Here is a 129,942-nt window from a genome sequence, read left to right as displayed (position 1 = left end):
TGTATGCTATTTTTAATGTTGAGGTTAGATTTGAACATCAGAAATGTGAAGATATTTTTTAAATCTTTGTTCATTATAATAGAGCAGAATAATCCAATCAGAGTTCAGTCATTTGTATTGATGTGGATGCTGATATTATTTAAATTTTTTAAATATTTGCATATATATATATATATATTTGTGTGTGTGTGTGAGCTGTTGGTGCTGTTTTGATAGTTTCATATAAAAAAATATTTAATATTTATGTACATTAAAACATGAAAAATATAAAATATTTTAAACATAGGTAATATAATGAAACAACCTATACATACAAATATCTGAATATTTATTAATATTTATAGAATATCGTTTGCTGGTGCTGTTTTTAAATTGTTAGGAATTAAAAAGTTTTATAAATTATTGTATTTCTATTATTTATATAAATAGGAACAAATGTTAAATATTTTATATATAATTAAAATGTTTTATATAATTGTATTTCTAACTTACTACATGTGTTCCCACTTTTATATCATATATATATTACATTATATATATTAATATATAAAAATAATGATTTTAATGAATTTTACATATTTAAATTGTACAAAATTAATCAGTTCACACACACACACACACACACATATGTATATATACATATATATATATATATATACACACACACACAGTATATATATATATATATATATATATATATATATATATATATTCTGTTTGCTGGTGCTGGTTTGATGTTTATTAATAGTAGCAAAGTTGTTATTCATCTAAATGTATGTTTCGATGAAAAACGATTATTAATTACTAGTGTAATTACATTTTATATAAATATATAATAAAAAAAATGGCATGCATACAGAAAAAGCAGCAGCAGCTATCAGCTCCCAAACTCCACTTCATCTCTTGCTCAGTCAGCCACTCGAGGAGAGAGACACCACCACCCCTTGTCTGCGCTCATTCCCAACGTGGAAAGGGGACAGGAAAGACACCATATCAATCCGACAGATTCCAGCAAATCGCCCACGGATCATTATTTCTCCATGCCGACTGCGTGTTAAAGAGCGCGCTCAGTGCAGCACACATCAGGCTGCTTTATTACATAGCAGCGGCGCGAGCTGCCTGTAGCTGTCCAGGAGCCTCAGCTAGCGACGGAACAAAGAAAACACACACCAATATAACCGTCTGCTAAGCAAACTGCTTCCCTGTTCTTCGAGGAGGAGAAGGCAAGACCCCGAAGACCAAAACTGACATGATGTTTCCACAATCCAGGCACTCGGTGAGTGTAAATCGAGCGGTTTGCTTGCGCTGTGTTGATGTTGTTAGCTGGGTTGAGCTTAGCATAGGCATCCGTGCAAGTGCGTGTATGCTGAAACTTACCGCGAAGATTAAATATTAATCATCATTTTAACCTTTTATATTTCTAAACTACACGTTTTTACAGTAAAATCCACTAATGTGTGATGAGGCAGTGTTTGCAAATGGAAACAATGTAGGATGTTGGCGCCTGTGACATTTAACAGTTGGTGAATTGTGTATTAATATATGCAACTTCAGTCCCCAAACCTCCTAATTCTGGTACGTTATTCTACTACACAGTTATATATGTGTATTACTCTGTAGTTTACAACAAAGCATGGATTTATGATGTTTAAGCACCAAATTCGTGTTTACGTTGACATCTTTTCAGGTTCTGTTAATCTTTTCTAATTTGCCAATGGGGTGCCAAAATTGATTGAACTAACACTACAATCACACTTTTTCAAGAACACAAGCTGATTTATTTTTTCTTTTCTTTTTTTTGTAAGAACAGCAAGACTTTTGCCAAAAAACCCGAGGTGTAAATCTGTAATGACATGAATTTGCATTGTGCAAGATGTTTTCCCTGCAGCGAATAAGAGGTGTGTTTTGCGCACTACCTTGATCTTTTAGCAAGAGTAGAGTCTGTAGTATCGCTGCTTATGAACTCGTTTATGGATCGAGTTAAACACATTGAGTCGCTTCATAATCAGCCTAACTAACGCTGGAAGTGATTAAAAGTGTATTCCTAGACTGGTTTGAATGCAATAACTCGTTACATGTTAAGTTTCTTGCAGGCTGTTGCTGATTAATAAGCTAATATGACAGATATTTTGATTAGCCGCTCTTGATTAAAGGCATAAGGCTGGAAATGAATTAGATGCCGCTGAGCAACATGATTTGGTTTGCTTTGCAGAATTATTTTGTAACATTTGATCGCTGTCTCCTTATAAAAATCAACATAAAAGCTATCCACAACTCATTTTTCATCTAAAATGCCATTTTTTTTGAGTGAAACTGAATTTTATGTAAGCAGAAATGTAGGGTGGCTCTTGATTGGCTTGTGTAGAGTGGACTTGGTGATGTCCTATAGAAAGGAAAGTAATTTGGCTGGTGGAGCAGTTTTTTGAAAAACAACTTTAAAAAAAAAAATTCTGATTAACTTGCAGTGATTAATCGTGAGCAATTAGAACAGAAACATATGGTCAATTTATGATGGAAAAAAGGTTTTCTTTTCAAGAGTAACATTTTTGCTCAATTCACAAAGTCTCTAATTTGGCATAATATTAAATATAATTAACATAATTTGACCTTTTAATGGAAAGGCAGGGTTATTATAGTTTGTAAAATGTCATGTGGCATGAAAAAAACTGAAGGATTTTTTTTATTAATACTTTTTATATTTGTAAAAAAAGACTTTTGACCTTGACAAATATAATTTAAAATGCCATTGCACTTTACTTGATAGCTAAACCACCTGACATTTCAATTATCCTTAAAAATATTTTTTTTCAAAATAACTTTTTCAACATCATGTGAAAGCGATATTAATATTAAGAGTTCCTTTTAAAGAACTTTACACTCATTTTAACCTATATTTTTAATTGTGAACACTTTTATGTTTGACTTCACTCTTCACTTTTCTACTAAAGAAATAAATAGGGTCAATTTTGATGTCACATTGAATTGAACAGCTGAAACTCCTATGCGTTAGGCCAATTGTTGGATAAAAATCTCATCCAGCAATATATAAATCATATTTTTCAGTTGTTTGAGCTGAGGTAGTGAACTGAACGGCTCCTTTTCTGTCTGATAATGAATGCCCGACAGGGAACATGTGAAAATGTGAGCCTGGTTGTAGTTGGTGCTACTCTTTTGCCATGGTGCTGTGACTCCATAGCAACGACTTTTGACCAGACTTTACACAGAAGGTATTTACTCTGACCAGCCTGAAAGCCTCATGACTTCAGTTGTCCACCTCGGTGTAGCCGCACATGCAGCCTTTTGATTCCTTCAAGGCAAGACCTTTTCAAGGTCATCTAACAATGTTGGTGAAATTTTCAAACCTATACACTCCTTAATTGGAGTATTAAGACCCGACTCACAAAGTTTAAAGCAGGGGTTATGGATTTAACCCCACACATCCCAAACGCATCCAGCTGTTATGTTCATTTAACATTGCATGAATGTTACCTGCAACCATATCTTACGACTTACTACTGTGTGTCTGATGACGTTTAATAGCGTTTTGTCCTCCATTTTGTTTGTTGAATCCAGATCCAGACGAATGATGTCATAATGGTGGGGATTTGTGAATTGGAGTGCACCATTGATTGTGGCTTTTCAAGGAGTCGCTTCTGAAAGCCATTGTTACAGTAATGGTTGGAAAGAGAAGCGAGAGTTGGCACAGAAACGAATGCACACCAATGTGTGTGTGTGTGTGTGTTGCCCTCAACCTGATGTTTTGGGTGGAGCGTTCGGAGCAGATTTATTAAGTCTGCTCGAGTGAGAAGGACAGACCTCCATCTTTCCCTCCCCAAATCCCTCAACGCGGCGGATAATCCCTGTTGTCCCACATCTTGCTCATTAAATAAACTCTGTTTCTTCACACACAAACACACACACACACACATACGTGCATGGGAAAAGGCCCTCTTCGCCATTTATCACCTGCATGCTCATGCATGCATGACGAAAAACTTATTGCAAGCTACCTTTTTTGTCATGCTAAGATAAAAAATGGATTTAAGAAAGACTTCTCAAGCTTGTATACTTGTGAAAGTTTGAATCTGCCTTCTAGCATTAGCATATACATAAATTTATAACTTATACCTATTTAATTTTCTATTTTTATTTTATTTATTATACCTGATATATTTTATAATATAATTTATACCTATTTTTATAACCTATATTATAAACTAGACTGATACTATAGTAAATTTTTGTATATTTAATATTAGTGCTGTCAATTAATTGCAATCAATCACATTTCAAAATGACTTTGTTAACGTAATATATGTATGTGTACTGTCTGTATATATATATATATATATATATATATATATATATATATATATATATATGCAAACTTTTTATGCGATTAATTGAGTTGACAGCACTATTTTATCTATTGTTTAACTTCTAATTTTACACACACACATGCATATATAAATATATAAAACTAAAATATAATTTGAACGAAGAAAATCTTCAAATAAATGTATAGTTTTTGCAATTCTTGCCTAAGCAATTAAATCAATATTCAAATGCTTTTACTATTTAATTTACTATTTTATATAACTATATAAACATTTGTGCTATATGAAATTTTGTATATAGTATAACTTATACTAGGGCTGTAGCTATCGAATGTTTCAGTAATCGAGTATTCTACCAAAAGAGCGTCACGCGCGCTTCAGTGTGTGTGATAAAGGAAGACGCTCTTCTTCGGCTCCATTCATTAACAGAGACACGCAGAACATGCAGGATTCATATTTACAGATATTAGTCCATATCGCGATTTGATGTAAGTGCAATGACCTATTTTTGATTAATTCATTCAAAATTTGGCAAATTCTGTGCCATTCCACGTTAAACTGTAAATTCCATTTTTATGACTGGATTCCGCGATTCCCTCCGCGTTTTCTGCATCGCGGAAATCATAAGGCCCTAGTTGTGGTATGCCAGCTCTATCTTGCAATGGACACACGCCACGACGTTCTCTTTAAGTTTGCCCGCGCCCTCAAATCAAAACACTGCTGACTGCTTGCAGTATGCGATTTCGGACTCAGCGCTTGTGTCTCCTTCCGCTTTGTGGGTGACGTAAACGCGTTGTCACATAAAAAAAAATCATTGCGAAAGAACCCGACGTTAGATTTAAAATAAATTAAAAGAGGCTTCGAGGCAGAGGAATTTGCCTCGATCATTTTTTGTTATCGAGTTACTCGAGAAATCGTTCCAGCCCTAACTTATACTATATATTTATACTACAATAGTTTTAATGATTATATATGATTATATGTGAGTGTGTGTGTGTGTGTGTGTGTGTGTGTATATATATATAGAAGTATATAAGTAATATGTAATGTTAGTATATAAAATATAAATAAATCTATTGTAATTGTGTATTTGTGATTTTTTTGCTTTAACAATGATGACGGATAATCTTCGATCAATAAAATTGTGCCAAATAGTTTATATATAGTCATCAATAAATTCAGTGTTCATTTCTGCAGGTAGGAATAGTAGTGCACACAATACCAAACAGATGTCTTGGTTATTGATGGCATAACTGCTCATTAGCATCACAAATAGGTCTTCAAACACCTTTCTGGACTGAAAAAGCATACGTGGAGAGGACAAGGAAAAAAACGTGCACATAGGTGATACCAATTCCTTTATTTCCCTGTTGTTGTTTTTTTTTTTTTTTATGCATTAAATGATGAATTCAGGCCATTTCAGAAGAGCCGCTGACAATACGCTGTCCTCCTTGAATAGGCTCGGCCTCTACCGTTGTGAAAGGACGAGGCGCGGATGGCTTAATTAGCTGGTCTGACTGTTTGTGTTCCTCCTGGCCTTTGGTGTGAAGGACGCGTGCTGGGATAATTGCGTCGCAGGATTATTTTTACTAGCACAGGTTTTTTGCCAGTTGCTTGTGGCTTAGAGGCTTTGTATGTTGCACACATGTTTCTGAGTGTGTGTGTGTTTGTGTGTATGCTGAGACAGACGTGCTGCATCAGTATTCTCTGGCAGTGATGGACTTGTGCTGTGGGAAAGCTGCACCCCAGAGTAAAGCAGCGGTCTAAAACAAATCAGGCTGGTGGGGGACTGTTTAATGTGGCAGCACCTCGCTCAGGCCTGCCTGTCGACATACACAACAGGCTAAAGAAGCCTTCCTAAAGAAGCTTCCGCCTCCACAACCAAAGGCTATGATTGCCGCTCTTCATTCACTTCTTCTCATCGTGCCTTCAGTGCAAAATTATCACATGCTCACTGCGTCCTTTTGCAGTGATCAGTGTTATTTTAGTATCATTGATCGGGATGTTAATTTCAGTTATTTTTCCTAACCGACAACCAACGTTCGTTAACCGATTATTAACCATTAGCCGACAAGATTGTTTTAAATTAGAATTGAATTAAATTAGAAAGGATAAGTGTCTGTGACCCGTTAAAAATACAAAAATTTGTTTTCCGGGGATTAATTTTACATGCGCAAAAATCTGCAACCAACAGAACTTGAGGATTCACATGATCATATCATATATCACATTGCGTACCTGCAGCGCTTCTGTGAGTGGAGGAAAACATAATAAATCTAGCTATATAAAACAAATAAATAGGCCTATATGATAAATATATTTTACTTAATAAATTAAGAAAACAAAAGAAAAACTGTGCAACAAGTAGCCTAGTATGCAGAGTTTTGTTTCATTTTTGTGCTGCGCGAAAGGAAACCAGACGGCAGAAAGCAGTATAGAGAAGTTATCAGAAAACTAAAAAGAAGTAAATCACTGGAACATGCGCGATCACAAAACGAACACGATAACAGCGGCCTTTTGTTTGCATGCTTTGTTAAATATTTAAATTCAAAAGCATCGATGTTTTACTATAAGTGATACCTTGAGCATAATGAATTAATTTTTCAGGCTTGAAAATTTGTCACAGAAATAAATGTAAGCTATTTCTATTTTATTTATTTATTTTTATAGCACAGTAGCATTTACGTCACATTAAGAATGAATGATAATTTTTCTATTTTTATAAAAGCTCCCAAACAAAAAACATTATTATATTTTTATGACATAGGCTACGTGGAGCTAAACTCTCGAGACGAGACTTATGGCAGATAAAATAAGTTACTAAATAAATACACGATTGTAATAGAGAAGCTAAGAAGCTGACGTCTGATTTCTTCAAACGGTCAGATTTACCATGTTCACTATGGTAACGTTTATAACTAGCATGCATAGTCTTTTACATCGCTTCTAAATATTTCTGCCTTGTTTAGTGATTATAATCCACATTGGAGCACGTTATTTCAAACATTCGCTGATGACTGAAATTGAGTTTTGAGCTCAACTTATTTTAAAAAGTCTTTAATGCTGGTGTTATAGCTGTTAGTTTTCTGAAATGATCCGCAGCACTGAGCTCTGAGAAACTCCACCTTTGTTCATAACCACTCCTCTAGCCCCGGCTGGCCTGCCTTGGCCCAAGGTTTTTGTCGGGCCAAAAAACCCTGGCCGTTGGCCCAGAGGAAGCCCCGACGAGGCACGAGCAAGCCCCGGAAGTGACAGTGGAAACGTGACTGGCCCTGGCACGCACTAGCACGCCCGCTTTTAGCCTGACAGTGGAAACACGGCTAGTGTTTATTATAATGTTTGTAAACATTTCGCGTCGACATTAGGTCTATTTCTGAAAGAAATAATAAAATGTGACATTTTTTTTTCCCTCTAAAAATCTATTTTCTTTTATATGCGTAGTGTATTTTAACTATGCAGCAAATATTTTTAGATATTTTGATAAATTGCTGAAAAAAAAAACTTTTTAATTGTAATAATCGATCACAATTCTCATACGGTTGGTTAACCAGTTAAAATGAGCATCCAAAATCATTGATATACATTTAAATTCTGGCTGTCAAATTAACATGTCAATTTAATTAGTTATGAAAAAATAACGCAATTAATTTTTGTATTAAGTTAACGCACTGGGCTGCCCCCAGACCTGTGTGTCATCTTCCATTTCATACAGTTGACTGTTAACAAATATGATGTAAGGCAACAACTCCATTATGCCCTAAAATTCAAGATATTGGGGCAAAATATGCCCCTGTTTAGTCTCCTAAACGGGAGATTTTTTAGGAGTTTTGTCTCCTATCATATGATAAGTGATATCACACGAGCAGTGAGAGCAATATCACACAAGTGCTGTTTTTGTCAAGAAGAACATACAACATTTTATTATTGTGCTACATTTTAAACACAATATTCTGTGTTTTTGTTAAATTTTTGGGTATTTGGGATTAATCGCAGCACCCTGTAATTAATTAGATTTAAAAAATGTAATCGACTGACAGACCTAATTTAAATGTTTACACAGCTTTTATTTCATTTGAAGTTAAAATAAATGAAAATGTATTTTTATTTTACAACTAGCTAAAAGAAAGATACGTTTACAAATGATTTGATGAATCATAAGTTGTATTTAACTCTCGTCAGTGTTGCTATTCTTAACTAAAATTATTTTTTTAAATGCTTTTTAATAATTGAAATAAAGCAGAAATTAAAAATGTGAAGTTAAATTAAAATAAAAGTAGAAGTATTAAATTACCTGAAATAAAAATAAAGCTAAAAATAATACTTTAATAGTTAATAAATAACACTGGCACCATCAGCTGAATGTTAATCAACCAGTCTGGCCTTATTTAAGTTGAACTAAAGTCCATAAGTCTGCAGGGTTCTTTCCAAAGGGTCATTATGTGGGCAGTCGCTCTCCTCCCATGGCTGCGCCATTTGTTACAGGGTCGGGAGTAATCGGCTGTCTTCCGGAGTCTCTGACCCGTGTCGAGCTCTTTACCAACATGGCATCAATCACTATCACTACTGTTCTGCCTGTAATCTCACAATCACCTTGACCCTCCTGCTTTTAATTTCCAATCGTGAGCCACTGTGCTGTATGCTCTCTTCTTGACTGACATTCCCATTTTCACTACCCCCTTCCCGCTGTGTTGTGTATCCTTTATGCCGTGTGACAGCTATTTGTCTGTAATTTGACTGCCACCGTTGGCCTTTCCAGCAAGAGGAAGCTTGTGTTTGGTGCATGCGGCGCTTGATGTGATAAAAGGTGAATAATCCCCTTTCAAACGACCCGATGAGGACGGATTGGAGCGGGAAGTGGGATAACACCATTTCTCTCAAAGTGCAAGGGGGTGAGGGTTTGCAATAGGCAAAGAGATAATCATCAAAATCAACTTCCTGTCCCAAACGTAATTAGCCACCACTATTATTTTGCAGGGTGGCTTCCGGTTCACCCTCCTTTATGATGCGTAATGCCACTTGTGAAGAAACACAATACTTTAAGTCTAATGTGGATTCAGGTTTTAAGTAAAGGTTGTTTAATGCATGTTTTTGTTAAATCATCGTGTTTTTACATTGTCATGACGGTGCAACAAAACATGTTGATGCCATACATCTTTTTCAGCACAGAAATCTTGTTACAAACCTTTGTCAGAACCCGAAATGATGCATAAGTGAGTCAAACATTATAAAAACCTGAGAGTTCAACATTTTAAACAGTTTTGTTTGGTTTGGTTTTATTTCTATTTTATTTTTTTGATCCGATACTGTAATCGATCTGATACCAAAAAGCAGCAAAAGATACTCTAGATTCTAGAAAAATCACGGGTGCACAATAATTTGATAAAATCTAGTGAAATATTTTATTTACAAATAAAAGTGAATAAGTCTAAAATCTGGTAAAATATACACATTGCTTTTTGTATTGTTGTAAAATACATTCATGTAAAAACAAGTACATACATTTATATAGAAATCTAAAAGACGTTTCTTTCAAATGTATAGCAGCGTAATAAAGGCAGCAACATATGATAGATGGGACAGAACAAGAAAGATGATTAATATTCTTTGATTGTGCAGACAAGTATTATAATACCAAAGGTCCCAATATAGAGCAGCACAGAGCGCTTATGCACATCCTGTGCACAGAATGACGAGCTTGAAACAACACGGAGTCACAGAGAAGAACCGGTTAAATCGAACGATTCGTTTGCGAACCAGACATCCTTAGTACAAAGGGAAGAGATATTGATACATGGTGTATTAAATGTGTGCGTTAGTTTAATGAGCCTTTTCTATGAACCATTTTAAACCTCAGTTACCGTGCGCTTTGGAAGAGAGTTTCATAGTTTTGACTGAAGTAAGCGAACGCAACACGCAGTTTAATTGCTGAATGGAGGATGGACGCTTGAAATATGTGCACGCAAATGTTTTGGTGCTTTATAATGTTTTTGTGCCTTTCGTGGGGCTCAACAAAAACACAGAATAGCATACGCACAATATCATATTTGGATCGGTCTCGTCTGACCGATACCCGATCCACAGAAAATGCCAGTATCGGAGTCGATACCAATCCCGAGTATCGAATCGATGCATCCCTATTATGCTGGACCTCCACAAATTTTCTATAAATTTTAGAACTAACTCAAACCCAATGCGTTACCAGTAAATGTATGTGTTTATATGTCAAAAGCTAAATTGGTAAATGGAGCTTTTGATGCAGAAAGTACCCTAATATGACTAATAATAATGGTTTATTTAAAGGTCTACCACCATCTGTAGGACTTCAGTCTGGAGTCCTGTTGGATTAAATAATTAATAAGAAGAAATAGAGGTTCAAGCTGAGAAAATTGCATTGTAGGATACAGTATTTTGCACAGCATGTACTGTTATGTACTGCACATTTAAGCTAATCCATAATAGTCCATGGTGTATTCTGTTTGGATACTGTGCACAGTATACAGTATACTGCAGAAATACAGTAATAGTATGTTATTCCAAACATAGCATCAGATACAGGAAGACTGGGGTTGAGGATTTGCTGTAGTGATCCTAGTGCCTCTTGGTTTGGCTGGCATTTGACCGAACCACATTCACTGTAATTCAAGTGTAAAGACTCTCTTCTCCTCTTCAGATAACTACATCTGGGCTTTTGTATGTAATCCCTTGGGATGGGAAAAAAAAAAACTACCAACATTAAACTTGAAAGAATTTTCTAGAACATTTCTTTTTCTGTTAAACGCTGGGGTGGGAGGCACAACTGTAAATTACGGTAATGATGACTCCCATTTAGCCACAGAAGAATCACAATTTGCCCACCAATGTATAAAGCCTTTTAATGGTTTAATTGCATCTCAAAGGAGAAGCGCACAGAAGCAGAGTCAAATTAGGGATTGTCCCATATTTTGGCTTGTGCTGCATGAGTGCGCCTGTGTGTGGTTTTCTTTTAAGTGAATATGGAATTTGCTCTAAAGCTTAAAATCATTAGACTAAGCTTCACAACCTTGAAGGTTTCCGTCACTTTATTAAGGCGGGTGTAGCTCGGTGATTAAAGATTTGGCCTGGTAACCAAAAGGTTGCATGTTTGAATCCCATAAAGCCAACCGGTTGCTCAATTGGTAGAATAGTGCAATAAATCACTTTAAAAGAAAGTCAGTTTAGTCAGCGGCTATTTTTGCAGAATTTCCGAATCTCCTGCGTGAAATTTTTTCAAATTGCATATTTCAAATTTGCAATAAAATTTGACAGCAATGGTATTAAAAGCTGTGATTCTTTAGCTCAACCAGCCAAAAAAAAATAATAATAATTTTATTTCAATGCTAATGTTAATAGACATTATCATGACATTTGGTCCATTTATTAGAGGAATTGAGAGCTTGATTGACAGGCGATCTGAGCAATCATAACACCAAATCTGCCATCTTTCCCGACAAACAAATCAGACAGAAAGAAAGTATATTAACTTTGGTGGACTTAAACTTAAAAATTGTGTATTGACCTCTTTCTGCATTCAAAATAATATAAACTTTGATGTTCATTCATGTTTATTTTGTGGCGTTTGGTTCACTGAGGCAAATACAGCCACCTGTCACGACACATTTAAAAGTCACAAAACGCTATTTATTGTTTGAGTTTCAAAAAATTTTTTTTTAAAAGACTAAATTTTAAAGCAGAGACTTTGTTTCATACCAGAAGTAACTAGTTCCGTCTCGTCTGTCGGTGTGCTGTCAGTGTCCTCTTTGCTCTACGATGTATTTTTTACTGTGTGTGAACATGGTGTATAGTGAGAGAGGCATGGCTTGTCGGATGTAGCAACAGTTACTAACACCTAACATGTATTTTCTTAAAGGGGTCATATGATGTTGCTAAAAATAACATTATTTTGTGTAATGAAATGTTTATGCAGTTTCTATTTTGTAAATATGGGCCTTGGAAGCGATCAAATAAGTTTATTTTGCTTTGCTACAGTAGGTAATTCTAGTGGTGACAACAAGCATGCATGCCACTTCTGCCGGCTTTTGCCGGCTCTGAGACACTTGCATGTTATTATTTCACCTGCTCTTTTTCTAGCAAAAATTCACTCATCACTAAATGAAAACTTAAAGTGAAGACCTGATTATTTCAGGAGCCTTCTCACAAGTCCATTTGTTTTTGAATGTCGGTGCTACTTCTGCTATTTTTTTTCACACTTAAAACAATATTTTGGTATCCTTCTAGTACCATTGTCCTCTTTTTTTTTTTTTTTTTTTTTTTAACAAAGCACGAAATAAACATGAATGAACATCATAACGTATTTAATTTTGACTGTGGAAAGAAATTAGTACACTATTTTTCAAGTGTCCACCGAAGTTAATCTACTCTGCTGTCTGATTTATTTGTTGGTCAAGATGACGGATTCATCGTTATTATTGGTCAGATCACCTGTCAAACAATCTCTTTGCTAACGGTCAATTCTGCTCACTGTTAACTTCTTTAGGGCCCATAAGCACTTGTTCATTCACACAGCAAATGTAAATCGGTTTCAGCACACTTGTATTAATGTATTAACCACAGTTTTAAAGTGTTCTCTCTGTTTGACAAACAGCTAAGTGTTCAGTGACTGCTTAAACAGTCCAGATGACGTTATGGTGTAGCAAGCAGGTCAACATGGCCGCTGTTGAAAGCTAGTATTATGTGTACGTAACACCCCGTCGCCGGACGCTCCATCAAGAGCCGTCGACTCAAAACAAATTCCCAGTCAGCCCTGTTCCCCAGCATTCCCTAAGGAAACCGTATCTCCTGTAGCCACGCAGAGATGTGAGGGCTACTGTTAGCCACGTCTAAAAAAGATTGACTGTTTGGGCACTAAGTGCTCGCTGTTGACACAAGCCTCTCTTTCATATGCAGCGGAGCACAGAGCGCTTGGGCTAAGTACACAGTTTGTGTTAAAGGTTGGTCCGCTTGCACTGAGAATTTCATCTGTCGAGCTCTCACCCGCGGAGTGGCTCTGGATTTTTAAACGGAAATACGCAAACACTCGAAAGGAGTCAAGAACAGGTTGGCAATTTAGAAAATACCATGATGAATCAGCTGCTCTATTGTTCAGAAGAGATCAGAGCACCCAATAAAAAAAACCCAAAAAACAACCAAGTCCTGCATGCTGATGGACTAGTATCCGAATTTGTGTGTCTTTTGTGTGTTTCTTCTTATCTTTGCTTTTCTGTATTGATGGGACTATATAGGATCAAACATGAAAACCTAAAATATTATTATTGTTGTTATTATTAATAATAATAACATATTATATTATATTACTATTAACATTGTTTTATTTTATAGTAAATATGCTAGCAAACCAGTACTGACCAGCCAATATCCACTATTAAAAACTAAATTTTAAAATCTTTTGAAGCTGGAAATAATAATAATTCGGGCTGCAACTAACGATTACTTTGATAACCGATTAATCTGTCGATTATTTTTACGATTAATCGATTAATCTTTATGTAATTTTTTCCAACTCAATTGTTAACAAAGGGTCTTTATCATTCAACATAGACTTTTAGAGATTTTAATCATTTTGCATTGTCATGTTCTCATCAAAAATATACCTGGAGTTTTGTTTTGTTATGTGTTAGTAAAATTTTGTCAAACTCTTCTGCAATCAAAACACTGACCTATACTCTAGCAAATTTCAAATAATGTTTTCACCATGGCAGTCCTTAGGGCTCCTAAAGTAGTTTAACATCCCGAACAAAGCTTAAGGAATCTTTCAGAAAATATTTTCACGAAGAATAAGAATAAAACAGAATAAATTTGCAGTACAGTGCATTTTATTATTTTTTTTCCTGTAAACACACAACTTATACCTGGGAAACAGCTTTATAGCTTATGCTGTGAAATTGTAAACAATCCTTTTGAATAAAGTGCCAGTGGCATGAAACCTGAATGGAGCTCACATTTTAAAGTAAGATCCATCAGAAGGTTGTCCAGAAAAAAAATAATAATAATTTGACACACAAAAAACCTGCTGTGTGAAAAAGAGCATTGAATACTTAGAAAAAAAGTGCACTTCAAATACATTTAAACATTTTAACTCTCTCATTCAGTCATAATTAGGCTGCAAGACTGAATTATGAACTGGTAAATGACAAACTAATCACAGAACATGTTTGTAAATCTTTAAATGTTAACATTTGCAAACAACATTGTACTGGAGAATCTGGACAAATAAAAGTCTTAAACAGTATAGTAGTGCAGAGTTTACTGGTTACTCTTGTTTTGAAGGCTCAAAGTAAAGTTCTCCCACACTTTGGATGACTTCGTTTGATTAGTTTTATCTTCCGCTTTTTTCTTTTTCTTTCTTTTTCTTTCTCAAGCTTACTCCACTGCCGTCTGTCTCCACCATCTCGCTGAATGCTGCAGACGCTGTTCGGGAAGCACATGACATAAAACGAGGCCAGCTATTGGCTATTCGCTACTTCTCCTTTTGTACTGGCTGAATAAAACATGCAGTGGCTCATTACTGCCACACTTTGGTCATCGCAGATTTAAAATATGCACAAAATGAGCCGCTTACGGCAAATAAAAGTTGTTTAGCAACTAATCGATGACTAAATTAGTTGACAACTATTTTAATAATCGATTTTAATTCGATTAAATCGATTAGTTGTTTCAGCTCTAATAATAATAATAAATTCTGTTCTAAATTTCTAATTTAACATGTCATATTGTTGAATTCAAAAGTGTGATTATACAAACCTAAAACTATGGGAAAAAATTGTTGATTTATATAAATGTTAACAAACTTTTTTCAGCAAGTTGCCAGTGAATAAAAGTAAAAACTGAAATGAAAATGAATTAAAAAAAACTATGTAGATATTTTAAAAACAAAAAATAAAATAAAATTGATAAAGCACTCAAAAGAAATTGCTAACACTTTAAATAAAACTAAAATGGAAAATTAAAACAATTCAAAATATTAATAAAAACTATAATAGTGTCTCATTTATACTTTAAAAAAATATTTAAAAATTGACTCTTTAATGTGGTCTAAACCAAAACTTGAAATATTTTTTTAATGAAGAAAAATTAAATAAATTACATGTTAATTCACTCCTCGCTTTGACCAAAGGTCAAATGTAGACCGATCAAAAAGCTTGCCCATTGCCAACCCTCATCCTAGCCAGAAAACACCAATCCTTCTCAGGAAAATATCAGTTCTACTTTCAAAAGGACCAAAATGCTAATTTCGAGTGTTCATTTTCAGTAGCCAGACTCTGATAACATTGGCAACAGCAGAGATCTTCCTGGTTTGTTTATTTATTTATTTTCTGCATTACAAGAATTACATTGAAAGCTGGAAGGCCTGCATTCATCAAAATAAGAGTGTGGCAGATGCTTATTGGGAAAACCACCAACATATCACCAAGTCTAGGAAAAATCCAACCTGAAAAGCGCAAAACAGTTCCAATAACATCTGCATTTTCCCTACAGGTGTGGCCCCCACACTGGGGAAATAAGCTCACCTGCAAGCGAAATACATGTAATTCAAAAACCTTGGGTGGCGTTGCGCTCCAGACATGACAGACACCTTCTAAATTATGAGTTTTGAATGTCGCAGTAAGCCTTCGAGATTTCATTTGCTGCTTTTTATACAGTACACTTGAATCCACTCTTGATTACCAAATTCCCTGTGTTTAGAAAGCCGCATCTGTTTTGGCTGGATTCTTCTGGTCTTGGCATTGAAACGGCAACTCTGGTTCATTCCCCGGATGCCCAGATGATGCTGCGAGACACGTTTTCTGAATAATGCAATTGACCACCGTAAATTGCTTTCATTCCAGGCTTCATCGCAGCAGCTGAAGTTCACGACGTCAGACTCGTGCGACCGCATCAAGGACGAGTTCCAGTTCCTTCAAGCACAATACCACAGGTACACACACACACACACACACACACACACACACACACACACATGCATTTTCAGTACCTTAAAGCAATAGTTCACCTAAAAATGACAGTCTGTCATTTATTCACCCTCATTGTTCCAAACTTGATATTCTTTCTTTGTCAGCATTACTTTAGTATTTCTTATATACCGTTTAGGGATGCGACGATAAATCAGTGCAGAATCTATTCATGGATCGATTCTGAGATCTTCAGAATGCATCGTGATTCTCTTTGGAATCGATTCTGAACTTAGATTTTAACAGCAGGTGGTGCTCTACTCTAGTTTTTATCCGCGCACTCAAACGCTCGTGAAGAAGAGCGACGAAGAGCGCTTGTGTGTTCGGCTGAGTCGTGTAATTTCACCTCTGCTTAAAATGCTTTTACGACCCGAGATTAATATAAAAACAGCCCACTGTGAACACCCTTGAAATTCGCTTCAACCTTTTCGAATTTTATAAATGATTATTTTAGGTTCAAGTGTGTGTAAGGATTTTGAAACAAGCAGAGTACGGCTGTTTCTAAAGCAAGCAGTGACATCTGCTGTTTAAAACTAAGCTCAGGATCGACTAAAGAAAGAATTGCGATGTATTCAGAAAATATTTCGATTTGCGATGCATCGATTTATTATCCCAGCCCTAATACCGTTATGGTATTTTTTTTATATATTAAATTAGCTTTAGTTTTTTATGTTTTCAGTTTTCATTTAAATTGAAGTTTGTTTTATCAATTTTGCTATGTGCTTTTGTCAGATTTGTTTATTTATATTTATATAAGTTTAAATCTTAGCATTTTTAGAATTTCAATTTTTAAATATAAAAAGAAAAATTAGAAGCATTGCTTTTAAAAATGACATTTAAGTTTATCTAATGTTTTTTTTTATTTACTGAAATGTTTAAAGTTTTGGTTAACAACAGTAACAGTGTTCTGTGGACTCTCTTTTACAACAGCTTCAAAAGGCCTCGAAAGCATCATAAAATTGGTCCATATTAATAGTTTACTCAATAGTTTATTTGTTTATTCATACTCTTCTGAAATCATGTGGTGGTTTTGTGCAAGAAACAGACAAAAATTTGTAATTTTTCAAAGATAATCTCGACTTAACTTTTTTTTTTTTCTTTGATACATTCATGAGAATTGGTCTGAATTATTTTTTCACAAATCTGACAGATTCAGTTCAGTTGAATTCACTCAGTGATCCGGCCTTTTAGTTGGAATTGCAGTGTCCCATAATTCATGAGTCTTTTTGTGTGATTCAAAAAAACTCATGTGTTCTAGAATCTAGGGCTGAAACGATTCCTCGAGTAACTCGATTACAAAAAATGATCGAGGCAAATTCCTCTGCCCTGAAGCCTCTTTTAATTTATTTTAAATCTCACGCCAGGTTCTTTCGCAATGCTTTTTTAATGTGACACAGTAGTGTTCTGATTTGAGGGTGCAGGTAAATTAAAGAGAACGTCGTGGCGTGTGTCCATTGCAAGATAGAGCTGGCATACCACAACTAGGGCCCTATGATTTCCGCGATGCAGAAAACGCGGAGGGAATCGCAGAATCCAGTCATAAAAACGGAATTTACAGTTTAACGTGGAATGGCACAGAATTTGCCAAATTTTGAATTAATTAATCAAAAATAGGTCATTGCACTTACATCAAGTCACGATATGGACTAATATCTGTAAATATTTAGCGAGAACAGTCTATTTAAATATGAATCCTGCATGTTCTACGTGTCTCTGTTAATGAATGGAGCAGAAGCGTATTCCTTTATCACACACACTGAAGCGCGTGACGCTCCGGTGATTTCAGTGTCTGCTGTCTCAGTCAATAAAGACGTGAACACATGAACAACATCTCCAGAACTGCTCTGACAGTCACTTCATGAGCATTTGACCGTTTGATTTGAGTAAAACTAGCGTCACATCACATACACAGAACTGTAAAGGTACGTCAACCCGTCAAAATAAAAGTCCGGTTACAGACTATTGTTCAGCAGAATGTACATAGCCTACAACTAAAAAAAAAATCAAACATGATTTTTTTTAAGGTTTAATCACACAACATTTCTTCCATGTTTTATTTTTAATAGTAAATCCCCTTTGTTTACCAAAAAGTTAAGTTTTTTTATTGAAGTATTATTTATACTATTCATTTTCAATAATTAAAAGATAAATTAAATTAATGTTTTATGTGTTTAATGTTTAATGTGCATCTCAGAAAATGCTTTATTTAAAACCCCAACTGAATGGCACTTAAATGCACTTAATTCATCTGTCAACTTTATTGTCATTGTTCACAGTACAAGTACAGACAGAGAAACTATGGGTAATAATTAAATGTTTATTTTTGATGTATGCATTGCATTCTATGCATTTAAAAAATAAAAATATTTTTTTTCTAAAAAAGGAAACTTAGTTGTTCATTTTAAGAGACCCAGGAGTCTTATTTTCTCTTGCATAATTAATATTGCACTTTAATTAAGCAAAAACTCATTTATCCGATTACTCGATTAATCGATGGAATTTTTGGCAGAATACTCGATTACTGAAACATTTGATAGCTACAGCCCTACTAGAATCCGACTATAGTAGAAAAGTACACATCCAAAAGTAATGGCTGGTGATTTATCAAGTCAAATGTTAATCGGAATCATCAGATTGATACATACTTGTGAGTCTTCTTGTGCGATCCCTTAAAAGAACCTGTTCATGAGAGTCATTTGCTCTTGAATCAGACAAAACTATAAAAGAGCGACCAGCACATTATCAGAAATTTTCATTTTGTGTTCCACAGAAGACAGACAGCCATACGAGTTCAGAACCACATTTATTTTCGAACCGTTTCTTTATGGAGGTCCTCTACAAACCAATGTGACCAAACTCACTATTAGCAGGCTTTTTTTTTTCTAACAAGCTTCCCTAGTGCCTCATTCCCTTGGCAATTAACACGGAGCAGCTACTGTGATCTGATCCACCTAATGCCTTGACTCCTGCAGACGGAGGACTCTTTTAAAGACACAAAGACGTTGCTACTGTCCCGTCTTTAAGGCAACATGTCTTTCCCTCCCTTTTCCCATGACAACGAGCAAACCCTCATTTAACCCTGCTTCACAGAAGAATAGGCCACACGTTTTTCTGTGTGTGTATTCAGAGCATGGATTCGCCGTCATTGACTTCAATTGAGATTCAAAAGACGAGGGCTTTTTTTTGGTGCTGTGTTCAGCCTTTTAAAGGAAATGTACTGCAGGCACTCCCCAGAGCCTCGCCGAGCTGTCGCTCCCTGCTACAAATGCATAAATAGATCAGGGAATACATAAATCAAAATAAGGATGACAGCAGGAGTGATTTGGAGGTGGAAAGAAGCGGCAATAAAACTCCATCAATGTGTCGTTTTTTTTCGTCTTTTTTTTTTTCTTCTGAGAGCATCTTTAGAACCTTCAGGAGGCCTCGGCCAATCAGTGGCTTGCATGGCCAATCACAGGTAGCCTGGCAGCAGGGAGGATGGTCACCATGACAACCCCCAATATATGTTACACAGTCATAACAGCCCAGTTTTTTTTCCCTTTTTTGGGATAAGTGGAAGCAACAGACTGGAGAGGTATGAAGAGACAGAATGCTTGTCATACGGCGACAAAACAAAAACCTCTAGTATGTCGTGGCACTTTTTTTTTTAATATAGATCAGATATTTTTTCTCGTATTTTTTTTCAATGGACGTTGTCCCATTCAACGCTCTTTTTCCATATGGAACTTCTTTTTCAATTTCCTACATACTGAAAAAGCACAATCAAGGGTATTTTTTGGGTTCAGCATGGGTTTGCACACATGCTGAAGGCACAGTTAGCTGTGGTGCTCATATGGGAAGTTCGGGTTCGATTCCAGTAGACATTGTATGAAAATCCTGTCCTAACACTTTTTCTTAAATATATATATATATATATATATATATATATATATATATAATAAATATATATCTATATATATATATATATATATATATATATATATATATATATATATATATATATATATATATATATATATATAATAAATATACACACACACACACACACACACATATATGTATGTATGTATGTATGTGTGTGTAGAAAAGTTTAAATCTATACATTTTATATATAAAGAAGTGAGGCCAATATTCTATTAAATTTTATCCAATTAATTTATCACACAAATATTTGACTGATAAAATGTTCTCTAGGCATTTTTATTTGTCCAGGTAAATTATTTTATTAATTTATTTTATTATTTTAGCGATTCTTAAATATGGCAGATTTTGGATCCTGATTTGGGTGATTTACAGGGGTGTAAAATACTATTAATTTTACTTGATTGCTGTACTTGAGTATTATTATATTTATTATTATATTCTCTGAAATTGTATCCAATTAATTTTATCACACAAATATTTGAGTGATTAAATGTTCCCTAAAATAATAAACCTAGAGAATTTTTTTACACCCCTGTTGATTTATTACTTAATTAATCAACAGACTAAATGTTATGTAAACATTTTCTGCAATTTTGCTTAGGTCCACGATTTTACTTTCTTCAAACTGTGCCACCCAAAATCATCACAAACTAAATTACAAAATAGACAAAATAATACAAAATTATTGTCAGCTAGATGGCTTTTTTGATTGGCTAAAAATCAGTGACCCTCATTTATTGTTTTCTGAGCCTATAGATGTGATGCATAATAAATAAATGTTTGTATGGTTTCCTAAAATAAAACAGTTTATTAACATTAAATTACATAATAATGGAATTGTGAAGCCTGTAATCTTAAAAAAAAATAATAATAAATGTCTGAAACATTCTGAACCCTTGGCCTATTTTGCATAATATATGTCTAGTCTACATTTTTTTTTTTTTTTTCATTGACCAGTCTTTCTTTTCTCTCTCCAGTCTGAAGCTCGAATGTGACAAGCTGGCCAGTGAGAAGTCAGAAATGCAACGTCATTATATCATGGTAAGTCTGCACAGAACGCGCTCTCCTCCAGAGGGATGTGCCTTAGGCTAGATGTGCCTGAACATATTCACATCCGCAAGAAACTGACCTAGCCCTTACCTGTCTGATTCCATTGTGTCTTATTCTCTGTCTGCCTCTGCACTGTCTTTTCTGCTGCTTTATTATCATTCTGTACCTCCTGTCCACCCAGAGGCGCCATGCACCTATTTTTTTGAGGGGACATCAGTGGCGTAGCTGGGCTCACTTGGTACTCTAGTGACTTAAAGGAAGTTATATTTTCTTTACTTACCTATGTTTATTTATTTACTTAAAATGTGGTAGTCATTTATATTTGATTACTATATTTAGTATATTTGCAAACAACAAACAACTTTGTGGTTCTTATTATGCCTGTATTTTATTTAAAAAAAAAATCTCCAGTTTTTTTTATTATATTATATTATATTAGGTGCTTTCACACCGTGTAGTTCTAGGAACTAGCCAGCAGGGTTGTTCCTGAAGAACCCATTTTTCCCTTGGGACATTTACCTGGTTTCATTCGCAGCAGAAATACTGAAGCGACCGACAGCGCCATCTTTATTCGCAGCATTTACAAACATCAACTGGTGAATGGAGGATGCCATGATCGGAGCTGTTTTTGTCGTAGGTTTCATGATAACGGAGATAGAATATAAATGCACATTTTACACAATTGAAAGTGTAGTGTAGTGTTATCACTTGTAGGGCTATCATCAAAAATGTTTACACTGCTTTTTAAAAATACCGGGTAGCTGGTGTTTCGTATCTGTTTGGTGAATCAACATACACTGCGTTACTGATAGTTCCTACAGAATTGTAGGAGCTAATTTAGTTTCTCCAAACGGAGTTTCTTGAACGTAATATAATCCCAGTTTCTGCGGTGTGCAAACTTATGTGTTTTTTATATATAATATAAATATAATATGACATTATAAAATATTATATTGTATTTTTTTTTTTTTTTTTGTATATTACATTTACATTTAGTAATTTTGCAGACACTTTTATCTAAAGCGACTTACAATTGGAGGATACATAAAGCGATTCTTCTTAAAGAGGCAAACAGACACGGGAAGTGTTTGTAATACCAAGTTTTACACATTTTTCAAGTACTATCTAGAAAGAGAAGGAATAAATAAAGAGAGACTTGTTTTATTTATTTATTAATTTTTTTTACGTTGAATTCAAGTAGCTTAGAGAGAGATGAGTTTTCAGCTGTCGCTTGAAAATTGTCAGGGATTCAGCATTTCGGATAGGGGTTTATTATATTACTTCAATAAATATTTTGCTTCAGTAGATGTTTCAGTAAATATTTTACTTTCAATAACTGCGTAACGTATTTTTCTAAAATGCTTCTTAATTTTTTTAAGAAGTTGCATTCTAAATCCATTTGCCTCAAAAATCTATCAGTTTAAATTTGGCTGTGATGCTTCTGGCTCTATCTTGTATGATTTGACTTCCTCTCCTCCCTAGTCATCCACCCCCATCCCTTCCTTTTCCACCTTGTCTACCATTCTTTCTTTTGTCTGTATGCTCTGCTCTCTCTTCTCCTCCATCCCCCCGATGATACTCCCTCCCCTCCTCTCTAACCTCGTTGTCTCCGGCCCGGGCCTCATGTTGCCGTCTGATATTCCGCCTCTAATTGATCCGTCGAGCGGCTTAATCTCATTTAATCTGTGCGGCGTTGCTCTCACGCGCATCAGCCAGAGAGCCAGCCCTCCCTCCCTCTAATAGCCTATCGGGTTCCCCCGCTTTGTCCGCACCCGCTGGAAGATGGGGAGGGTGGGCGTCCGCTCTGCGTGGGTGGTAATTGCTTTAGGGACCTACTGCTGCTTGGCAGAGCCGACCCTGATCCAACTCTGGCTCCATCACTGATGCTCTCTGCTCTTGTTTAGCGGCTGAGATTGTGTTCCGCTGCTTGTAGACGTGTGGATGATGAGCGAGGCTTACACTTTAGCACGTACTATGCACACGTTACGCTGAGGTCCTAGTCTAGATGTTCAGTTCTGTGTATTAAAGCTGTAATGCAGCATGTTCATGTCTGACTTGCTTTATTTTTTTGCAGTACTATGAGATGTCCTATGGGCTGAACATTGAAATGCACAAGCAGGTGAGTTTGTCTAATCTGACGAATTACACACATCCCTGAGAGGCAGTTTACACGCTCACATTTCCATCTTCATTGCTTTTGCTCAGCATTATTGAATGCTGGTGCTTCAGTTGAGATTGACTATACGCAGAAGTGTCAGTGTGGTACCAAACTATGCCTTAACATTTCATGAAAATTGGTTTATTCATGGCTATATAGGTTAGGTGTGAAACTTGTGTATTAAATAAATTCAATGCAGACCGACTGAAGTAGTTTATGCAATCATGGGGAAGACTGCTGATCTGACAGTTGTCCACAAGACAATCATTGACACCCTTCACGAGGAGCCATAAAACTTTCATTGCCAATAAGATGGCTGTTCACAGAGTGCTGTATCCAAGCATGTTAACAAAGAGTTGAGTGGAACAAAAAAGTGTGGAAGAAGAAGATGCACAACCAACCAAGAGAACCGCATTATTATGAGGATTCTCAAGCAAAATCGATTCAAGAATTTGAGTGAACTTCAGAAGGAATGGACTGAGGCTGGGGTCAAGGCATACAGACGTGTCAAGGAATTGGGCTACAGTTGTCGTATTCCTCTTGTTAAGCCACTTCTGAACCAAAGACAATGTCAGAGACATCTTACCTGGGCTAAGGTGAAGAAGAACTGGACTGTTGCCCAGTGGTCCAAAGTCCTCTTTTCAGATGAGAGCAAGTTTTGTAATTCATTTGGAAACCAAGGTCCTAGAGTCTGGAGGAAGAGTGGAGAAGCTCATAGCCCAAGTTGCTTGAAGTCCAGTGTTAAGTTTCCACAGTTTGTGATGATTTGGGGTCAAATGTCATCTGCTGGTGTTGGTCCATTGTGTTTTTTGAAGTCACTGCACCCGTTTACCAAGACATTTTGGAGCACTTCATGCTTCCTTCTGCTGACCAGCTTTTTGAAGATGCTGATTTCACTTTTCGGCAGGATTTGGCACATGCCCACACTGCCAAAAGCACCAAAAGTTGGTTAAATGACCATGGTGTTGGTGTGCTTGACTGACCAGCAAACTCACCAGACCTGAAGCCCGTAGAGAATTGGTGGGTTTTTGTTTATTGAATGAACCAAAGATTTAAAGGGGTCATATGATGCCCATTTTCCACAAGTTGATGGTTCTTTAGGTTCTTAATGAAAAGTCTGTAACATAGTTTGTTTAAAATTTCTCAATGTTAGTGTAAAAAAAAAAAAACTTTTTTACCCTGTCAAAAACAGCTCTTTTCAAAGTGGGCTGATATGTGGGATTCTCCTTTAATGCTAATGAGCTCTGCTGACTGTCACTTTCTTCTGATCTGCTCTCTGATAGACTGTTTACTTTAGCCAAATTCATAGTGAAACTTGCTAATTAGCAATTATTAGGAAAGGCGATTTTAAATTATTAATTTAAATACATTATACTCACTGCTGGAGGCTGGATCATGAAATGATGGCGGCTCACTCAGGGCGGAGGTAAGAGACAAGTCCAGTCTGTGCTGAAACACTGCTGTCAATCAAACAATCATGGGAGGGGCCTGGGACCGTGTGACGTCTCACAGTCAGATGGCTCGATTTGAGAAAGGGGAAAACATTTAAAGAGATTACAGAAAAACCAATTGGTGGATTTTTATCATTATAGGGTGGTTGTGTACACACACTGCCAACACACATTTCAGTTCAAACAACTTGTAAAAGTGGTTGTAGCATTATATGACCCCTTTAAACTACTCTGTGTGCATTTAATTTATTTAATACACAAGTTTCACAATTTGAGTTGAATTACTGAAATAAATGAACTTTTCCACAACATTCTAGATGCACCTGTGTACATACTGTACATATATATACATCTTTATTTGACCCTCTAACTCTAGCATGCTCTATTTTAATTATTTTCTTTAAAAAAAACTTTAGACTTGCACTCTATTCATTTACTGCTTGTTTTCTAAAAAAAAAAATAAAAAAATAGATTCTCTATTCTTTTTGTATTCTATTTCTTCTCTTTTTATTTACTATAGAATTAACAAAAGCAAAAAAGTCCACTAATACTAGATTGCGCTATTCTTTTTCTATTCTATCGGTTTTCTTTTTTATTTATGTAATTAAAAGAAACTTGCTATGTGTACTGCGTTAAGTTGAGACTATATATATATATATATATATATTCAGCAAAGAATATTCTGAAAATATAGTATATAGTCCTGTATATCTTTAATCAGAAATGATGTGTTAAAATGATTCAAGCTTTACTAAAGAAAGTAAATAAAACTAATAAATAAACAAGTTAAAAATTCTTTACTGCACAGTTTTAAATAACAAAACAAATCAAAATCTAAATAACAAATTTTTAATCATGGCTTTCACAAAACTATTAATAATAATGTTTCTTAAACAGCAAATCAGCATATTAGAATTTCTGAAGGATCATGTGACTGAAGAGATACTGAAAATTCAACTACATCACAGAAATAAATTATATTATAACAGTAAAATGTAAAAAAAAATGTAAATTGTAATATAGCACAATATTACTGTTCTTACTCTACTGTTCTACTCTATACACACATTATATATATATATGTGTGTGTGTGTGTGTGTGTGTGTGTACAAATATCCCATTTATAAATAAACATATAAATAAGTATATGAAGGGATTGAAATTGCTTAATTTTCCACAAAATGTGGAATGCACCATTAAGTGTTGCTGTTTATAACCTTGTAATGTCTATAGTGTGATCTGTATATGGCAGACAGTTAGTTAGACTGACAGACTGCACGTGGAAATCTAGGCACGCGTCATTGCCACTGCTGCAGCCAGTCTCACGAGCACAATTCATCAGTCCCTGCCCCTTTATGTGACACGGGTGAAATATGTTTTAAAAAAGTCAGTCAGGCACAGAAGAGTATGTGCAAGACAGAAATACAGGGCATGAATGCAAAGAATAAAGCATGCCAGTGTTTGGTATGCAGTCATTTCTCTCTCTCTCTCACACACACACACACTCTCTCCCTCTCTCTCCTTCCTCTGTATGTTGTATGAAGTGTCAGCATAGCAGGCTATTGAAACAGGGTTATTGTTGGCTCTCCCTTTGTCCCACTGCATGTTTCTCTCCATTTGTTTTTTTGCTTTTTCTCAAGCTCTTGCAGGCATTTTTTTTTAGGACTCACGTTTTCCAAATATGAGCTCTCTCTTCATATCTTTGTCCTTTTCATTGTCAGTAAATATGTTAATATGATAAATTAACTATATATATATATATATATATATATATATATATACATACAACAAGCTTTTATTTTTTTATAATAGCAGACTTTAAAAAGGAAGAATTTGCTGAACAGAAAAGTATATGTGTGTGTGTGTGTTTCTCCCTGCAGGCAGAGATTGTGAAGAGATTAAATGGGATCTGTGCTCAAGTCTTGCCTTACCTGTCTCAAGAGGTACAAAGAGCGATAGCAGTGTTACCTAAACATGTAGTTTATAGCATTACGCCTCGTCTTAAATGCTCACAGATAGTCTGATTTGTCATCTTATTCATGATATTGCTTATTTATGCATACATAACTGATGTGAACAGGCTAGGGATGTAAAGATTTCACTATTTAATCTATGGGTTCAGTGCATTATTTTGGAGGGCAGGTATTTATAGTGTAAATGAATGATTATGTTTGCATAATGATAGTTATATGAGTGTGGGAACATACTGTACAAGATGTGATGTGATTATTATTATTTTTGTGTGTGTGTGTTTTTCAGCACCAACAGCAAGTTCTGGGGGCGATAGAGAGAGCCAAACAGGTCACCCCACCAGAGATGAACTCCATCATACGGGTAAACTGTGTGTGTGTGTGTGTGTGTGTGTGGCTCATGTGGGCACACACAGGTATATACAGTAGGCTATGTTTATGGAAATGCATCTGCCTTGGTTGATGGCAGTCTAATTATTATGTATAAAGAAATGCATTATTAATACTTTTTGTGCATTGTTGCTGTAGGGATTGTTTAATGGTAATTATTGCATTTATATGGCTCTAAATTTGTTAATTCTGTCTCTTTTAAATTTCAGTTTCAATTTGACATGCTTGATTGGCATGAGATTGTGAATTGACATTTATATTTTGAAAACTTTTGCAGCATTTGCTTTGTACATTTGAAAATAATGCAAAATACATTTTTGAATGTACACTTTGATTCATTAATCTCGAATTTGCAAGTTTGCAGCTTCATTCGTTGTTTATCCAGTCATACTTTACAGCTGAAACTATGTTTTATAGTAATATAATAAAACGTTAACTAAGAAAGTTAACACTTTATTTTAAAGTGTCGTCCTTACACATTACATGTACTTACTATCATAATAATAAACAATAAATTATGCATAATTACCTGCAAGTAACCCTAAGTCAAACCCTAACCATATAGTTAGTACATGTAGTTAATTAAAATTACTCTGTACTTAAATGTACAGTTACACTGTAACAAGGGCAGCTTAAAATAAAGTGTAACCGAAGGTTACCATTAACTAATCAATTATTTAGGTAACAACACTGTATGTGTGTGTTCTGTAGCAGCAGCTCCAGGCTCACCAGCTCTCTCAGCTGCAGGGGCTGGCGTTGCCCATGACCCCTCTCCCTCTCGGCCTCAGCCAACCGGCCGGCCTCCCCGCCGTCACCTCTAGCTCTGGCCTCTTCTCCCTCTCCAGCATCCTGGCCTCTCAAGCCCAGCTGGCTAAGGAGGATAAGAGCACACGTGAGACCTCGGACAGCCATCGCGAGGAAGACGGAGACAAGTCCGACTAGTCGCCCGCCAAACTGGTTCCTTCATCCGATTATCCTCCAGAGCTCCACATAGAGCAGAGGCACTTGTTCCTGTTTTTTCCCCTTTTTATTTTCCTTCATTTTCTAGTCTCCTTGCATCTTTCTATCTACCCTCTAAATTGCTACTGTGTTCACATGCCTAATGTCATTCCTTTTGGTTCATTCCACCAGCTCTCTATATGTATTTATACCAATCCACCTTTTTATTGTGTTACGGATGCTTGATTTTATTTTATTTACACTATTTCTTGCCTGCGTGTATGTATATATATATCTATATCTATATATATATGTATAGTATATTTCTTATGCTCGTTGTGGAAATGGTCTACAAAATGGTGCGACCATTAATGGACCATCGACCCTTCAGTAATAATTCCTCTTTGGGTTTTTTTTCCCTCCGCTTTCTCTCTTCCTCTTAAAATCTTTCACCTTTTAAAGCTACAATCTACAATAACTGAGTCAAAAGCACTTTGGCCTCAGGCAGTAACTCTGAGACTAAAAGCAACTTTGAATCTAAAAACATAGCCGCGGCATAATCCATTTAGAGTTTAAAGGATTGATGTTATTGTTCGAAGGCACGGCTGTTGCATCTATGCTACCTTACAGGGACGGTTCAAGTTAAAATGTGGATTTGTTTCATTTTTATGTCATCCCAAAGATGAAGATAAAGACATCCCAGAGATATTTTGAAGAGTGTTCATGCTGCTCCTTTCCATACAATAAAAGCAGATGGTTACCACAGCCATCAAGCAAAATTTGGAATAAGTAACTTGAATTTCTTACATTTCTCATTCAACGGCTTCAGAACACTTAAAATACTACATTTATAAACATTTCGTTTAACTCTGTCAGAAAGGACAAAACAACAACAACAAATAATCAAAAGCTAGTCCATATGATTAATGTATTATATTCCAAATGTTCTGAAGCTGTTTGTGTGAGAAACAGACATTAAAAGAGAAATTTAAGTCATTAATCAGTTGAAACTTTGCTTGATAGATGTGATTGGATGGAGTCCAATGCAGTCAAGAAAAAAAATCACCATAAAAGCCACACAAAACTAATCCATATGCCCTCATGTACTATATTTCAAGTGTTCTGAAGCTGTTTGTGTGAAAAACGTTAGAGAGTTCAATTATTATTTACTGGATTATTTACTTGATAGCTATGGTCACCATTCATTATGAATGGAATATGGATATGGAAAAGAGCGACTTGGATATTCATCAAAATGTCTCTTTTTGTGTTTCACGTAAGAAAGTAAGTCATACAGGTTTGGAAGGACATGAGGGTGAGTAAATGGTGACAGAACTTACATTTTAGAGTGAACTATCCCTTTAAACTGCTTAAGTGGTATTGGAAGAAGAAAGATCATTTGTACTAGGCCCTTCAACGTACTGTATATCTATATTTCTAATGTGTTTGGAAGCTGTTGTGCTGTCTTAGAGAATATTAGATGAATCCTCTGAGATGCTAGCTAACCTGCTCACCAAGTGAAAAGGAATGATGTTTAAAAGATTTTTTCAGTCTTTTTTATAGTAATGTTGATTGTCTGCATGGTGAGAGTCATATTGTTTTCTCTAGTAAGTTGTGAGAATAAGGTATTTGAGAAATGAGAAACACCTTCTTACAACTTCATTGTTTGGATAGCACTACAGAAAGAGGAAGTATGTGAAGTCATAAGTCTGATTTATAACAAGCCCTCCCAACAAAGACAAAATACATTTTTAGCACAATACGTTACCTTAAGTGGACTTAAGGTAAAAGCTAAGATTTGCAGTTTTGAATATTCAGTCTCCCAGTGTCATGTTGTATTATGTAGTATGTGATTCTACCAAGAGGGGGCAGTAAGTCCATAGCAAGTCCACACTAACCCCCTCAGGGTCACTTTAGTGTCCAATGTTGGTTTTTGTGAACATATATAAAATGCTTCTTTTGACCCGCCCAAAAATAAATAATCTGTCTATCATTTGTTCAGTCTGGAATAAGCATCAAGAAAAAGCTTGAAGATTAATTTTTTTCTTCTCGTATTTAAAAAGTTACTTGCAGCTATAGCAGCATTCTAGTTATAGATTGTGTCGCATTTTCATGCCAAAGTACACATCACACTTTATCCTCGCAATTTTCTCAGTCTGAAAATACAAACCAGACATTTCACACCTTTTTTCTGTGCTTGTGATTTAGTGTATTCTTTAGATTTGTTTGGTCCAAATTTTGCTGTAATGGACGACTATAACGTAGACAGCTAAACTATATCGGATTCAGGAGTGAAGCTGCTTCCTAATGTGTCTTAATGGGACAGAGCACAGTTTTTCAATTAAATTTCAAAATGAAACAGTGCCAACATAAGAAATGTCAACGAAAGGCCACCGGATGATATCGTAGTGCTTTCAAAACAAATCTACTCAAGGTTTTTTCATTTTTTTATGAAAGAAGTGCCAGGATTTATCCTTGTGGCTTGCTAAATATGCTCAAATATATTCGGTTGACATCTTTCTTTTTAAAGTAAGGACAAAAATGTAGTGGTCACTGCATAAGCATTAAGAGTACAGAATCAGATCTAGCCTAATGCCAACTGTTTTGCTATAAAGATGGGCCGCAGGTGTACTGTATGTGTACGTTATACATAGACCTAAAGCTTTACGTGCAAATGGATGCTTTTGTGTAAGTCTTGAATGATACATCTGTGTTTTAGAGGACTCTTAACTCACGAGGCACTTGAGAACAGGTTGTCACCCCTTCCTTTCTTTCCTAAACCCCTGACGGCCGTCTCCTCCTAGAATTAATTGCTTGCCTTTTACCATTTGTTAAAAGCATTGTAAGCATTCTGTGCTATAGAAGTCTTTTTGTTTGTTTTTCAACTCCTCATTTTATGTATATTGTACAACCAACAGTGCAAAAATAATTGTGTTATAAAATAGCTTCATTCCATATTAAAACAGGCAAAGTACATAATCATTTGCCATACATAAATGGAAATTTCTGCAGTAAGGAAATGCTTCTGGTGCCTTACAAATAAAATCAATCAAATCCATGTAGAACGTCAATGTTTTTATTTTGTTGTTTGTATGCTTGTGGGAATTAACACTGCAGTTATGTAAGTAATATTTTTCTGACGATGTTTGGAATCAACCAACAGCCTTGTTGTTGAATAATTTGTACGTAAAGTTTTAGAGAGTTTTGGTAACTCTCGTAAATGAATACAAAATTTCATACTTAATTTTAATGTCATGTTGGATTTTAGGCCAAAACCAAGCTTAAAATAACATTAAAAAAAACAATTTGTTACCCATTTCAGAACAGTATTTTCGTCAAGCAAGTTTAAAGGTCTTTAAATGCTTTGTATCATAATTTTTTCACCATAAGGAATTAATTGCAACTAGAGTCATTATATCACTGATCAGCATCGCTCCACAGTGGCTATAACCAGATGTTTCACTAAAGTGACATCCACTAGGTGAAATGTTTGACATTTAACACTTCAGATGAAATCCCCTATGGATTATGTTAATTGAAAAATTACAGTCTTTGGTTCTATGTCAGTCTACAGTTTCATTAACAGAAACCGATGGATTGCTTTTCATCCTGTTAGGAATAGTGTTTATTTGTGCAATCCAGACATTGTGATGTTTTAATCAGGGTGATAGAGATGCTCAACCTGATTTGGTTTCATAAGATACCGTCTAAGTTGTATCTAAATGTGACAGTGTGATCTGTGGGATTTTTTTCCACGTCTCTTTGGTACACTCTCACAAGCTCCCTCTTGATTGTGGTTTTTCAGAATCAGAATCAGAATCAGAATGAGCTTTATTGCCAGGTATGTTCACACATACGAGGAATTTGTTTTCGTGACAGAGCTCCGCAGTGCAACATAACAGCGACAGAACAAAAAACACAATAAGGAATAAAAAATACAAAAAAATACAAATAGGTGGGTAAGGATTGACAATATACAAATTGACAATGTATGGCAGGTATATTAAAAAGAGCATTTATGTATGTACATGTATATTATGTGGAAAAATTGTAACTGTACGCTAAGTATGTGTGTTTTGGAAGTTTTGAATGACAGTCTGCCCTTGACTCTGTGTTTTCTGCTACTGGGAAGCCACAGAGCGCCTGGCAGCTCTCTCTCGCTCATTCCCTATCTCTCTCTCGCTCTCTTTCTGTCTTAAACTCTCACAGGATTTCTCTGGATCTGAGCCCAGCACTTAAAAAAATATGAAAGTGCCCTATTTTCTGTCAGAAGGCTGTCAGAAAGGCAGGGTTTTGTTTATTTCGCTTCACTTTCTCGCGTTTAGCACAATGGTTTAATGCTTAAAAGCTGTTATGATCAATTTACAGAGCGGAATGAGATCAAGCCAGCTTTAAAGATTAAAATGGATCACGATATAAAATAGTTGCAAGCGTATGGTTGAAACTCACAGAGACTGGTTACATTTACCCCCAAATCAAAGAACAATCAAAAGTTCTAATAATCAGTCAATATGTTAATAATAGGCATACTAATAAACAACTTGTTAATAGTGAGGATTGGTCCCTAAGTGTTACCAAACATTAATTTATATATCAAACATTATAATAACACTGTATTTTAGGGAACACATTCAGTATTAACTGTTATTACTATGCATGTTAGAAGCTTATTGGTTGTTTATTAGTACTTATAAAGCACATCTTAAAAGTATTTGTTGAGCTTTTAATTTAGCTGTTGTATACATGGGGAAAAAACACAGACAAATATATATATATATATATATATATATATATATATATATATATATATATATGTATATTAAAAAATCTAATTTTAATTAAAATGTTAAATGCACCTGTACATTTTACTGTTGTGTATTTGTTTCTTTGTGTGCAATTAAAATTATTCTGAGTGGTTGCTCTCATTAGGTTTTCATTAATTAAACAATTTCATTACAGTAATTTTTTAATTATAGTTCTAAATCCACATTAATTAAAGCCCACTACATTGGTGTATAATAAAACAATATAAAATAAAAAATGTTAAATGTGTATATTTATGTTAAGTGTCATTGAGATACAATTATAGTTTAGTAATATATTGAATCAGATTTTTTTGTTTCCATTTTTATTGTAACATTTTTTTCTGTTGTTTGGTTTTGTTATTTGTGAAAGTTTTTGTTTATATATATATATATATATATTGTTTATATATATATATATATATATATATATATATATATATATATATATATATATATAAAAAATTTGGGTTTTAGATATTGTAGTACATTAAGTATTTTCTTTTTGTTTATGTTTATTTTAAGTAGTGAAAAAGTTTTTCATGGTTCTAATTTTAGTTTCAGTTTTATTTATAATACTCTTGGTGTGTGTGTGTGTGTGTGTGTGTGTGTGTGTGTGTGTGTGTGTGTTAATGGGGGTTTATCTTAAATCTTAAGAGAATGTTAAGAGGAAAAAAATAACACACTTCAGTGTTAATGGGCTCAAAAATAGATTCAAACTTTTTTAAGAGTAAAATCTAAAAATAATAGTAAAAACTTTCTTACCTTATTATATTATTTTATTTTTTGAATGGCATGGACAGGTTGTTGACCTGTTTCGTTTGGTTTGCCTGGATAGTGACTCACTTCACATTTTCTGCTGATGTCGGCCGGTTTCCTGTGTCAAGTGTGGAAAGAGAGATGGGTGGAAGGGTGATTATTAAATGGGTGGTTACGAGAGGCTGTTGATTAATCATGATTGACTCTCTCCCTCTCCCTCTCTCCATCTCTCGGTGTCTGTATGTCTTACTGCTTGATAATGGAGACACACTCAGTTCTGTGCTGTTCTGGTTTATTCATGTGGCTTGTCAATCCTTCTCTCTCTTGTTCTGTCTTTCTCCATCAGTCTCGTTCTCCTTGTTCTATTCCTTCAGACTTACACCAGACTCATAATCACATTGTTCTCCCCCCCCCCCCCCCCCCCTCCCCCTCTGTCTTTCTTTTTTCATCCCTTCATTCTTCCCGGCAATGGCCAGAGCACTCATCTTAATCTTCATTTTTCTTTTTACCCTCTTGTTCTGTGATATCTCTCTCTGTCCGTCAACTCAGTGCTTGCAGAATTGAACCATTGGAGAGAAGGAACTGTCAGACTGTTTTTTCTAATCTGTCTCTTTTCTCATCCATCCACTCCTCCTTTTCTCGTTCTATCTCTCTTGTGAATAGAAAGCACTACTTGGACGACAGCTCTGAGATTTGAGAGCATTTATCTCAGGAAAAAAAATCCTCAACAATAAACAATAGGATCAGGGTGCAGAGAGCAGTGAGACCTTAAAATATACTGGTCTGGAATCAAATGAATTCCTGGTTGCACACATCTTTCCCACAATGCACTAGAAAAGTAAATTCTGTTTTAGGCTTGCTTTTGCTAAGATGCATATTTAGAGGTACACCACCATTTTTCATGTAGAAATGTTTCAAGGTAAGGCATTACATAATATAATTAATATAATATACTTGAATTTTGGTCCAGTAATGCTAACACACTAGCTCTCTCCAGCCCCTAGGAGCATAATTTTTTCCAGTATAGCCCTGTTTCTCTCATAAGTTCATACAACATTAATTTTTTTTTTATATTTTTCCTAACATAAGCAAGACTGTCATTCATCCTGAATGGATAGATGTAAGTTAGTAGGTTGGTTAGAGCACTTTTAAGATCCTTTTACTTAATTTTTGGTGCACATTGTCATATTTCTTTTCTGTCCTAATAGAAGCTTTATATTTTCATCCTGAATAATAGTTGGTTAGTAAGTTAGTTGGACAACTTCTATATCCTTTTTGGAGTTTAACTGCCATTTATAATGATGGATAGATTTTGGTTGGTTGGTAAGTTATGTAATCATTTATGTAATCTTTACTGCCCCTTACCCTACATATATAGTCGTTTAATTTACTACTACCCCTTGTCCAGGATGGGTAGAAGTTAGTTAATTATTTAGTTTACTTTTATATCCTTTACTGATACTTATCTGGATGGATGCATGGATAGAGGATAGATTTTGGTTGGTTGGTTAGTTATCTAGTTGTCAGTTATACCTTTATGTAATTTTACAAGCTCTTGTCCTGGATTAATAGTTAGTTGGCTAGTTAGCTGGACTACTTTTGATACTTTTCTGTCTTTTAGGGAATTTACTACACCTCATCCTGGATGGATATGTTAGGTAGTTAGTTATAAGTTTTAGTTAATTATACTTTTATTTCCTTTACTGATACTAATCCTGGATGGATGGATAGATTTTGGTTGGTTGGCTGGTTAGTTGGTACTCAACTATCTTGGCTAGTGAATTTGACTACTTTTAGGATACTTTTGTCATTTAATGAGCTTGACTGCACCTTGGATGTTAGTTTGTTTTGATAGTTTACTACTTTTATGATACTTTTATGTCACATAGGAGCTTTACCCTTAATGCACCTTTTCCTAAATAGATTGGACCCCTTTTATCATCCTTTTACATCCATTCATGGTCTTTACTGCTCCTTTGGCCTGAATAGTTATTTGGGCTGCCTTTATTACACATTTATATGCTTTTAGGAGCTTTACTGACTCCTTGTTCTGGATGGATGTATATTAGTTAGTTGCCTAGTTTGTTGGTTGGATGACATTCATGTTACTTTTATGTTTATTTAGGATCTTGATTGTCCAACTCTTCCAGAATTTGTTAATCGCTAATGTTTGCATTCAGTGTATAAACAATAGCAGTGCGAACATTGTGTTCACAGCACTGTGTTCAACAGAAGAAAGTAAGCTAAAAAAGATTTGGAAAGGCATGAGGACATGTTGTCATAATTGTAATGTGTGGATGACCTAAATCCTAGATCAGTTAGTTGTAGAAACTTCAGTTAGTAAGCTTTCTCTCCTCAGTCACTATCTCTGAATTTGGTGTGTTGGTGGAGGAGAATCTGTTATTCCTGGAGAGCGCTTTCATCTGAAATTCTCATTCTTTATTCATTCGTTTACTGCCTCCTCCATCCATCAGGCGTCTGAAGTAGGAAAACACCTCTGGCTACCAGCACAAAAGTGCCCTTTTGCCTTTCTCCCTCAGCTGTACACTGTCAATCTGTCCATCCTTTCCTCTCCTGATCTGACTTTCCCATATTGTTCTTTCCATCTGCCTCTGCTTCAACTTTTCAACTCTTCCTCACCTTTCCACTCTGTTCCTGTTCTTACACCTTTTGTCACTTTCTCTGAATTGCAATTTAAAAGCCATTCTCAATTCTCGATGGCGCACCACCATGGTACACACCATCCCCTGCAACCACACTAGATATTTAAGTGAAAATTGTACGATAAATTAACTTTTACGATGTTAAAATGTATTGCTTGTGTAGGGATGATGATGATGTAGGTAATGATGGTGGGAGGGTCTGACATGGCTGAGTGAGTCCCTGGTGGATTGCCTCAACCCTGCCTCTCAGTCCAAATGGTTTCTCATGAGGTTGTACTTTTGACTGCCGCCAAACAGCAGTGGCTGGTTGAATGGCATGTGGTCATTGTGTGGTCTGTTTACGCTGCTGAAGCGGTTGTGTCACATTCACAGACGGCCTGGAGTGGGAATGTGTGTGAAGACACAGTGCTTGGCCAAGTTGAAGGATTCTGCTCGTGTGGTTGAGCCGGTTTTATACACTTTACATAAAGCTATATAGACATCATATAACCACAGGGGGAAAACTGAATCATGCTTACCACCCTTGATATCTTGGAGGTACACAAAGTCTAGGTCAGTACTGAATTCTATAAATCTTTGAAAAAATAGTCTGCTCGATCAGTTGTGTGGTGTGACCAATATTCATAAACATCCAGGATAAATCTTTAAAGGCATTAACTTTTTATTTTGCATAGGCTACCTCCAGACAAAAAATTATAAATTGTCACTATAATGGTGTGTCCACACCAAAAGTGAATTCAATTATTTGCATGATTAGATTGCATACAAAGTCAATGCAGAGATGTTATTGCCACAAATGCGCAATATACATCTAAATTGCCTCTTCCACACAAGTAGAATTTCAACTCCAACGGAAAATTCGCATGAGCCTATTGACATGTCCAGTTTGGCATGTATGGATGTATCAGAAAATGAAGGAGATCATTGCACAATTTGCATGAGTGACACGAAAAACATCCCGCGAGTAATCTATGGTGATATCTCGATGCAAATATTTGCTTCACGTTTGGTCTGCACACACCATGAGATATTGACAACAAAACCTAAGTTGAATCTCAAGACATCGGCCTTTCTAATGATGTGTAGTTTGTCAAGTCAAGTCACCTTTATTTATATAGCGCTTTAAACAAAATACATTGCGTCAAAGCAACTGAACAACATTCATTAGGAAAACAGTGTCAATAAAGCAAAATGACAGTTAAAGGCAGTTCATCATTGGATTCAGTGATGTCATCTCTGTTCAGTTAAATAGTGTCTGTGCATTTATTTGCAATCAAGTCAACGATATCGCTCCAGATGAAGTGACCCCAACTATGCAAGCCAGAGGCGGCCGCGGCAAGGAACCGAAACTCCATCGGTGACAGAATGGAGAAAAAAAACCTTGGGAGAAACCAGGCTCAGTTGTCAAGATTAAGTGATATCAAGGCAAATAGTTTCAGAGTCATATTTTGCTAAAAAATGGTTGAACTTTGTTTTTATTTTTCACATGCACTAATTACTTATAATAAAACCAGTAATGTGTATTAAAAGTGAAGAGGAAAATACATGCATTTCAGCTTAATGAAAACAAATCTAGTCCTTTTTTGATTTCATGTTGACTTTAATACAAAACCATACTGTTTATTTGTGAACTTTAAATCTCAGCAACAGTAATTATATACAGTCATGGTTACAATTATGAATCCCAGCGGAAATTACTTGAAAATAAAATATTTCCTCTGAAACTGTCTAGTATTTTTGCAGCCTGACTTCAAGTTTCCATTCCGTCATATTTCAGAATAGCAGTCAGTCAAAAGCAGTGCCTGAGGTTATTTTTTCCAGTTTGATATTTCCTTACCTGACACTCAGGTATGAGCGTGCGTGAGAGTGTTCTGTATATGCAACACACGTGATCAACAGTGCAGCTTGTGAATGTTAGCGAAAGACATCTCAAATTGTCTGAATTTCAAATGTGCTTTATAGTCCTACACTCAAAATTTTTCTCTACATACAATATTTTGTGTGAATATCAGTCAGAACAGGAACAGAACTTTTCAAGTGTGAGTCTATTGAATTGCCACACTATGGAAACATTATGATATGAATTTTCATTTTACAGCTGCACAGTGGGATAGAACATTTGTGCTTTTGTTTCCTCACAATGTGCGTTAATTGGCTGATGTCGAACGCTCTGGTAATTTTGATTTGCCTCTTTAATGCAACGCTCCCACCAGATGGAGTTATTTAGCTGGATTGTGATCTGTAATAGTCCATTACACATACTCACAAGCTGTTTTTATGTAATCCAGCACTGTTTTAAACAATAAAGGTTAATGCTGGAATCAAACCAAAAGAAAAGTAAATGACTTTTTGGGGGGGAGGGGGGGGGTGATGAAGGACGATAAGGTAGGAGAAAAGCAAGTGCCAAAAAGCAACAGGAATTCTTACATACTCTTTATATATGGTGTTTTTTCCGGGATACATCAGAGAAAGGTTAATGTTGTCTGTAACGGGCGGCATTCCCAGATGGAAGACTTTTAGCTGATGAACTTAATTGGCATGACGTGGGCCAGGCACCATGCCAACTGGCCAGACCCCTCTGCAGCTGCACATAGAGGGAGAACTTTCATCTCATTTATTTCTAAGATCCTTTGCTTGTCCAATTATGCTTTCAAAAACAACACCAACAAACACTACATTACTGTGAAACCTCTTGAAAAGAATAAATACTTCAGATGAAAGTTAAATTCGGTCATCATTTACTCACACTCATGTTGTCTCAAACCTGCATGACGATGTGTTCACATGGTTCTCTAAAAAGAAAAAATGATACATGTCCCGGTTTGCTTAGCATTCAGATTTTAAATTTTTAAAACCAAAGATACAAAACAGTGGGCATATTGATAAGGTCATAACCTGTTTGAACAGGTTTTATGAGGTGTATTTTGTGAAGAACTTAGCAAACATCAAAAACAATGCTGTTTGCTCAATTAAATGTGCTCTGTGCAGTTTAGCTCACAAAGAGCTTGTAAAATGTGTAAAGGAGTCAAAACAGTGCCAGGAATTCCTCTGTTGCACACTGAGATCTGCTGTAAGGAGATGGCGGTTTCAATGTCTATACTGAACTGTAATGGGCAACATGACTCATGTTTTTGGTTCGTTTAGATGGCTTTAGTCCATGTTGCGTTCATACTTCAGCTGAACTGCATTAGAGTTGGTTTAGAAATAAGATGAAACCACACCTTTTCAGGTCTTGTTTTGTGCGCACCAAAGTTGAGATGTCACACTTAAAATAAAAATAAAAAGATAAAATAAACCACGCTGACTTGCAATTGCATCAGAGTTTGTTTTAATCAAACTAAACTTGGCAAGTGTGAACATACCCTTACTCTCTTTCTTGGAACACAAAAGAAGTTATTTTGCAGAATTAAAGGTTTCTCTTTTCCATTTATAAAAACAAATAAAGACTATCTGTCATGCCCTAATATGTCTTAAATTACAAGTTTTACAAAGTAATATGATAAATGCAATAGATTATACATCTATTTTCTAAATGCATATCTTTTATATGCAAAATTTACGCTGCTTGAAGAGATGGTTCACCTAAAATAGGCAATTCTGTCATTTACTACTTGCTTTCATGCCTTTCCAAACTCGTAAGATACCCTTTCAACAGTTCACAACACAAATTAAGATAATTTTGATGAATTCCTAGAGCTTTCTGGCCCTCCATACAGCAACAAAACTACCACGTTCAAGGCCCAGAAAGGTAAGAACATTGTTTAAATATGCATTGTGGTGCTTTCGTAAAACACGTTGAAGACTGACATGGAAAAGAGGAAATTGTGGAACTAAGTCATTATTTTAGTTTTTTTGCACACAAAAAGTTGTTTCATAGGTTCATAAAATCTTGGGTGAACAATCCTTTTAAACCCTGCTTTTTTCGGTCTCCACTTTTCATTGAAACACCCTCATCTCAAAATCCAATCAACAGCCAATGCATAGAACCAAGTCCTGCCCTGTTTCACTCGCATGTATACGTCACAATTTCAAAGAAAATATCTGCGTCTACTTCCGCTTCATCGTGACTTTAAAGGTCCCATGTGTAATTTTTTTTTTGACTGTACTAATACAGAAAAATACCATAATATGTTTGCAGATAGTTAGGAAGTTACATTCACATTCTTATTTCTCAAAAAAAAAAAAATGCTACAGCCAGTTATTCTACTTTGAAATGTGTGTTCCATGTTGGAATGTCTGTTTTTGTTTTGATCAGTGTGATTCCGCATGACAATTTACCCAATAGTATTGCAACACACTGGGTTGCCAGTTGGTGGAAAACTCAGTGTACTGCAACATGGATGCCAGTAATTACCCAGTATCCATTATTCTTAAAATATACCCAAATATACTCTTCTTATACCCACAATCTTCATTCTCAACAACAAATAAACCCTCTTAGCTCTGAAAGTTCCTCACGTTTACGTACTTTCAAATATGGCACCTCAATACGCAAACATGTTGGTTCTGATAGCATCGTCGACAACAATTTGACTTTACTTCAAAACTGACCATGTTTTAACTAAATCAAGTAGCCTACAAGGAATAACTGTGGCCTCTCTGTCACCATTTGTAGTTGAAATAAAAATGCAACTTACATGCCGAGTTGTTTTTGTAAAATGAGTAGCCGTACCTTGATTTTGTTATACTTATGGACATGACATAAACCTAAAATTCCACCAAATCTTCAGAAATCCAATCAGGTCGATTTCCAAACATATTCATCTACATTTTTAAATAATATTTTTTTCTCCTTGAAATTTCATAGATGTCATTTAATGTTTATAGCCTTTATAAATATATCTGTAAAAATATAACACATTTTTCACTTTCTTACAACTCCAGGCTGGATCTCAGAGGGGATCATGGGAAGGTAAAACATGCCCTAAATAAAAGTCTGGAGCTGCTTTTTGCCGCATTGACCCAGTAATGGAAAAAATTAGGGTTATGAATTCTGATGCCATGAGGGCTAGATACATCTGGTACAGTTTTAGGATGTAACAGTTATGTTCAAATCCTGGAGGAGAGCGAATGTTGGCGCAAAGCGACTGAGACTGTAAGCCTTTTTTAAAACAACCTTTTGTTTTACTATGGCGTGTTATTAGGATACGTGTGCTGTTATTGCAGTCCAAATTCTGAATCTGGATTGTTTGTGGTTGTGTCCGTAACCTGTGTGTGTTGCCTTTGTTTGCTGCATGCTGTGTCGGGTCCTCAGACTGAAACATGTGGCTGTAATAAATCGCATAAATCCTCTTCTCTGCCTGTTAATTCACTTCCCTATGAGTTTAAGCCGAGCTGTTTTTTAGGCCATTTAAACCACAACATTCCCTCTGGATTCTCAAAACACGTTATCTGGAATTTTTCAGTGTTTACTCGCACTGTCTGGCCCTCAGGCGGAGCGCGTACACTTTCTCTCTTCATCTTTCTTTCCTCTCTCGCATTCTGTTGATTATTTCAAAAAACCTGTTTTCCTTCATGAGCTCTTTCCATTCTCACACACACACACACACACTTATACATCTGGTCACAAGAACCTCCGCATGTGCGTTTTACACTTACATAATGCACCAAAGCAAGCTAAAAAGAAAGCGAGATGAGAAAGTGGAAAGAGATTGAATGTCTCTTGACAACTTCATTCAGCAACAATGTGTGTTTGGTCACATGAAATTAAAATGGACCCTATTTACTTTATTAATAAATGTTCCTAGTCATCCTGAGCGTGTTGTTGTAAAGAATAAGTGTTTTCTTTCTTCAAAATGTAATAACTTTCTCTGCCTTTAAACAACTTTTACCTGGGCCACACAGAACATTGGTTAATGTTAATTAGCCAGATGCTGTATGATAGATTTTGACTAATGTTGTAAGTACTGTAAAATACATTGAGATTTTCCATTTGATAAACTTCCACCCTTTTTCCCCTCACTAAATTTTTTTTTTTTTTTTTACTCATATATACATCATATTAAGGAGATACTGTAAATGGGTTGTGAATGTCATTTTATGTTGATTTTAATACATATTGATATCCGTTTTGATATAATTTGTAGTCTCCAGCATGATAGAATATGCAAATATGTCTCACAATGTCAAAGTCTCCTACTTAAATCCATCACGCTTTAGGACAGCAAAAGATCAGTCATATTTTATGCCGCCCGTCCTCTACTTCCTGTAACAGCAAGGTTATGCAGCAGCAAGTGGAAGATCACTTTATTTAGTGCATTTTAGTTCTCCTGGGAAGATTATATTTATAATTTGGGAAGTTGTAATTACTATATCAGATGTATTCAAATCACTTCAGTCAGGAACACTATTGTCAAAGATGATTGACAGTTAGAATGTTTGGATTGGCGGTATGGTTTTTTTGATGGGCAAGTACTCCCTGCGCATCAATGCAGCCTAGCAATAACCCCCCTGGGGTAAACAGAACACAACCAACATAAATGTATTGCAGATATTGTTAATGTCAAATAAATTAAACCCTTTAGAAATTAGTCTGATTCAAAGGGGATTCAGAAGGCCGAATCCTGACTGAACAAGAGGAGGAGCTGGGGATGGAGGAGGGTAAATAGTTTAAAACTCACAATTATGACTTATTATCTTGCATTTCCCATTAAAAAGTGTGAATTGTGAGATAAAACTCACAGTTACGTATCTTGTGTTTCATGCTAGGTATATGTTTCCATAGATTCCTTTTAAAAGATTTCCTGCGAAAATTTGCCAAACGACGGAAAATATCAGTGCACTTTAAAAATGGGTATCAATGCAGATTTATTAGCACACATATGTGTCTGTGTGGGAATTACAGATCTTTATCCAAAAATGCTGTTTTGCTTTATGTTTCACACTCTTTGTTATACATATCACTTATGTTTCACCTGTACCTGGTAGAGTGATATGTATAAAAAAGAGTGTGTAACCCAAAAAAAAGCAGCATTTTTGGGATAAAGATCTGTAGGCGTGACACGCTTGCAGGCAGATGACTGAGGAAAGTCTGTGTCGTGTTTCATAGTGCGAGACACTACTGCGATTCAAGCTGACACAACAGGTGAAGCCTGAAGTTAATTACTGGAGAGATGGGAGGCTCGGCCACACTGATGCGCTCGCTAGTAGTCGGAGCTTAGTTCAGTTAAAGAATAGACCACATCTATCAGAGCAATCGATACTCACTGACAAAGATAGTCTCTCTTTTCTTTCATTGTGCTCGGTGTACACTGGTCTGCACAATCTCGCTGTAAAAATGCTAGTCATTTAATATAAAAATGGCTTTGTGTGTGTATTATTAATATTATATTATGCTGTCAAATGATTAATCCAAAAATACATACATACATCGTATATGTGTGTGTACTGTGTATATTTGTCATTTATATATGAACAAACACACATGCATGTATACAGTATATTTAAGAAAAATATCACTTTTATATATTAAATATATTTATAATATAGATTATATGAATATAAATATATACATGTAAATGTTTTCCATATATATGCTGAATGTGTGTGTATTTATATATAGATTTTAAATATACTCAGTACACACACACACATATATTATGTAAACAGAAACTTTTATTTTGAATGCCATTAAGCGTGATTAATCATTTGAAAGCACTATATTATATAGATTTTTATAATAAACATTACAATGTATTTACAGATACAAGATATTTTGAACAATGTAGGTAACCAAATGGTTGACGGTACCCATTGACTTCCATAGTTTCATCAATTGCTCAGATTATTTTTATTTTCAGATTATTCTGTACTGTGGAAGACAATAGCTACCATCAACTGTTTTGGACACCCAAATTCTTCAAAATATCTGCTTTTGTGTTCAGCGTAAAATATTAATTAATACAGGTTTAAAACAACTTGAGGGTGAGTAAATGATAACTACTTTATTTTTGGTGAACTATCCATGTAAATATTGTAATATGTATTATTTTATTTAATATATAATATGAAAATTAATGTAAAAAAAATGTTTGGGGGGGGGGGTGTAGATAAAGTAGCATTAAATCTGAAAATCTAGCCTGTTATGTTCAACAAGGCAACACATGCACTCCTACATAGGGTATTATAGTAAAGATGAGATGGTAATAACTCCCTTTGTGTTCCACAGAAGAAAAAAATCATACAGGTTTGGAACAGCATGACAGAACAATGATGATAGAATTTTCAGCTGTTTAATAAACAAGCTGCTCATTAATTTACAAGGTTATCATAGAGCCACTATGACTCACCAAATAAAGAGACTGTTTATTTGTTATAAACGCTTAATTGTTCAAGGCAGTCAGCACTAGGTGCTACACCTTGCTCATTTGTCATTAGCAGTCATAGGTGATCGTTTATGCGGCGTGATTGGCAGCTAGAGGCGGGAGCGCGGAATAATTGGAACTTCAATGCCCACAATCCCTAAAGACTGCACCCCGCCCTACACACAGGCTGCAGCCAATCAGCGGCCGCGAACGCCGGGATTGGACCGTTGCAGCCTCTGATGTCAAGAGCAAACGTGGGACTTGGACGGTTTGATTGGTTGGAACGGATAAGTCGCTTTAACCAATCGGAGGAGCGCTGGAGAGTGCCCGACAGCCGCCAAGTTTTAAGGTGGTCTGGAGAAAGGTAAGGGGTCTGATTTATCTCTTGTAAATTGCTCTTTTGATATTTAAATAACGTCTTGTATATATCAAACACGCATAAATAACTAGGCTAAATAAAATTAAACGGTCCAGTGATATTTCTGTCCTCATTTACGTTGATTCTCCGCTTATATTTAGGTAAACATAATAGGCTTCGGGACATTAAACTTTGTTCAGTGGCCTCATCATCTTTTAAAAAGCTTTTATAAGTATCTACTAAAACTATTCATAAAATGTGTCTTGTGTACAATGCATAATTGTTTTTATTAGGAAAATTAGTGACATGCAAGGAACTTTCTATCGCATTATTTGCGAACTAATCAATATAGGTGCTGATTCGGATGAAATGTGAATGTGAGTCTAATGCTGAACTTTATTAATTGCTGTAAATGTGGTTCATGCTGGTACATTTATGAATTTATACCATGATATGTTTATCAATAGATAGATAGAAAATGTCAAATTGTCAGAATAACTTTAACTGAAGTGTAAACGCAGCTATTGTTATATATGAATATCCAGTTCGTCTTCCCCTGATTTTCCTATTGTATTTTTTCAGATCTTGTGTTGATCCTGTTGACCCCTTACCTGAAGCACAACCAGTCCAGGACGTATCATTGCGTATCAGTAAGAGGTTGAAAGAAGAGAGTCGTGTGAATAATTACCTGTCTAATCCACACAATTAGATAACGGCGATTAGGGCAATCCCTGACCAGAGAGGTGTTGCAGACAGAGGGATGATTAAAAAGGGATGCCTCTGAGATCATGCTTATATGTTGGAGGAGAACAAGAGAATGATGAAGAGATGAGGACGATACTGGTAGCGATTACTAGGTTATTAAAATTATTAAAAAAAATTGCTGATGTGTTTTTCAGACACACAAACAAGTGACGTGAACATGCTCCGGATAAACCAAGGTTGTAAGTGTTGCAATCACAACTTAATTTGCCAGTTTATTTCTCGAAGGGCAGATAAATGCTTGTCTGTCAGAGGCGAACGTGCAAATATGGGGTTGGACACACATGGTGCTCTCACAGAATTGCTGGCAAATTGAATCATTCCTCATCTCTCTCGCTCTCTCTCTTTTTTTCTACATCCCTTATTTTCTGATTTGCTTCTCCCTTGAGGCAAATTTAATTGCTCAGAGGTTGCTCTTTCAAAGCTCCGGAGACTTATTTGTGATTTCAGTTATGCTTCATTGAAGTATGAATTTTGCCTCCGATATGCCTTCCAAAATTCTTTAGGAAAAGTAAATTGAGACAAATGAGACACAAGTTGACATACAGTTAAGTAAAGTAAATTAATAATTAAACATTTAAAGGGATATTCCACCCCAAAATGAAAATTTTGTCATTAATCACTTACCCCCGTGTCGTTCCAAACACGTGAAAGCTTTGTTCGTCTTCAGAACACAATTTAAGATATTTTTATTGAAAACTGGGAGGCTTGCGACTGTCCCATAAACTGCCAAGTTACACTGTCAAAGTCCAGAAAAGTATGAAAAGCATCATCAGAATAATCTATCTGCCATCAGTGGTTCAACCGTAACATTATGAAGCAACACGAATACTTTTTGTACAAGAAGAAAACAACAAAAATAACAACTTTATTCAACAAGTTGTCTCCTCTGTGTCTCTCCAAATCACCGTAGAGCCATTTTGGAAAACACCTGATGAACGCAAGCAGTTTATTCTCTTCTGTGTCAGCCGCACCATACGGATACGTTTTCTACGTGTATTTACTCTTTGATTTGAACAAAAACAGCGCATCCTTGTTTAGCTCATATTCTCCAAATTGGCACTACGGTGATGCAGAGAGACACAGAAGAGACAAATTGTTGAAAGTCGTTGTTTCTGTTTTCTTCTTGTATAAAAAGTATTCGTGTTGCTTCATAACATTACGGTTGAACCACTGATGGCAGATAGACTATTCTGATGATGTCTTTCATACTTTTCTGGACCTTGACAGTGTGTTTTATTTGGCAGTCTATGGCACAGTCACAAGCCTCCCGGTTTTCATCCAAAATATCTTAAATTGTGTTTCGAAGATGAACGAAGCTTTTACAGGTTTGGAATGACATGGGGGTAAGAGACTAATGTCAAAATTTTCATTTTGCGGTGGATTAACCCCTTCAGTAAATGATTTTTTAAATATAAAGAATTTTGCTAATAAATATATAATTTATAAGATTCTATTTTTTTAGTATGTATAGATATACTGTATATATGTGTGTGCAATATATAGAGAGATTATATATATTTCAAATTTTATATAATTTAAACAAAGTATAATTAGTAATGTAATTTTACACAATGACAGGTTTATGTGTGTAATATATGTGTGTTGTAATATAGCAATACAGTTTACGTATGTCATATTTTGAATCATTTTAAACAATAATGTTTTAATGTATAAACAAGATTATATTCTCTAAAATAAATTGATGTAGGTATTATGGGTCAGATAATTCAATCTTTGTAAAATTTGATGATAATTATTTGAGTGTATATTAAAAGATCTGAGCACAGTTTGTTGAGATCTGATCTAGAAAAGACACATCAGATATCACTGTGGTAAAAAGGGTAATTAAAAGATAATTAATTCCTGTTTTTTTCCCTATAGGTCTGTATGGTGATATGAATCAATCAGCCATTCAGTGCAATGACAACAAGAAATCATGCATCATTGGTTGTACGCATGTATTGGTGTCTGTTTCTGTCTCTATCTCTCCATCCATCTACCCTATCTATCTCGCCTGGTCCACCTTAAGTGCAGCTTGAGCAGGCTGTGTGTTTGTGTTGAAGCCAACAGGCACAATATATTACAGTCTAGGGCTCACTGCTGAAAAGCCTGCTGGATCTTCCAGTGACCTGCTGTTCTTTCCTGCTTTCCTGTGTGTTTTTTTCCTTCCTCTCTAGATTTAGATTAAAAACAAAGCCTGTTCCTCCTTCTCCTTGCCTTTTTAGACCTCGGCAAAGAAGCATTGTAGTTTGAGGTACTGTTACAAGGTTGGAAGACTCGAATGGAGATACGTGTTTGTTTTTGTAGCTTGTTGGGGACATTTGTAGAAGGACAAGACCGAGGACAGCTGGACGTGATTCTTCGGAATTCCCTGCTCTCCTGATCTGTCGGACTGAGAGCCGGACAGTAACGGAGTGGGACGTCAGGGAATTCTGGGGGGAAATCCAGTCCAAGTGTGACTCAGGGGATCTGTTTTTGGAAGACCCCCTCGTCGGATGGACTGACAGCCTTCTGCGGCTCGGAAAGAACAGAGTCGGGTTCCCGAGCTCGATCCAGGGCTCTGTCCCCTGGTGGAGGGGGTACACAGGAGTACAGAGGGTCAGCGCGTTGGCCGTCAAACCCATAGCCGGCATCCCTCCGGTGACCATGTACCCGCAGGGTAGACACCCGGTAAGTGCTGCACTCTCTCTCGTACTCCCACATCCTCAACAAATGGGACAGATGAAGCGATTGGGTGTAAGAGAGACGTCTCTTCAGACTTTCAATTGCACGTACGCATATTCATATTCACCCAGCTGTCCTCAAGAGCCAGTTGATAGAAAGTTGTGTGGGAGGAATCAAACACAATGTGTGTCTGTATTAGTTTGTGTAATAAACCTTTCTCATCGCCCCCTCTAATAGATGGCAGTGCGTTTGGGCAAATCTAGAGTGGTTTAGATGTTATATATATATATATATATATATATATATACATACATATATACATACATACAAACACATATATATATATATATATATATATATATATATGTGTGTGTGTGTGTGTGTGGGTGTGGGTGTGGGTATGGGTGGGGTTGGATAGGGCTCAACTCTGGGAAGTTTGTTTGTTATCTTTGACGCGTCTTTGGTTTATTGATGTTTCTAGAATCTGAAGAATCTACTGTACATCGCAGCCTGTTTTAAGTATGGCTTGGCGTACAAGCCTAAACTTGTCATATATACGACAACACAAGGCATCATATCTATTCATAAATGAATGAAAGATCTCTTTAGACTGATTTAGTGTGCATGTAGTGCACTTGCCCCATAAACTTCCATTGTAAGAAAATTCAAGAATGAGACGTATTTCATCTTAAAATCAGAAGAAGAAAAAAATTGTGAAATAGATTTGGCATGAAGTACTTTTTAGGACAGTTAATGCATTTTTCCATGATATTTATTTTTTCTCCTCATGGTTTTCATTTGATTTTTTTTTCTTTATCTTTAGATTAAAACTTTGAAAGTTTATTTAACCTTTTCCCTCACCTTTTTAGACCTCAGCAAAGAGACCATGCAATGTATTACATATTTGTAAAATTTGTATTCCTGTAACATTCTGAGCTTCCTGAGCTTCCAAGTCAGAGTGATCAAAATTTAATTTATAACGATACAATGAACAAACTCCAATGGTATAGTGAAATCTGCAGCCAGGTTTTATTTTTACCCTCATGGCCTGTGAAACATGACCTGCACTTGTAAAAAGGTATGAGAAAGGTCTCTGTGAAACCAAGCATAAACATTGCCTTTTGTGCTCGCACCTTTTCTCGTTCTGTAACTTTTAAAGAAATCTCCATGTTCGTGAGAATTCTGTTCTCAGAAAACACAGATCCACGCATGGTTAGAACAGCTTGTTTATTAGCGGATCTCCTTAACCCAAGCTTCTCTGTTACTTTTTTAATGGGCTTTTTATTCAGATAGGAAACAGTAGAGAGATGACAGGAAATTACTGGTAGGAAAGAGAGATTGCCAAAGGACCTCAATATGGGATTCGAACTTGGGTCTCTATGAGCACGGTTGCATTATTTATCAACACACTAACCACAAGGCCATTGGCACCAACAGCATCACTGTCACTTTTGCTTATTCTTCATCTTAAAAATAAAACCTCTTTATTTGCATCTATGGTTCCACAAAGAACCTTCAACATTCATCAAAAGGTTATAGTTGAAAAATGTTCTTTAGATTATTAAAATGTTCTTCACACTAAAAAATTAAATGTCTCTTTTAAGAAACGTTTATGGTTCTTCTATGGCATCACCGCAAAAAAACCCAATTTATTTGGAATCTATGAAAAAAACTTGTAAATCTCATAGCAATACCTTGGAAACTAGCCTAGTACTGCATTTTCTTCAAGCAATGTAAATCTCAATGTCTGTGTTTTACCAATCAGCCCATCAGTAGTTTAGTTGGACAATTCAACATCATCCAGTGCAAATCAGAGGTAGCCTGTTTGAAAAGAATGTGTCGGAGTCTGCGGTACCTGCCTATTGAAAGGGTTAAGGCCTGATTTGCAAGGCAAACTGCATCGGGATGACTGGTAATTGGTTCCACTGGATTTTTGTGGTTAGTGTTATCTGAAGCTGGGGGATTGGAAGGTGGAATGAGAGAAGGGTTACAGCACTCCGTGCTTCTGAGCCAAAAACAACAACAATAAAAAAGCTGGGCAGACAAAGCTCATAATCTGCTGCTGCCACACCTTCAGTTTCCGACAGTTACAGAACACAGACTTCCAAAGGTGGATCAAATGCACTTAACACATTGTTTTTAAACCTGAAGATGAAGTGCCTAGATGGTAATGCCAGCGTTCAGTTAACATTTAAGGGTGACAAGTCCACAGATGTCATGTGTGAGGTGTGAGAAATGTGAACTCTCTCTGTTGAAGGTCTTTTGGACATGACAAGTAGTTTTGAGAACCTGATACAAATAAGAGGATGTAATATGAGTGTGTGAGCGCACGTAGCACACAAGGCATCGGTGTGCTTGCACTATGGCTAACCTGTACCTGTGTTTGCACTGTGTGGATTTATGGGTGTTTTATAGGCAGGTGCTGGTGTGTGTTGTGCCAGGATGTGAATATTTATATGAATACTGAGCTCAAGGTATAATGGTGAAGATGGCATGTAGAGAAAATCATGGTCAATTTAGCTGTATTTACAGGTATGCATTAAAATGTCACTTTTCACAAGAGTTTTGCTTGTGGTCTTGACAGGCAAGTTTCTTGAATGCTGAAAATTTGTGTTAAATGTAGGGTTTTTCATTGCTGCCTAACTTTTATATGATTACTAGGGACGGTAATTGTGAGGAATGTATTCTGATCCCATATAACCATTACTTTTCCATTAGCGGTTCCTTTAGTAGGCACTTTGAGGAAAGAAATATTTGGAAGAAGTAAGTTCTTAGTGCATTTACTGCCCTCGGGAGCTTTCAATGTAATAACTGACAGACATATATTCCATTCCATATTTATTGAATTCTTGCTAAAATGTGTTTATCTTGACCTTTAATGGCTTTTCATGACTTGACATGGTGCGACAAATCAACAATCCTTGGTATTTCAACATGATGAAAGCACTTCAGTAATTGAGTCCGAATAAGTAACTGCTTATTCATAAAGTGTTTATTAAATGAAATGGCTCAGAAGATTCACTCACTTGGGAATCGGTCTACACTTCTTATAATGTGTATTTCTGATTTACTGAAAAGAACCACTGCATAAGATTAATTGTCTAGGAATCCGAATAAAACAAGGCACTCTTTATGCTAATTTAGTTTTAACTAAAAAGAATTGCTAGCACTAGTTTTGGAATGCTTTTGGGAATTGGACAACACTGGTTAAACTAAATGCTTTTGATTCACTAAAATCATTTTGTAAGACTTATTTGTTCAAGAATCAGAATACATGGGTCACACATTTTGTATTCTAATTCCTGGCTCATGAGAGTTATTGTTTGAGAATTTAACAGTACTAACAGTGTGTTTGATTCACTAGAAAAATCCATCAGTTGGCAGAAAATGCATGTTTCTTGACATAAAAGTCATAAAAACCATTCCATTCTGGTACTAAAACTGACACTTACAAATGGGTCCCACTTTCAAACCCTTGATTACAGATGATTATAACTTATTTGATTATTAATTAATGGCATAGACTTGATTCTCTGTTATTTTTTTATACAAAGCATGAATTGTACCATACTCATGTTTTTTAGTGTGTTATTGCGTGAATGTGTGTCTGTGAGTGAATGCCAGCTTTCTGTTGCACTGATGTGTTGGCCAAGTCAAAGTCATAGCCAAATTTTTAGCCACAAAATTCACATATGCTTTTTTTTTATGAGCTGATAGTTTGAGCTGGAGTGCTCTCCTTTGCTCATTTTTACTCACAGTCGTATTATATAAAAAAAAAAGTTTTATTCTGGCCACATTTGGATGTTAAACTTGGATGCAGGTTTCATATCTTCACACTGTTTTATCACTCTTTCATGTTGGTCAGAAACACATGAGGAACTTCTTTCTTTCTACCATTAGGCTCAAACTATTGCTGATTTACTCTGTAAAGCATAAAAGCTGTTTTCTCTGCCTGCCAATCCACAGTTCTTAATCCAGTATTGGACGGCGATTGCTTTTGCTCGGCCTCACAAAGCAAGCTACTCCAGAGCCGCATTGTAAGTCGCCAAGATAGTCCAAGCAGCCATCCAACGTCTCAGCATTCAGTGGGGTTTAAGATTGGGTAAAAGCCTCTGAAATGATTGTCAAAAATGGAAGGACTTTCTCTCAGATTTGTTTAATGAGGATGTGACACCCAGTTCAAGGTGTACCTGCTAAACTCAAGCACCTCAAACCCGTTGTATCTTAGGAGTTTGTGGGGACAAGGTCTTGCAGGACTGGGAAGGAAGGAAAGCTGGGTTTTTTAGAGAGCGAGATCACACACACTCACACATTCACCCAGATCCCCCCCGAGATCACACTGACACTTCTCTTCCTCCCACTTCCTGGTGATCCTTATCTATTCGTGCGCCTTTTTTGCACTAAATATTTCACCAGCGGATGATTATTTCATGGATGTCTCTATCCCAGCCTGTCTGCGAGGATGCGAGCGGAAAACAGCTTCGCAGTCGTCTCGGAAGCTGACGGCGCTCCTCTTTCAACGTGTCTCTCTCTCCTCCTTCAAATCGATTTGAGTCACTGTGTCCAAAATAGCAAATCCAGCAGTGATATACGAGATGATCAGAGTGGGCGATTGGGAGAGATTTCATTCCCACCATTGTTATGGGATCTGCTCGTCTCTGTCTCCCCCTTTGACCTCCCTCAGAAGATAATCTCCAGTAATTCTAGGCTAGCCTGCTGCAGCTCGTCTATATTGTGATTGACTAGCCGCTGTCCCACATGGCTCGCTGTCTGCCTCGTCCCCCTCTATCCAGATTAACTGGATCAGTTTTGGATTTCAGGATTCCCCCTCCTTCTGTCTGACACACACTGTTGTATCTAAACAGACGCTCCTACCCAGGATTCCTCCTTGTTTATTTGCATGTGTGAGTTTTGCACGCATGTTTTTACTTTATGTTGCAGAGCACTTCGTTTTAATAAAGTCCGAACAAATATTTTCTTCTAAATTCATCTAAAGCAATAAAAGATTTTATTTCTTAATTAAATGCAGTGATAGTTACTGTTGCTTATACTTAACATTAACATTAGCTGCGTTTCTATTAACCTTCTAATTGTGCATATTGAAATGGCAAATTGAAAATACGCTCAATAAAAAAATACATCAGTTTCGCAAAAAAACTCCCATATATATATATATATATATATATATATATATATATATATATATATATATATATATATATATATAAAATAATTACACTCACATTAGATGGTTTTTCAGGCAATTCGAAAAGGAACATTTCATAAAACTGCAATGGAAACATTGTTTTTCCACATTTACAGGTCACCTGCCATACATAAGTCACATGATCATTCTTTAATGTACTATAACCTCCAAAAAACACTTTGTAGGTGGCCGCTCTCAAGTGTAAGGGGCTTTCTTTGCCATTAATGTTTGGATAACCCCTTATTTACACTGCAAACGGCTATGGCACATTACGTCTCCGTCATGACCACCGAAGCTGATCGCAGCAACTCTAGTCAATGCTTGTGTTTATACCAGCCACTCTGTGGCATGTCCCAGAAGTGGCTCTCCGCACTGCTTCGCAAAAAAGAAAAAGAAAAGAAAAAACACGACTAAGTATTAAAAATGATGGCTAGTGCAGTGGCTGCAATTTACGTAAACTTACCAGCATCACCATAATTTATTGCATTAAAATTGTTTTAGTCGCATAACATTGGAAATGGTTTTGCGCAAATCTTTAATGGAAACCAGGATATTGTTTAATACCCATCCTGTACCATTTTTGCTGCGGACATGAATGGTAGCTTAAACTTTGCAACTTGTTGAAGCTTCTAAACCGCAAAGCAACACCCTAGAAACAGTAGTCAACACCCTGTTACCAACACAGAATACACTATCAGCCACATAACAACATCCAAGTCACCGCATAGCAATGGAATGATATGGAAACCACCTACAACAACCTAGAAACTGTGTAGCAAAACCTTGGAAACCTAGAGACCTACCTCTCACAACAACCTACTGTAGTAATTGCATAGCATCACCCTGACAACATCCCAGCAATGGCATAGCAAATTTTTGGCAACCCCTCACAGCATCTGAGCAACTGCAGAGCAATAGCAATTTAAACCACTCAGAACACCCTATCAACCTTATAACAACATTCTAACAACTGCATAGCAAGGCCCTGGCAACCGCTCACAACATTTGAGCAACTGCATGGCCATACCCTGGCAACCACATAGCAATGCCCTGGCAGCCATCCACAACAATCTGGCTTCATGGTAGCAGGATTTACACTGATAACTGATAACTTTCCTTAGAAAATGTAAAAATCTAATGTTAAAGTTTGTGTAAAGTAAATTCAGAGAATTGTTTCTAAACACGTAATTGTCAGAAATGCATTGCTGAAACAATACAAAGACTGTGAACTATTTTGTAACTAATTGTGAAGTTAGTTAAACTGTTTTTTTCACCAAAATTGTGTTCAGTGTTTTTTCGGGCGGGGCTAAAATCGTGTCTATGATACAATAGAGCTACCGAGCATGGCTCCTCCCCTAACACTATAACGGCGCTTTTCCACTGCGTGGTACGGTTCAGTACGGTTCACTTTTGAGGGGTTTTCCACTGGGTACAGTACATGGTACCATTACTGAAACATGACGTGTAAACTCTGCTGATCACTGATTGGCCGGAGAGAATCATAACTACCTGCGTCACTGAACTTGTGACACAAACACAACAGAACCGCTAGATTTAAATCAGCACAGCCAGCGAAGAACACAACTCGAACACTACTCTTTTGAGTAAGGTGATATTCAGCCCCTGGAATGCAAATTTTACTGGAGGAACCCCACCGAAAATCTAGTATTTTACCCCTCGGAAAAGCGATATTTACCAGGAAACCTCCCCTTGAAACACTATTGGGTTAGTTTTGAGTAGAAATTGGACGGTTTTTGTTGTGAAACCTGGTAACCCTGACGACAGCCTACAGTTTGATAGCTAGCTGTGCCTTCGTCACATAAATGCATTATACCTTATTGTAATAATTTTCAAAACAGCTTTGTCTCCTTATTTAAATTAAGCTGCTAGATTATCCATTCAGGTTTGTAGAAGTACTTGACAGCTGAGAGAGACGGCAGCATTCCTGCGAGTGGGCGTGGTTTCTGCACCGACAGCGGACACGCCCCCTGCATTTGAGAGCAGAAAATACTACTAAGTTTTTGATACCTTATTTTATTCAGATTTGGCTGGGTGGTTAATAACACATTTTTCTATGTTGTGACAAACTCAGAAGAACACGCATTTAATATTGCTTTTATGTGGTCTTTAATCATGGAATTGTTCTGTGGCTACACAATATATTTATGAGCTGTTTCCTGGTTGTATATTTTTGTGTTGTTGTGGAAATGTACCATGATCCTGTGAGTTCTGGCCCTGTGTGGTGTGAGCTGCTTTCAGGACAGTTACTGCACACACACACACGTTTGAATGAATGAGGGTCAGTAGGGACATGATGATTGCCCCCCTCTATCCACAAACAAACACGGCAGTGTGTGTACTGAACTCATCCAGTCAGCTGTGCGCCTGCAGCTTAATTACTCGAAAGCTCACAGAGTGTCTGACCTCCACCGTTAGCCTAATTGAAATTTAATTGAATTTCGCTTGTCTAGACTAATTAAGCTCCTACTGAAACCGGCAATCTTCAGCTGCTCGCTGGACACCGAGCTTCAGAGAGAAAACTAGAAGCCCGGAGGAGCGAAGGACAAAGGCGGCCATTTTAGGAAGCAGCTGACAGAATGGGAAATGTGTTTAAAAATAGCAAAGGAAAGAACTTGGGTTTTAATGAGGAGGAGAGGTAGATATGAATACAGCTGGATCAGATTAGAGCACACAGGCTCATAGATGGCCCCATTTGAAACTTGCATTTTGGGGTAAATATGTGGGTATGGTAAAATGCATCAGCAGAATTGAAAGTACCACACTCTTGTTTCAATAATCCAATAAAATTATATTTGATTCACTAAAAAGAGCCAATCAGAAGAATCATTCATTCAGAAATCAACCTAAACCATTTAGTAGTTTCCAAAATTGTTTACTAAGTAGGTATACTACTTTTGAATAAGAACAAACTTTGTGTCTATTAAAAACGCTTCTATGTAGTATGAATGTGTGTAATTTAAGGCAGATTTGCATGTCCTACAGCTGACATGTTGTCATCATCTACAGTAGGTTTCCATCCAAATGTGAGGCAAATCTTTTCAAAGTTCGCAAAAATATAAAAAAACAAATGTTGTATTAGGTGTTTCCATCAGGTTGTTCGAGCAATGGTATTGGTAGCTAAATTAAAAAAGGGATAAAATACGGAAATACTCCATCAGCGGAAACAGCCGATTAGTCACTTGAGTTTAATGTTCGCTAGCTACACCAGAATTTATTCGGCAAATGCATTTCCATTATTCGCATTAAATCTTTTTCAGCAAACCACCAAAGCGAGTGTAAAAACATCTTTGCGACTGAAAGGATTTGTTTTTTTTTTATTCAGCATTTAGATCAATCATTTTTGATGCAATACTTCAAAATGCACATAAAAACGGTGGTGGAAACAGCAGCTACTGTGACTCACCTAGCCATTTGCAACTCTTCTCTTATAGCCTTATGGGATCATAAAATGTCCACTGGGTGCACACTTCTGAATCTTGCCAAAAATAGTACTAGCCAATAATAAAATCAGGGTTTTCACATACAGTTTTTCACCTACTATATAGTAGAGCAGTAGGCATATTCAGACACAGGGCCAGTATGCTTTAGATTGACTTAAAACAACATAGTTATTAGTTCAGGTATTTAGTCATTAATAAAGTAGAACTCAATGTACTGGGAATGTATAGAAGTTTTGGATTGACTAAAAATTAATTTAGAATTTCTGGTACAGTTTCCATGAAATACTCATAGCTGCTTTTTTAATTCTTGAGATTGGGAATCGCATTTGTGTCTACCTGGAGTTAGGGTAAAATCTTGTAAGAGCGTTTTGCAAAACAAGGGTTACACCGACCCCATAGAAGTGCTGCTGTTATCAAATCTTCTCTCCTCCTTCACCAAAAATGCATGTAGTGTTTGTAGTGCAGCCAAGGTCAAAGATAATGCACTGGGAGCACTTTTTCAATTTTATTTCAATGAGTCAATTTTAGTACATTAATTTAAGCAGTCCAGTCTTCCAGCGCAGACCTATGGATGTTTACTGATTAATAAGCCATCTCTCTCCTCAGGTACCTCTGCAGCCGGGACAGTCATTCAAGTTCACAGTGCTGGAGACTCTGGACCGCATTAAAGAGGAGTTCCAGTTCCTCCAGGCTCAGTACCACAGGTCAGATCATATGAGCTGATTTACTCCCAGTATGTGAAACGCATTTGATTATTTATGAATCTCTTCCTGTAGGCTAATAACCGGCTGGATGTGTATTGAATTAATTTCACTGTATTATACAGCACACTATACAGCGGTGGGGCATCAACATTTTCATGTTATCCATGGAAAACTGCATTCAGAATTAGTGAGAAATAACTAAAAGTATTGATGCTGCTGGCTTAACCATATATTCAGTTTATCTTTTACAATAACAAGCTATTTTTCCCAACAAATGGCAGTTTTAATACAATGTTGTTTGCATGTGTAACTTTACAGCTGAGCGAACTGAAACAACAATCAAATGAGCTCTGCTGAACTGTCCTGTTACGCTGTAAATTGCAGTGGAGAAGTTTAATTCATTTAAGTGATTGGGTTTGTGTTGGTTCCTTTAACTGAATCAATTTGTGCTGATTGCATTAAGTGAATCTGTTTGTTCCGATTCATTTACTTGAATGGTTTGTTCTGATTCATTTTAGTGAATCAGTTCATTCTTGTTCATTGAAGTGAATTGGTTTGCACTATTTGCACTAAAGTGAATTTGACCATTTTGATTCATTCAAGTGAATCAGTTTGGATTGATTATAGTAAGCGAATTGGTTTGCTCAGATTCATTTAAATGAATTGATACATTTTTATTCATTTGAATTATTGGTTTGTTTGAAGTGAACTACATTATTCTGATTCATTTAAGCGAATCAGTTTGTTTTGATTATTGTAAGTGAACTAGTTTGTTCTGATTTATTTAATTTAATTGATCTATTCTTATTTATTGAAGTGTATAGGTTTGTTATGATTCATTTAAATTAACTGGTTATTCTGATTCATTTAAGTGAGTTCAATCATTCTTCTGATACATTTAAGTAAATCAGATTGTTTTGTTTTCTTTAAGTGAATTTGTTTATTCAGATTCTTTACATTTAATTGATCCATTCATATTCACTGAAGTGCATCAGTTTGTTCTGATTCATTTAATTTAACTGATTCATTTTTTATTAATTTAAGGGAATAAGACTTTTTTTTAGACTTGGTTTCTGATACAATGACAAGTCATTCGCATCTTTTGTACAATTCATATTTTTCTACTGTTTGTCATTCATATTCTTCTGCCGTGCTTTCACAGTCTCAAAATAGAGTGTGAGAAGTTGGCCAGCGAGAAGACAGAGATGCAGCGCCACTATATCATGGTGAGCTTTTCAACCCTCATATCGTCAGATCTGCCGTGCGCTCCAGTAAATACTGCATAAAGGCCTGTCTGTGTTTAAAAAGAGAGATTGCGTTTCATTTCATGTTACAGGGTGTTTGGTTAACCTGGGGACACATCAGCGGGTTTACGATAGGGGTTGGGAGGAGATGAAAAAGTGAGAGGGAGAAGGAAGGGCGATATGCGAGAGGAGGATGGAATGATGAGAGAAAAGAGATGGAAAGAGAGAAACAAAGATCACAAGCACAGACATGTAAATAATGAGGGAACAAGGATTCAGTGCTTGCAGTAAGCAGATAACCCACAAGACTATATTAAGCCTGCTAGTCCTGCCATGTACACCAAGACTTGTTTCAACAGCCTTCTCCTTTATTTTTATGCATTTATATATTACCCACATTTCTCTGTCTATGCTCTTTGACGACTAGACAGGACTGTGCTCTTCTCGTCTCTCTTTAGTGAATGATTTATTTTGTTGATGGGCATAAAATATTTTTCAGAGCTCATTTGCGATGGTGTGTTAGCCTCCTGGCTAACAGAAACAACAGAGACAGTGAATTGGATGATATTCAAGTGTTAAAAGCTTTGTTTTGTGCCATGGTTCAGTGGTTGGCACACACACTCCTGATATTTTGAGCAATGCTGAAGGTCTTGTCATCTCTTCCTCCACTATCTATCCAATAAAGCAAAACACCCCCATGGTTATTTTAAAAACATGTTGAGGTTGTGGCCTTGTATTAATATGTCGAGCCATGATACAAATTCAGAAGAAGCAGAAAATTGTTCTGTAAGCTCAATTATCTTCTAAACTATACATGCAACTTTGCACTATATGCTAAACTATGCTACTGATTTGGAAGACAGAGTTCGAATCCGCCTCAATAAATCATAGTCATTAACTATTAAATCCTGATTGTGGATTGGAGTATTTGTGTGTGTCCTGATGTGCCATCATGATCTAGTCTTTAAAGAGCGCCCATCTACATGGTCACTCTGTGACCGCTGTGTGTTATCCAGACCCTGAGGCAGCTGAGGATGCAAAGATAGAACGAACGAGGGTCTAATGTGCTGCTTTTGCAGTAACACCCCCGCCCCAACTCATCCGTCTGATACTCTCTGCTCTCCTCCGAACATTACTGTCACAGATTGCCCTTGCGCCAGAGAGAAAGAACATAAGGAGAGATCAGGGGCAAAGACAAATGATGAGAGTGAGTGAGTGAGTGAGAGAGAGCGGTGATTGAAACGCAGCAGTAAAAAAGAAAAAAGAGGAGGGGAAGATAAAGGCCGATAGCGAAGATGAAGAGCAGAAGAACTGACAGAGTGAGAGAGACGGTATAAAAACGCAGTGGGAGACAGTAAGACGACAAAAAGATGAGGACAGAGAAAGAAAAACACAAGGAGGAGAAGGGGAAAACCAGGAAGGCAGAAAGGATGACACATTTGAAAACGATTACTCCCTAGTAAGCTAAACGTTTGAGTGCTGCCGTGTGAGGGAAAAAAAGAGAGAAAACACTAATGGATTGCTCCTCTTTTAAGAGATTTTGAAACTTGTTGCTGCCCTGTGATGGAAAACGAACTGATATTTCCAACCAAACAAATCAAATTATAAAGCAAACAGCAGAAGTATTGCAATGCATTTATTTACTTTCAGAAATGAAAAGATGTAGTTGACTTTGTTTGTTAAGTAGAACACAAACCACGTTTTTTTTTTAAGTCAAACCGTTGCAGTCTATGACTCTTATAATGTAAGTGGATGGGAATCACCGCTAACATACAATAAAAAAAAAAAAAAACATACACAAACAAAACAGAATTAAACACTGTGGCTCGTGATGATACATTATATTTATATAGTTTTTTTTACCTCTCATTCACGTAATGTCCGAACTGTTAGAACTCTCCTGTGTGCGTTCTCAGCAACAGGTGCGTGAGGCATCGTCTTCTTGCTTTATGGCGGATCGCAGACTTATAAGTGCTTTACCGCCACCTATATCTCAATGGACCATTGACACTCAATCTACAACCTCAATTAGGAGTGTCAACGGTCCACTTGAGAGATAGGTGGCGGTAATGCACTTATAAGTCTGCGATCCGCCATAAAGCAAGAAGAAGAAGAAGAGCCTCATGTGCCTGCTTGAGAACCAGGGGGGCAGGGTTTCATATTTTATTGAAGCCCCCCTGGGCACCACCATTGGGTAGCAGACCCCCACCTGCTGTTAGCATTCCATTGACTCCCATTCATTTTGGCGTCACTTTGACAGCGAATAACTTTACATCTGAGTTGTTTAAAGACTCCATTTGTCCATTCATTATGCGAAAATTTATAAAAGGGGTCTTTAGATAAAAAAATAAAAAAACTTAGAGTGTGAAGAAAACTTTCTGAAATATCTTTAATTTACTCTGAAATTTAATTTAAGTTTTACGTTTAACGCTACGGTAAAGCTACAGTACACAAATTATTTTGGCTGATTGTGGAAATAATTAAATTAAAAGATAATAGAAAATTTAAATAAAACGTTTTGGAAAAATCTTCTTTAAATTACTTTCAGTTTCAATTTTAATTCTCATTTAAAGGTACAGTACACAATTTCAAAAATAATAATAATAAAAAAAACATAATTTAAAAACATCTTTCATTTACGTGTTTCAATTAACTTTCAAAAACATTCCTAAAAGGCCAAAACATTCTTGTCTAGCTACACAAGCTTGATTTCAGTGCCGTAGGTTTCTGTTTACAGACCTTCACCTATGTATCCATGATGATATGTTGGTCAAAACAACTCAGAGGAGCATTCTATTGCTCAGAATTGCTCTTTTATAGCTCATGAAACTGTTTTAAATTTTTTGTTTTCAGTATCTGCTCAGATGTTTCTTGTAACTCTCTGTGAGGTAATTGTTCACATGCTGTGAGAGTAAAGAGCTATAAAATGAGTGCACATTACAAAGCTCAGAAAATTTTGATGAGACCACAAGTTTCACAATATACCTGTATTGATTATAACTATATAAAAAAATTTAAATATCACTATCATGTTAATACTACACACTAAAAATAACATTGTAAATAATCCAGCATTGACACTCCAACACAGTATGCGGCCTATGCCTTTGCATTTTTACATTCCGATGCACTGCTTTTTCATTGTTTTTCTATGCAAACAAGTTTTTTGGAAATAAAAAATAAAATAAGTTAAACTTTTAAAACAGTTTAAAAAGGTTTTTTTTTTTTTTTTTTTTTTTTTCACTGTCCTGAATCTCACATTTTTGAATGCAAAAACACATTCTGTGAACTAGCTGTTGCCACCCATCCTAAAATGGGGAAAAATTACTTTGGCCGCCACAGTTACCATGTAGTGAGAAGATGGTATTGTGATATTTTTTTTTAAACTCTGAGAATACCAGATATGAGAGCAAATGGGAGATATTATTATAGTGTTGCTATAAATTTTGTATGCATTACAGTTTTGATAGTGTTCCTTTTCAGAAATGTCTTGTACTCCACATACTTATTAACTAATTATTCGGTTTTATTCGGTTTGAAATTCAATTTGATAAAATGGCATTCTGCAATTTGCTTCATCTTTAATTGCACTGATATGAATTGGCAGTCTATGAATCACGGCTCTGTTTTTTTTGTGGCTGATAACGCACTCCTAATTTTCTCCCGTCTGTCAGGAAACTTGCCAGGTAACTCGTAAGTCAGTCTCAGATTCAAGAACAGCCGCCAACAGCACTGTCACCAACAACATTCGTGGCATTCATATAATGTCACTTTAGTGTCTGGGGAAAAAAAGGTAGTATAATGAAATAATTTATGATACGGCTCTTTCTTTGGCTTGTAACTGACTGAAATGATGAAGAATAGTAATGTCTTAATACACAACTTATCATGATTCTGTCATCATTTACTCACACTCACATCGTTCCAAACCTGTATGACTGACTTTCTTCCATGGAATACATGGAATGTCTTATTATTGGGAGATGCAAGGGTCTGTTGTACTTACCATTGGAAAAAGCTTAACGGCTAACTTGAATCATATGGGCCTTATCATACAATCTCCTCTGGTCTCCTTCCCTGCATACTGTCAAAGCCGCAGCGTTAGCATTAGCCGTTACACTTTTTTGGCTAAAGGTTGCAGGCTTGCCCTCCAGTGGCTTTGGTTATATCTTAGCTGTTCGCTATAATATTGGAACCATGGATATAGGTATTATAGGTCCTAGCTAGTGTTTCTGTGGACTGCTAAATGTAAGCCGTCCTCCATATTGGAATGGTCAAAGTTAACACTCAAGAGCAAGTTGCCTGTGTGTCTGCAACCATAGTTACACGCCTGTATGAATATCCACATCTGCAATAGACTCAAGCATAGGGTGGCCATATGTGCCATTTATACAGGACATGTCCTGACCAGGATTTTTATATTGCCTAAAACATCCAAAGTAGTTTGATAAATAAAATTGCAGGTATTGTACATAATGGACCAATCGTGTCATGTGGGAAGATGAGATCTACAGAGAATGATTAAAGCAATGCAAATATGTTCACGTGTTTGTTCGTTGGACTTGAAGTGTCGCTGTGCACCAATCACTGTATGACACCCAAGTACAGCGAGAGAGCGTCACAGATTGTTGTGGTGCTCCCGCAGACACGTACTAGATGAACGCGGCAAAAAGAGACATCATAACTTATGTGTATGAAGCCAAATGATCTGCCAGCTAACAGCAGACCTAGCAGCTAGACTAGTTATTCAAAGCTAGCTTAACAACCTAAAGTTACTTGTCCAGTCAGTGATTACGAAAGATCATTTTTCAGAATTTCATTTTACTCTGTGTCTATATGGGTGGGCCGTGGATGTAAGTATCTAGATATTTGCAGCAGGGCGAGGGCTTCGATTACCTCTCTCTTTTTTGATCATACATTTGTTTGCTACTTAATAAAGTTTTAGGGGACCCCCCAAGAGTCCCAAGTCATTTCGAACCCTGATATAGCCTGTGTGTACAAGTTGGAGCTCTCAAATAATTCTGTTTATAAATTGTAATTACGAGTCCTACAAGGATATTTTACAAGTTGTAATCTCGTAATTACGTAAATTCTGACATCTGTAAAATTTGACAGCTATTGTAACTGCATGCTGAAAGCCTAGCGCTTTTTCACAATCGTAAACTTTGGTATTTCTTACTGATAATGCAATTCTATTTAGTGTTTCCTTTTTTGGAGCTCTTTTGACAGCACAGAGGACGGTTATTTTTATATCGGTCAATTCAAATTGGGCTGTTTGGTGTTAATGGGCTTGTGGCAGATGCGATGATCGAGCCGAAGAGGACAGTCCAATGGAAATTATATCTCATCAGCGTTGCCTGTCTAGTAATACTAGATCAGGATGAGCCAATCAATGTGTCTGAGCTTAGAAGATCACAGCTGTATCCAGTACAGTGGAGTTGACACACACACACACACACAGAATCTACAGAGATTTCAGCAAGAGCCGAGTGTCCAGCGACACAGCAGGATATATGTACAAGCGACGGATGGTAAACAGCTGCCGGGTTGAACCAGGGGACACCAAGTGCATTTTGCCTCTTGTTAGACTGGTGAGGAGTAACACACACACACACCGTGGCTGCAGCAGGAGGAGAGGCTTTGTTGAACCTCCGCCGCATTGAGCCCTGCTACATCCGCCACATGCCGCGCGCAATCTGCTCCAGACAACACACACACACGGACACACTCAGGGGATTACACACACACACTCGTGGTGTAGAATGGGAATGCACATAACATGAGAGAGTTTATATAACAATGAGCTGCATTACGAGCCAAAAGCGCGTCACAATCCCACCAATATCCAGATTAACAACACAATAAATAAATAAATGTCACAGTGAAACTCACCCACCTTCAGATATTCTACATTTAGCAGACACTTTTATCCAAAGCGACTTACAGTGCATTCAGGCTATACATTTTTTTTTATTTTTTTACTAGTATTTGTGTTTCCTGGGAATCAAACCCACAACCTGCCAATGCAATGCTCTACCACTGAGCCACAGGAACACCATAGGGATGAACTTAAATATACAAGTGTGCAGTGTAAACTACTTCACACACTTTATTTCTTGGCTAATAACTGGAATTAGTTCTTGGCCTGCCTTTTTTTTTTACTGGCCCCACCTCAAAAAAGTTTTTTTTTTCTTACCCTATCAATATTTTCTGTGGCCCCACTTTTATTTTCTTAGCAGCATAACTATATTTGTGTCAGAAGAAGATGTATTTGTTAGCTATTCATTAAACTCATCAAAAAAAAAAAATTGGAATTAAAGTAGAGATTAATTTAAGATTTTTTGCTGTTTATTCAAATTTGTTTTGACCTTATAAATATTTTAAGTGGACCCACCGCAAAAGAAGATACACTAATTTTTTGCATAATTATATTTGTTCCAAGAGCAAATGTGTGTGTTATTCATTAGAAATAGTTTATTAAATTAAACTTAATAAAAAATAATTAACTTTTAATTTAAAATGAATCAAATGAAATGTGTTATATTTCCAGCTGTTATCGCAAATTATAAACTTCAGTTTATTTTAATTAAGTTATAACTTTTTGAAAAACTTGCTATTTAAATACATTTGCTCCTGACACACTTATGTTAAAATTAATCTTTAAATGAATAAAATAAAATGAATTGAGCTATAATTTCTAATAGTTCAGCTATTTTTTTTTTAAATGGAGACATACAGTGTATTTATTATATTAAACCCATTTACAGTTTTGACCATTTATTTTATATTATACCAATGAGCACAACAAATGGCCTATTGGGTCATGTGAGAGGCCCATCAAGTGTCCCAAATTCTCTCACACTGGTCCTGTGATTTACAGGACTGTGTGTAGGTTGAGGTAATAGATTACTTGTCATTTGAACTGATACAAACTCTCCTGTTGCCACATTAAGTACAGCTCAATTTGAGTCACGTTTACCTGTTCAAAACTCAGTGCCTTGATTCCAGAGTGTTCTGGGATGTTGCCAGGGTGTTTCTATATGGTTTCTAGGGTGGATACGAACATCCAGGACACTGTTTCCCCAAACCTGTGTGTTCGGTTTTGTGTTAAGGCTGGCTAATAGAAGCATTTCCATTCAGTTGGTACGGATATGTCGGCGGGGGCGATTAACTGGATGACATATCGGCCTATTTTTGTGTGAGATTTGAATTTCCGTTCAGCGTTTTTCTCCCTGGATTGATTCTACACCAAACCATGCTGAGAACTAATGCTGGTCTGAAATAATGCAGAGACCTTTTTTGGCCGTTACTGAGGTAATACGAGCGCTGCTGAATAGCCTTCTGGGCCGCCGCAGGGCTTTTTAAAACTGCTGCAATATCAGCATGCAGAACCAGCAAACGTGATTTATATTTGTGTGTGTGTGTGTGTGTGCCAGCAGGCCAGATAGATGGGGAAATAGTTCTGCTGTTATGTCACGCTTTATCTAAAATTCATCACCCACTGGAGCAATCGATACTGGAAATGCGATAAATTTGAATACAGAGCAACATGTGTCTAAAATGTTTCACTTTATAGACTCGCATTTAATCTGACAGTCAAAAGTTTGGACACGCTTGACTGGATTTATGGTTCTTATGATCTTAAAATCCTTTTGGTCTGAAAGATTTTCTGCGAAGCTTGAATTGAGTTTTGTAGACAAAATTTTGCCTATGCTTTAATTTCTTTACAAAACAAAAATCTTATCATTATTGTTATTTAAATGGATTGTGAACTGCCTTTTTTATTGTTTTGTAATGTTCTTTGCGGTCCACTTATAATGTTATCAAGATTTTTTATAATATTAATAAATTATTTTCTGTCCTGTTTTGAATTTATTTGAAATAATTAACCAATTGGAATTCCTACTATCTGAGAATGCTGATACTCTTCTGTGGTTTAGGACTAAAACCTATTGCTTTGCAAACACTAATAAAGAATAAGTAGGTACGTGTGTCCAAACATTGAAATATTTCACAGATCGTTAACCTTATATCAACACCTTTGGGTTTCCAGTCCTGTCATTAGATATGAATAGACTTTAATCCTGAGATTAAACCGCAGCGAAGGTTTGATAGAAGAGAGGAAGTCAGGCACACATCACGGATGGGAAATGGAGTTTATGGAATAATAGAAGAGAGAGAGGAGTATTAAAAAGGAAGGTCGGTAACAAGGGAGATGATCGAGAAAGACAGAGATAAGGGGAGAGAGGAAAAAGGATTTTTGAAAATCGAGCTATACACAGAGCAGTTACCAAGTGTGTGAGCGTTACAGACAGATGGAGAAAGACAGAATAGGCGAGCAGTTGTGTCAGGTTTCATCTTCATCATTGGCATCGTTGCTCATCTGTCTGCTGAAACGGACACGTGCAAACACACGTGGACGTGTTCAAACTCTCTCTGTCTTGCTGTAGTTTCAGCGAGTCGTTAGTGTCTATCAGGCTGCTGAGGTTTTAATTTGATTGATGATGATTCACTGCTGTTTAATTCATTACGCTACTGATTGATGCTCTCACGTTTGTGTTCCCACAGTACTACGAGATGTCCTACGGGCTTAACATCGAGATGCACAAACAGGTAAGACAAACCTGTTTGGCGAATTCACTAAACAGTTTTGCATGTGATATTTTAACACTTGAAATCTTATTTTCTGTTCACACTGCATATAAGCTCGCAGCCATGCACAATATTGTGCATGCTTTGTGTCAATGCCCCAGATTATAAAAACATTTACATTTGTAACACAAAGGTTGTGGTTAAGATCCGGTCGATTAATGTACAATTTGATTTGATCTGACTGTTCACATTGGTAGCATATATGGATGCGGTTTGTATCTGGTTTATAAATGGCTCATTTCATGTCACCTGACTGTTCACCTGTGTGATGCATATGGATTCAATTTGGATTCGGTTTATACATGTCTGATTTAATTCAGTCTGACTGTTCACACTTGTAATAGAAATGGATATGGTTTGCTTCCAGTCTAATTTCATATGAGCTGACTGTTCACACGTGTAACACATGTGGATTGGATTTGGGTTCATACAAATCTGATTTAATGTAATCTGACCGTTTGTACTTGTAACATATGGATCCGATTTATAAATGTCTGATTTCATGGGTCCTGGCCATTTACACTTGTAACACATATGGATATGGTTTGTATCTGTTCTATAAACATCTGATTTCTTGCTATCTGACCATTGGCTTCCTAACATATATGGATGTAGTTTGAATCTAGTTTATATACATTTGATTTCATGCATTTTTTGTTGTTAAATAATTTAATTTAATATTTAATTATGTATTGCATTTATTATAGCAGGGCCGGCCCTGACCAATTTGCTGCCCTAGGCAAGATTTTACCTGGCGCCCCATGCATCGCAGCCCATTTCACCCTGTCATTGTGTTCATGATTTAGCATATATATATATATATATATATATATATATATATACACACCCACACACACACATAACAGCAGAACTGTTTCCAACACTCATAATAAATCATCATATTATGACACTGAAGAATGATTCTGAAAATTCAGCTTTGCATCACAGAAATAAATGATAATTTAAAGTATAATAAGTTGAAAACAAATTAATTTAAATTGTAATATTATATCACAATATTAGCCTACATTTTTTTCTGTATTTTGATCAAATAAATGCAGGCTTGATGAGCAGAAGAAACTTCTTTCAAAAACATTAAAAATAGTAATGTTTCCAAACTTTTGGCCTGTACTGTATCCCCCCACAACTGTAGAGTAAAACATTAATAAAAAAGTGATAATAAAAAATGCGTCTTAAAACTGACATGATTGTACAAAATCACAGTCTGGGGACTCAGAACTCAGAACAACTGCTAACATTAAGTTTAAGGTAAAAATAACTGCCATGAAATTATAGTATCTTACTCCTATGCAATAAATTGTTCTTTCACTACATCTCTTTACCTCTGTCTTTATCCTCTTCTCTTCTTTTTGGCACTGTATCTATCGCAGACTATGCTCATTTATAATGTGTCATGTAAATTCGGCCTTCCGTCACAATCAGGAAACTTTCACCGTGTCTAGAACTGGCGCGAGCTGCCAGGCCCGTTTCTATGAGCTGTGTGTTAACAAAAGCAGTGCTGTCCTCATTGGATGCTGCGTCGGGCACGCTACACAACAAATTACCAACAACTGATCGTGCGCGCGCTCTGTTTCTGACGCACTTCAAGCACTCGATGGGCCGGACTTTTTTTTTTTTTTTCGTTTGCTTTATTTGGTAGTATTTCGAATTAATGGTTTTTAAATAGTAGCCTATTATAAAAAAAAAATATGTAAAAAGAAAAAAAAAAAAAATTCACTCATTCACTCATTCTGGCGCCCCATGGATGAGTGGCGCCCTTAGCATTTGCCTATACCGCCTATGCCGCGGGACGGCCCTGATTATAGTGCTGTCAAACAATTGATCGCGATTAATTGCATCCAAAATAAAACTTTTTGTTTGCATAATATATGTGTGTGTACTGTGCATTTATTATGTGTATATATAATTACACAAAATATTTTTTTCACAAAAATTCTATGTTTGTATATTAAATATATTTATAATATAAAATATGAACATACATATAGACATGTAAATGCATGTAAATGTTTTCTAAATATATACTGTCTGTGTATTTATACATACATAATAAATATTCTCAAACATAAACATATATTATGCAAACAAAAACTTTTATTTTGTATGCGATTAATAACGATTAATCATTTGACAGCACTAATTTATTATTATAGAAATATTTTGTATTAATACTGACATATTTACAAAAAAAACTGAATACATCATCATCCACAACTAAGCACTCCGACTTCTAAAATGAGAAACTAGACCATGCACATTGTGCTCAATTTGATACCTGATTTGCATGATTCCTTTTGAGAATACACATCCACATACAAGTGCAAATAAACAATGCTATCAGTAGGCGCAATTCATTCTCAGTGAATTCCCCCATGTGTGTTGGGCAATGAAATGGTTATAATGGGGTTTTAGGGAGGGTCAGAATACTCCATGATGCTCCATAAGCACACACACATGCTTTTTGGAGGGCTCTTAAAAGCATGAAGTGGACTTGATTTACATAAAAAAAATTATAATGATTATATAATAACAATTGTAAAAAATATTGAATATAAAAGTGTATTTTTATATTATATTGTATGCGATCCATTAACAAACTCTGGACGGTCTCCTGTAAGAACAGGCAGCACTCGTGTGTGTCTGTCTTTCCTTTCCTCTGACTGATTTCCTTCTAAATCACTCTTTCCCAGCATCAGCAGCGTGTGAAGAAGGGGGTAATCATGCACGCTCTCTGTGTGAGCTGGAACACATCAATGGAGAGTGATGGAGGAATACAGAAAGATAAAAAAAAGACACTAGAACATAAAAAGCTTTAAGAATGACCATAAAGTTTGGTTAAAAACCATCACTTAGACAGAGCCAAGACTGTTTTATGGACATGTGAAGCAAGGACCCTCAATTTATGTTTTTATGTGCTGTTTAGTGGCAGAACGTGTGGGTGTGTGTCAGTGGGCGGGGCTTCAGTCTTTCATCTTCAACAAACTGATTTGCCTCCTAATAGTATACACACACCTCTCTGTCTCCGCCCCCCTGTAATCCTGCTCTGATCGTAGTGCTTTTAGGCTTTTCCTGTCTGTCTCTCTAGCGCTCACTTCTGTCCCTGTTAAATTAATGCACTGGATTAAGACAAGCTATGAAGGGTGGCTAGACAGAGATCTAGATGGGCCAGTGTGTGTGTGTGTGTGTGTGTGTGTGTGTGTCTGTGTGTGTGTGTTAGCCGTTGAATACTGTGCTGTGTTAAATTACCACACGATTTTCAGCAGATTTGCTTTGATGATATTTGCACATGATTGGCATCTCAATCATAGTTCACCGCATCTGAATACATGTATTCACTGCATCCCTGAATACATGCTTGAGATATGAGATATTAATAATAGCGCTGAATCATTGTCATATGATTATGAATGATATTTTGATAATCTGTAATTATACACTTCTTTTTCATATCTATCTATCTATCTATCTATCTATCTATCTATCTATCTATCTATCTATCATCTGTCTCTCTGTCTATATATATTTATATGTGAGTGTGTGTGTGTGTGTGTGTGTGTGTGTGTGTGTGTGTGTGTGTGTGTGTGTGTGTGTGTGTGTACGGGTGTGGTTTTCAGCAATACTGTGAAAAAACCCCTCTAATGGCTCTGGCACTATGATTACATCCAATGCAGTGAGGTGCGTGTGTGTGTGTGTGTGTGTGAGAGAGAGAGAGAGAGAGAGAGAGAGAGAGAGAGAAAGGTGGCATAGTGGACAAAACAGAAAAAAATACAACAGAACCATAAAAAAGTAGAGAAATAAAGCCACACACGGATGCCTTTAAAGTGATGCCCCCGGTTTCAGGTTTGTCTTATCAGCCTGCCCTCTTTATATCTAATAAAGAGCATGCCTCTCTCGTCCTCTGTCTCTCTCTCTTCAAACATTTAAAGGCAAATATTAAGCAATGATGCTCTAATCACTGATTGTGGTCACAGGTACAGAGGTATTCAATAAAGCCCTCATTTTCTCTTCTCCTCCTCTGTCACACTGCTCTTTCTCTCCCTCTCCCGGTCGCTGTCTCTTTCGCCCTCTGTCTCTCTCTATCTGAGCTTGTTCTATCTTAAATTCCCTCCTTCTCTCTTTTTGGCTCACTCTAGTGCTCTCTCTCTCTCTCTCTCTCTCTCTCTCTCTCTCTCTCTCTCTCTCTCTCTCTCTCTCTCTCTGGGCAGTGTGCCAGCCTCTCTTCCCCTGGCGCTCCGCCAGTATCCCCCTCTCCTCCCTCCTCTCCTCGCTCTCTCTCTCTCTCTCTCTCTCTCTCTCTTTCTCTCTGATTGATGGCCCTTCCATTCGGAAAGAGGAAGAAAAGAAACAGAACGAGGGAGGAAAGGGGAGCAGTAAAGCCCTGAAAATCAGACTCGCTCACAAAGGAGGACACGCGCACACATATATGCCCAAAACCCTATACACATGCAAAGGCTCATGGGTAATTAAAATGTGCGGAGGGGGAAGCACTTACAGAGGGGGATGTGGACGCATTCCTGCACATGAGTACACAAACAAATATAAATACACAAACTCGCACACTCTCCAAACAAAAACAAAAAAGCCGTTTATGGGGCATCTGACACCGTCATTTACCTCAAAACTGTTTGATTTTTACACACACTCATCAGTTTAATATAAATATATTTTAATTAAAATGTGTATCTAATAATATAAAATAACTTAGTTTAATTGTTAAAATTTATATAAATTATACTAATTATTGCTCAATTGTTTATGTAGGTACAGACATTCTTTATTGCCCTTTTTATTTTACTATATATATATGTTATTTAAATTTTCATATTTTATATATACATAGACAAAATGTAGGATTGTATGGTTCTGTTTTATTTCAATGTTAATATTTAAAAATTTTTATATTAAAATTTGAACATCAGTCCAGTTCATTCGTGACCAAGTATTATACTAGCCCATTTAATTAGCACATACGGCCCAGAACTGCAAATGCTGCTGCCTTTCTGACATGCAAACACATCATGTAGATATAGTGAAAATATGATTCATTCCATTTGGATGGTAGAAAGTTTAATAACTGTTGAACACACACAAAGCAAGTCTATGCAAATCTGTTCACACACTCACGTGAATTCTGGGTAAATATATATGTGCACACACAAACAGCGGGGCATCTGCACCTACTCAGTCCCTTTTGATCGAGTGATAAAGCCATTATGCTAAAAGGTTGGCACCCTGGGACTTCCTCACAAACATGCGCACACATCTTGTTTTCCTCTGTTTCTTCATTTCCCTCCTGCACTCTCTCTCTCCTTCTCAAACACACTCTGTTTCATTCCAAACCGGTTACATCACTCGCTCCCTCAACCTCATTATACACAAATGAGCTCTGTTTCACTCGCGCGCACACTCACACACAATCTGCGGATGTTCAGCATCACTGCTACAATGTATCCCAACAAAAATGCAAACAACCCAACACACTTCCGTTCACTCGTCTGCAGTCTCAAATGGCAGGAGTAACAAGTATTCTGCCAGGTTATAATAATATTTCCAGCTAATACTACTCTACCAAATATCATAACCTGATATTCATAAGTTGATATCCTTTACACACTATTAGATAGACAGACAGACATTATGAATTGTGTTTAATGTATTGTGTGGTGGTGTGCAGATTAAAATAGCTTGGCTACAAACACAGAGCTCTAAAACACAGGTTTGTGTTGCTCCTTATGTAGGTATTAGAGTGCACTTAGTGGCCTGCTGTGTTTCTGTGCCTCCATCACTGCAAATACTCCTCCATTAGATTGTGTGTGTGTGTGTGTGTTAGAGAGAATCACATAGCCATATCACAGGACAGGAAGAAAAGAATGAAGAAAAAAAAACTTAAAAGAGGATAATGGCTGGAGTATGAGGGTGGATGGTGACTGGGCACCGCGAGGAACACCATGAAAGGAACGTGTGTGTGTGTGTGCGCGAGTGTAAGTAATTAACTGTTCATGTGTTGCAGCGTGTGAAATACTTGTCTGCCTGTCTGTTGTTTTTCTTAGTGAGACTATAATTAAACGTGTGCGTGTGTTTTTGTGCTCTGTTGCAAAGAGATTGAGACTATTTAAGCTATTCAGCCCTGAAGAGCTCTCTCTCTCTCTCTCTCTCTCACACACACACACACACACACACACACTCAGAGCCTATGGAAATGGCTGAATGAATAGACCTCATCACACTCAAACCAGACATATATTTTCTGAAGAAGACTAAAGTGTCTCTTCCCAACACTGCCTCAGCTCTGTGTGGCTGTTAAGGTGTTGCTGGGATCGTCTACAGTGTGTGGTTTCAGGACGTCACTAGCGTGTTGCTCTGTTAGATAGTAGAGTGTTGCTTTGCGGTTGGGTGTTGCTACATAATGTACATAGTTCTTGGTGGTTGCTAAATGTTACAATTAACCTGCAACCTCCATCCCAGATGTGCTAATCACCTTCATTTAATTATTATGTGTCACTCCCTTCCTTTGTCTTGTGCATCATTTGTTGCTAAGACATCATTATCATGAACATGGTCTAAGCTGGAGCCATTTGTTTGCTTGGGAATTGAGAGCCCAGTGCCGTTGTACAGGTTTATCACTGTCACTGTTTTCTCTTCTAATCAAGCATGTGTACGTGTGTGTTCTCTTGCAGGCGGAGATCGTGAAGCGACTCAGTGCTATCTGTGCTCAAATCATCCCTTTCCTCTCTCAGGAGGTATGCTGGAAGTGATTGACAACTCCTCAAGGTTCTGGGTCTTCTCCCACAGGCGCGCACACACTTTCTCGTCCCCCTTCCCGTCAGACTGATTCACCCTCAGTACGCCAGACAGAGTCTAGATTTTAATGACCCTGTCTCACATCTCTGACTAAACAAGGACTGCTGATATTCTGCGTTTTTTAACAAAGCCGCAATCTCCTGCCGCGTTCAGTTACCGAAAGTCGTCTGCGATGACTTGATGAGCTCAGGTTGCAAATTCAGCTTGAGTCCAGCATCGCTGTTTGCTTTGTTAGCAGCTCTGCTAGTAGTGTTACAAACAGGCTCCAAATTCACACCATTGGCTGAACCAGAAGTCAAACAATGACTCACTTTACCTTTCAAAAGAGTCCAAACATCCGATTCTAGTCATTCACACACACATTGAAGAGTTCTTGGGGACAGTTAGCAAAATAAGGGTGTAATTCACTGAAAACAAATGAAATACTGTTATCATTTACTCACCCAAAGTTTTTCCGAACCTGTATGAGTGTCTTCTGTTGAGCACAAAAGATGATATTTTGACAAATGTTGGTAACAGTTGATGGTAGCCATTGGTAGCCATCAACAGTTTATGGAAGTCCAAAATACTATGTCAATGGCTGTTGTCTTCAAAATTTATTCTTCAGAATATCTTATTTTGTGTTCAACAAAAGAAAGAGTCTCATACAGGTTTGGATCGAGTGGAGAATTTGTATTTTTGGGTGAACTATCCCATCATTGGTCTGATAGAGTTGCTGGTTTCTATCAGTTTGAATGAAGGGTAGAAGGAGAACTTATTAGAAACAAGCTCTTGAGATTCAGCTGTTGCTTTTCTAGCTGTTGTGTTAGTATGGATGGCTGAGACTAGAATGGCTTGTTTTGTGTCCCAACTAATTCAAAGCTCCAGTTCCCTTGTCGAGGAGTCACAGATCCATAGTTGTCTTCAAAGCTTTGGAGCCGCAGTCCTCTGGAGTCTGCAGTGGGCTGCATGAACACACACATTGAATTAATACAACTCACCTGTAGAGTTCAAAACCCAAACGGAAAAGGAGAAAGGATTAACATCATTTCTCAAGACATTGTGCATGCACATTATATATTTAATAGATAGAATGTATATAAGTTCTGTTATTCTGACTAAATAATGTTAAAAACTTTTATTGTAGATTATGTAAGACTGTCTACCGATCATTATTTTCATACAGTCTATTTGTAAATATAACCTTTTATACAATGTATACTGATAGAGCTCCCTTTCATTTGAGGATAACAGTGGTCCAACAAAACGTCTGGAATGGGTCCTCATTTTAAATGAGGAGGATTTATTTGGGCAGATGAGCAATAAAAGATCAGGCAGAACTGCATTGATTAGGAGGTCACCTTTAGCATTAGCTTGAATTAGTATCTGCTGACGGGGAAGGACAGAGTGATATGTCTGTCAATACTGACTGTGCATCTGTGTGTGTGTGTGCGTTTGTGTGTGTGTGTGTGACAGACAGAGGGATGGAGCGAGAAAGTGCGAAAGAGCTGTGTTTACTTTAATTCTCCTTTTTATTTGAGTGTGGTTGGGTTTGTGTCTATAAGTGAATATTTAGAAACCATGTCTTATCATGTATCTTTGTGTGTATCAGCATCAACAGCAGGTTGTTCAGGCGGTGGAACGAGCCAAACAGGTCACCATGGCAGAGCTCAACGCCATCATAGGGGTGAGTGACCTCTGACCTCTCGTACCGGAGTGGACGGATAGATAGTTAGATAGACAGATGTTGTCTTTATCTCTGTCTGTGTGCCTCTCAGCAGCAGCAGCTCCAGCACCTGTCTCACCACACTCCAGGTATTCCTCTCACTCCTCACCCTTCAGGTCTGTCTCTGGGCGGCACATCGGGGCTGCTGGCCCTCACCGGGGCTCTGGGAGTCTCCGCCCACCTGGCCAACAAGGACGAACGCAACCATCTAGACCCCGAGCACCTGCGAGGTGAGTGTCCATCTGAACTCTCTGCGTGCATTTTTAATGTCACAAATGCATGGGGTTACTCAATGGCTTAAATAATAGTAGTAACAAATAAATGTAGTAAATCTTTACTCTTTATAGGAATAGGTCACCCAAAAATTTACATTTGCTGACAATTTACTCACCCTCAGGCAGTGCAAGATGTAGCTGAGTTTGTTTCTTCGTCAGATTTAGAGGAATTTGCCACTGCCTCACCAGTGGGTCATCTGCAGTGAATGGGTGCCGTCAGAATGAGTCCAAAAAGCTGATAAAAGTATCAGAGTAATCCACTAGGGATTGCAAATATGCAACTTTTCACTGATGAACTGGAATGGTGTGGCTTATTGTGAGGTTTTTATCAGATGTTTGGACTCTCATTCTGACGGCACCCATTCACTCCAGAGCATCCATTAGTGAGCAAGTGAACAAATTAGAATTTTGGAGTGAACTATTCCATTAATAAAGACTTCAACAAGGCACAAAATGCATGCGACTGGTAAATTTTCCTAAGAAAGCTTATTGTGCACTCTTATGAATCTGATTTGTCCAGTGTTAAAAGGTGCATGATAAGATAGCAATGGTGCAAAAGTTGGCCTAAAAAACATAAACGAGAAGCCTAACGAGAACAAGGGTGTGTTGAGTCGGTTCGGTAGATTGGATAGACTTCTGAGAAGCCTTGAAAGTGTGATAGACTGAAGGCCAGAGGGGCGACTTGCTCAGGGAGCTCAATACAATGGATGTATTTTTATTGCACCCTGACTGGGTTTTTCAGCATGACCTTGGCTTGCTGTGGAATTGTTGTTATTATTATCTAGTCTGACGTCAATCCCTAACCCGTCCTTCTCTTTCTGTTTCTCTCTCTCCTCGGCTCCCAGAGGGTGCACCCAGCAGGGTGAGTATCAAACCTGTGTGTTTGTATGTGTATATGTGTGCCTCCACCCCACCGTCTTTGATAAACAACTTTAAAGAGAAGTATTATGAAATCCGACCAACCTTTCAGGACTCTCTAAACAGCACTGTTCCTGCCCTCTGCCATTAGCGCTGAGGAAAAGTGTTCATTCTGTACTTTTGATATAACAAGTCATTATTCTCAGTCATTTGGTGAATCATACAGTAGTTAGACTTAAAGGAACAGTCCATGCTAAAAAGATTCTTGCTAGCTCTTTTACTTACCATCATGTCGTTCAAAACCTTTATGACTTCAGTCAGCTACGAAAGGTCACATATATTCAGGGAGTAACTATTTAGAAACTATAATATGCCTTTAGGAGATAAAAAAAGGAAAAATAAGCAATTGAGTTTTTGATGTACTGTCTGTTTAAAAGTTTTGCCGTTCGTTTAAACAGATATTTATGTAAGTTCTGTTCCTTTACTCATCCTTATGTTATTCAAAACCTGTATGATTTTTTTAGGTTGCAGAGGGAAATATGTTTTTTAAAAACAATCACTGAAAAGAAGTCTTAAAAAACTAGAATATAGCTTCAGAAGATTTGTAATGTAGCATGAAAATCATATAAAACTAGTGTATTTTGTCCTTTTAATGGAAAATAGGCTTTTTGTGTAGTAAGGATAAAAAAAATAAACTATTTTTGAATTTTTTTTCGGGCAATTTGTTTAAAAGTAACGAACACACAATTATTGTGAAATATAAACTCAGAATTCTGACTTATTTCTTAAAAATAAACAAAAAGATAATTGCAAAGTTTTATCTCACAATCTTGATATAAGTCGCAATTACATTTTCAAATTTTTTATTACTTCTTTTTTATCATTTAAAATATTTGTTTATTTGTTTTATTAAGAAGGTTTAGGTTTTTTAACATGCCATAAACATGTTTCCATAGGACTAAACTTGCACAGACAAGACTAAAATAATAATAATACCGAATTGTGGGATAAAATTGTTTTATTTTTTTATGGCATAAACTGGCTTCCATCGAACTGGGCTTGCATAGGAACTATTCAGAGGAGAAAGAGTCATAACAGCCAAGTTCTTGGAGATGATTTCTTGTTGTTGACTGTAGAGGAAGAAAATGAGGGAGTCAAGGAAAGGTCTGAGCAAGGGGGAGTGAAAAGAGAGAGAGATTTAGGAGAAAACAGGTTTGTTTGAGAGAACTGGGCTTCTTTGTGTGCTTTTTTCTCATCTCAGTCCAGTGCACTTCCTGTTTGGCTCATAAAACTGCACCGTTGCAGAAAACGAAGTGTTTGAAGTCACTGATTTGAGACCGGTTTTGCTGTACTCCTCATAATGATGAAAGTTGAGAAATAGACAGTTGACACTGGATGGTGACCAAATGTTTGGGGGCCAGTTCAGTATTCAGTATTTTTCATTGCAGAAAAAAAGTGCAGGATTCAGCTTTAAAGGAAAAAAATCACTCATAAATAAAAATTGCCATCATTTACTCACCCTCATGTACAGTGACCTTTCTTAATGACCTAATACCAAATTTACCTTTACAATTTTACCTTTATTTCATGGATTTGACATCATGACGTTTGGTTACACTCGAGGGAACGATGACATTTGATGTTATTGACTTCCGACACAAAGCGATCGTATGGCCTCAGAACAATGAACTGTTCGGTGAACTTTGCACAACCTTAGCGTTTTGTTGGCAATGAGACTGTGCGTGTGTTTACGCTGTGTTTCTTGTTTCTACAGAGTAAATCAGTGTCGTCAACTGACAGTCAAGCAGCGGAGGACCGTCAGGGTCCATCAGGGGTTTATCCCTCACAGGCCAGCAGCGATGCCAAACGGAGACGATGTGATGAAAAAGACGTCCTCCCGTCTCACTACGTAGGTTCTGTCACATGAGGATGACATCATACTTGTCCAAGTCCCCAGATAAACTGAATGAGAGTGTTAAACTGACAGCTAGGGCTGTGCAAAAAATCGAATGCGATTTTCATGCACATCTCATCAGTAAAGACTCTCCTGTAATTAGAAGTATATCTCCAGCACGTGCGTTCAGATCAGGGTTGCCAGGTTTTTACAACAAATCCTGCCCAGTTGCTTCTCAAAACTAGTCCAAAACTAGCCCAATCGCGCTTATAGGTGGTTCCACGATAAAAATTGCTTCCCGGGGTTAAAATATACGTTTTATAGCAGGGTTGCCTTGGTAAAAATTCGCATTTTAGGGGCTAAATATCACGTTATTTGTATTGGGGTTGCTTCGACCTGCGGACATGAAAAACAACCTCAGACTTGGCAACACAGGTTGGCATTTACTACACCGAGCCGTAATTCACTGACAATCTACACAAAATCGACGTTAAAATCGCAGGCGATTCTTTGTCGATTTTGAAAACGATTTTGTGTTAGTTGTCGGTAGACTACGACTCTGTGTAGTAACTGCCGCTCCACCTGAACCAGTGTTGCCAAGTCTGCGATTGTTTTTCATGTCCAAGGTTTGAAGCAACCCCAATACCAATAACGTGATATTTAGCCCCTAAAATGCGAATTTTACCAAGGCAACCCTTCCAAAAAAAAATTATTTTAACCCCAGGAAGCAATTTTCATCGGGGAACCTCCTGGAAACGCGATTGGTCTAGTTTTGGACTAGTTTTCACTTTCACTTTTCACTCACACTTTTTTTTGAGAAGCAACTGGGCAGGATTTGTTGTAAAAACCTGGCAACCCTGATCTGATGCACGTGCTGGAGATATACTTCTAATTACAGGAGTGTCTTTACTGATGAGATGTGCATGAAAATCATATTCGATTTTTTGCACAGCCCTACTGACAGCCCTAATGTTATTTTATTCCAGTCAAATTTAATTTAATTTAATTTAATTTAGTCTTAGTCAGCATGCACTTTTATTGACATCTGATTATAATGTTTGCAACATTTGTATTGTTGTCCAAATTCTAGTATAAAACGTGATTTGAATTTTTGTACATTTATTCCTTATATATTTTATAACTATTATAGATATTTTTTTTATTGCAGCATTTATTGTGTTTATTGGAAGTAATTTTATCCTAATATGGTATGTTTCCACATTTTTTCGCAAAATGCAATTAAGATAATTGTATATATTATATTATGTGATATGATTAATTTTAATTTTAAATAATTGTATAATAAATAATATTAGTGTGCCTGTTTTTAAATAAAATGAATATTGACACAATTATTGTGTATATATATAAAATACTTTAATAATAAAATTTTATTTTAGTAATATAAAAATATATGCATTTATATTATATAAATGTATAATTATATAATTATAAATAAATATAATTGAAATAAAATTGTATATTAAATAATAATAATAATTATCATTTTAAATATAGTTAATAAATGTATATTAAATGATATCGATATGTATAATTATTACATAATAAAAACAATTATTATTTTATTATATTAAATATTCTATTTTAGCAATATGAAATTATATAAAATTACATTATATAATTCTTGTACCATTTAAATATAAAATACATATATATTATATATCCGCATACATTATGTTTTTTCTATATTATTGTTACATTTATATGAATATAAAAACTTATGCCTAATGTATATTTGTTTTATTTATTGATTGTTTATTATAGTTCATAAAGCTCATCTGCGCATCAGGTGTCTCATTTATCAAACACACATGTAGGGAAGAGTCGGATGTGACCGTCCATGCGGGTGTAATTAGGGGGATGATGTCACTTTAGGGTGATGGCAATAGGAACATCAGGCCATGATCACATCAAAGCCCAGTTGCCATGGCAACTAAGTACGTTGTCACCCCCTGATTCCCAGAGATGGGTGAAAGAGGAGAGTGAGATGAGTGTGAGCTGTGTGAGAGCGATGGGGGGGTGGGGGGTGATTGGTGAAATCAGACACAAAGGGAGGGGGAGCAGAAAAAGGACACTGCAATATTGTACATGTGTGTACCTGATAAATATCCCATAGGGCTATATATATATGTGTGTGTGTGTGTGTGTGTGTGTGTGTGTGTGTGTGTGTGTGTGTGTGTGTGTGTGTGTGTGGTCTAACAGCGTCCTTCTCCTGTCTGTTGTGTTTCAGGACAGTGACGGAGACAAGAGCGAGGACAATCTTGTAGTTGATGTCTCAAATGAGGTCAGTTCACCAGCACTGTTAAGTTAACATTGGTGAAAGTCTGCACTCACTAATCTAACTCAATCATCATTAATAGAAAAATGTAATTCAACTCTATTTTATTTACCATTTACAATACAATTAAGAACTGCTTATAAAAGACCCCAAATAAAGATGAAGACATTGTGGTAAACAAGAGTGAATATATACAATAACTGAGTTTAATATATATATATAATGTTTATTGCTATGTTTGAAAATTATGGTTCATATCTTCTTATGATGATGATATTTTAATAGTGATTTGATTGATTTGTACATTTTATTTCATATGTTTCGAATATTTGTTTTTGTTTTTTTTCAAATAGTATTTTTTTTCTTTCTTTTTCTTTTCTTTTTTTTTACATTTGTTTGGTTTGGTTGTTTGTCAGTGTTTTAGTTTTTTTTATTTTGTTTTGTATTCAGTTTTTTTATTATTCTACAAATGCTGTTTTTGTTTTGCTTTGGTTGTTTGTCAGTTTACTTGTTGTTGTTTTTTGTTATTCTACTAATGTTGTTTTTTTGTTTTGTTATGCTTCAAAATTGACACAGTTTACTTTCTTAATACATGATCCTGGTCTTATTGTGCCTAATTCATCAGTTCATTCATTCAGCATATTGTTGTAAAAATACATTATCTTCATATGCATTAATCAAAATGCAATAACCTTCTTTTCGCCTGTGAATATCAACGCAATCCATAACTGGAGATCAGAATACAATAAAGACTTTAGGCCGCACAGAAACACCCACAGCACCCTAGCATTGTGGAAGTCTTTCACTGACTTTAATCTTAATGACATATTTGTATTTGATTGTAGAACAGTACCAACAAATGCATTTCATCCTGAAAACAAAATAAACTTCCATTCATTATTATTGCTATGATTTCTGTGTAATTATCATCCTTTTCAAGGTAAAACGTTACAGCTCTGTTTCTCAATTACTGCACGAATATTGAACATCACTCATATTTATTAAACTGCATTCATTCGGTAATTGCTGATAATATCACAGGCGAATCAGGATTGTTTTCTGCTGCAGAGCGTCTGGAGTCGGTGAGCACTGCGCTGTGCTTTTATAATCATTAAGTGACCCTGCTGCATAATTAACACATTTAAAAACATTAAACAAAAACATTCCTGCAATATCTTGCAATATCCTGTTTTGTCATTTTCTACCGAGTAAACGCGGATGGCATAATGAAACATATAAGTGAATAGATCAGACGTTGTTCAGTTTAGTTCCAGGATAACAAAGATCACTATTATTTTGAGCAAACCCTACTAACCATCTAAAATTGACACATCCGGACGAAAGCTAAATGTCTTCATGCTCTTGTTCTCCTTAACTCTTTGACTCTGTGTTTTCAGGATCCATCCTCTCCTGTAGGCAGTGGCCCTCTGTCTCCACGTGGGAATGGTTTGGATCGAGCCCCGACCCTGAGGAAAGAGCTCCCAGGATCCCCTAGCCCCCCTCCGGCCTCCCCCCCACACAGCCCACCCCCTGGCAAAAATAAGGACACGGCACAAGTACAACCACTCTTCTCAGACACCTAATGTACCACATTATGTCTCATTCACTATCGTCATGCTTCACTACTGTTTGACAACCAGGACATGTCCAAATACTTTTTTTGTCTTTAATTTAAAATATATGTTGCACTTTTCATAAACATGCAAAATAGAGCCTAGAAGTTGTTGATCTTTTTTTAATTACACATATTGCTTAGGTTGTGTGTGCGTGTATGTGTATATGTGTGTGTGTGTGTGTTTTGTTGCTATTGTATAGATATAAAAAATGTAAACAATAATAATAAAATGATTTTAAGCTTTATTTGCAGATTTCATCTAATGTAAGGTCTAGTTTGGGACACAGTGTTGGTTAGTAGTTACTGATCAATTTATTTTCTATCAATTAAATAAAGTTTTTAAATATTTTATTATTATTAAATATTTTGTTTTCATTTTTTTAATACTTATTTTTAATATAATGTATTGAATATTGATTAAATAATCAAAAGTTTTATATTTGTTTCTAGGATTGCATTTGATTAAATTAAGTTATATGTGCAAGTTATTTAGGGATATAATAGAAATTAAAATATAAATTAAATTTAAAAAACATTTATTATTATTATTATTATTATAAATATTATAAGTGTTATTATATGAATGCATATTTTTATATACATTTATATACATTTGTCATAAACTAAATTGTATATAAATGATTTAAAAGTTAAATAAATTAAATAACAAATGTTTCGTATTTTTAATAATAATATTTTTAAATTAATTGTATTATTATTTATTATTCTTATTTGTACTATAATAATACATGGAATATCAGTTTAACAAATTGTCAACATTCTGAAAATTTTGTAGAATTTTATTTAATGGGTTTCATTGAAATCTGATGTGGGGCAGAGCAAAATCTTTTTTGAGGATACTACAAATTTACTGCGGATCTATATTAGTGTTGCTATATATTCAACATTGTAACATCTGACTTTTGGTTCTGTTGGCAGACAGACAAATCTCAGTCGCCCTCCTCTAAATCAGGCAATTCCTCTCCCTCTCATCATGACCCCCTCACCCCTGGTCCACCGGGGCCCAGCACTTCCTGTTTACGCCTGGTCAACAAACCTTCCTCCTCGGCAGACCCTCTGGGTAAGACATTGTCTGTTTGTGTTTACAGAGAACACGCGCTACAAGTCACTACAAATAATTGTTTAATTGTGTGTCCTGTAGCTCTGCGGAGTCCCTTGTCCATGACGCCCGGTTCTTACCCGGCTCACTTTGGGGTGGTGTCCCACGCTGGGCTTAACGGAGAGCTGGCCAGCCCGGGCGGCTACGGAGGCTCGCTCACCCTCTCGCCCCAAATCAGTGCTGCAGCCAGTGCCTACACACGCAGCCCTATGGTGACTGTGTTTCTGAATCTCTTACAATTGACAGGAGTTTACGCGAAACCATTTTGATGCTTGAATACTCTCCTCCACAGGTAGCGTATGAATCTCGTTCACATCTTAGGCCCTCAGGGCTGTCCTCCTCTCTGCCTGGCTCCTCTGGTGGCAAGCCGTGAGTTACTCCTCTTTCTTTTACCTCCCTTGGTTTTTGGATGGAGTTACACAGCGATGGCCAGCGTATCGACTGTTAGCGCTTTTGTTTGCCGTGGCTGTAATACAATCCTCCATCAAGTCCCCCGCTGACAGCTAAGGCGAGAAAAACACTTGAATTCAGGCAAACATCCTTAAGACGGCAAATTATTGCTGCGCCCACTGACGCATTCACAAACAAGCAACTTTTCATAATTATGTTGTCAAACTGCTTGAGTACTTAAGGTTCGAATCAGCTCCTATTCTTATTTTAAACAAGTCCTTTTACCATTTAATTTTTGTCCCTCAAGTCCATTTATAATGCTATGGTTTATTGCACCAAAATCAGTCATAATTTAGCTTTCATGATCATTTTCACCCTCTAACTGACCCTTAGAAAATTGTTGTCAATACAGTGAAAGCCAATGGGGTCCAAAGTTTACTTTCATTGCACTCTTCAAAATGTCTTTTGTGTTCAGCAGCTTTCCTTTTTTTGCATTCACTATCTATCACTTTAATGTCTACCTTATTCACACCCCCAGTGCTTACTCGTTCCACGTGAGCGCAGATGGTCAAATGCAGCCGGTGCCCTTCCCTCCTGACGCCCTCCTGGGGCCTGGCATCCCACGTCACGCCCGTCAGATCCACACCCTCAGTCACGGAGAGGTGGTGTGTGCGGTGACCATCAGCACCTCCACGCGTCACGTCTACACCGGCGGGAAAGGCTGCGTCAAAGTGTGGGACATCAGCCAACCGGGCAGCAAGAGTCCAATGGCCCAACTGGACTGTTTGGTGAGATATGACTCAAGTTAAACTCTTCTTGTAGTTGGTACTCGTCGTCCTAGTTGGGTTAGTTAGTTGGGGTCTGGCAAGAGACAAACGGCACACTATTTCATGTTTAATATTGAAGCTGCCTTGACACAATCTGCATTGTAAAAAGCGCTATAAAAATAATAGTGACTTGACTTGAAAACGGTGACTTGGATTAAATCAGTGTTTTCCCTTTCGTTCAATCAGAATCGAGACAACTACATCAGATCATGTAAGATTCTTCCAGATGGGCGGACTCTGATAGTCGGGGGCGAGGCCAGCACGCTGTCAATCTGGGACTTGGCCACGCCCACTCCGCGCATCAAAGCCGAATTGACGTCCTCGGCTCCGGCCTGCTACGCTCTGGCCATCAGTCCCGACAACAAGGTCTGCTTCTCCTGCTGCAGCGACGGAAACATCGTGGTCTGGGACCTGCACAACCAGACGCTCGTCAGGTATCTACAGACTCCTGCTGGTGAGAGAGACCACGTTCATCTTCCTGAAGTCATGTGATGTCCTTGTGTCGCCCTCTATAGGCAGTTCCAAGGTCACACAGATGGAGCCAGTTGTATCGATATTTCCAACGACGGGACCAAACTGTGGACAGGGGGTCTGGACAACACCGTGCGCTGCTGGGACCTGAGAGAGGGTCGACAGCTGCAGCAGCATGACTTCACCTCACAGGTACTGCATATATATATATATAAAACTTTTATGGACTAAAGGTACTTGGCATCCATTTTTCTGTCTGCAGGCACATTTTTATGCATTGGATCTTTGGTTGAAGTGTTCATTTGTGTGCGCAGATCTTTTCTCTGGGTTACTGTCCTACGGGCGAGTGGCTTGCAGTGGGGATGGAGAGCAGTAATGTAGAAGTGCTGCACGTCTCCAAACCAGACAAATACCAGCTGCACCTTCACGAAAGCTGCGTTCTCTCGCTCAAGTTTGCCTACTGCGGTACGAGTCACTATGGAGATGTATATGCCACTCGTTGAATTTGCCCATGTATTCCTATGGGCCTTCATTATTTATGCCTATTTAACATAAATGCTAAATGCTATAATATTCATTTTCTTTGTGTGTATTCCAGGGAAGTGGTTTGTAAGCACAGGAAAGGACAATCTGCTTAATGCATGGAGGACGCCGTATGGAGCCAGTATTTTCCAGGTTTGTTCCAAACCCATATGACTTTATTTCTTCCTTAGATATGTCTTTAAATGTCCTAAACCTTTAAATGCTGCTACACTATTTACATTTCAGAATAACAGAGCAGCTGTGCACTGACAGGAAATGCAATAAAGATGCGATGGAGAAAGAACAAAGCTTGTTTTAAAATGAGACAGTTGTTGTTGCAGATTCGAAAATCACTGCACGCCTCTATTTGACAGTGAGATTTAGCTGGATCTCATCGGTATTTGCGAAAATGTCTCATTTTGTCTCTCACTCTCTCTCCAGTCAAAGGAGTCCTCATCCGTCCTGAGCTGTGACGTGTCCCCAGACGACAAATATATTGTAACTGGTTCTGGGGATAAGAAAGCCACGGTGTACGAGGTGGTGTATTGAACACAAAGATGGACAGATGGATGGATGAACATACAGCGCCAAGTATGAAACAACCATGGATGGTATGGCGGGCAGCCATAGCTCTTCTATTTGCAGTCCCTTCACAAACCATTTGAGAAATAGAAAGTTTTGTTCAGAATGGCATACTACCATACTATTCATACTATTTATGTTATAGGTATACTGTGCACAGTACTGATTACATGTAATCTGGATTACTTAATCAGATTCCAAAAAATGAATTACTCATAATTTGATTAAATTATATTTTAAAATGCTCACAAAATCAGATTAGAGTTACTTTAAAGATTACTTGATTACATATTATGCATGCAATGGCAGCAAATTGTACAAAAACATTTTTTTTAAGTTTCATAAAAAGTAGTCATAATATATTAACTAAAATAAGTAACCTAGATTACACTCCTAACTACAATTTTCATCATAATCTGTAATCAGTAATTTGTCTGCAATTTGTAAGTAATCTACCCAGCACTGCATGCTTCTTTTTACCAAATTTTATCGCAAGTAATACATTTTTTTTCTTTTAAATTATCACAATACAGAAAAAAAATACTAGTTGCTGCTTCTGTAACTTCATGACTTTAACACTAATGGAAGATTAATTAGCAAGACATTTTTTGTAACATTATTGGACAACAACTTTGTTGCACATTTAATTTGGCAAGAGCTGATCACTTTGTTGATTTACATTTTTGGTCCAATGTAGCGTAGCGTATATATAAATATATATTAACATCCTACTGTTCTCATTTTACATCCTATGCTTTCAGATATTTTTTTAATAGTTTGTAGTACACAGTATATACTGTGTAGTATGCAGTAGGCTAGTATTCCATTACGAACATAGTGAGTAAGTGGGGAGGTTTTAATTAGAACCGTCTCCAAGCTAAAAAAGGAAGCCCCACAGACAGCAGGTATTTAGGGAGCTTCTACTTACAGAAACACCAAAACCAATCATTTCATTAGTCGCTAACTCTCTCCATAAAGCGAGCACAGCATCTTCCCTCCAAAGAGAAAAGAGTTTGGAGGCTCCTGGCTCACGTTGAAGCATCTCCGGATGAACATGATATGGGCGTACAAACAATTCTCCACTCGCCTATCCAACCCAATTAGACATTCATGTGGCAAATCCCAGTCGAATTCTCCAACCTGCATTTAATTTCCTCCTTCCACAAGTCAGTGTCTAATGAGGAGCAAGGGTAAATCATGCAGGATTCGTGCGGCAAATATTCATAACCACGACCGTTCTGTTTTAATTCCTGTGGATTATCATACAGATGTTGTGCTCATTTGTGGTTTAATGCTCATTTTCATGTTATTAATTATCTTTTAGCTTTGCATGGGGAAATCTTTTCATGATTGTTCTACTTCAGTAAGATGAGGCAAATACCTAAATATTCAAAACTGGTATATGGTCTTTCATCAAATATTGTAAGAATTATTAAAACTTATGAAGTAATGTGATGTTTAACGCAGTACAACTAATTACAAAAATAGGTTCCAAAAAAGAAATCATGTAATTAATCAACACAGCATGGAATGGAATGCAGTAGTCTTTATAAAGATAAGATTATTTTAATTTGAGGATTGCAAATATTGCAATATTAGTATCCGCAAATAATTGATAAGGGATGTCATGCAATTAAATGCATTTTTTATTAATTGACATCCCTGAATGTACATTTTCACAAGGTAAATGAGAGAAATGCTTGAGAGGTCCTATCACAGAGCCTTGATGCACACCATAAATAAGAAGAGCTGTGGTTGCCAACCGGACCAGGATTGTTCAAGGAGAGACACTACAGGATTCATCTATCACATGCACAAAACATCCTGCTGGGAACAGATTTTTTTTTTTTATTATTACAGTTTTGTTCATTCTTCTTTTGATCTATAAAGCTTTTCTCAGCACTCAGAAAATGGTTGAATTAGTCAAACCATTTTTGTTTGTGAACAGAAGAAATTGTATCAGGTTCTTTCTCTTTTGTATGGCAATAGTAAGCAGTGTAACTATAGTGTTTTGATCAGTCTGTTTATTATGCAGAAAGTGCAGTGTTTATTTTTTCTTTTTCGAATAGCTGAAAATATGGCTGCCTGCAAACAGTGGCATTTGTCCGTTTCAAGACAGACCGGCTCTGCTGCACGAACTGTCTTTGACATTATGCTATCTTAATATCTGTATCTATCTATCCTTATATAACGCATTGTTTGTATACTGAGAAAAATGTTCACCGTCACGATTTTGTTAAAGACGCTCTCTCTTGAAAGCCAAGGAACTTTTTCGAAGGCATCGCTGTGATATCCCTGTAGCACTTCCCATGTGATGTAAAAGACGTGTACATTGACAAATTAAACTTGTGTTCATGTTTTGAAGTTGTTGAATTATTTAACCACTTCTCACGAATATCAAACAATAATTAAAATGTATATAAAATACCATCTCATGCTAATACAAATTTTATTTACCTATGTAGAATTGTTTTCAATAAAAAAACTAATAACTGTATTAAGTGTAAATTGTAATAGTGAAAGTGACATACAGCCAAGTATGGTGACCCATACTCAGAATTCATTCTCAGCATTTAATCCATCCAAAGTGCGCTCGTGCGCACACGCATGCACGCGCGCGCACACACACACACACACAGAGCAGTGGGCAGCCATTTATGCTGAAACACCCAGGGGTTCGGTGCCTTGCTCAAGGGCAACTCAGTCGTGGTATTGAAGGTTGAGAGAGCACTGTACATTCACTGTACATCACCAGCCCGAGACTCGAACTCACAACCTTTGGATTACAAGTCAGAATCTCTAACCATTAGGCCACAACTTCCCCTCAGTTACATTTTAGTACACTAAATCATCTCAGTGACAAATATAAGATCAGTTATAATTAACTAATTTAATGCATTCACATTCTTGTACACATTTAAATGTCTTATTTTAAAAATGACATTAAATTTACATAAGTTTTTGGGTCTGCATAATACATAATTCTTAAACTTTACTTTTTGAATTTAAATTTTATTCAAACTTTTGTATTTATCTACATAATGCAAAGTAAAAAAAAATTTAAAAAAGTTATTTCTTCCATTTCAACAGAAATTTTAAACTATAAATTAATGCAACTACCCAACATTATGCATCTTTTGGCTTTTAAAGAGCTTTATTTACAGTTCATACATACCAAGTTTGCGACCAAAGTCAAAATAATTTTCAACATGCTCCAACATACAGTATTCACGTGATAGGATGTTTACTGAGTGTCTTTATAGCCGTTTCCCTGAAGTCGATGACACACTAAAATCCAGAGCCTTGTCCTATATCATAGTCCATCATCTTATACATAATCCATACAATCATAACACAGAGTCAAGATCAGGTCAGCTTTTAAGAAAATTATCGACGAAGAAGTCATAGGTCAGTCCTTTAAGTCTCGTCATTCATACACTGTGGCTCCATAACTGTCCATTTCTGTGAAAATTCCGAAGGCTAAAAAAATAAGATTTCTTTTACTATTATATTCACTACAGAGGTTTCATCTTATTTAAAAAAAAAAGAAAAAAAAAGACAAAGATAGAAGAAGAAAAGAGGAGGTCTTTGGAGAAATTCCATGTTTTTGAAGCTAGTCTACCAGCTTTCCTCACAGCATTAAAAAAAACAACAAGGTCAGTTCTGAGGATCCACCATCCGATCCTGGAGTCAAAAAGTACAGACATACCACTGTCTCAGAGTCCATATTGACGTCCATGCCACACCTTTTGTCTCCCAAGTTCAAGGCAAAATAATGATGAATGTAGTCTCCTCCATCCAATCAGGTTTTCTCATTTTATGAATGATTTTCCAAACACATTCAGTTTAGTAAATGACTTCATACACAGTAGCCTTCTTATCTCCTGAGCCAGTGACAATGAACTGGTCATCAGGGGAAATGTCACAGCTGAGGACAGACGACGATTCCTTAGACTAGGGACAAAAACAATTAAGTTACTCAGTTTAATCAGGTGTTAGAAAGCAGTGCTGATCAGTGTTTGTCTCATGTATTCTGAAAAATAGGCCAAACAGAAAGAGCCTACTCAATTTTTTTATTTTTTTTTGTCTCATTGTGCCAATGTCATAATAAAAGTCTCCATCATAGTGACAAAAATGGCATTTTAAATTATCAGTTAAATTTTGCTATCACAATAAACGATCAGAAAGCTATTCCGAGTAGATTTTTTTCATAGTTTAAGCTACCTTTTAAAAAGCAGTTAGCTAAGCTACAAGCTAACTTGAATAGATGAAGTAAAAAATAGTAAAAGAAGCATTCATTGCACAATATTTTTTTTTTAAAGTAGGTAGTTTTTTACCAACCATATGAATGATGTAATTTGCAAAAATTTGTCAGTTTGCTTGGCTGCTATGATCAGAATTCAGCCCTAATTTTCAGAAAAAGTAGCTTGTTGCTGGAAAAGCTGCAGCATTTGAAAGCTTACTTAATGTATTAAGGTTAGTAGTGTCACTATCTCTAGTTAGTTACTTAATACTGTGGTATTTATAGTCAACAGACACCATTATAAAACCATTACCTGGAATATGCTTGATCCATATGGTGTTCGCCACGCATTCAGTAGATTATCTTTGCCTGTGCTAACAAACCATTTACCTGCAATAGTAAAAGTAAGATTTTAGGCACAGCCCTTCAATTAAACAGCCGCGTTTTTCTATAATGCTAACTAAAAACAAGGTATTTTTTAAGCGGAAAACAAAAACAAACGTACCGCAGTAGGCAAACTTGAGCGAGAGAACGCAGCTTTCGTGAAGGTGCAGCTGGTATTTGTCTGGTTTGGAGACGTGCAGCACTTCTACATTACTGCTCTCCATCCCCACTGCAAGCCACTCGCCCGTAGGACAGTAACCCAGAGAAAAGATCTGAGAGCAAAAAAAAATACATTATTTCATGCTAAAAACAAACAATTCATTCTCATTCTGAACTTCATGATCCTGTCTTCAAGCGCTGATGCTATGTCCACATTAATCCATAATTGTTTCAAAATGTTCTCCATCAACACTAGTGTTTAAGCATTTTCCAAAAGCTGCACATCTATACTGACACGTCTGAAAATGCTTAAATCACCTGACGCTGGTAGGTCGACATGACAATGACAACACTGTGGATATCGTATGTTCGGATTAAACTCGTACTACACAATGCACACTGCATAGAACATACTATGTAGTACAATGTAACATTTATCTTTAGCAACACTATGAAAGTGAACAGAAGCACAATGCATCAGACACGATCACATGAAAACAGCTTTCAAATGTATCCACTTGAGAATGTCTTCAAAAACCTGTTTCCATCTCAATGTGGACAGAAGGTCAAAACACTAGACAGAAAAAGATGCATTTTTCAATTTATTCTGATAAATGTGGACCTAGCTTGAGATGCATGAAAACTCTTCAAATTGACAAATATACAACTACATTTCCTGTGTTTCCTCTGAGCTGCAGTACCTGTGAGGTGAAGTCATGCTGCTGCAGCTGTCGACCCTCTCTCAGGTCCCAGCAGCGCACGGTGTTGTCCAGACCCCCTGTCCACAGTTTGGTCCCATCGTTGGAAATATCGATACAACTGGCTCCATCTGTGTGACCTTGGAACTGCCTATAGAGGGCGACACAAGGACATCACATGACTTCAGGAAGATGAACGTGGTCTCTCTCACCAGCAGGAGTCTGTAGATACCTGACGAGCGTCTGGTTGTGCAGGTCCCAGACCACGATGTTTCCGTCGCTGCAGCAGGAGAAGCAGACCTTGTTGTCGGGACTGATGGCCAGAGCGTAGCAGGCCGGAGCCGAGGACGTCAATTCGGCTTTGATGCGCGGAGTGGGCGTGGCCAAGTCCCAGATTGACAGCGTGCTGGCCTCGCCCCCGACTATCAGAGTCCGCCCATCTGGAAGGAGCTTGCATGACCGGATATAATTGTCTCGATTCTGATTGAACGAAAGAATAGACTTTATTTAGTCCAAATAGGACGACGAGTACCAACTACAAGAAGAGTTTAACGTGACGCAGATCTCACCAAACAGTCCAGTTGGGCCATTGGACTCTTGCTGCCCGGTTGGCTGATGTCCCACACTTTGACGCAGCCTTTCCCGCCGGTGTAGACGTGACGCGTGGAGGTGCTGATGGTCACCGCACACACCACCTCTCCGTGACTGAGGGTGTGGATCTGACGGGCGTGACGTGGGATGCCAGGCCCCAGGAGGGCGTCAGGAGGGAAGGGCACCGGCTGCATTTGACCATCTGCGCTCACGTGGAACGAGTAAGCACTGGGGGTGTGAAAGTCTTATTATTAGGATTTAGGTTTAAGACAGATTGGACTATGGAGTCCATCTGACGTCGAGAGGAACTGTCATTGGAAACTTACGGCTTTCCAGAAGCTGCCGACTGCAGACTAGCAGGTAACCCTGGTACCCTCATATGGGGGTGAGGAGACTCGTAGCCCACCTTCAAAAGCAAGAGAGCAAAAATTTAAAGAGACTGAAGCATAAAGGCCGAGGGTTAATGTAACCATCTCAGTGTTTTGTCCTTACCACAGGTGAGCGTCCGTACCCAGCGGCGGCTGCAGCAGCGGCGACAGCAGCTGAGCCGTTCATCTGAGGAGAGACGAGGTGGAGACCGCCACCGTATCCTGCGGCTCCAGCCAACTCTCCGTTAACTCCTGGGGGAGGAAGGCCAAATGCACCGGGGGGGTACGCGCCCTGCACCGCCAATGGGTTCCTCAGACCTAACGCTAAGAAATCCAGAAATAGAGGTTAAGAAAGAGTTTACAGGAATAAAACTTAAGAAACAGACAAGCAGAAAAGACAGACAAGGTTCCTTCTCAATGCTGAAGTATATTATAAATAAATTTATTGAGAAAAATTTGAAAGATTTCTTCATTATCTAGAATTAGTATACATTTATTTTGTAAAGAAGTTTTTAAATATTTATTTTTCATTGTTAAAACATTTTAGTAGTATCATGAACATTTCTATTATTTACCACATGACTTTGACTTAGCAGACAAAACACTGTCAAATATTTACATTTTTAAAAAATTGCTTCATTGTTTGCTTGTTTTAAAAAACAAATAATAAAAGAATGTTGCTAAGTATTAAATGCATTTTTTATATAATACAACAGTTATGCCAAACTGCCATTTTTGTATTTTTTTTTTTGAGTAATAAGATTATGCCAAACATTTTTGAGAAATAAATAGATTATTCCAAACTAAAGTAGTTTTTTTTTTTTTTTAGCATTTAACATTATCCCAAACTACTTAAGGTTATCCAGAATTAAATTTTTTCATTGAGGATTTTTTTTCTTCTTCTTTATGATATCAAGACAGTTAGACCATACCTACATTTGGACTTGTGCCCTTAAAAATATTAAAAGTTTTCATTCAGAAATTAAAAACGTGTGCATGACAGAAGGTGCGTTCAAGTCACTGTATGTATAAACTTCGTTTTTAATTTTAGAATAAATTAAAAGATCCTGACAAAAAAAAAACAACAGTGTCATGTCTTTGACCCCATTTATATGATTCTCAAGAATGCTTTAACAATTACACAGCCTCCAAGGACACAAGCTCAGCAAGATGATACAATTAAAACAAGACTACCTCTCAGAAACAGGAAGACCACTACTGCCCTCTGCTGGCTGACTAGCCATCAACCTTCAATAATGACATTCAAACCAGGCTGAACGAAACACTCAAGTCATTCAGTCACTACAGACTAGGACTATCAGGATAACAGGATCTTACCAAGAGGGTCAATGCCTGGCTTCCCAGGAACGGGGCGGAACTGCGGAGGAACGCTAGGGCCAGGGGTGGACCCCTCCTGGGACATGGGCGTGCCAGGCTTCATCCCTGGAGTGCTGGACTTCTCTCTCTGGAAGGCATTTACACACATTAACTATTCAAGCAAGGTATATATTCAATGAAAAAGAACTGGGAAAAACTTGAGTGGGAACGGTCACTCTTTGTGATTCTAGCACAAGCAAGGCGAGGGATGTGTTTTGAAGGGCATTGAGAGACTTTAGTTTGGGGGAGGGGAAGGAACATGTTTGTTAAATGAGAAATGCTTTCGTTTAACATCAAACAGACATGTTTGTGTGTGTTTTTAAGTGTGTACCGGTGGAGGCTCCTTGCTGCGTGAAGGGGAAGCAGCACTGCTGGAGGAAGCCAGCGAGGTCGGACTGGCCTGGGGCAGAGGCTCCTTACGGGAAGGAGGGAGTTTATCTAATCCGTTCTCTCTGGAGGAGTACGACTGCACACTCCTTGGAGAAGAAGGGTCCTGAGGGAACACGATGCACATGATGGATTAATCAGGAGAAAACACGGTCAGCCTCGTTTTTAAGTTCCTTCTTTAATGTAAACCGACCTCGTCAACGACCAAATTGTCATCGCTCTTCTCCGCGTCGCTGCCCTGAATAAGAAAAAATGCTTCAGAGTTTAGCGACTCTTTATTTACTCCCTACATATGCTTAAATCAGATAAAGATCGTGTGGATGATCAATAAAAGGATGAAACCGATTTAACACTTACGTAGTCGGTCATAAACTCCTTCTCATCTGCCTTTCTCTTTTTTCCATTGCTGAGGTAGTCTGAAGGCCTGCCTTTGTCTCCGTTAGAAAGTGAACTCTGGAAGAGGAAGATGAGAAAATGAGAGGGGAAAGGGAGAACGGCGGAGAGAGAGGCAGAGGATGTGCGTGCAAGTGTGTGTGTGTGTGTGAGCGGAAAGAAAGAGATAATGATGTAGGAGACGAGGGATAAATCAAATCAGCTCCATAACTGCTGGACCCACAGGCGATAGAGACGCCTAATGCATGACAGTCTGCACTGAGAGGAGCTCAACTAGAAAGAGACTGAGAGAGAAAACGGACGGATACTACTGATACTCACTGGTCCAGGTTCACGGTCTGTGGGGATCATGGGAAGGGCAGGTAAACGTCCCCGCAGCCAGTCAAAACAAACCAAAAAACAAACAATGTGACTATGGCAGTTAGACAAAACTCACCCCTCCACCAGACAAAACAATTAGCACACCGCTAATAATAACAAAAGCATATTTCCTTCAGTTCCCACTCTTTCATGTTTCATTGATGATACATGAGCTGACAGATTTCAAAGACGAACATTTCAGGGTAGAGTTTAAGTCTTATAAAGAAAATGTGATTAGTGCAATGCAATTGCCAGCATCTTTTTAGGAGATCACTTAAGTCTGGTCTATGATATGCTAATCTTTAAGTCTAAATTGTTAAGGTGCGGTCACACTTTTATCGCTGTTCAGCAAATTTTTGTGGGTGATCTATAGACATTATTCATATGAAATAATCTTTATGTTAGAGCCAAAAAAAGCTCCCCACACAAACTTCGCTCATGTTCAAGTTGGTGGATTAACCAACAGAAAGATAATTTCACGATACACTAAAGTGACGAATGTAAACCGCGACTATGGTCTGAACACTTTTCACTAAATTTTAGAAAACATCGCCACAACAAGCCAGAGGATTCATAAATCGTATTTAACAAAAAATTATGGGATTAGTAATTAAGATGCAAGATTTATCAAAATAAAACTAAAATCACAATATGTCTCAATGTGATTAGCGAAAAAAGTGGCGCGACTCTAAACAAGATGCTCATTAGTAGTTTTTATGGTTTTATTTTTCATTGACATATAATACTAATAATCTCTCTATTTTTTATTATTTATATTAAAATACTACTATTAATTACTATTATTATTTAGCTAAATTGACAAAAAATAAAAAATATTTTGGCCAAATTGTGCAATCCTACAAATGCAGCACACCTAGAGTTTTTTATTATTATTTATTTATTTTTATCACATTTTAAAGTTTTTTTTTTATCTGAAAATTTGTTAGTAGCCCTAAAGAGTAATGTACTAAAATTGAACACTTCGCATTTGTAGATTAATGAGTACATACAGGTAAAAAGAGAAAGAGTGAGACGTTATAACTATAATACATGCATGCATTTACATGTACTTTTGACTGACTGTGAAAACCAGACTGGTACAGTTTCAAACTAACAGAGCTAGATAATGTATTTGACACTCTGCTTCATCAAGCACATACAGACATTAATTTGACAACATTTGGCCTCTGCTTGCTATAAAAGATGGATCCGGTTACGCATTCATTGTAATCCCACTGATTAAAACATTGCACCATTATAACTGCACTTGATAGTTCTGTGCCTGGTGTTAATAAACCAGTCAAGTGATTCGTCAGTATGACTTTATTCGCTATACCTCTGTGGTGTTCGGCTGCGGCTGCGGCTGCCACAGCCTCCAAATGGGCTCGCTCATCTTTAGAGGCCAGCTGGGCCCCGAGGGCCCCGGAAAGGGCCAGCAGCCCAGAGCCGCCCCCCAGAGCCAGTCCCGGGTGAGGCAGGCCGGAGGGATGAGGGGCCATGGCCAGCCCCTGGGCAGCATGCTGGGAAAGGTGCTGGGCCTGCAGCTGTTGCTAGAGGGAACGAGAGGAAGAGGATGATGGAGGGATGAAGCAGGGGGGGGTTCAGATAGAGAGGGAAAAAAAAGATGGACAGTGTGGGAGATAAAAGAGAGTGGCACAGAGGCCGAGATGGAAGTGGAGTGAAGAAACAGATAGCCAGAGGAAATGAAGAGAGCATGAGGAGGAGAGAGAGATGACAGGGAAGGGATAGAGAGAGAAAAAACATACAACACAGTTAAGACTTGGATCTGAACCAAAGTTACAAAGGGAATGAATCCCAGTGTCCCGGGAGTGAGGGAGTCCATCACACTGGAGTCGAGCTGCTCGACCGGATGGGTTCGGGGAACAACGTTGCTGCAGCATTCACTAATAATCACCCCAAAATAAAATGATTAAAATAATTTGAAGCTGATGACTGCCATGAGATAAATCAAAATGCAACACACCAAAGTGAATAAAAATACAGCAAATCATATGTGAAGAACTGTAAATGCTTCACAGCTAAATGTCAACTGGTGGCCAGACACACTCAACTAGTCTCCACTCACACCTCATGCTACTGGGTGCTAAAGACAAAAGATAGTTGTTCCAAACCCGTATGCTGTTATTTTTTTTATTATTTTGCACTGTCCATTTTTCCACACAACGTTTCTTTGTCCAAACACTCCAAAAACATAGCAGCTGTCGTCTGAAGCAATAGGACAGTTTATGTGCGAGAAAGAATACGAAAGTCGTCATTTACCGATTATCTTCCCATGTGTCAAAATTTGCATACAGATACAAACATAATGTTGCATTACTAGATAAAGAAAATTCAATACCGTTTTTGGTCGGGAATAATGCTGATGCAGTTTTCATGAATTTAAAAAACAAGCTTTTGAAAAAAAAAAAACGTTTGAAGCCTTTGCAAACAGCGCACAAGTTGAAAGGACCTTTTTTGCCCTTTTGAAGATGCAGGCACTTAAAAGAATAACAGATCAGGTCACTATGAACTCTGTTTGGTTTTTATTGTTGAATGGAAAGCTGCAGTGTGAAGAATTAGCAAAAAAAAAATGCCTTGGTGTGTTAAGTAAAAAAAATTACTAACTTCTCCCAGTTCTGTCAAGATGAACACAGAAATGTGACTCATGTACAAACCTTAAAAGATGTATCCGACTGAGGTACAGAGAGCTAGTCTAATTATATTGTGCATCCTTAACATGGATAAGTTGACCAGTTGTTAGGCCAAATAAAAATAAAAAAAATATTCAAACATATCCCATAGCCTAGTTATGAAAGAGTTATTTTGCACACTTTCAAACATAACCAACGCCAAAGCACAGAACACGAAATAAATGTTCACGTTTTCAAAATTTGTAATGGAAAGCCAGCTATTGTCTCTTAAAAAGACAGACAAGGTCGCAGTGAGCGCTGCTTTTTATCGTTGTATGGAAAAGTGCAGTGCAAATAATGCAAATGTCTCTTTTTGTGCTCCAATGGGAAAATAACAGCATATGGATGTGGTACGACATGCAGGCAACAGATTTGCAATGATATCATCTTTTGCATTACATCTCACATAGTTTGAGCATCCTGCCATGTTCTGGATGGCTTATGTCTAATTTAATATTTTATACATTTTTTCCCATTCTGTCTAGCCAAACACAGAAATGTGTCTTACGTTAACACCCCCTAAAAATGTATCCAATTGCGGGCAGGAGAACCCAATTATATAACACATCCTTAACAAAAGTCCACTAGTTTTTATCCAAATGACTAGTCGATTTAAAAAATATGGGGTTTTGCACATCCGTAGCCTAGTTACAAAAGCGCTTTCAAACATAGAACCAAACTGAATCCAACAAAAGAAAACCGCAATGACAACTCAAGAGGAAAGTGTTAAATAAAAGGGATGAAAAGATGGAAGTACACACTGTGGGAGGCAGAGGGGGGAGTCCACGTACCCCTATCGATGCATTCAACTCCCCCATAGTCACCTGTTTGGCGCGCTCCATGGCCTGGACCACCTGCTGCTGGTGCTGTGGACGGAGGTCAGAAAATGGCCGTCAATGATAAACAAACAAGCAACAACACAAGGCAGATGGCCACCCCAGAGTGTCTTGGTGTACTGTGCGTTTCGAAGCATGTATGCTCACACACACACACACACACACACACACACACACACAGGGCTGCATTTTGTATGAATACACACACTTAAAAAAGGAAGGTAAGTTGTTTTTCTTCTGTCAGGAAAAGCTTTGGGCAAACTGTAAGTGTTTTTGTGGAAGTGGGTTTACAAGAATAACAATAGGCTTCCCAGAGGCATCTGAATGAGAGACTATGTGAGAATGTGAGGAAATATGAGAGAAAGAGAGAGAGAAAAAAAATGGATTGCATGTGTGTGAGAAACAGAAAGAGCGATATTATATATGTGTGTGTGTATGTGTGTGTGTGTGTGTGCGCACAAGTGAGTGAATTATCAATCACAGACCATCTGAACGCAGTGTGGCATGTGTGAGTCTCATGATGTGCAGCTGTGGGACTGAGTGTGTGTTGGTCTCATCTCACCTCCTGTGACAGGAATGGAATGAGCTGGGCACAAATCACGTTCAGCCGCTTGGCGATCTCCGTCTGCAGAGATATGGAGAGTGAGAGGGAAGCAGAAGCAGAAACGCATTCAAAAATAGATTTCATTTCACACAAAATGTACATTTTTGAAATATTAAGTTAACTTTTCACACCATAATTGGGCAATTTTCCATTAGAATAATAACGGTATAACTATTACTGTTATTAATATTATGCTGCATCTATTGTACAACCATGACAATTATTCTTAGTATTAGTAATACTAATAGTAGTTATACATTCAGAATAATTAATAAATAATTATAAATTATAATTATAAATTATAAATAAATTATTATTATTATTGCATCAAAGCTAATGTATTACTACTGCTACTAAAATAAATAAAGAAATAAATATTAAAACTTAATGACGTCAATAATAAATAAAATAATTTAAATATTAGTATGTTTATTCATCAATAGTTGCACTTATCCATTAGTTCAGATGTAGAGATAACTATAATTAAGGCATCAAAACATTGCAATGACTGACTCTAAACTTTCCACTCAGACAGGAAGACACTGTTTAACTGACATATCAGTGTGACCAACCAAACTTGTGTTTGTTTAAGGTGAGAGTAAATCTGAAGCTATATATAACTTATGAACCTACTTCCATTCACAAACACATCTACTGAACTGATGCCACAAACAATGCACATTTTGCCTCATAAAGCCAAAGAATGCTTTGTGCACATTTTTTTGTGCACAAAGCATCAGTCAGCCCGTCCACACTTCTTGGGCACCAAGCTGAGACAATTACAAGACAGTAATAACCAAAATGCTTCAGCAATAGTAAAAAAATAAATAAAATACAATCCTGTTCACCCACATGTATCTATCTCACAAGACGTTGCAAGGGTGTGTAACCTGCTACCTCCGCTTACACAGCTAGTGAATATTTTAGCCCTCCACATCTGGTTCATGCTAATTGTTGTGCAGTGAGTATGCCTGAAATGCCTGAAATATTCATGCCCAGCATCTGCTGCTCCGGTCCAGCCGAGAGGAGTGATGCCTCCCACTGTGAGCGGGTCATCGGTCTTGCCCCATCGAGCTGCTGTGTCTTTTGAGACAGTGCTAGGGGTTGCCATGCTACGGCTATTGCAATAATTTACCAGCGACCAAAACAAAAGCTCCCCCGAGCTGAGGGCAACCCACCCCATGGCTGTTTATTTTGCCAACAGGTATAAACTAACATTGTTATATCCATGTCCACTCACCATTACAATATTTTTCTTAAAGGGATAGTTCACTCACAAATTAGGTGACTTAAATGTTGTACCAAACCCATAGGACTTCATTTCTTCTGTGAAACACTAAAGATGATGGTTTGAAGACTGTGCTGGTCGCTCTTTTCAATGAAGTTCAACTGACTAGGGACTATTACTTAGTTTTTAAGATTCAAAAGGAAACAAAAGCAGCATAAAAATATGAAAATTATTCATATGACATGTGGACTGTTTTCAAAGTCGCACAATCGATGAACAGACAAATTTAAGTCATTATTCAAAGGAAATCTTGACATTAACTTGTCTTTCGCACATTCATGAAAGAAAGTCTCTAGATTCTCCAGAAGAAACGGTTTTGATAAAGCTATTATCATCTAAATAATTTATGCGGATTGAAATAAAACTGAAATCAAGTGAAATATAAATATTAGATGAAATGCTTAAAAATAGTAAAACTGAAGTACTAAAAGGTCTCAAATATTATGTATATTTCTATATTATCTTACAAATATACTCAACTAAACTAAAAAGTATTACTAATATAAACTAATATATATGCATGTATTTATGTATGCGCGCGTGCGTGTATATATATATATATATATATATATATATATATATATATATATATATATATATTAGAGGTAGGAGTCTATGGGTATCTCGCGATTCGATTTGATTACAATTAAGAGGCCCACAATTCGATTTGATTATGGTTAACGATGCATCACAATGTTGTCAAACATCCCTGTACATCTATTAGGGGTGGGAACCTTCAGGCACTTCATGATCTGATCCAATTCAGGGAGTAATGATCTGATTCCAAAACAATTCTTGATATACAGTTTTTCTTTTTGTTTATAGTTGGAATCTCTGTATGTCAGTACTGCCATCCTAAAAGTAGGGGTGTGAATCTTCAAAATTCAATTATCATTATCAACTCAATATCAATGTGTCACATTCCCAGTTTTCAATATTACTGCACATGGCTACATTTTCATATCATTTTTATCTCAAGTTCTTTTTTTTTTTGTGCAAAATTAACTTAAAATTAAGTTTTATTATTATACAAGCACAGCAGGCTATTTTTTAAACAATTACTTATTTAAAATAAGTGTTCTTTAAGTGTCCCAAAAGTTTACAGATTACGATTATCATTATCAACTCAATATCACTTTGCATCACATTCTCAGTTTTCAATATTACTGTACATAGCTATATTTTCATATAAATTTTATATCAAATTTATTTGGCTCAAAATTAACTTTATTTTTTTAAACAATTATTATTTATTTTAAAATAAGTGTTCAAGTGTCCGAATCTTTTCAGACAATAGCTGAGGATTTTTCCTTTTTTTCCTCAGCATTATTGCCGTTTGATTATTACTGATGACATCATAGACGGTGGCTGCATTCACACTAATGCACAGGTCTATTTCGATATCATATGTTTTGTCCTTCTCTGAAAACATAACTGACTGTGTGTACATCAATTTCGTATAAAAGTATTAGAAAATGCAAGTGCATTTAACCGCAGCTGCAACTGAGCTTCATGACAACAAACAAAGCGCACGTGAAAGTCTGTCAGTGTGTGAGTTTCATGCATCTAATAGTACTGCATTCCAAACGGCATAAAGAAAGCATATCTAAAGTAAAACACGGCGAGTGGAAGCACAGATTGTCATGCAATGTACATGTGTCTCACAGTGCAAATTATGTGCAATGAAGCCCGCTGCGTCTCTAGTGCACACACGTGCCATATGCGGGAAAAATAAACAAGCTCAGAATTGATTCTGAAATATATATAAAGACTACGATCATTTTACGTGCCGCTTGAACTGAGGCAATACAGCCATCGGTCATGAAACATTACAGAACTACAAAATGGTATTTATTGTTTGAATTTTACTGTTAGAATTTCTTAAAAATATAAAGAAAAATATATTTTTTTTTTAAACAATTTTTTTAATGTTTTTTATACCAAAAGTAACCTCTTCTGTCTCGTCTGTCGGTGTGTTGTCAGTTTCCTCTCTGCTCCGAGATGTATTTTTTACTGTGTGAGAACATGGTGTGTAGTTAACATTTAAATCAGAAAATTACTTCTTCAAAGTATTAATACTAAAATAAAAGTAGGCCTATGTCAGTGATGCAAAAATAACACTTGTATGACCATTTTGATACTTCAATGATACTTTTCTGCGTCTTTCGCATTCTTTTTGAATGAATTGTAATTGCCTGTAAAAGAGCAATCATCACATTCTTCAAAATCTCTCTTTGTATGTCAATATACGATTAGGTGAATAAAGCTGACAATATTTAAATTTTGGGGTTCACTGAATTACTGGCTGTAGAAAGACCCCCACGCCCAGACTTTCCAGAAGGGAGGAATAGATCCCACCCCTACCTCTTCTATAACCATCCATCACAACCCTCCCCAGGGAAGCACAATGATTTCTTGTTAGGGAACGGCAACTACAAAATGACATCTTCAGAGGAGAGAGTGGGGGAGGCTGGGAAAAGGGGAGGGCAAGAAGGAGGGAGCGAAAGAAGAGAAATCAGGAAAAAAAAGAGGCTAGCAGAAAGGCACAGTTAAGGAAATTACAGAGTGATGGGAGATGCAGAAAGACGAGGAGGGGGGAGTTACATTAGAGAAGGGAATTCGTGGAGCATGTAAAAAAAGAAGTGCAATTGAAATGGAGGGAGAGAACAGACGCTCCGAGAGCGCTGACCTAATTTAAACTGACCTGACATCTGCAGGAGAGAAAGAGAGAGAGAGAGAGAGAGAGAGAGAGAGAGAGAGAGAGAGAGAGAGAGAGAGAGAGAGAGAGAGAGACTGAACGAGGAAGGTCGGGAAATGCAGATGCAGTAGCAGACAATTTATGAGAAAGGAGAGCGAGAAAGTCACAGCTAGCTACTTTTAGACAATCGCTCACACTCGTTTGTGTGTGTGTGTGTGTGTGAGAGAGAGGGGGGGGGGGGTGTGTGCACTGCAGACACTTTATTTGTTGATCTAATTAGTTTGTTTGCAGATTAATTTTAAAACAAGTGCCACGGGCCAGACCTAAGAGGATTTCGACTATAAAACGCCCGCAAAAAAAGAGCCCTGCATAATTGAATCTGAATTATGAACCCTACAAAAGATAAAAGGAATAATAAAACTCTCCAGCACAAATCACAATGGGTCACCGAACAGGCATTTTTACACCGACACTTCAGCGTCAGCCCACGTTAAAACCATTGAGTGTGTTTGCATGCACAGCATATGACTAGAGATGGGCCATCAACTAGTCAACCAACAACTAACAACCCATTGATGTGATTTGTTTTTATTATATTTTGTTAGTGAAGATGCTTTAGTTAGCTAAAACCATCTTTGAAAGAGTTGCATCTTATCCCACAGAAAACATGCAATTTTCATTATAAAACACTTTGTAAAAAAAAAAAAATTATTTGCCACTGCATGTGAAGCAAAATGTCACATATTTTCAACCTTTCCCTAAACAGCATTACACTGTTAAAAGGATAGTTCATCCAAAAAAAAAGGAAGCTATGTCATCATAAACATCATAAACACTCACGTCGCACTGTATGAGTTTATTTTTTCAAGTTGAACACAAAAGACAATATATTTATAGAAAGTCATTAACCAAACAGCTGCTATGGTCCTCCATAGTATTTTTCCCCAACTAAGGAAATTAATGGCTACCAGTAACTGTCTGGTCACCAACAAGTAGGGGTTTCACGATATACCAGTACTGACGATAATCGTTCAAATATCGTTATCATGCATAGGGGTGTCACAATATACCAGTATTGGCAATATTTAAAACTGAATATTACACATACAATAACATGACACAATAATCCAGTGTCATTGTCATTATGGAGTGTTAGGGTTCTTTAACATTTGTAGATCGATTGCTTTGGTCCGAAACAGGGATTAAAATGATTACATAATTGGTGCGGTTCGCTTTCACATGGCAAAGTTTCTAAACGGACCAAAATTGTTAATACAAGTCACGTGCAAGTAAACTGTCCTCTCATTGGTCAAAGTTCCACGTTTTATTTTTCGGAATTCCACTAATAGCTGTCATACATCAGAACCAGCTTTGATGGAACTACAACAGCTTCAAGGGCTTATTCATGTTTTTTTTTGGTTAGATTTTTTTTATAGCTGTCATTATATTAATTTATTAATTCCTCATTCAGCAGGAGTCCAGGATTTATCGGGAAAACATTGTCAAAACCTACTACAAAGAGCAATAAGACAGCACTATAAAATGAAAAGGTGTGTTTTTTGTTGTAGTTTTTTTTTTATGGTGAAGACGTGTTCACCCACAGATATAATCTACTGTTCTTCGTGGAACTTACGTAATTACTCGTTATACAAGCCTGGTAAAGATTAATTTGACTAATAGAATAATTATTATTATTATTTACATTTTTAAAGATTTCTATAGATATCACGATATCTCTTTATCGTGAAGTTTTGAGGCCACGTTAAAACAATGTAGTGAAAAATCTGATATTGTGTCAGTCCTACGTTTGTGTTCATCAGAACAAAGAAACTCAGTTGTGGAACAAAATGAGGGAGAGTAAATGACAACAATTTTCTTTTTTTAGAGAACGATCCCTTTAAATGCGTTTACCTTAACAGTTGATTCTTGTTTCAGTATAATTGGTGTAAAACTGCTAAATCAAAAGATATCAGCAGAGGGAACCAGCAAACTTACCTGTTTGTGCATCTCTATGTTGAGGCCGTAGGACATTTCGTAGTACTGAAAAGAAAAAAGGATATCATTAAACTAACAAATACTAGGAGGAGTATTCAAGTTGGCTGTTTTAATGTTAATTAGTGTCATTATTTGTTTGGAAATCGAGTCACTCTGTGTAGTGTCGTCAAAAGTACCGACTACGGTACCAGTCGGTACTGAAATTTAAAAAGTGTCCACTTCCCGCTAAGATTTGAACGCTGTCAAAAGGATTCTTAAAGACCTCTGATTGGCCATTGTGTTCATGCGCTCAACAGATATGACTGTGATTGGCTACAATGATCATCGCTTCACGTGGAGCGTTCACACAGAAGCACACAGCAGCATTTGATAGCATTTGATATACATGGATTTATATTTATAACACTCCCGTGTGCCTCTGTGTGAGCACAGAAAAAGATCCTTTTTTACAGTCAACAGTATAGCAACACATGACAGAACAGACAGTGACCAACTTGAACCAGTTGCGAAAAGGAAACTTTTACCCTCATTTGAAATTCCTGATTGCATGGATTCCCATTTAAATGTTGCAAAAAAAATGTTGGCCAAACAATGATAAATGTAATCACACTGTTAAAAAGAGCAGACCTTGCACAAATTGCAGAAATTAGCTTAGAGCTCATCCTAAACCCATCAGTGGTTATTTAGTAAAAGTGAGTATTTTGTAAAAATGTAGTCCACAATACGAAAAGAACACAGCTCAACACCAGATTTACTGATAATATTCACCTTTCACCCTGGTAATATTCTCTCACGTCAAGTCTGAAAGTAAATACTGATACATTTTGGTTTATTCTTCACAAAAATGGCTTTTTTTGTCTTTTCGTTGTTCAAATGTCAAAAAACTCCTACTTGTATGTTCCATGTCAGTAAATGAACAAAGTTCATTTTTTAGTAAAAAAAAAAAAAAAAAAAAAATCCTTTCAGCTAGCTGGATAAATTCTGGTATGGAGGATTAAAAAAAAAAAAAGTGTAATTTTATTAGATAGAGAGAATCAAGTAAAAAGAAAAGGGTAAAAACAACAGAGACGGAGGGATAGAAAGACCCTGGCAATAAAAGAAGCCGTCCTGACAGCTGCCTGTAGTATTCACCAGCTCTGCCAAGAGCCCACGGTGTTGCTAGGCGACTCCCACACTGAAAAAATTATGAGCCAAGAAGAAAAAAAAAAAAAAAAGGGAGAGAAAGAAACCGGACAGAGAAAAGGGGTTAAGCCGTCTGCCAAGAGCAAATGGCATGCCAGGCTCCCATAGCTGCCATATCTGTGGGCACTGAGACACATGGCACCAGCTCTGAAAACTCATTCTCTGTCATAGAGGAGTCGAGTTTGAAGGACTTCTGATTGAGGGCTGAAGAAAGATGTCTGCTGTTTGGATGTGTGTCGCATCTGATGCAAAACTAAGTTGGGGTGTGTGTGCGTTTGTCTTACCATGACATAATGTCTCTGTATTTCTGTCTTCTCTGTGGCCAGCTTTTCACACTCCAACTTCAGACTGCAGAAGAAACAGAAAGAGAGATATGTTTCGTTGGATTGGTTGAAAGAGCGATTCTGCTGGACTGTTTGGGTGTTCAGACATGCCGTATTGAGTTTTATTTCTTTTTTGATTCTAAGATAAGTGGATGTGAATGATTCAAGAGACTTTAATAATTGTAGCTGGCAGTGTATAAACACTATAAAATTCATGCTGCCTTTTTGGCAAACCGCAAAAATGTGACGTAAGAACAGACATAAACAAATACAAAAGAAACAAAGACCTAGAGACAAACATATATATATGACAAAGACAAAAACCAGACAATTACAGACAAATAAAAAGACACATCACAGAAAGAGGTAGGAACACAAACCGAGAGGCAAGATGTAAAACCAGATGATGAACGAGACAGAAAAAGACATAAATATACAGAGATTTAAAAACTGAATAAAGAAAGACAAAAGATGTGGACACAGACAGGACTTAGACAATATAAAGAAGATGTGGAGAGACAGAAAGATATAGAGTAGAGACACCGATCGAGATATACATAGTTAGATGTAAAGACAGACAGGAACACAGAGACACAAGATAAAGACAAAAATTCAAAAGACAAATAAAAATAAAACAGACAAGGACATATAGAAAGACAAGATAGATATAAAGACAGACAGATAATGAAGATAGAAAATTAATGACAGAAGGCCAGAAAGAGACAGATTGACAGATAGATATTCACTAAGCTATATATAGACAGAGGATTTACAAGACAGAAAGAGAAACACATACAGATAAAGAGATGATATAAGAGACATACAGAAAGACTGAAAAGACAGGCAGAACGACAAAGATACATATATAAAGAGACAAATACAAGTTAGACAGAGGTAAAGACAAAATCATAGAAAGACAGGAGACGGATAGAAAGTCAGCTAGAAAGACAGACAGAGACCCAAACCAACTCATACAAGATGTACGAAAGAACAACAACAAAGAGACAAAGACACACAGTAAGACAAACAAAGACAGATGAATAGAAGTAAAACAGACACTCAGAGAAACAAAAAATAGATGCAAAGACTGCGAGACAAACCAACAACTATAACGCATAGGACAGAAAATGAAGACAGACAAGAGGAGAAACAGATGGACAGAGATTTATAAGATATATGGACACAATGTATCAAAATATAGATGGACACAACAGATAGACGAGACACGACAGACATGATAAACAGATAAAGACAGACAAATAGATGCACAAAGACAAATTTATTAGATGTAAAGACAAACAAACACAAAGACAGACAGACAGATACCCCACAGACCAACACTGAATCCATCACAATCAAACAGCACTCTCTCTCTCTCGTCTCTTGGCTGTATTTCAGCTCTTCACACACACACTGACTTGTTTGCAGGCGTCAGATTTATGCAAGCGCGCAGGAGGGCCTGGGAAAATTTGAATATGATTAATACCGCAACATTACTGCGCCGCAACAGGTAATAACGGCACATCCGCTCTCCTTCACTGACTGCGCACAAACGTCGTTAATTGACTCATTTATCACCGCGAGTGAGGAAGAGTGCAGAGGATGATGGGCGGGGGGTGCTGGGGATGTAGGAGGGGGGGGGGGCATGTGTATGTGCGGGAAGTGAGAAAGGGAGCTGGGGAGGATTAAATTCATTCCCCTGCTAGAATTTATTACACAGGAATTGCCTCACTGCAAAAGTCACCCCCATCGCAGGATTTCCGAGAACTGACAAATCTATCGGTGCGCGTTTCGCTGAGACCATCTCCGCTTGTTTATTTATTTATTTCCCATCTCGCCTGAATGAGTTGGCCTCAATTATGCGATGCGGTGAAGAAATCGCTCCCTTGTGCAAAATCGTAGGGGAAGTTGGAGAAAACAGCATGACAGCTCAGAATATTGTCAGGTTCACTGGATAAAGATGCTAGATCTATTTTCAGGCTTTTATTTACATAGGTTATGAGATAAAAATACCATCATTTAAATTCTGCTGCATCTCCTACTTGGAAAAAGGGGACAGGGAGTTCAGCGTTCCTCGATGCTGGTGTGTATTTAGAGAGGTAAATCAAGGCTAATGTGGAATTAAACTTCAAAAGGTCAAATCTGTTAAATGCAGGCACGACACCTCGGCACGCAATAAACAACAGCAACGGAAAGCTTCTGCAAACAATCACTGAGCATTAGTTGTTCTACCCCTTAAAACAATTTACCGTGCTAAATGAATAAGCCTAGTTAACCCCAAAATGACATTTCTATCATTAATTACTCAACCTCATGTGATTCCAAACCCATAAGACCTTTGTTCATGCAGCTACCATGTTCAAGGCCTACAAATATAGTAAGGATATAATTAAAATAGTTCATGTGTCATCAGTGGTTCAACCTTAATTTTGTAAAGCTATGAAAATACTTTTTATGCACAAAGAACACAAAAATTATGACTTCATTTCTTTTGATTGAACCACTGATGTGACATGGACTATTTTAATGGTGTCCTTGTCCTTAATACCTTTCTAGGCCTTGAATGTGGTAGCTGTGTTGATGTCTAGGGAGGGTCAGAAAGCTCTCGGATTTTATCAGAAATATCTTAATTTGTTTTCCTAAGATGAACAAGTCTTACAAGTTTGGGACGACATGAGAGTGAGTAATTAATGACCATTTTCATTTTAACCTTAGTAACCTTGTAGCAACTTGGTATTATTGATCTTAATGTCAAAGATGTCAAAATGTTCCCATCTTTAATTATAAGTGGTGTATTTTTTATTACACAAGCCTCGTTTAGCATGCATCATGACGTTTGAACTTTGAATGGTTAAATGTGTGTAAGGTGACCAACCCAAACTGGCATGTACCTAAAGATTCCCACTCTTAATTACTAAATCTCAAAACCACACAATGAGAAAAGGAGAAAGAGAGAGAGAGAGAGGTCTCTTTCTTTCCCTGACAGCAGCAAATCTGCATGCTGCCTGCATCACAGCAATCCACCATTGCAAGCAAATCACCATTACTTCAATATGTACACACAGGCTAACTGCACTTTTTAATCATTTTACACACCACAACAGAGTGAATTCATAATGAAGACTCAAAGTGAAGCGCTTGAATGAGAAATTTGAGTGAAAAAGCAAATGTTCAGCCTGACGGTGAGGAGTATCAGTCCAATTAGAGAAAGTGAGGACACTTCCACAGATCTCATCTTCATTTGCCATGCCTGTGCCTCATTAGTAAAAGCCCTTGTGTATTCTGTATTCTCGTAGGGCTTTTTCATCTCTGCTTAAAGCGCATGCACACATAGTGATTAGTTAGTGAAATAGTCCAGTTCAGAGCTAAATTAAACCCCATTACTTCCAGAGAACGGATTGATGAAGGTTTTGCCATTGCGGCAAATTTGCATATTTGGCACACGCAAACTCATACACTCTTTGAAGCTTGAATTGTGCTCTATGCTAGTGCATGAACACAGCTGCATTTCATACGTTCAGAAATTACAGATTTATAAAGCAACATAATTACATGTTGCATTCTCAGCATTGCCACAGGGGGCGCCAGTGGTCATTTTTCCATAGGTCAATAAATGTCACAGACCGACACATACTGATTCCTAAATGAGGTCATTTTTTTGTCTACATTTGTTTACTGAGTTTTTCAGAAAGACGTTTTATCAGCTGAACAATCGCTATGTTGTTAAACAAAAGTACAATCCACTTGGGCTGCACGATTAATCGAATGTTATTGTCATGCGTATTTTTTTCAGTAAAGATGGTTCTGTGATTAGTAGTAAAGATCCAGCACGTGCTTTCAGATGGAGCAGCATTTACTACACAGAGCAATAGTTCACTGACAAGCTACACAAAATCGTGTTCATAAATCGCAGATGTTTTAATTGCGTGATTAAGAAATCAAAGAAATCGTTCTGCGAATAAGAAGGCTGTTTGCGTAACTTGTCAGTGAACTACAGCTCTGTGTAGTAAATGCTGCTCTATCTGAAAGCACGTGAAAAGACCACATTTAATAAAGTTTTTACTCCAAACTCACTTCATAACATCGAGTGTTTGAAGTAAATCCTACACAGAATAAGGCACGCAACATATTTCATACTATTCTAAGCAGGGATAAAGGCAATATTCATTAGTATTGCATTATTATATACTTTATAATAAAAATTATAGTACTACAAACTCAGATAAACCACATATTGTCATAGTTGTGTGTTTATTAGTCATGTTGAATTAATGAAAGCAGTTAAATCTTCTGTTTATTCAGCAACCACTATAGGCATTTCCTGGGTTCCTTCTGCGAGGCATATGTGGAGTTTCAGCACAAGACCGCCCTCTGGCCTTCGGAGAGATTTACTGCGGATCACAGAACCGTACTTCACTGAAAGATACGCATGACAATCGCAGCATCTGTCTAATTGTCATTTATTGCCTTTGTGATTTAATTTTGGTTAATCATGCAGCCCTACAATCTACTGAACCAACTGTAAGTCTTTTTCACAACATCATCTTCATTCCTGTCATAAAGGAAATGCCCAACTGTTAATCAACTTAAAAACAATGGCATGTAATGGTTAGCATGCTAATAGCTAGCTACCTGAACAATTGCACAATGCACGCACAAGTTTACTTAGCCATACGTTAAGGTGGCAAACCATAATGACATAAAACAAGGCCATGCCCACATTATTCCACATGGCCGAAACTAAAACAGCACTGTCGATGCAAATATACAATAAAAATCTCGGATGAAAAACTCTTGTCAGGCACAGACCGACATTAAAGCGCAATTCCAAACCAAACCACCCACCACAAACACATGCACTTAAATACACACGTGCTAGAAGGGGGAATGCCAGGCCACACACATACAGATGTATCCAGCAAAGCAGACCTAAACCACAAACTGCATCATAAAGATGCCTAAAATCCACTAAAAAGTCCACTCTGTCTGGGCACATAGAAGGTATCATGGGTTTCAGCGCAATGATCTTTGTGTGCGGGTGGCTGTCTGTGGGTTGGCTGTCTTTATGTCTGAGCCATTGCAAACCCAGAGGACACATTAGCAAGGTAGGGGAGCTGGTGTGTGTGTGAGCTTGTGTGTTCGGAAAAAGGGCTGGGCAAAGCAAGAACTACTGTAATGAGAACCTCCGGTCTAAAGCTCTCCTGTCTGCTGATTAGAGGCCTTCTACACCAAAAAACACCCAAACCTAAACACACAATCAGGAACACGCAGAGACATACGCAAAACATGTGCAGCACTGCAAGCAACACAGCATGGTAGCACCGTATGGAGCAGCTCTCTTTGTTATGCAGTTCCTGCCCAGTTCACATTTCCTGCCGGACCTTGCGCTGTAACCTGACCTCGGCCTAAGTGTGTTTCTCACATAGACCAGCGCCCACACACAAACACACCTCTCCCCAGATCATCTTGTCAAATCTCTTTAGCTCTGACTCTTTCCTGCCCTTTAATCCAACACCAATCAGCCTGCAGACACAAATTACGAGAACTAGAATTAAAAACTAAGCCATGCCACATATAGCAAAGAGCTGTCTGTGACTGCCTGGCGTGACCCGTGTGTGCTTTCCACATTCTACCTGGAGCAGGACCAGCTCCATGGAAGGAGAATTCTTATGGGAAATGCCGTAGCTGAACACCATGGGAAGGCCTCTGCTAATCTTGTTGCCTGACCTAAAGAAGGTCTGAGATTTCAGACTTCACATTGTAATGCCTCACAAAGTGCCATTCAGGGGCTAATTACAGTGCTTTCAAGAAATTTAAGTCAAACTGTAAAATCACCCATTGACTTGAACTCACAGTGTTTGACATTCAAATTACAATGCTGCTTTGTTGTGTTGGAAATATGGTATTTACAAGATAAGCATACATTAGCAATACTGGCTATAATAATTATAATTGGGAAAACTGGATTTTCTTCAAGCACATCAATTAGAACTTCATGGCAAAAGCTAAGTGGTATTGATCATAATACTTGTCAAGCTTGACTACGCTGTAGTATTCAGACAGTTTGTGCACCAATGATGAAAGACGCAATAAGACTTGCCAGAAAAACCCACTGTTTTAACCGAATTATGAGGCGTCAGGCTTGCACATCTAATCTACATTTCCTATCACTCTCTGTCGCAGCATGAGAAGGAAACAAAAGCATCAATTGCACACCTAATGCACATCTTCTGCTCTTTGTTTTGTCACTCTAGATGGGAAAAATGAAATATAATGGTAAAGAACGAAAGTAATAAAGTGCCAAAATCACATTGAAAATTCATATTTATTAACAAGCATAACTAGCATGTAGTATTTGCATACTGTGCTGATTGGATCATACATTATTTTACTAAATGCAAATGCAGTTTATTAGGTCTTGAGTAAAGTATTAAACTTATGTTGAAATGCTGCAATAATAAACACCCAACAACAGAGGTATGATCCCTGCTCTAATTTGATAACAATAAGATCTCAAAAGTGCAGGTGTTTGTTCCTCTGCATCAGGCTTAAGCTAGATTCATTAGATATCTGAGCAATAGCTAACTGCAAAAAGCAAGAGCAGATGAACAACTCTTAAAAACTGACTGGGAATCCAGTAGAGGGCCGTATTATCCATTCAATTAATTTAGAAGGGTGCATAAAGTAACCCCTTTGCTGTTGGCTTCTGGGAAAGATTTTAAACAAATTCAACCATAACTATCCAGGCAGATACAAGTGTAAAACCAGCATCCATCAGCAGGGCTGAACTGTGTTTATACAGAGGATTGTTTAGCTTATTGGACTGAACTCCAAAGGTGGGAACAGAAGAGACCCTACAATAGGAATGTGGGGACTGGGAGGATTTGCCAAATCTGGCATGAGAATCAAAGCTGCACCCGTGTGAAGGCTTGCCAGCAATAAGGAGGGGTGTAAGATTGTGCAGAAGGGGCATGGAATACCATACCGGAAAGAACGCCAGAACCTACCAGAAATCACACACGGGTCACGCCTGGTCTGGCCACATTCCTCAGCCTTAGAGTACACATCAAACGCATACCCACAGAATCAAAGCTGCACGTGTGTGTTATGAGAATGTGGTGGGCCTTTCTCATTCAAAAGCTGCTGCAAGGGATTTCTGTTGAATACTAACAAAATTCTATGCCCTACTTAGAAATTCCAGCTGTTGTTGAATAGAGGTGTCCAATCCTGCTCCTGGAAGGCCACCTTTAACAATAACCTCCCTAGAAGTTTCTATTAATCTAGAAGACCAGTACAGGTGCATTTAAGAGAATGGCCCTCCAGGTGCAGAACTAGACACCCATTGTGTAGAAGGTTGATCAGATAGATGGCTAGCTGTTGGGGGTGAAGTCAGTCATCTTGGTAAGGCTGGTTAGAGCTCACACACATATTTGGGAAAGCACAAAACTAGCTACCACAAGAAAGCAACCTGAAAACCCTAACCACACTGACATCTTAACCCTTTTTTATAGCCCAACAATTGCACTGCATCAGGAATTCTACAAAGACACCCTACCATAGGTTGACTAAATCACAGGCTTGGAAATAATGATTCTTGATAATATTAACATTAGACATCTTAGAGCTTAGTGCATATATGTATTAGAAAGGGAGTTGTACCTGTGATACTGTGTCTGCAGGAACTGGAATTCCTCCTTTATGCGGTCCAGGGTCTCGGAGTAAGTGAGTTTCAGAGGTTGGGTCGACCCCGATGCTGCAGCGGCCGCAGCTGCAGCTGCAGCAGCTGAAGCAGAGGACCCAGGGGGTGGTTGCAAAGGTGCCTATGTGGGAAAATAAAGGAGCGTTAGCATATTAATTTTTTTAATGGATGACAATTTATGGCAATTGTCGGGCCTAATGCATGGACCTGGATCCGTTAATCATTTTAACACTTAAAATGAAACTTGGCTTAAAACAGAGAATTATGTATTATTCAAAAATCAGACTCATTCAGTGTGAACATGATTTGAGGAACTCATTGCACAGAGGTCTGTGACCATGATAGAGAGTGCTATGCACATGGCAGAAATGAAGGACACTGATGAAAGACAAGCTCCCCAGAATGACACAGAAAGCAATGAAAGAATGAGAGGGGATGGGGGTTGGGGTTGTCCATGACATAGGCTCCATTGTAAAGGGATAAAGCATTACAGACAGATGCGTGTCTATATCACATTGGTTGTGGGTGTGCTGAGGATGGGGGATTGGGGTGGGGACCATGGTTGCTGCTAGAATTAAGACATTTGTTCAAAATTAAGCCTGGATTAGAAAAGGGTGCAAGATAGAGGACCCTATCAGGGTGGGACCCCACCAAGCTAACTGAATTGCACCAGCTCCAGCAATTAGGAGCTTGGCCTCAGGGTAATGCAGACAGACAGGCAGACAAAAGCCTATGTGCTGTACAGTAGAGCCTGTCCATCCGTCTATCAGTAAGGTCCTCGAGCTCATGTCATGGCTGCACCTCACAGGGGTTCTCGCACTTCTCACAGGAAACTCTTCTTCTAATGAGCTAAAAGAGGGGAAAACCACCAAAAGGGACATGATTGATCAAATGTGAAAGTGCATAAAGCCCCATTACTTCAATTAGCATGGAGCATTTGGTTTTGACGGTAGTCGCATTTACTGCCAAGCACTTTAGCGGCTAACCGTTGGCAAAATGTCAGAGTATTATGAGCATGTGTGACCTGCATTAACACTGTAAATGCACTGACTTAGCCAAAAACTTACTGAGAAAATGAAAGACACAGTACATGGAGAGTTTAAGCTTAAAACTGGTCTTGGAGGGATGGGGACAGATGTAGCTGCAAATATCAAACAGGGGGTGGGGAGTGTCTGTGGGTGAAAGGGGTCACACTATGTCAGGGCACCAGGCTTGGAGTACTGGGAGGAAGTTTAAGGGCGGGGGGCGGTTAGACCAAACTACACAGGGAGAATGGAGCCTCTCGGCCTTCGGCTCATAGGAGACACAGCGCATTGTTAGAGACTCTAACGAGCTCCTCTCTCCAGCCCTGCATTTCAATCTGCGGTTCAGATCCCTGGGCACTCACAACTCTGGCATAGCAGGGAGCACACACACACACTACAATTACTCCTCACAGGTTAAAGAAAAGAGTCTGGAGGACAAGAGGAGGAAGGCCATTTGACGAGGGGAGGCGGGAGGAAGGGGGAATGACACTTGGCTATATTCCCTTCATTCTCTTTATCTCCTCTCTCTCTACCCCACCCAGCCTCTCACTCTGATATTCACCTCTTGTTATTGAATTTTGTGTACAGGTGCAAAGAGACTTCCGGAAGAAAGAAAAAAGGAACAACAAAGAGAGCAGGCCTTCACTGAAAGGCTGAGACCAAAGAGCGAGTCTCATGGAGCTTCTTGGAGACTCAAATGTTCATTAATTAGACATTCAGGTTTCCGAAACCACAGAGTGTCACCACCTCTGAGAGGCCATTATTGTGGTTCTTTCTATGTGTCTGGTCTCAATATGGCAGCCATTTTCAGTGTTCTTGTAACCTGCTTCTCAGGCTAAATCAGCTTGTAAATCCTCTGTGCAACTTTCCTTGATGGTTGTCACAGTAAATGGTCTAATTGACCTTGACAGTTTCACAACAAGGGTTTAACCTGGCATGGACCTGGCAGGGCATTGCGAGCCACTCTTGTTTTAGTGAGAGTCACAGACTTATTAATCTGAGTTATGGCAAAACTCTGAAAACCCAAGTTGAATGAACTGATTAAATCTTATATTATGGCATGCACACAGGTCACAAATGAAAAGGCAGCTTGAGGCAGTAAATGACAATCATGGCAAAATTCTCTCCTTTTTGGATGAGTGAAGAATCGCAAAGAAGTTCTCACATGACCTCTAGTGAGGGACAGGTCATGATAAAGTTGGAGTCTGCTGGAAATTATAGCTTGTGCTGTCTAGATACTATGAAAAGCCCAGTCTATAGATTATAGGCATGTCCAGGTCCATTTGTTTACCACACTCACAATGGGTCTTGGAAGATGTGAGTGTGCATGCAATGTATTCATTTCCTTCAGTCAAACAAAAATCTGCACACTGCCACTACTGCTCTCAAAAAATGAATTAAAATCGCAACGTTTCGACCCTAAGGTCTTCGTCAGGCAAAAGGTTGAAATGCTGTGAGCACCTGCCCAACATTTTTGGATGTGCGCACATTACACTCTCTTTGTTCATTTCTTCTCCTTTAATTACACATTTTTTTGCATCAAACCATAATGATCTCCCAAATCGCCATGCCCACTCACTTGCAAAGATGCTAAACGAAGAAGCAGCTGCTAAACACTACTGCGCCTATGTCCACTGAGCTGTCCAAACCACAGCTTCTTTCTTTCTGTCAGAGGTCTGGCTGAGGGGCCCTTCAAGATTCCCACATGGCCTGTATCCGAGAATTGCTACACAGCCTGTGAAATGCTGTGGACGGCCATGATGACCAACATCCCAAAACCTGTCAACATGGTGGCCTAACCTTTAATAAAGCCGTTTCTGCTTTCACACACAAATCTCTTGGAAAAAACTGACCACACGCTTGACATTTCATTCCCAGAGAATAGCTACGGAGCCCAATTTGGGATTCTCCAAACTCTTCAACTGAGTTCATTTTTTAAATTACAACAATGCCTTAAAAACAGTGGTTTATTCTCTTTAGGTGTCTTTTCATGGGAGCCTCACCAAGTGAAACATCTGAGAACCAGCAAGCCTGCTAATTATATAATGTTTTTCCATAAAAAATAAAGCTTTCACATAAACATCCACCCTAGGAAACAGGGTGGAGAAGGACTGAGGCTAAAAATAATTGGAATGGACTTTCTGTATCTTTGAACCATTTGAAGAAGAACCTCTTTTTAGGTGTACACACAAATCCAAGAAACCAGGCGATGCTTTTCACAGCAACATTTGAAGTTCCGGCACTGAATATGAAATCTTTCGACTACATTGTCAACAACCGGCAGGCATTTGCATTTTAAAGAACCTCCCCGGGAATCTGACCTAGGCACGGCCTCGTTTCATTGATTCCGTACTCTACAGCAGCATGGAGCTTTAAGGAATGCCCCAGTAATCCCTTACTTAGATGGGGGAGGGGATGTGGGGTGTAGTATGGTGCCAGGCACCTGTTTCATTAACATCACATCTTTTCTCTACCCTCTCTGCAAGCTCGTTATTCAAATTTCCCTGCTGTCAGGATACATTAGCGGCGCTGCATCGTTGGCTTGTCAGCTGTGGTAATTGCTCTAGGTGCTTCCTTTATGAGGTAACCCGCAGCCTGTTTCTTCTCTCGGTTTCAAGGAATTCCATGCTTTCTCCCAATGACTTTTGCAAACTGAGGGGTGACTTAGGTGATGGTGCCAAAGCATGTGCCATGGCCGGAATGGGCCATACCCTGATTTCACTTGGATTTCTCTGGATACAAAAGGCTGGAGGAAATGGGAACAGTGTCAGGGAGGAATACCGAGAAATACCTTACATAGGAAGGATAGTGGTGCTCCTCTGCTGGAGACATCTTAGCTAGAGCAGATCCCTCCAGAAGCCAGAATTAGAACCAATCAGCAGGTGTCAGCAGGCAATTTGTAGGAACTGCCAACTGTTTCAACGTGCCGATTAAGATTTTCCACTTGTATGACAATGCAAAATGAGTCTTATGTAGCCTCATATGTAAACATTCCAATTTTCTCTCTTTTATCCGAATACAAAAACGTTGTTTAACCCCATAAAACATAGATATGACTCTCTCTATTAGCCTACAGTTAAACTGTGTACAACAACCACTTACTCTCCCATTCAGTGTTAAAAGCACTTTGAAAGCAAACTGATGGACTGACTAATTAGCATGAAAATTATTGTCTTGGTTAAGAGGGGAAATGAAGAGAGATTTTTGACTGATGCCATGCCTACATCAAACAAAAAGTTTTTATTAATTGGCTTGTTTTAATCAAGATGATAATTTTCAGATGAATTAACCTTGTTTACACACTGAGGAATGAGTGGGTTGGTATGGTCTGTGTTTCAACGCATATGGTCTTATTCCAATTTTATCAAGATATACTCACTTATAATTGACTAAATTAAATATCTGTGCCATAGTTAATCAATCTCTCTTCAGATTTACATCTTTTCAGGTTATATCTAAAACTGTAAAGCTATGATTTGGACTGAAGAAGATCTCTTATTAAGATGATGAAACATAGCTGTATCACATCCCAACCACCTCTTCATGTTTCGGACTGTTCAAGGTGAGTGGAAAGAGGTCGTATTCAGAACTAACTGGGTGCCCTGGAAAAACAGGTTGGACCAATCGATCATTCTAAAGAGAAATAAAAAAAGAACCGAGCAACCTTGTCACTGCAGAGCAACAACTAAAAGGGGTGGAAAACCAAAACACTCCACCTATGTACCGCACATCTCTTTCAGATCACGAAACTGCACACCCCAGTGGAATCTAATTTCCATCCCTTAGGAAATGAATGTCAAAGCATTCTTAGGGAAGGTTGGGGGTACTGGGGGAGGGGTGTATAGCGACTGTAGGGAAACCTCGGGAAGGATTTTAACACAGCTTGATTCAATCAGTCCAGTGTTTTCAATTGTAACTGACACTTATTAAATAGCAGTTGACCAATATAGGATTTTCAACAGCATATACGATAACCAGAGAGCAAGGTGACCAAAATCATGCCGGATATATCTGTGAAAAAAAGCAATTAAGATGTACACTAAACCAAATATTGTGTCCCCAATATTTGCTACTTTACACATTGTGCACTATATATTGACAGGACATTTCTATCCTATGCCTACTCTATTCTATATCTATTCTAACTATTCTGACACAGCTAACGTACATATTAATCGACCAAGCAATGCAATTATTGACCGATTAACTTCAAAATGTACAAACATTGGCTGATTTAGTGACCTAGCTGATATAGCACTAATACTAAAATTCCCAACTAGCTTTCTTTAAGATATGTTGCATGACTTATGCTAAAAATATAAATAAAAAAAAAACAGTTTATAAAGAATTTGTTTTTACTTATAGCATAAAGAAAAAAATACAAGTCTTAAAGTGCTGCATCAAAGGATGGACACACTGGAGGTTAATGCAGTACTGAAACCCAAAAAGTAATAAAACCTAAATGTATGAAAGGTGAAAAGAGTGGCACTCTTGTAACTCAATAGTTCAGCAGCCGAAATACAGAGATCTGCCTACAACATGAAATGGGGTACACTAACAGTACCATAAAAGGGGAAATAGCATCTTTTAAGCACATTATTTAAACTGATTGCATTGGTCACCACCTTTTTAAAAGCACATATTAGGGTGGCTTGATTTGATCTAATCATGCCCTGATGAGTAGCACTACTCGGCCAACAACAGTTTCACAACCCATGTGAACATTCATCCTAAATAATGAGACAAAGGGTACAAACAGACTTTGTTTTAGCCTATATATGAAACGTACAAAAGCGCATTGCGCATCAAGCAGACGGTCATTTTACGTAGTGAGGTGACTTACCTGGGGTCGATTCTGGGGAAACATGGTGAACAACGGGTTTGTTGCGGTTTGAGGGTCTTCTGTCTCGGTGTAGCCTCAAATGTTGTTTCAGAGTTTGCGCCGTTCTGTGGGACTCAGAAGAACATTTGGCCCTGTTTCAGCGGCGCAAGGCTCGGCTCGCGCATTCCTCGCTCAAGACTCCCTTTGTTCTGCTTTATCGCGCGATATAAGATGCGCTCAGTCCGGTGTCGAGTCCCTCGCTACGACGCACCTCCAAATATCAGAATGCACGCGTTCGGCCTTCAGAGTTCCCCCGCCCTTGAGGTGCTTTACTGATGAAAATAATAAAGAAACCAAGTGGATGGCCAGCTCTCGTGCTCCCAAGACTCGACACTCACCGCAGCAGCAGCTTCTTTTGTTTGCTTCTCTCTCTCTCTCTTCATCCGCTCCTTCCTTTCGGATCCTCAGCTGATTTTCAATGGGACATGCGAGTTGTTTTCTTCAAGAAAAACGCATGCCGCCCCTGTGCAAAAAAAGATAAGGGGTTTGGCTTGTGGTAACCAGAAGCAAAGAGTTAAATTCTCAAGTTACACTCATTTCAACCCATAAGACGCATGGACTGATCTGCTCAGTGCTGTATTTGTTTATGTATGTGGGTCAGTGACAAATAAGGATGCCTTTGGGATAATTAAAAGGAGAAAACATGGAAATGTTGTCTTTGTGTTTGATGGTTTCATTACATTTATACCATTTTCTACAATTTAAGTCAAGTCGTGTGACTATCAAGAAAAAGCACTACAATACATGCAGTGTATATAGCTACACAACCTAAACAATATTTAAATTAAGATATTTTGTGGGTACCCTTTTAAAATAAATAAACTGTTTATATTAAAGTCTATGGAATATGTGATGTTTTTGATTTTTACAGTCACAGTCACGGATTTGTTGTCACATGAGAACAAAATGGCTACCTGAATCTTGGTTAGGCTACTCCACACGCTAACAAAAGTTTTTCAAATATTAATAGAATTAAAGGAACTGCTTGTTTTAATGCCCCTTGTGAGGAAATAAAAAGGTTACGAACTGCTTATGCCAACATTTAAACTTTATACTGAGAATGTTGAATTTTGATAAAGTCTGGACAGATACACCACCTAAAATTTTACTTTCAGCCATTTTAAATTTGAAAGTAAAATGTATACTGTTTTAATGTATTTTAAGTAGAACAATTGTGACACTGGAACACAAAAGCAGTCTTAAGACGCTGGGGAATATTTGTAGCAATAGCCAAAAATACATGGTATGGGTCAAAATTATTGATTTTTCTTATGCCAAAAATTAGTAGGATACAAAGTAAAGATCATATTCCATGAAGATATGTTGTAAATTCTCTACTGTAAATATATCAAAATTTAATTTTTGATTAGTAATATACATAGCTAAGAACTAAGTTCGGACAACTTTGAAGGCGATTTTTCTCAGTATTGTGATTTATTTTATTTATTTATTTATTTATTTTTTTATTTTTTTACCCTCAGACTCCAGATTTTCAAATAGTTGTATCTTGGCCAACTATTGTCCATTCCTAACAAACATTAATGAAAAGCTTATTTGTTTATTATAAATTATATTCATTATACATTTATTATGTATAAATCTCAGTTTCAGAAAGTTGGTCCAGGATCACAATAAAAAAAAAATAATAATAATGAAATAATCAAGCATCGAGGACGTCATGTGCAAAAGTCCAAGAAAAAATGTTTTAGCTATAAGTGAAGTGAGTGAAAGTGAAGTGACATTCAGCCAAGTATGGTGACCCATACTCAGAATTTGTGCTCTGCATTTAACCCATCCGAAATGCACACACACAGAGCAGTGAACACACACACACACTGTGAGCACAGACCCAGAGCAGTGGGCAGCCATTTATGCTGCGGCGCCCGGGGAGCAGTTGGGGGTTCGATGCCTTGCTCAAGGGCACCTAAGTCGTGGTATTGAAGGTGGAGAGAGAACTGTACATGCACTCCCCCCACCCACAATTCCTGCCGGCCCGGGACTCGAACTCACAACCTTTTGATTGGGAGTCCGACTCTCTAACCATTAGGCCACGACTTCCCCCAAATGAATCTAATGATCCAAATGAATAAGTCTAATACAATCTCCTCTGCACAAAATGTTTAAAAATATTTATTTTGTGATGCAGTTTAAATATAGCACCCTGTCTCTGTCGGCTATCCACACGTTCCCTTCACATTGTCTTATTTTATGCACAGGATTTCGATTGAAAAATAAGGGTGCAGCTAACTGTAAAATGATTGAATGAAATCTCCACGTGGGGTTTGACCCAGCCACAATCAACACTGGCTGCTTTAGCCAATCAGCGTCGAGAGCGCCCCACGCGGGGTGCGCTGACCGCTTGCTGATTGGCGCGCGTCACAATTATAGAACCCCAAACGTCAGTCAAGCTCTCAGAGCGACCGAGAAACCATTTAACCCTTTCGGTGCACGCGGTGGAGACGAATTCAAATTCCTATTGTGATGTTAAGTAGCTTCTCTCTCTCTCTCTCTCTCTCTCTCTTTCTCTCTTCTCTTTTTTATTACTTTAAATCGCTTTGCATTGTTTCAGGGCACCCACAATCAAATCCCACGGCTAGTGGTTTAAAACGGGGGCCTGTTTCCTATGTAAATCACTTTTTGTTTAGGCCACCAGTCTCTCCATCTGTTTATGAAATATCTTGATTTTGAAGATTCCTGAGACTGTCAGCCCAGCATTCATTTTTTTTTAATCTTTGATCTTGAAGACACATGAAAAACAGCTTTACTATAAAGATAACATGCTCTGGGGGGGCAATAAGAACCAGTGTGTGACCTAAATCAAATATCTTGTGTGTGTGTGTGTTGCTCTGGGTCAGGGAATACAGCTTAATAAGCTTACAAAGGCATTATCGCTGAGGAATATCTTGGATGAATTGTTCAAATTTGCTTTTTTTGACAAAACAATATGAACGACAGTGATTTTCAACCATAAATAATATAATACGAAAATTCTCTTTCGATGTGCAAAAACCACAGGAGACATTTATTAGTATTCCAGTGGCGTGACCCCTTTAGCTGGGCTCATAATTAGAGAGGCAGATATTGAAAAAGCAATTTTCCTACTGTAGAAATCACTACATGGCAGCAGTGCTGCTAAAAAAACAGAAAGGAAGGATGGGGAGGAGGAGAGAAAATAGAGGGAAGGAGGAGTGTAGAGGGATCTGCTTAAAAGAGAGATACAGATTTTGAGGATGTATGGGGACTGGAAGGGGGAGGGTCATTATTGCCATTTTTCCCATGAATTTTAATACACAGAGCAGGTCTCCTGGCCTCTGCAGTCCATATGTATTGGAAACCATATTAGAGTCATGCTGTAGGATGTCTGATGTATGATGTTTGGTGTGTGTGTGTGTGTGTGGGTGTGTGGGTGTGTGTGTGTGTGTGTGTGTGTGTGTGTGTCTGTGGGGAGACAGAAAAAGAGTATTTTAAAGCTCAGATTTTACACAAGTTTTACAAGCAATGGTCAATATCTCTATTTTTCAGATCAGACGAGAGGAGCTTTCCAATGGAGCCAAGAAAACTGAACAATTTTTATCCCCTACAATGTTTGACATTATTTATTCCACAGCCGTCCCTCGCAAGTAACAAACTTGATCAATGATCTTCCCCTGTAATTCACTTTCACATGCAGCCCACACAATATTGCACCAACACCGATATGAGCTTTCTGAAAGCTGAACAGAGAAGACCAACATGTTACTTGCTTTGTATGCTTTTAGCATTCAGAGCTGGCAGTAGGGTGAGTATTTAAAGAGATAGTTCATCACAAATCCATCATCAGTGACTATGATAAACAAGGGGAAAAAAAAAATTAACTTCCTTTAAAAACACATTCCTTAAAAATGTGTGCTTTTGAAAATTGTATTAAAAAAATTAACTGAATGACTCTAAAAATGTCATGTGGTGTAACTATCAAGTTAAAAGTTTTGTCTTTTATATATATGTGTATGTGTATGTGTGTGTGTGTGTGTGTGTGTGTGTGTGTGTGTGTGTGTGTGTGTAAATATCTCCCTCATTATTTTAAATAAATATCTTAGTCATTGTTGTTGTATTTTGTAATGATAATAAATGAATATTTAGTTTCTGGGGAGGTGCACCATGTGACATTTTACAACCTGAATTAAGCTGGTCAAAAAAGTGAATTATCTGATATTTAAGACACATCTTGACATTCACAAGTGTCTTCAAGGGTCCTCTTTATGACATTATGACCTGTTTTATAATTTATTATATTTTAAAAGGCCTTTTCATTATGAATGGACAATTCAATTACCATGAATTTTTTTTACTTTTAATTTATATATTTTTTATAATGCATATATATATATATATATATATATATATATATATATATATATATATATATATATATATATATAATAGTATTGTATCTTTATATATATATATATATATATATATATATATATATATATATATATATATATATATATATATATATATATATATATATATAAAGAGTTCAGATGTCAAAGCCTATAAGTACGTCTGACGTTTTTCTTAAAAATTAGCATTTATTTCTGACTACTATGTATAGTATATAGTTTCTATGTGAGTACTGGCCCTTCTGAATGGGTTGAGGCTGGGATTTAGTGCATTTGAACATTTGAAGTGAAAGTACTTGATGAACATATACTATGTGTGGAGAGTTTTCACTCAGTATCGTTATCTCAAGATGGCTTTTTGAAGCTTTTGCATTGGAACTCTTCATATATATATATATATATATATATATATATATATATATATATATATATATATATATATGAATAGATAGATAGATGCCATGTATTATCTTTGTGCAATGAACACACTAAATGTAAGTCATTATTTGCTGAAAATCCGCTGTAGCTTTCAAACCTCATTTGCATTTCCGCACATTGAAATTCAGCACAAATTTTTCTTTTGTGCAAACATACCTGCACACAGATATCAAGCTGACAGTGGTGGCTTCACATTCTCCAATTACAGGTCTATATTAAGAGCAGAAATGGTCACTTATTCAGTGGCAAAGAGATCATTTGTTTGCATTTGTGTCGGTACTCCGCTCTTGGTGTGACACTTGTAGAGGTCTACTTGACTACCTGCTTAAGCAATTGTCGCATTACATGCACTTAAAAAATGTGACCTTGCTAAGAAAACACTTAATATCAATGATGCAAACTCCACTTTGGGAAAAACTCGACATCTGAAAGACTAAAGACAGAAAAGTAAGTATTCAGCCTGCCAGAACTGAGCAGAGAAAAACTAATGGATGAATGGTAATGAGGGTCTGCGGGAGGCGTGTGAGCATGTTCCCTGGCCAGTATAGAGGTGACTGACAGCCAGACAAGACTATGCTGTTGTTGTGATCTCCTCTACACACACACATACACACAAACACCCCCCTCACAGACAAGCCCCATGTCAGCAAGGAGACGGCAGGCTGATTTATTGGATTCTCCTCCCCTGGGAACCCCCCTCCCATCCTCCAGCTCTCCCCCCATCCATCCATCCATCCATCTATCCCTCCTCCTCTTTCCTGCTTTCCCCAGGGGGCAGAGAAGGGTTAATGACCCACATCAGCATCCACACACACACACAGACACACACACACACACACACACACACACACACACACACACACACACACACACACTGTCATTCAAGCACATTTGCACCCTTCACAGGATATCGAACTTCAAAACACAGGAACCAGAAACTCCACCTCACTAATTATTCAAAGTATAATTAAAAAGATTAATAACGACAAAAACGATGCTTCAACCTGGAACCAACACAATGTATTTGCATATACAGAGGTATGTCACCATAATCATAGATGTGCATTAATTATGCTCTTGGCTGCCTGTCAGTTCATATCTATTGTCATATTAAAAATAGAAAAACATTTTTTTTATTGTTATTGTATTTCTGACATTTTAATGAAGCCAACTGTGATGACATTTTCCTAAAACTGTCTTAATTACATTGGTCTATTGTAAGTAAAGATGCTAAAGATGCTATGCTTAAATATTAAGCTTTTAGTTTGTATATTTGTTACAATACTGATTTTTTAAAAGCCTAATTTGTCTTGTCATTGTCGCAATCATCGCAAATATCCTCATTTGCTTTAATAATGACTGCAATCACTGTAATAATGATAATACATACCAAATGTGTTTCGAGCTCAGACTGCCCCCTTCAGTTCAACAGCAGTATTGCAGAAGTGAGGGCGTGCGTCAGATTACTAGAAATAATTCATGGAGGAGGCGTTATAATGTGATGAACATGTTGACAGTGGACGTATTTGCAATCCTTACATGTTGCTTTGTGTTTTACACAGATTTTCTAGATTTTGTACTTGTTGAATGAAAAATCAACATGCATTGTTATCCGAAGCTGAGAAGACACGATAAAACGTTTTCTCAATAACATAAGGTTTGGGGTGTACGTAAATTATCTGTTGCTTAGCTATATTTTATACGTTATAGAGGTGTATAGGTTCAAGCCATTCTCTATATTTTGAAATATTAAAGCGTGACTCGCGCTATAGTGCACGTGGTTCTATGGTGTAATGGTTAGCACTCTGGACTTTGAATCCAGCGATCCGAGTTCAAATCTCGGTAGAACCTGATTTTTAAAAAAAAAAAAATTTTACTTAAAAAAAGCGAGTAATGATATTCAGAAAATAACGCTCAACTCAACGAAATACGCAAACGATAAAGACAGTAGAAGTAGAGCACGTGCTCCACTACTAACTCGATGGCCTATATTTACTGTGAAATATATATTTTTAAATAGTAATTTTTAACCAAATGTTTTGATTTTTTAAATCGTAAATTTCACATTATGCATCGTATTATTCCACATCATTCCATCATAAATATTTGAAATATCGAAAATATATTAACATATTTCAACGACTGTCCATATATATTCTCAGGAATAAATTCTGTAGAATTTTTAATTGAATTTAAAATTTTAAAAATATATGTTTTGATAGTCTGACCGCAGAACTTTTGAGGAATAACTCCTTAATAATACAACAATATAAAATTCTGTCAAAGTAGTTTTCAGGATCGAGTCAAAGGACATTTGAGGTGTTATACTTTGAATGTCCAGGAGGAGTCGGTATATCACACATTACGTACATGTGGGAAAAATACTTTTTTTTACTACTACTGTAATATAGAGATCATCAGTGTTGGGAAGGTTACTTTGGAAATGTAATAGGTTACAGATTACAAGTTACCCTATTTAAAATGTAATAGTAGTGTAACTTTTTTAATTACTTTAATAAAGTAATGTAACTAATTACTTTTGAGTACATTTTGATTACTTTTATAAATTTCTAATGAATGTTAATTTGCAACTGTTAATCATCTTCAACCATTTTACACCATGCAGGTTTAACCTTAACAGTAGTGCTCAATACTGTCAGACTTTCATCATTCTTCATCACCTGAATTAAGATGATCACATTTGAACACATCCACCACACAATCAGACTTTAGTACTGCCTTTTACTTAGAGATTGATCTGAAGTTCAAAGCAGATTTAAAATCAAAAGAAATAGTTTATAGATACTGTTTTTGAAACCAAATCTTTGCATAACTACAGGCATCTAACTGCATCTAACAATGGTTTGGGGAAAAATAGTTAATAAAAAAAATAAAAGCATATACATCAACTCAAATACGGTTATCTAATAAGCATGTGTCCTATTTTGTGTACTAAACTTCTGAAACATTGGTGTCTTTCTGAAACACTGCTGTCTCTTTGTATATGATATGATGATAGTTTCTCAAAATAAGTAAAAAATGCTCATGAAGTGACTGTTCTAGAGATTAATTTCCATGAGGGGTGGACTGGGGAAAAAAAATAGGCTGGGAAATCTCACACTCATACACCCACAACACATTCTGAAACATGGACAACCCTATTTTTTTTTTGGACCTTACATGAAAAAGATTTGAATCCTTAGGTTGGGGGACTTAACGTAATTAAGAGTTCTCTCCTGAACTGCACCTTCACTTCCATTATCCATCCATCTCTCTCATGACTTTAATACTGAAGATTTTTATTTGACTTTTACCATGTTTTGTAAGTGCAATTTTGTTTTTTTGGCAAATGAATTACCACTTGTATTTATTTTTACTACAAATTCCATAGTTAAACCACGGTTAGTGCCATACAATAGGCTACATTAATTTTCCTAAGGGTTTTGTTTTTGTATCCACTAGCTCCCCCTAAACCTATGATAAAATATGATGATTTGTCTGCTAACTTACTACTGTAACATTACAAAAGATAATAATGACGTTGTTTATACAGTATTTTGAGTGATTGCGAGCAATGTGCTGCTGCTGCTTGACTAAGTAAACAAAGACAAAACTACATTAGCATATTTACAGATGAAACTGACCTGCACCTGAAACCCTGAACAGAAGTGTCGCTTCTCTGCTTCAGCTGTGCGCTTACACAGTTCACTCCGGTCTCTCTCTCTCGCATTGATTACTCGGAGTCTGATCCAAACCGTTCGGCGGAGGCGCAGAGA

The 129,942-nt window shown here is 37.3% G+C and overlaps 3 protein-coding genes and 1 non-coding gene across 10 annotated transcripts; 3 read left to right on the top strand and 1 right to left on the bottom strand.

Annotated features, from left to right (window-relative positions):
* The first annotated feature begins 887 nt into the window (after window positions 1-887).
* Window positions 888-29,078, top strand: LOC132159918 (TLE family member 5-like). Of its 3 annotated transcripts, none has more exons than XM_059569589.1 (7): window positions 888-1,276; window positions 16,199-16,287; window positions 21,223-21,286; window positions 23,370-23,414; window positions 26,785-26,847; window positions 27,164-27,238; window positions 27,979-29,078. In XM_059569589.1, exons 1-7 carry the CDS (start codon window positions 1,250-1,252, stop codon window positions 28,204-28,206), a joined length of 591 nt encoding a protein of 196 aa, XP_059425572.1. In that variant the 5' UTR covers window positions 888-1,249; the 3' UTR covers window positions 28,207-29,078. The 3 variants fall into 3 exon arrangements, with proteins under 3 accessions (XP_059425572.1, XP_059425571.1, XP_059425573.1); XM_059569588.1 differs by having other exon boundaries at window positions 897-1,276; window positions 27,976-29,078; XM_059569590.1 differs by lacking the exons at window positions 888-1,276; window positions 16,199-16,287 and adding an exon at window positions 19,532-19,945 and having other exon boundaries at window positions 27,976-29,078.
* Window positions 29,079-48,172: 19,094 nt separating this feature from the next.
* On the top strand, window positions 48,173-87,793 carry tle2b (TLE family member 2, transcriptional corepressor b). 2 transcript variants are annotated; one of them, XM_059569587.1, is made up of 20 exons: window positions 48,173-48,523; window positions 57,791-57,888; window positions 59,051-59,114; window positions 67,701-67,745; window positions 74,483-74,545; window positions 76,198-76,272; window positions 76,364-76,541; window positions 77,432-77,448; window positions 79,219-79,353; window positions 81,590-81,643; window positions 83,035-83,193; window positions 84,192-84,333; window positions 84,415-84,584; window positions 84,665-84,741; window positions 85,301-85,550; window positions 85,776-86,023; window positions 86,105-86,252; window positions 86,375-86,525; window positions 86,659-86,735; window positions 87,024-87,793. In XM_059569587.1, exons 1-20 carry the CDS (start codon window positions 48,500-48,502, stop codon window positions 87,129-87,131), a joined length of 2,283 nt encoding a protein of 760 aa, XP_059425570.1. In that variant the 5' UTR covers window positions 48,173-48,499; the 3' UTR covers window positions 87,132-87,793. The 2 variants fall into 2 exon arrangements, with proteins under 2 accessions (XP_059425570.1, XP_059425569.1); XM_059569586.1 differs by having other exon boundaries at window positions 48,362-48,523; window positions 76,367-76,541.
* A 2,506-nt stretch (window positions 87,794-90,299) lies between these two features.
* tle2a (TLE family member 2, transcriptional corepressor a) lies at window positions 90,300-121,909 on the bottom strand. 4 transcript variants are annotated; one of them, XM_059569585.1, is made up of 20 exons: window positions 121,308-121,909; window positions 115,400-115,560; window positions 107,702-107,765; window positions 106,236-106,280; window positions 100,213-100,275; window positions 99,576-99,680; window positions 97,459-97,674; window positions 96,086-96,145; window positions 95,729-95,824; window positions 95,565-95,609; window positions 95,316-95,477; window positions 94,946-95,072; window positions 93,732-93,931; window positions 93,566-93,645; window positions 93,218-93,467; window positions 92,881-93,128; window positions 92,652-92,799; window positions 91,913-92,063; window positions 91,721-91,797; window positions 90,300-91,118 (listed from the first exon to the last, which is right to left on the bottom strand). In XM_059569585.1, the coding sequence occupies exons 1-20, from the start codon at window positions 121,329-121,331 to the stop codon at window positions 91,011-91,013; spliced, it is 2,430 nt and encodes an 809-aa protein (XP_059425568.1). In that variant the 5' UTR covers window positions 121,332-121,909; the 3' UTR covers window positions 90,300-91,010. The 4 variants fall into 4 exon arrangements, with proteins under 4 accessions (XP_059425568.1, XP_059425565.1, XP_059425566.1 ...); XM_059569582.1 differs by having other exon boundaries at window positions 96,086-96,102; window positions 97,461-97,674; XM_059569583.1 differs by having other exon boundaries at window positions 96,086-96,102; window positions 97,461-97,674; window positions 99,606-99,680.
* A 6,036-nt stretch (window positions 121,910-127,945) lies between these two features.
* trnaq-uug (transfer RNA glutamine (anticodon UUG)) lies at window positions 127,946-128,017 on the top strand. Its single transcript has one exon. It is a non-coding gene; the product is annotated as a tRNA-Gln (tRNA).
* Window positions 128,018-129,942: the final 1,925 nt, after the last annotated feature.

This window comes from Carassius carassius, chromosome 16 (assembly GCF_963082965.1).
Source record: "Carassius carassius chromosome 16, fCarCar2.1, whole genome shotgun sequence".
Taxonomy (NCBI): Eukaryota; Metazoa; Chordata; class Actinopteri; order Cypriniformes; family Cyprinidae; genus Carassius; species Carassius carassius.
Note: the sequence above shows the minus strand (reverse complement) of the source record. Positions and strands in the feature narration are given on the sequence as shown.

Excerpts from the sequence above, each read along its gene's own strand:
- tle2a (XM_059569585.1), bottom strand. The coding sequence starts at position 121,331 with ATGTTTCCCCAGAATCGACCCCAG. Across the intron at positions 95,073-95,315 it reads GCAGCAAGGAGCCTCCACCG|AGAGAGAAGTCCAGCACTCC; the intron begins GTACACACTTAA and ends AATGCCTTCCAG. Across the intron at positions 91,119-91,720 it reads ATGGATCAAGCATATTCCAG|TCTAAGGAATCGTCGTCTGT; the intron begins GTAATGGTTTTA and ends TTTTGTCCCTAG.
- tle2b (XM_059569587.1), top strand. The coding sequence starts at position 48,500 with ATGTACCCGCAGGGTAGACACCCG. Across the intron at positions 85,551-85,775 it reads TGGCCCAACTGGACTGTTTG|AATCGAGACAACTACATCAG; the intron begins GTGAGATATGAC and ends TCGTTCAATCAG. Across the intron at positions 86,253-86,374 it reads AGCATGACTTCACCTCACAG|ATCTTTTCTCTGGGTTACTG; the intron begins GTACTGCATATA and ends TTGTGTGCGCAG.
- LOC132159918 (XM_059569588.1), top strand. The coding sequence starts at position 1,250 with ATGATGTTTCCACAATCCAGGCACTCG. Across the intron at positions 16,288-21,222 it reads CTTCAAGCACAATACCACAG|TCTGAAGCTCGAATGTGACA; the intron begins GTACACACACAC and ends TTCTCTCTCCAG. Across the intron at positions 26,848-27,163 it reads TGCCTTACCTGTCTCAAGAG|CACCAACAGCAAGTTCTGGG; the intron begins GTACAAAGAGCG and ends TGTGTTTTTCAG.